The following is a 121,896-nucleotide window of genomic DNA, read 5'->3' as shown; positions in this document are numbered from 1 at the left end:
TGACATGGGCTTATCTTCTTTTTTTTTTTTTTTTTTTTTTGAGATGGAGTCTCTCACTCTGTCACCCAGGCTGGAGTGCAGTGACACAGTCTTCACTCGCTCATTGCTACCTCCCAGATTCAAGCGATTCTCCTGCCTCAGCCTCCCGAGTAGCTGGAATTACAGGTGCCAGCCACCATGTCCGGCTAATTTTTGTATTTTTAGTGGAGACGGAATTTCACCATGTTGGCCAGGCTGATCTCGAACACATGATCTCAAGTGATTCGCCCGCCTTGGCCTCCCAAAGTGCTGGGATTACAAGCGTGAGCCACCATGCCTGGCTCATTGGCTCATCTTGACTTTGCCCCTAAGCCTCAGTTTCCTCATCTGTAAAATGGGCATGACCATTGCCACCTCCCCACACTCTCAGAAGGAATTGGGAGATGTGGTCTCTGGGAAGAAGAGGGCTGGAGTTGGCTCAGGCAGTGGCAGGATGGGGGTCTTCATGTGGGACAGGGACTTGTGGCACCTCCCCAGAGGAGGTGATCAGGTAGGTTCTAGGGACACCAGATTGGGTCCGCATTTTGATAGTATGGCCTGAGCTGTCTCTCCCAATGGGGACACCGAAGCCACCAAGCCTGCCGCAGTTCCCCATCCACCTGTTACCCAGCTGTCCCCCCGGGAGATGGACAGGGTCTTGAAGGCAGAGGCAGCAGCCGCTCTATGAGAGATGCCAGCTCCTTGACTGACGGATATGAGTGTTGCTGCTTTACAGAAGAGGAAGCTGTGATCTGGGGGACTTGCCACCGTGCACAGGTCACATAGCCAGAGAGTGGCAGACTGCTGCCCAGCAGTGGCAGCTACCTGCCCAGTCCAGGGTTGCCACGTCCCCTGCACTGCATGCTTTGAAGTGGGTCGTGTTAGACCTTGGTCTGTCACAGGGCCCAGGCAGTCTGGGCTCCTCATGAACTGGTTTATGGCATGAGTTTTGCTCTTTGGGTACTTTTCACAGGTTAAAAAATTTTGCTTTTATTATTATTGAAATACTTACCAAAATCTCTCGCGTGTGCTAGGTCATGTGGGAGATGTTAAGGACCCAGAAATGACTCGGAAACTAGTCCTCCTCAGGCCAGGCACAGTGCCTCAGGCTGGTAATCCCAGCACTTTGGCAGGCTGAGGGGGGACGATCGCTTGAGCCCAGGGGTTTGAAACCAACCTGGGCAACATGGCAAGACCCTGTCTCTACCAAAAATAATAATAATTAAGAAAATAATTAGCCGGGTGTAGTCCCAGCTACTTGGGAGGCTGAAGCGGGAGGATTTTGTGTGCCCAAGGGTTTAAGGTTAAATTGAGCTATGATCACACCACTGTGCTCCAGCCTGGGTGACAGAGCAAGACCCTGTCTCTAAAAACAAACAAACAAACAAACAAGAAACCTAGGCATTCTCGGTTTACAGGGGAGCTGAATGTATAAAAAGGTATTTTATTTTTGAAAAACAACTTTTATTTTTTTCTTCCATATTAAAGTAATTAATACCCATTTGTAAAACATCTGGAGCTGGGCCGGATGAGGCACAGTGGCTCATGGCTGTAATCCCAGCACTTTGGGAAGTCGAGGCAGGTGGACTGCTTGAGTTCAGGAGTTCGAGACCAGCCTGGGCAACATGGCAAGATCCTCGTCTACTACGGGTGTGCCACCATGCCCAGCTAATTTTGTTTTTTTTGTTGTTGTTGTTGTTTTTTTTTTGGTAGAGACAGGGGTCTCACTATGTTGCCCAGGCTGGTCTCAAACTCCTGGACTCAAGCAATCCTCCTACCTCCGTCTCTCAAAGTGCTGGAATTATAGGTCTGATCCACCACGCCTGGCCTACAGCATCTTTTTAATGGAGGGCCAAGCCCTCTCACCTCAGCTCCCCGAAATACAGTAAATTAGCTGGGTATGGTGGTGCATGCGTGTAGTCCCAGCTACTTGGGAGGTTGAGGTGGGAGGATCACTTGAACCCCCGGATGCAGAGGTTGCAGTGAGTTGAGAGCCGTGGGGGCACAAACCCGCCCACGTCCTTTAGGTGAGAGATTTTATTACTTATCAATTTTTTTTTTTGAGACGGAGTCTCACTCTGTTGCCCAGGCTGGAGTGCAGTGGCACCATCTCGGCTCACTGCAAGCTCCACCTCCCTGGTTCATGCCATTCTCCTGCCTCAGCCTCCAGAGGAGCTGAGCCTACAGGCGCCGCCACCACCATGCCCAGCTAATTGTTTGCATTTTTAGTAGAGACAGGGTTTCACTGCATTAACCAGGATGGTCTCAATCTCCTGACCTCGTGATCTGCCTGCCTCGGCCACCCAAAGTGCTGTGATTAAAGGCGTGAGCCACCGTGCCCGGCCTATTTTAATTTTTTAATTTTTTTTTTTTTTTTGAGATGGAGTTTCACTCTTGTTGCCCAGGCTGGAGTACAAGAGCATGATCTTGGCTCACTGCAACCTCTGCCTCCCAGGTTCAAGAGATTCTCCTGCCTCAGCCTCCTGAGTAGCTGGGATTACAGGCTTCTGCCACCACATCTGGCTAATTTTTTGTATTTTTAGTATAGATGGGGTTTCACCATGTTGGGCAGGCTGGTCTCGAACTCCTGACCTCAGGTGATCCACCCACCTCGGCCTCTCAAAGTGCTGGGATTATAGGTGTGACCCACCATGCCCAGCCTAATTTTTTAATTTGTTTGAGACGGAGTCTAACTCTGTTGCCCAGGCTGGAGTGCAGTGGCTCTATCTTGGCTTGCTGCAACCTCTGCCTTCCAGGTTCAAGCAATTCTGTTGCCTCAGCCTCCCAAATAGCTGGGATTACAGGTGTGCACCACCACACCTAGCCAATTTCTGTATTTTTAGTAGGAATGGAGTTTTGCCATGTTGGGCAGGCTGGTCTCAAATTCCTGACCTCAGGTAATCCGCTCACCTCAGCCTCCCAAAGTACTAGGATTACAGGTATGACCCACTGCACTGGGCCAAGATTTTAGAATATCTGTTTTTTGTTTGTTTGCTTGTTTGTTTTGAGACGGAGTCTTGCTCTGTTGCCCAGGCTGGAGTGCAGTGGTGAGATCTTGGCTCACTGCAAGCTCCGCCTCCCGGGTTCACGCCATTCTCCTGCCTCAGCCTCCCGAATAGCTGGGACTACAGGCACCCGCCACCACGCCTGGCTAATTTTTGTATTTTTAGTAGAGATGGGGTTTCACCGTGTTAGCCAGGATGGTCTCAATCTCCTGACCTCGTGATCCACCCACCTCGGCCTCCCAAAGTGCTGGGATTACAGGCGTGAGCCACCGTGCCCGGCCAAGATTTTAGAATATCTTACTGGCATGAATGGCATGAGTTGTTTAACTCTGTGACCTTCTTGCTCACAGAGTAAGATGTAAAATCAAACCTAAGGCATGCTGTCAGTTGTGAAAAATGTCCACAGAAAACAGCCTGTAGTAGAGTTTTTAGCATGTTTACTTTACACTTTTTATTAATTTTCAAATTTTCTATCATCTTATTATATCCTTTGCAATCAAACACTTCCACTAAAACAAGGTGGTTCAGGAGAACAGAATACCAGGTTTGCAGGGAGAACACGTTCACCCATTCACAAGTTCTTAGGGCTGGGCACAAGGAGAGCAAATGCAGATGGAGGGCACCTGTAATCCAAGCTATTCGGGAGGCTGGAGCAGAGAATTGCTTGAACCTGGGAGGTGGAGGTTGCAGTGAACCAAGATCATGCCACTACACTCTAGCCTAGGTGACAGAGTGAGACTTTGTCTCAAAAAAAAAAAAAAAAAAAAATGCAGGTGGAGTCTCACCCTTGTGGAAGTCTGTGATCTCAGGGGGAAAGGGAGACACTGATCAAATATTCACATGAATCAGAAAGATACTGCAACTGTGACAAACGTTATAAAAACATACACTGGGGGCTTGGGAGATGGTTGGCTGACATGGTTTGGCTGTGTCTCCACCCAAGTCTCATCTTGAATTGTAGTTCCCATAATCCCCACGTGTCATGGGAGGGACCTGGTGGGAGGTAATAGCATCATGGGGGTGGTTACCCTTGTGTTGTTCTCATGATAGTGAGTTCTCATGAGATCTGATGGTTTCATAAGGGGCTTTCCCCCTTTTGTTCATTCTACTTCTCCTTGCTGCTGCCATGTGAAGAAGGACGTGTTTGCTTTCACTTCTGCCGTGATTGTAAGTTTCCTGAGGCCTCCTGAGCCGTGCTGAACTATGAGTCAATTAAACCTCTTTCCTTTATAAATTACCCAGTCGCAGGTATGTCTTTATTAGCAGTGTGACAGCAGACTATAATCTATTGGCCCCATAAGGGAAGCTGAGACCTGAAGGCTGGTTGGCATTAGTCAGGGGGATTGAAGAGGAAAGACACCCTTGGCAGCAAAAACAGGGTGTGCAAAGGCCCTGAGGTGCTGGTGTGTCTTAGTCCATGTGGGCTGCCATAACACAATACTGTACACTGGGGAGCTTATCAACAACCAAAATGTATTTCTCACTATTCTGGAGTCTGGAAGTCCAAGATCAAAGTACCAGCAGATTGGGTGTCCGGTGGGGGCTAACTTCCTGGTTCCTAGATGGTGCCTTCTCACTGTGTCCTCACACGGTGGAGGGGGTGAGGGGCCCGTCTGGAGTCTCTTTTATAAGGACACTAATCCCGTCTATGAGGGCTCCACCCTCATGACCTCATCACCACCCCAAAGCCCCACCTCCTAACACTAGCGCAGTGAGGGTTAGGATTTCAACATATAAATTTGGTGGGAGGTGGAGTGGATTAGACATTCAGGCCATAGCAGCAGGGAGCAACACTGGGGAGGACCCATCTGCTTGGAGCTGAGGGAGGTAGATGGGAGGGGATGAGATCAGATTTGCATTTTGCAAAGATCATCCTGACTGCAGGGCAGAGAGCAGCTGAGCGCCTTGAAAACTCAGGAATTCCAGTTTCCAAATGCCCAGAGCTCCTGTGAGTGTCAGCAGTGGGGGCTCAGCCTGCAGCAGGGTTATCCGCTGTACCAAGCGTGTAACTGTCTAGCTTCTCAATGAGGCATCTTTAGAGGAAGGAGAGTGTCTGTCTGCCTCCCGGAATGTTCTTAAATACCACAGCAAGGGAAAGCATTCAAGGGAAACCTCATGATTCCTTTTTTTTTTTTTTTTTTTTTGAGATGGAATCTTGCTCTTGTCACCCAGGCTGGAGTGCAATGTCGCGATCTTGGTTCACTGCAACCTCCACCTCCCCGGTTCAAGCCATTCTCCTGCCACAGCCTCCCGAGTAGCTGGGATTACAGTTGCCCGCCACCACGCCCAGCTAATTTTGTTGTATTTTTAGTAGAGATGGGGTTTCACCATGTTGGCCAGGCTGGTCTCAAACTCCTGACCTCAGATGATCTGCCAGTCTTAGCTTCCCAAAGTGCTGAGATTACAGACATGAGCCACTGCACCTGGTCTTTCTTTTCTTTTTTCTTTTTTAAGAGTCTTGCTCTGTTGCCCAGGCTGAAGTGCAATGGTACAATCTCAGCTCACTGCAACCTCTGCCTCCTAGGTGCAAGTGATTCACCTGCCTCGCCTCTCGAGTAGCTGGGACTACAGGCGTGCACCACCACACCGAGCTAATTTTTGTATTTTTAGTAGAGATGGGATTTCACCACGTTGGCCAGGCTGGTCTAGTACTCCTGACCTCAAGTGATCCGCCTGCTCCGCTGTCCTAAAGTGCTGGGATTACAGGCGTGAGCCACCACACCCAGCCAATTCTTTTTTTAATGAGATGATCTAGTATTGCTAACTGAGGTTGGGGTTAAATCAGAAATGGATGGCAGGCATTGATTTTCAGCTTTGACAGGCAAGGAGGAAGTCATCCGTAAAGGAGCTAAGCTGCACCCCAACGGATACAGGATGGCGCAGGGAAGTGAGGCTCTGGTGGCAAGAGGAGACCTGTGCAGATCCGTGGAGCCCTCAGCTGCCTCTCTGCAGGAGCTCAGGGGCTGGTGGGAGGCCCAAGCTCTGAAAAGGTGGGAGAGGTGCCTCTACCACACCTGCCCAGCTGGTAAGTTAAGTTCAGCAAGGTGTCCGGCAACGCTGGGAGGGGCGTGGATGCTGAGTTTACACTCCGCCTGAAGTGGATGCCTTTTATTGGGAAGCATTGACGGAGAATCCTCCCAGGTCCATCTGCCTCTGGGAGAGGGGTTGCCCTGTGTGCTCGGCACCCCGCAGCCTGGGGATTGCTGTGGGATCCTGGAGAACTCACCGGGGCTTCCGAGGCAGTGGGTACCAGCAACATCCCTGTCTCCTCCTCCCTCCCCTAGATGGCCACCAGGCTGTGAGGGGTGAGAATGAGATCCAAGCATCTGCTGCAACTTTTCCTTCTGATTCTACCTGGGGTCTCCAGAATTATGCTCCATTGCTGGCCAGAAAACCTATTTCCATCTCTAACATTTTAAAAATCTTTTTTTTTTTTTTTTTTTAAGACAAGGTCTTGCTCTGTCACCCAGACTGGAGTCCAGTGGTGCACTCATAGCTCACTGAAGCCTTGAACTCCTGGGCTGGAGTGATCGTCCCGCCTCAGCCTTCTGAGCCACCATGTCTGCCTAATGTTTTCTTTTTTTTCTTTTTTTTGGTAGAGATGGGAGTCTCACTATGTTGCCCAGGTTGGTCTTGAATTCCTAGCCTCAACAGATCTTCCAGCCTGAGACTCCGAAAGCCATTTTAAAAAATCTTTTAAAACAACTTTTATTATGGAAAATGTATATATTATGGAAAATATATACACAGTAGAGAGAACAGTATAATGAATCCCTGATGCCTACCCCAACAGTGATCAATATTCTGCTTTTCTCACCTCCTCCCCATATTCTTCCTATTGTAAATTTCCCTGGATTCCTTTAGAGTATATCTCAGATATGTCAGTTCACATGAAGATGCTTCAGCTTGTTCTATACATGTCTCTAGAAGTAAGACTTTTGGAAGCATAGTCATAATACTGCCAGCATATCTAATAACACTGACAATTCCTCAATATCTTCCACTAGCCCAGTGTTTCTCTAACAGTGTCTTTTTACAGTTTGTTAAATCTGAGTCCAAAGGCCACATGGCGCACTTGGTTTGTATTGTGGCTGCACAATGGTGAGACCTGGTATTTTTTTTCAGTGTGCAGCAATGATGACTTTGCTAATTCCTCGTGTACAGTTACAAAGGGCCTTCCCTTCCGTGAATGAATAACCAAACTCACTGCCACGCTGAAGCTGGGGGTGGGGTGATCTCCATTTTCTCCAGACGAGGAGACTCAGGTCAGAGGAGGGCAGTGGCCTGCACAGGACCCCAGCTCAGCCATCCCTGCACTAGGCCAAGCCCATGCCGGGTCAGCAGCCCAATGCTCCATTCACATTTGCACACTGAGCTCATCCAACTGTGAGGAGGGAGAAAATACCGTGGTGATCTTCTTTGAAAAGCTGCAGAAGTTCTAGCAGATTCTCTGCGTGCATCAGTAGAATTTTTTTCCCAGACCTGTTCAACAGGAAGTATTTTTTTAATCATGATTTTTAAAAATTTTTATTTATCTAGAGACAGGGTCTCACTCTGTCCCCCAGGCTGGAGGGCAGAATCTCTCACGGCTCACTGCAGCCTTGACTTTCTGGGCTCAGGTGATCCTCCCACCTCAGCCGCCCAAGTAGCTGCGACTACAGGCATGTGCCACCGTGCCCAGCTAATTTTTTTTTTTTTTTGTATTTTTTTGTAGAGATGGGATTTTGCCATGTTGCCCAGGCTGGTCTCCAACGTGTGGGCTCAAGTGATCTTCCTGCCTCAGCCTCCCAAAGTGCTGGGATTACAGGTGTGAGCCACGGCACCCAGACTGCACCAGCAGATTCTAAAATCCCTACCCTCGGAGACCACTGCTTGCTCAGGACACAAATGGTGCCTCTGCTTACAACTTTTTTGTGCCCCCTGCTGCCTCCAGGGCGAAATCCAGATGCCCCTAGGAAGCATTCAAGGTGCCCCTGCCATCCCTCTATTCTCCTTTCTTCCCACATCGCAATACCCATCCCGGCCAAACCCAGCTGTGACACTGAAGTTCGTATTCTGATAAACCACTAGAGACTTCCGGTATGGCTTGAGCAACTGATTTTAGGGGCCACTGAGGAAGAAACTGGCAGCTGTGGAGCACCCATGTGTGCCAGGCCCCTCACTCCTGGGTGCTAAAACTCCAGTGTTACAGAGGAGAAAACTGCGGCTTAGAGAGGGCAAATTACCTGCCAAAGGCCACACAGGGGGAACCAAGATTAATTTCGAGCCAGGCACTCTGGCCCCGCACACTGGCTTCTTCCTGCTCCCTCCTCCCACAGGGCTGGGAGTGGGGCTTGACCCTGGAAATGGGGAGAGGGTGCATTTCTGTCGGCCAGGGCTCCTCCTGTCACGCGGTATTCAGCTTCACAGTCCCCGGGAGGCTGTGGCCCCCAGAGGTTTCCGCTGCTTGCTTTGATCTGCAGCCACTTGCGGGAGAGCTGGACGCTGCCAGGAAAGAAACCACACTGTCAGCGGCCCATCTGCAGAGTCACGGCGTGGACACGGACCCTGCTGTGTCTCCTCCAGATGAAACGCGTAACTTAGTCTGCAGGAAGGGCTGCACCCCCTGAGTGTATAAACCCTGACTGTGCCTCCCTCCTTGCCCACCCTGCCCCACGCTCCTGGTCAGGACAGAGCTGGGACCAGCCCGCTGACTGCATGAGGTTCCTGGGGGGCCACCAGGCTGGGGAATTTGGGGGCAAGATAATGACACATCTGCTCATGCAGGGAGTGGAACTTCAACCCAAATCCTTCAAACTCCTGAGAAGCTGAGAAAGCAGGTGGAGCAGGCAGACCGCGGAGGCCCTCTGGAGTTTATCTAGGAGAGGTTAAAGAGGAACTTGCGATGTCATCATTGGCAGAGAACTAGAGCCGAGGGCGGGTGACTGATTCAGAAAAATAAAATGGACTACCAGCATCAGGGTTAGGGCCTAGTACGTAGTAGGTCCTTGATATATGTTGTTGAATAAAGGAAGGTTTCCAGCCCCTATTTGCAACAGCTTAGGGCCTAACCCTGGAGAGTGGCTATGGTGACTGCCTCATTCTTCTAAATACTTTCAAACTGGGCCATGAAACTCCTTGCTGCCTCGTCAGCAAACTAAAAGCAAAACCTTAGTAACACAGCCTCTGGACGATAAGAGTTTGGGTATTTGTTCCTGCCCAGACCTCTTGTTGAATTGTAGTCCCTAGTCTTGGAGGTGGGGCCTAATGGGAGGTGTTTGGGTCATGGAGGTGGATCCTTCATGGCTTGGTGCCATCTCTGCAATAGTTAGTTCTAGTGACATCTAGTTGTTTAAAAGTGTGTGGCACATCCCCTGCCCCCACTTCCTCCTGCTCCAGCCATGTAAGACATGCCTGCTTTAGGCTGGGCACGGTGGCTCACGTCTGTAATCCTAGCACTTTGGGAGGCCGAGGTGGGCAGATCACCTGAGGTTGGGAGTTCGAGACCAGCCTGACCAACATGGAGAAACTCCGTCTCTACTAAAAATACAAAAATTAGCCAGGCATGGTGGTACATGCCTGCAATCCCAGCTACTCAGGAGGCTGAGGGAGAAGAATCGCTTGAACCTGGGAGACGGAGGTTGCAGTGAGCTGAGATCGTGCCACTGCACTCTAGCCTGGGCAACAAGAGCGAAACTCTGTCTCAAAAAAAAAAAACAACAACAAAACACACGCCTGCTTCCCTTTCCCCTTCCACCATGATTGTAAGTTTCCTGAGGCCTCCCCAAAGGCCGAGCTGATGCCAGCATCACGCTTCCTGTACAGCCTGTGGAACTATGAGGCAATGAAGCCTCTTTTCTTTGTAAATTACCCGGTCTCAGGTATTTTTTTGTAGCAGTGTGAGAATGGTCTAATACAGGGTGGCACTCTCTTGAATCTGGAGGGCATCCCCTCATTGTTTGAATGACGTTTACTCCAGGTGGGAGTAGTCCCATGGCATCCCTGGGTACCAGCATCATTTGTTCTATAAATGCTGGATGCCAACAGTTGCCAGGTCCAGTGCCCCAGCCCAGAAACCACCCCATGAGCTTTCACTTTGTCCCTGCTGAGGGAGGCCTCTCTGAAGTGGCAGGGGCCCACCCACAAATTTTGCAGTTGGGGAGACCAAGACGCAGAGACTTCTTTTTCTTCCTAATTACCAGGTTAATGCCAACATGAAGACAACCTGTATTAGTCCATTTTCATACTGCTATAAAGATATAACTGAGACTGGATAATTTTTGAAAAAAAAAAAAAGAGGTTTAATGGACTCACAGTTCTGCAGGCTGTACAGGAAGCATGGCTGGGAGTCCTCAGGAAACTTACAACCATGGCAGAAGGTGAAGGGGAAGCAGGTTCGTCCTCACATGGCCAGCAGGAGAGGCAGCGAAGCAGGAGGTGCTTTCAACAACCAGATCTCCTGAGAACTCTATCACGAAACAGCAGGAGGGGGATGGTGCTAAACCATTAGAGAGCACCCCCAAGGCCCAATCACCTCCCACCAGGCCCCACATCCAACACTGGGGGTCACAAGTCAACATGAGATTTGGGTGGGGACACAGAGTCAAACCATATCACAAACAACCTCAACCTGTCCCCATTCCCACTGTGTTGACTCTGGAAGGTCAAGGCACAGGTCAGTAGGAAAATGAGGCCTCCTGCTCCAGTGCGTGATGCCACCAACCCTGGGACGAGGCGGGAACCTGTCTGCAGGTGGAGGAATATTGAGTTCCGTAGGAGGAAGTCAGTCACCCGGAGGCCCAGGCTCTCCAGTTCCTCCCCAGCTTGGGAAGAGGCAGCGGCAAGTGGTTGGTGGGGCTGGGGAAGGAGAGGCAGGGACGTGGGCAGCAAAGGCTCCCTTGAGGTGTGTGCAGAACACCTGTGCGTCATGGCAGAGAGGGGCCGGGCTCACCCCGCATCCCTGGTAAGGCCTTATGGGGCAGCAAGGGCTGCAGCAGGACCTCCAGGCCAGGGGTGTGGCACTAAGATCGGTGAGGGCATGGGGGCGGCGACCAGCTGCATGAATGCAGCACAGCGCTCTAGCTAAGAGCCAGGACATGCAAGTTCGTTTTGTCACCCTCGCAGAGTCCACAGTCTGTCTGAGCAATTCCCCTGTCCATCATTCTAGGGTGGTGGTAAGGCCTGAGCAGAGAGCCCGGGGAAAGCCACCAGCGTGTGCCAGGGCAGGCCAGGGTGGGAGCTCCGGCGAGTGCGGCCACTTCTGTTATCAGGGGCTCGCAGCTGGCAGTTTGTGGGGGTCGAAGTGGTTATGTTTGACATTTGTGATCACCAGGAATTGCATCTAGAGTAAAGCTACAAATGGTGCCCTCAGGCCCCACGGGGTCCAGCCCATCGCTGCACAGGAGCTGACAGGCAGGCCCAGGAGAGGGTCAGGGCTCACTCAATCCCCCAGTGAGAACTAGGGTGCCCCGGCCTTGAGTCTGCGGTCGTAGCGCCCAGTCCAGGGTTCTCGCAATGCTGCCTCCTCTTCACTGAAGAGTGCTCCTGGCTTTGCGCACAAAGTGCGGGCAGCCTGCACTGTCGCCCCTGGGTCCCCAGCCTGCAACTTCCTGGAGGACAGGCCTGTGCCCAGCCACATGTACGGGTGAATCCTGAGTGCCCAAGGGGGGTTCCCAGACTTTAGTTCCGCGGTGGCTTCCAGCTCCCATCTTGAGGGAGTGAAGGTGCGGGACTTGGCCCCCTGGGAGTGGCAGAGGTAGCGGGGGCACAATGCTGGTTTGCGGAGGCCACAGTAGTGTGAAAGCAGTTCTGCATCTGGGAATCAGATGAGCCATCGGCAGACCCTGGCTCACCACCTCCACCAGGTGCTCCTGGGCCAGACCTTTGGGCTCTCAGCCTCGGTGACAGACACCCTGGGACTGCTGGGAAGGACCCAGAGATGCTGGACCACCCGCAGATCTGCTCTACCCATAGCAGCTGGTCAGAGCGGGGTAGACCCGAGGGCTCCAGGAACTCCTGGAGCGGGGACTGACCTGTCTCCCTGCCCAGTCCCAGGACTCAGGTCTTCCTCCTCCCTCGAGGGCCCGGGGCAGGAGGGACAGCACTGCTGGTGCGCACCGTGAGGGCTGGGAGGGACCGCGTGGGGACGGCAAGGACCCCTCAGGAGGGAGCCTGAGTTCTATTCAGGGAAACAAGCAGACCTTTTGCCTGCCAGTCCTCTCCTAGCCCTGGGGGGGAGGAGGGTCCCCATCTCACAGTTAAGAGAGCCACTGGCTCAGGGTCACAGCTCACGAGGAGGGGACTCTTCCTATCACCCCTCCTCAGGGGCAACGTCCCCATACAAACTCACACATCAGGGGCTCCTGGCCTCAGCACCACCGGGGACCCACATTTTATGTGCTCCTCAGCCTCCAAATGTAGCCTCACCTGGAAGGGGAGGGTCACTGTCCCCACCTGTGACTGTGATAGGAAGTGGCAGACCGTGTGCCTGTCCCCTCGCTGCACAGCCAGGGCCCTCCCCAACGTCTTCCCCGATGGACGTGGTGGCCAGAGCCCCTCGGCCCCAGTGGGCGCACTTGGCTCTGCTGCTGCCCTGGCCCCTGCCCTCTGGTTCAGCCACCACTGGGAGCCAGGGAGAGCCAAAGGAGTTGGTTCCCGTCTCGAAGGGATAGTGTGACCTCCCTTCAGGGCGAGATGATGGTGACAGCACTGTGGTCAGCACTCAGGGATGAATGGCCTCTGTGGGGCTGCCCTGCTGCCCCCGGCCAACGGCTCCACTCGCCACGCAGGCCTGGAGCTGCAGACCCAGCAAAGGCCCTCAGAGGGCTTTGCTGGCACAGGGGGAGGGCAGGGAGTCAGAGGCCGTCTGCAAAGAGGTGATTTTCTCCTTAGTTACTGGACTCGGTGCCGCAACTTCTGTTTTGCATTTCCGTTTTTGCTTTTTTTGTGTGTCCAGTGTGAAAGGAAAATAAAAACTTGGGACTGTAATTCACCGTGCTAAAAGAAAATAGTTAAGATGAGAATAGAGTCATGCAAGAAGCTGCGTTTCCTTATGTTCTTAAGCAGACAGCTACAGAGAAAGGACCAGACAGGCCGGGCACGGTGGCTCACGCTTGTAATCCCAGCACTTTGAAAAGCCGAGGTGGAAGCACTGCTTGAGCCTAAGAGTTCGAGACCAGCCTGGGCAACATGGTGAAACCTCTGTCTACAAAAAATACCAAAATTAGCTGGGTGTGGTGGCAGACACCTGTGGTTCCAGCTACTCGGGAGGCTGAGGCTGTAGTGAGCCAAGATCAAGATCACACCACTGCACTCCATCCTGGGTAAGTGTGAGATCCTGTCCAAAAAAAAAAAAAAAAGGCCAGCTATCTCCACAGGTAGCTATGTTCACTCTATCTTACGTAAAGTGAGGATTTACTGAGTACAAGTCAAATACCTAATTGACTATTCCCCTACCTGCTCCTTTTCTCTCGCAACCTGTGGATTCAGTCATGTGACCACACCCTCCCTCTTTCCCCTCCGGCCCGCTTTTCCCCTTTAAATACAGAAGCCCTCAAAATCATCTTTGGAGAAAGGCACAGACCTCTCTCTTGGGTGTGTCCTGAGTCTTAGCAAAATACACTTCTAAATTAATTTGAGGTCTGTCTCAGGTACTTTTTAGTTTGCACTCTAGTATTTATGCAGATGGCCTATTACATGTTTATAACCAACCCTTAGGAGAGATACCAGTTATGATCTCCATTTACATCTAAAGATACCAAGGTGTGAGACTGAATAACTCAGCCAAGGACACACAGCCAGGACTGACAGAGCAGGACTCCCTGCAAGTACACAGACAAAAATACATAACTGTTTTTTTTCCGAGACGGAGTCTTGCTCTGTCACCCAGGCTGGAGTGCAGCGGTGCCATCTCAGATCACCACAACCTCTGCCTCCCGGGTTCAAGTGATTCTCCTGCCTCAGCCTCCCCAGTGGCTGGGATTACAGGCACCTGCCATGATGCCTGGCTAATTTTTGTAGTTTTAGTAGAGACGGGGTTTCGCCATGTTGGCCAGGTTGGTCTCGAACTACTGACCTCAGGTGATCCGCCCACCTTGGCCTTCCAAAGTGCTGGGGTAACAGGCACGAGCCACCGCACCCAGAGACAATACATAACTTATAATGAGTGGGCTTTTGTGAGATGGAGGTTTCAGTGTTAAATGGACTCTGCAGGCACTGAGAATCTGCAGGCAAGGTGAGTCCGGGCTCCAGCATCCGCCATGTGTGAGACTGCAAGTGCCTAATGCTCCACCGTGCCTCAGTTTTCTCACCTGTAAAACAGGGCAGCTGGAGCTCCCTCATAGGGTTGCTAGTTAACACTCAGAGTGCTTAGAATGCATGGCAGCCAGTGAGCCCTGTGTCAGCTGTTACTATCATTAGCACGGACAATAGCAACGCCAACCAAACATTAGGTGGCAGCGTCATTACCAGCTTGATAATCGAGGCAACTGTCCCTGAAAATGCTATTAATTAACCACACCAGTGGCATAAGGCCAGCAGCGGGCTCTGAAATGGCAGCTCATTTCCCGATCCGTGTTCACAGCAGTGCCCAGCCTGTGACGCCATCTGACTGGCTACTTTCAAGAAGAACCAGGGACGGGGGCTTCCTTTCTGTTCCTGGACTGCTGGTAGATGCAGGCCTCCTGGGCATGTGTACAGAACCTGCCAGGGTGGCATCTGTAGTGGCGGCAGCAGCGGCAGTCACATGGCAATGGCCAGAGCATTGTAAGTGAACTAGGCAGAGGCCTTTACACCCCACCCCGGGGTTGTTCTGAAAACACTGAACTGTGATGTCAGAATTCCTGGCCTGAGATAGGAGGATCGCTTGAGCTCCAGGAGGTGGAGGCTGCAGTGAGCCGAGATGACACCACTGCACTCCTTCACATTAGTGGGGTAAGGACTTTAAAAATGGTATTGGGGTGGTGGGACAACTGCATCCTTTAGGGCCTGTGCTATTATTGCCAGGTGCAATGGCTCAGGCCTGTAATCCCAGCACTTTGGGAGACTGAGGTGGGGAGGATGGATTGAGGCCAAGTAATTGAGACCAATCTGGGCAACCCTGTTCCCACAAAAAATTTAAAAATGGGCTGGGCATGGTGAGGTGTGCTTAGAGTCCCAGCTATTAGGGAGGCTGAGGGAGGAGGATCACTTGAGCCCAGGAGTTTGAGATTAGTGATCATGCCACTGCACTCCAGCCTCGGTGACACAGTGAGACTGTCTCCAAAAAATAGCTATGCACAGATTTCAAAATTTTTTTGCACAAAAATAAACTTGTACTAACTTCTTATAACATGTCTTCACAAGATCTAGTTTGAGGCACTAAGAAGAGTACGACTGTTTGAGAAGAGCGGCTATCAGAACAACATGAATTCTGCTACAGATGGAAGCAAGAACATCAAACGTACGGTGATGCTTGGGTGGAAGAATGGTGAAATCAATGATTTCTTTTTTTTGAAACAGAGTCTTGCTCTGTTGCTTAGGCTGGAGTGCAGTGGCGCGATCTCGGCTCACTGCAGCCTCCGTCTCCCAGGTTCAAGCAATTCTCTTGCCTCAGCCTCCTGAGTAGCAGGATCACAGGCGCCCGCCACTACGCCCGGCTAAATTTTTTTTGTATTTTTAGTAGAGACAGGGTTTCACCATGTTGGCCAGGATGGTCTCGATCTCCTGACTTCATGATCCGCCCACCTCAGCCTCCCAAAGTGCTGGAAATACAGGCATGAGCCACCTCACCTGGCCTGAAATCTTTTTTTTTTACAAAAAAGCTTATGGGGACAATGCCCCTGCCCCCAGCCAAAATCAGGTGTGCCAGTGGGTAACTTGTTTTAAGAAGGGATGAGACAATGGTAAAGAGAAGACCTCCTCCTCAATTTGTGAGGAAAAAATTAATCTCATTCATGCCTGAACCAAAGAGGACAATGATTAACAGCAGAAACAACAGCCAACACCATTGACACGTCACATGGTTCAGCTTACACAATCTGACTGAAAAGTTCACCTTGAGCAAACTTGCCACTCAATGGCTACCAAACCATTGCACTCAGATCAGCTGGAGACAGGAGCAGAGCTTTCAAGGGAAATTTTCAACAAGAGGAATCAAGATCCTAAAGCATTTCCTCTGAGAACTGTAACAGGAGATGGAACATGGCTTTACCAGCACAATCCTGAAGGCAACATGATTGTGATCACAGCACTGGCTACCAAGAGGTGGGAGGGGTCTCCTTGTAGCAAATGCAGACTGGTCAAAAGCAGAAGCCGGTCAACAGTTTTCTGGGATGCTCAAGGCACTGTGTGTGTGTGTGTGTGTGTGTGTGTGTGTGTGTGTGCTGACTTTCTAGATGCCCAAAGAGTGTTTGGAGATTATGAGTGTTTTGAGAAAGTTCACCAAAGCTGTGGCAGAACAATGCCTAGGGAAGTTGCACCAGAGTCCTTTTCCACCACGACAGTGCTCCTGCTCATTCCTCGCAGCAAATGAGAGCCATTTGCCAAGAGTTTCCACGGGAAATCATAAGGCATCCACTTTACAGTCCTGATTGGGCTTCTTCTGACTTTGTTTCCTAATCTGAAAAGTCTGTAAAGGGCACCCATTTTTCTTCAGTTCACAACATAGAGACTACACTGCCATGGTGAAATTTGCAGGACCCTCAGTTCTTTAGGGGTAGACTAAATGGTTGGTATTATGGTATTATGTCTTATAGTAGTATCTTGAACTTGATGGAACTTATGTTGAGAAATAAAAGTTTATATTTTTTTATTTTTCTTTTAATTCCATTTTCCATGAACTTTTAAAAGTCCCCTCAAACATGTTTACGGATGTCCATAGAAACGTTATTCAGATACTGAATCAACAACCAAAAAAACATTGTTTTATCAATGAGGAACCTGTTAAGTCTACATAATACAGCTATAAAAATAATTATGTAGTTCTATAATTCCTGACATGAAAAGACATCTGAGTAAAAACCTATTTCTGATGTTATAGAAGAACAAGTATAGTATACTCTTTAATGTACATTTCTCTCTGTATGCATTCATACAGACTGTACATTCACCATCCTGGAAAAGGGCTTGCACAGATCTTACCAGTGAATGTCTCAGAGGACAGAAGGACATACGAGTTTTCCTTTTCCCTTAGACTTCTTTAAAAACACACTGATTTTTTTCCACAATGAATATCAATCATATTAACATACGAAGATTTACTTTTTTCCCCAGAAGAAAACAAAAAGATGGAGCTTTGTGTACCATCTACGGACAAAAATGCTCTGTGTTTTGCAGACTCTGGCAGCAGTCCCTGCGTGTGCCGGGCTGGGATGGGGAGGGTCACTCATTTCTCAGCAGGTCACACCACTTTCTCCCCTAGCAAAGCTGCACAATGTGTTCAGCAGCGTCTGCAAGGAGAGCTAAATGACCTCCATCTAGAACAAATGTAACCCGGGCCCTCGCTCTTCCACAGATGCTCATGAGGGAAAGGAAGCTGGAGTTTTTTACAAAGGAAGCTTTGCTATAAGAAATAAAAACAACAAACTGTTTTTTACAATTTTTATTTGGTGTTAACTCCACAAGAAAACAAAAAAAATCAGTTACTCTGGTGAACGTGAAATCAGAACAATACAACCACGGGGAAAGCAATCTCAGCCCAGGAATGGAAACTGGTGCTTCAGTGCTAATGGAAATGCAATGCGCTTCATACCACAGTGCGTTTCAGCGTTTGCCAACTTTTTAAAAATGCTTTTTCTTTGTGATCATCCATTCACAAAACTAAAAAACCACACTTTCATCTCTGTTGCTGAAAGCCTCTGAGCTTCAGCTACTTAACTATGAAAACAAATAAATACATAATTTGTGAATCCCTTTGCTCACTTCGAATCCGTCCCATTCACCTGTGGAAGGTGCGACATCTCGCGCGCGTCTGAGGAAGTGTGCACCTTTGCCACCTGGAGCCCTTTCCTAATAAACAGCAGCTGTCCAAAATCAACTGTGCTCAAGGTTGTGTCTGAAATCAATTTATTTGGTCTTTGCTACATAAGCAACGATTTCTAGAATAATCGTCACTGTAGTGATATGAGGAATTTACAACTTTCAATCCTTTTTTATCTTTGCTGTTAAATTATATTTCAGTGCAGATGCTTATCAATTTTTAGGAAGCTCCAGAAGAATGAAAAATACATAAAAACGTATCTGAAGTTTGTAAATAAATAACAGCAACATAAAACCTTACACATGCGCACACACACACACACACACCCACCTTAAAGTGTCAAAAGATGTGTTGTATAAAAATAAACCCTAACATGTGGGAAGATCAACCCGGCGGGCACACCAGGTCCCTCTCAGTGAGGACACACAGAACCTCAATGACTCCACAGTCTTTGATGGTACTTTCTGTGTTATCAATTAAGAAGAAGGCAACAAAACCCAAATGTTCAAAGCAAATCATAGATTTCACAGCCAGTTCAGCTCCCAGCTAATAAATTATATGTGTGTTTACTGCCTGCCAAAATTAGTGGTGAAGCTGTCTAGACCATATCAGACTTTTCTGCCATTCCTGATGTTCCGGACATGCTACATTGATTTCACAGATTAGGCGTTTTTTTTTTGTTTTTTTGTTTTTTTGTTTTTAAACAATGAGTTGGTTAAAAAAGAAAAACAATGTAAAATGTTTAGGTTTTGCACATACTGTTCCTCCTGGCTTCGCCTGTGGCACAATGCCATGAGAGCTGGAGGAGTGGATCGCCATGCACAGACACGACTCACAAGATGCGCCGGCTCCCCGGGCTCACCAAGGAGAACTGGGAGCCAGTCCCACAGAGCGACAGTCCGCACAGCCACCACACAGGGACGTGGAAAACTCATGACTCTACCCGCCCCAACCCACCACACACAGAACTTGCCCAGAACATTCTCTCAAACACAAAATGAGATCGAAGCTATACTACATCACAGCCAAGGAGCGGCTAGCTGCAGCAGCCAAAGATTTCTCTGGGTGATGAGGTGGCCTTTACTGCATGTTAAATGTTCACAATTTCAAGTTTTGGGGGCTTCAATTCAACATAGGTCACCAGAAAATAACAATCTGCAACTAAGGTCCTTACGACATATGTGACACTCACCACACAGAACCCTGCATGGGGTTTTGGTGTAAATGTAACTGCAGTATGAGAACAGGTAAGGGGTGGGGTACGCACCCTTACCCCACCGTGTCTTGCATATGACCCCGCACCCCAAATCCTTGGCTTCTTCAGTTAGCAAGAAAAGTCACAAACCATAGTATCTTCCATGATACTTTAGGGTAAAAGAAATCCTAAGATAGAAAACACAGTATTTTGTGAGTCTCGAAAAGCACACCCTTGTGGTTCCTACTTCAAATATACATGAGGTTTTGCTGAATGGAGACCACCGCGGAGTCACCCACGCTTCCCTCTCGCCTTCAGAAAGGCATCGAGCCACGCAGGGTGAGAATGGATATCCCAGTTCTTGGAGAACAAAGCCTCAATGCTCCAAAGCTGAAGTCTCTGAAGAGCAGAAGTGGTTGTTGACACTGCAATGCTAATAAGGTCAGAGTGATTAACCGCAGTTAGAAGGAAAATTAACTGCAGTTAAGATGCAAAAAGCAGTGATACTTCTAAGACAAGCACATGCACACCCATTCTTGATTTGACAACACAATCTAGTCTATTTCAAATAGCCAAGAATTTAACAGCTGGGAAAAAAAAAAATCTTTTAACAGGATAGCTGTCCTCAACTCTAAAATAAGCAAGAAGAGAAAGATAATTATTACCGATCTGAATCAGTTAATTGGAGAGGAAATCTAAGTTGGTGTTTTAGATTAACAGGTCTCACTGAAGAGTAATTTTCCATCACATATCATTTTTAAACAATAATTTGTACTATTTTGCAGGTTTAGAGATGAGTTCGAGAAAAGAGCTCCTCTTCGCTAGGGCCCGCCCACTCGCCTCTGCCTTCCGAGCCTGTCTCTTCCGAGGTGGAGCTGGCGCTGGAGCACATCTTTCTGCGGAAGCCATCTGACTTTGCTCCAGAATTTCTCTCTCCTGTACATCTTGCTTCATAAACAGAAGACACCTAAGATTCAAACAATTTTCAACAGATCAAAAAGACTTTTTTTTTTTTTCAAAAGGGTGAGATACTGTATTTATATACAGAGAAGAAATAACAAATCATCGATGTTTTCCTGTGGAGTTAGAAAAATGCAGACTTTCACTGTTTCAGAGCAAAACCGCCTCTCTCCTCTGATCCATAAAGGATCCAAAATCCTAACTGCACACGTTCAGTCACTTGGACAAAATGTTAGCATGCTAGGGGAGGATAAAGAATGCTTTCATTTTCAGAAGTCTTTGAGTACCTGCTCTGCACCAGGAGCTTTACTGGGCACAGGGACTCCAGCAGTGCAAGGGACATGCCAGGCCCGCCGGGGAGATGAACGAGCAAACCAACACGCGCCAGCTGCAGTGACACAGTTCAGATGTCGAGGGGGACACTGCAGACGGGTGTGGCTGGGAAGGGATTCTGCAGTGACACGGTACAGATGGCGAGGGGGGCACTGCGGATGGGTGTGGCTGGGAAGGGAGTTCTTTTGAGAAGAGGCCTGCTCAGCTGAGAAGCCAGCCATGCTGAGGTGCCAACACTCTGTTGTGTGGGACTGTCCCCGCTACACCAGACGGTCAGCATCTCTGGACCCCAGGACACTAGACGCAGTGGTAGCCCCTCCCCAGTCACAGTCATTACCAAAGCTCCCCTCACCGTGCCATAGTAACTAGCAGCACTGCCACCTCATTTCCACATGGCAGTACTGTCCCTGGCTGAGAACCCCTGAGGCAGAAGCACAGAAAAGCCACATAGACTAAGGGGAGAGCAGAGGCAGAGGAGGTCAAAGGCAGATGGGGGCAAAACATACAGGGCTGTAGAGGCGTGGCGGGGAGTTTGGATCTGTCTCAAATGCAACAGCAAAGCGACATCATGGTTAGCAGTATGGGTCCTAGAGGCAGACTGCTGAGGTTCAGAGTTCCGGTCCACATTGAATCTGTGGCTCTCTGACCTTGGATACACGGCGCTTGATGTTTTTGTGCTTCAGTTTCCTATTTTGCAGCACAGGCATGACTACAGTACCTACCTCACAGGGTTGCTGTGAGGACTAAACAAGCTACTGCTCATGAGGTCAATCTGTCTACCGTGTGGAGAGAAGGCTGGAAAGCATGACGGAAGCAGGAAGGACAACGAACATACCATGGCAGCTGTTCAGGAGCAGGGACAGTGGCTTGAACAAAGCGGTAATGATGGAGAGGAGGAGAAGTAGGAGGATGTGAAGTGGCTGAGAGGTGGAACGGTAAAGACTGGCAGGCGGACTGTGTGTGGAAGATGAGAGAGAGGACTGGGGAACACGTCTTGGTTTGGGATTTGAGGCTGGGAGGATGATGTGAACTAGTCACTGAGGAGAGAGCTGGTGGGGGCCTCAAACGTCTGCCTTGATGTGTGGAGCCGGACAGGTCAGTGGGCAGCAGGACGTGGATAATGATGCTACAGGTGCTTGGGCAGTCAGTTCTCACAGGACCTGAATGGACACTGACTGGTGGTTAATACTGAGTGTCCACTGGATCACGTGCCCTGTGATTAAAGTTAATGGGAAACTACAACAGCCCCATCCAGACAGGATACAAACGGCCCAGACTCTTCAGGAATGAAGGTTTAGGTCACTCCACCAGGAAAAAACCACGACCTGCTGAGGTGCTTGCTGAAGGTAAAGGGAATACAGAACGGGTAGTAGAAGAAGGTAGGCATCAATACCAGCTACGACCATGTGACCAGCTGCAGAAACCGGGACTGTAATTGTCTTCAGTATTTCTTTTTTTTTATTTTATTTTTTTTTTGAGGCAGAGTCTCGCTCTGTCGCCCAGGCTGGAGTGCAGTGGCGCGATCTCGGCTCACTGCAAGCTCCGCCTCCCGGGTTCCCGCCATTCTCCTGCCTCAGCCTCCCGAGTAGCTGGGACTACAGGCGCCACCACCACGCCCGGCTAGTTTTTTGTATTTTTTTTTTAGTAGAGACGAGGTTTCACTGTGTTAGCCAGGATGGTCTCGATCTCCTGACCTCGTGATCCGCCCGTCTCGGCCTCCCAAAGTGCTGGGATTACAGGCTTGAGCCACCGCGCCCGGCCTGTCTTCAGTATTTCTTCCTTCTTTTGTTAAAAACATGTTTGTGCACGTATACACTTGTACTAAGAAAATCTCATTTTGTTTTGTCCTTTATAATGTGACACGATTTATCTATGTATGTATGTGTATGTATGTATGTGTGTGCATGTGTGTATGTATGAATGAATGATGGAGTTTTGCTCTGTCACCTAGGCTGGAGTGCAGTGGCGCGATCTCAGCTCACTGCAATCTCCACCTCCCGGGTTCAAGCAATTCTCCTGCTTCAGCCTCCCAAGTAGCTGGGATTACAGGCATGCACCACCATGCCCAGCTAATTTTTGTATTTTTAGTAGAGAGGGGGTTTTGCCATGTTGGCCAGGCTGGTCTTGAACTCCTGACCTCAGGTGATCCGCCCACCTTAACCTCCCAAAGTGTTGGGATTACAAGTGTGAGCCACTGTGCCCGGCTGACATAAGATTTATTGACTTCATATCAGCATTTAAGTATTAACTCTATGTAATAGTATTTTGGTTTGGGATTGGTGCTTTTCCGGTTGTATGAAGGATAGCTGTATTATGTTAGGTATAATTATGACCTTATTATTGTCTTTATTTGAAGATTATGCATAATTTCAGGAGATGGGTTCACACTGACAAGGGGTAGATGTGTGATGGTGAATACTGAGTCTTAACTTGATTGGATTGAAAGATGCAAAGTATTGATCCTGGGTGTGTCTGTGAGGGTGTTGCCAAAGGAGATTCACATTTGAGTCAGTGGACTGGGAAAGCCAGACCCACCCTTAATCTGGGTGGGAACCATCTAATCAGCTGCCAGCACAGCTAGAATATAAAGCAGGCAGAAAAACGTGAAAAGACTAGACTGGCCTAGCCTCCCAGCCTACATCTTTCTCCTGTGCTGGATGCTTCCTGCCCTCGAACGTTGGACTCCAAGTTCTTCAGCTCTGGGACTTGGACTGGCTCTCTTTGCTCCTCAGCTTGCAGATGACCTATTGTGGGACCTTGTGACTGTGCAAGTTAATACTTACTAAACTCCTCTTTATATATATACCTATTCCATTAGTTCTGTCCCTCTGGAGAACCCTAATACACTGACAATTCATACTAAAGAAAAAGAATTTTCCTTAGGTTCATTTGCCTGCCGGCCTGCTTAATTGGGGAAGGTCTAAGACTAGACTAAACCAGGCACAGGCCCTGCACCCGCCTTCACGGTGCCCAGGGCTTGTGGAAGAGGCAGACAAGCAGAAATTGAACGCAGGAAAATGCTCTGGCTGCAGCAAGAAGAGCTGTGCACAGAGTGCAGCAAGGACACGGACGGGGCAGGATGGTTCTGCAGAAGCCAGGACAGCGGCAAGAAGCACACTGGCAAGGCTGCCTCCGGCTGCACTTTTCAAAGACGACAAGGCTAGGTCTCCCACTTACTAGGTAAACAAAAAAAAAAAAAAAAAGAAAAAAGAAAGATGAAAAGAGTGCCCACCCAAGGAGCAAGAGGGCCAGCTCTGCATTTGTAATACAATGCCCTCTGGCAGTAGTGTGGAGCCAAGACTGGGGAGAGAGCTGGGGATTCTTCAGGAAGCACTGGCAGTCAACAGTCAAGGGGGTTGGCGGGGATAATGCAGACTCAAAACCAAGGCCAGAGAAGAGGAAGTCTGCACCCGCAGACCTGGCTGGTTCCTGGGAGGTGGGGTCTACTCACATGACTCCCAGGTTTTTGACTAGAGGGACAAGTGGAGGTGGTGGCTGTTTGTAAGTTAATGAGGAGGAGGCGGACAGTCCACTTACCCTATTAAAATCTAACAGGCGCTCTTCATTACTGGGTGTCTCTTTAGCATCTGGACATTCTTCTAAACCACTCTCTCCCTTGGCATTTGTGTAACATTCTTAATCATTTTGAATGGAGAAGGGAAAAGAGGGAAAGGGGGAAATTCCATTAAGACACAGTTATGAAACATACATTCTTGTTTCATTTTCACTAAAAAGTTAGATCAGTTAGGTCTCCCAACCCTTCGGAGATTTTAAGTCATCACTGAAAGCACAGCCAGGCAGGTGTGTAAGAGAAAAAAATGCTACACTGACAAAAATTCTTGGTTTAGTGAGTTAAAAAAAAAAAATAGGCCAGCATAACCATATACTCCTGTTATTCTACCACGAGACATTCACTGGACAAGCTTCTGTTCACACCTGTAATGTGATCGGCCCTGGGAACATAGGACAGAGAGACCCACAGGGCCCGTGCTCTCCACGACAAATGGAAGGAGGAGACAGACGGTGCATCATAGCACGCTCATAGAACAGAAGAACAAAGGCAGCTCAGACAGGAGGGAACGCAATGGAGAAACAACACAGGGTCACGTCCTTGTGTGTTCTTCCTCAACTCAACAACATACTGAACCATGTATCTCATCTATGACTAGGGAAAAGAAATGGTGCCAGCGATTCCATCAGGCAAACGGCCCACAAAACGGGAAAGAAACTGGGATGAGAAGAAATCAAATAAATCCAATGAGCCCAGTGGTTCTCAACCCTGGCTGCATATTCTCATCATCCGGGGGCTTTACAGAGGCTTAGACTCCTGCCAGAGATTCCAAATGAACTGTCCCGGGCAGGGGCTGGGCACTTTCTGAAAGGCAGAACTGCTCCCAAGCAATTCTAATGCACTGAGAACTGCTGGTCTTCATCCAGAACAGCCTCTTACTCCCCTTACCTCCATGAGAAACACAGCTGGGGCAGAGGCACAGTGCAGAGGAAAAGGAGGAACTTGGCCAGGGTTTTGGACTCTGGCTTTGACATTCATGGTGCAAAAGTCCTTTAACACCCTTGAGCGTCTACATCCTCCAAAGCAGATCACAGCCCCCATCCCCTGCCATAAGAGTTACCACAAGGCAGTTCGATGAGATGGCATGCCTACCCCTTGCACAACACCCCAAAGGACAAGGCTGGAGCAAGTGACTGCTGCACCCTTCTACCTTGGCACAGGGTAGCGAGGCTGTGCCAAGGGTAAGACCACCTGGACCCCGCTGGGCTGCTGCCTGCAGCTGCACTGGCCACATGGAAGACTCTCCACAAGCTTCTGTTCACTCTGATGGCTCCAAGAATTCCAAGTTACTAGTTGAGGTTCATGAGAATACCCCAGGCTCTGGGATTAGACAGACTTCAGTCAATTCCAGGTCACGCTATTTACTTGTGATGTAACTTTGTGCAAATTATTTAACCTCTTTGAGCCCTAGTATCCTCATCTCTAAGATGAGAACATCACCATTTTCCCTCCTACATTTCTGTGCAAATTCAAAGAGGTGAAGCCTCAAGCACAGTGCCTGGCACACACATTGCACCTATGACCACTGCTGATCAAAGCCACAGGCTTGGAGGCATGGTCACCCTAGGGCAGCTGGGGAGGATGCCCTGTGTCCTCTGCTGAGGCTGGCTTCATCTCTCCTAAGGAGGCATCTTTTCCTTGGCTGACCTCTCACTCCATTGCCCACTCCATTTGGCCACCACTTATACTGGCTGAGGGGCATGGAGTGGGGAGGACATGGTTTCCTTGATGAGGATATGCTCAGAGGCAGGCAGGCCCATTTCCACACGCCACTCTTTCATTTTCTCTTCCTGCTTTCGGAATTCTGTACACACAAGAGGGTTTTATTGTGCCACAGGGTACTTGGAAAAGGTGATGCTGACCTGCTGTTGACAGTTTTCATGATGCTCAAGTTGACCGCCACCCTGTTTCAGGCCATGACGACATGCCAGGCACTGTTCTAGGCACTTTACTCTACAACGAAGGCATTCCTCTAGCCTCCTTTTATACATACAGACTACAGAGGCACAGAAAGGTTCGGTCAGCACCCAAAGCCTAACAGCTGGGGAAAGAGACTCTGGATTCCAATACAGTTCTCAATCCTGAGCCCTTCACCGACTGTCTATACTGCTTCCCTGCAGGACTCTCTGTTTTTAATGCTAAAGTCATCCAGACACTTACATTACTTGAGTCTTGAAAGCACTGAAAATCCAGGGGCGTGAGCTGTGGAGACTGCTGTTTGGGACAGCACTGCTGGTGCACACAGTCTATAAGGCCCTCTGTGGTCTGGCTCCCAGCTGCCCTGGCTGGCCTCACCCCCACCACACTCCCATGCCATCCCCTCTTTGCCAGTCATGCTGGGGCATACCCAATGCACTCCTCCCCTGCACAAGCCACTGCTGCCTGGCACCTCTCCCTGCAGGCAGCCCCAGCTGTCACATGGTGTGTGTCCTGTTTCCTTAAGTCCCTGTTGAGAAGGTACCTGAGCAGGAGGAGGACAGGGACACGATCTGTCTGCCGATGCATCCCCAGAGTCTAGAACGGTGCCTAACCCAAGTGCTGAATGGATGCACACACGAATACACAGCAAGGCCAGCAGGTGGCAGACTGCAAAAAGCTTGGGCTTTCTTATATGGGTACCTCCACAAGCTGCCTCTTTTCTGAGCCTCTTGTCCGCCTTACTGTAAAGGGGACAATGCTATTCTTCCTTTCCAGAGATGCTGTGAGCTCCCAGGTCAACCCCTGGCTCAGAGCAGCACCTGCTTGTGACGAACCATATGCAACGTTAGAAGCATCAGGAGTCCCCACCGCTTCTGCTGAGTGGGTGACTACCTGTTTTCTTGGCTATCCTTCTGAGACTACATACCCCAACCCACATAAGCTAAAGAAGGATGCTTCATGATGCTACAGGGCAAATATGCAGGGACTTAACTCACACTGTGAGCTAAAGGTCATTCAAAAGAAATAATTACCAGCATTTATGCACTGAAGAGTCTCTCTATATACCACTTCACCGTAAAAACAAAAGTATTACGTACAAACACCAGTATCTACTAAGAGATGTACAGATAACCAGGAACCTAGAGCTAAGAGTTGGAACTGGATTCTTTACTAACTAATGACAGAAAACTGGACTAAGGGTGCCAAGGTTGCCCTTTATAAAGAAACATGAACTCTGTTTTGAAAATCATCCTATGCCACTGCAAGGAATTGGTTCTTCGCCACCAAGTGGCGTCCTCCTCTCCCTGCTAGCTCTTCCTCAGAGGCCCTCTGTGGCCCAGCTCTGGCCACATCCCACCTGCATTCCATTAACTGTGTCTGTGTCTTACACTTGCCCAGTTTACCAGACTGGACACACATGAAGGGAAGGTCTGTGCTCCTACTGCCCTGGCATCTACCTTGGTACCAAGCGCAGGCAGCTGCCGTACAGGGCAAAACTTCTGGACCACAAGAATCACAACCTAGATTCTAGCCCATGCTTAACAGTTAACTGTGATTTCGGGCAAATTACAGTACTCAACTTGAGACTCAGCTTCCTCATCTGAAAACCAGCGGGGGGCATCTCCTAAGGTTCTTGTGGGAATTATATAAAACTTGCGAGCGCCTTGCACGTCATCAAGGCTGTCCAGATATGAGCCAACGGTAGGGCGGCAGCAGGAATGGGTCTTTAATAAATGCTGTTCAATCAACAAAGACGTTAACAGTGAAGACTCAGCTCTACACTCTCCTTATGCCCCAGCTGAACCTCTGGGAAGGAGGAAGGCAGGGTCTTGGGAAGCTGTCTGTGGCTACAGACCAGAGAATCGCACACGCTCCACTCCTAGAGTCACCCTGGCCGATCCGGCCTTCCACCCCATCAGTACAGCTCATGCTGCCGAGGAGTGCCAGGAAAGCTTTCCGAGGACAGCACAGGCGTGTGCAGGGCGTCCTGGCTAGTGAGAGAAGTCACTTGGCTCCACACTAACTACAAATTACCTGAGGGCATGTGACAAACGTGAACCCGTAAATTTAAATGCAAGAGATTTGCATAACCCCTTCAGGGCTCTGACAGGAGGCTGCTGTTGAATAAATGTGGTAGCCAATAGAAGCCCAGGAGACCACAATCTGGACAAGCTGAACTTCCTGAGCTAATCAATTCTGGTTGCATCCTTAGTTCTTACTTCTCCCAAAATTTCAAGTCAGGGTTTCTTAATAACTTCTGGGAGTCTACCTGGAAGGCCTCACAGACTGCCCATTCAAAAAATACCCTACACTAAAATCTTCCTCACCGTATCAGCGCCCACTCCTGTCTCCCTCTCTACCTACACTCCCATAACTACCCCTCACAGAAAGTCATCCAACAAGCTCCTCCTCTACAAAACCTCTCGGTCCTGTTTCCTTTTCTCTGTCCCTGTGATTATTACCTCAGTCCAGCCCTTTAGCTTATGGCTCCCAAACTACTGCAAGAGCCTAAAACCCTGGCCAATACCCTTCAGTTTTTCAATTCCATTTCCACTGTTACTAGAATTGTTCTCAACAACATCGGACCTTGACAACCTCCAATTTAAATTCTGTGAACGGCGTTCCCTTCCTGCATGTTAGATGCTACCTAACCTAGCCAAGCCCTCAAACCTTCTGACAGCCTCCTGCCCTGTCTCTCCGGACCTGACTTAGCCAAGCCCTCAAACCTTCCCACAGAGTCCTGCCATGTCTGTTTCTCCCGCCTCAGCTAAGCCATGGGGCCCTGTGCTTTCCCCTGGCTGCGACCCTCCTGCCTCTGTGCGGGCAACTCTCTTCACAGGGACTGCCCGCTATTTCCTCCTCTGTGACTCGATGGTGGCTCATGCACATCTCATCCATGGTCAGGAATGCTTGGATGCGTTTCCATGCCTTTCCCTCCAGCAGGTTGAGGCTGTTTCAGAGCAGGACCCAGTTCTCATTCGTCTGTGTCCCAGTGCATGACACAGTGCCACCCACACAGAAACCTCTTGGTAAATGTTTCTTGGACTGATGTCCATAGAAAAAGAAATTATTGCTCTTAATAAATTACAAATTGGAATGAATGAATGAACTAAAGAGGTCTCCTTACCTTCACACTCTGATGCAGGAAAAAGAGGAGAGTACAAGGCTTTTTCCCACCAGGTCTGTTTTTCTTGACTTCTATTCATTCCTTGTATATCAGTGTTCAATACAGGGAACTGTTTAGATTAAACCAAATATAAAAAAAGTGTATCAACTCTCAAGTTAGAGGAAGAATATTCAAGCATTATTTATAGATTATAAACCCAGAACGTTTACATTGGAGAGGTTTTTTGATTTTTCTTTCTTTCTTTTTGAGCTAGGGTCTGGGTCTGTCGCCCAGGCTGGAGTGCAGTAGCACGATCTTAGCTCACTGCAACCTCCACCTCCAGGGTTCAAGTGATCCTCCCGCCTCAGCTTTGCAAGTAGCTGGGACTACAGGTGGGCATCACCATGCCTGGCTCATTTTTTGTGCTTTTTGTAGAAACAGGGTTTCGCCATGTTGGTCAGGCTGGTCTCGAACTCCTGAGCTCAAGCAATCTGCCCAGCGTGGCCTCCCAAAGTGCTGCGATTACAGGCATGAGCCACCATGCCCAGTCAACTGGTGAGTTTTTATACAATTCTGAAAAAGGTGCATTTTAAAAGCCAGCGTGTTCAGAGTGTATAAAGTATTGCTTAAGAAGTACTTAGATGGGAAGCGACTTGAAAATCTTAACCAAAAAAACTCTTACAAGCCAAAAATATAATGTAATAAAAACGCCCCCAGGTAAGGCAAACTTCCAGGTTCCATAGTGCACAGAGCTAACGGGGAAGCCCTGAGCCTTCACTGGCAGGAGGTGCTCTGAAGAGAACAGGGGAACCCTCTTCTCTCTCATATACTCAGGCAGAAGTAAGTCAAAGAAGAAATGGAATAAAAGAAAATTCTTTTTTTTTTTTTTCGAGACAGAGTCTCACTCTGTCACCCAGGCTGGAGTGCAGTGGTGCGATCTCAGCTCACTGCAAATTTTGCCTCCAGTGTTCAAATGAGTCTCGTGCCTTAGCTTCCCGAGTAGCTGGGACTACAGGCATGTACCACCACCCTGGCTAATTTTTGTATTTTTAGTAGAGACAAGGTTTTACCATGTTGGCCAGGCTGGTCTCGAACTTGTGACCTCAGGTGATCTGCCTGCCTCGGCCTCCCAAAGTGCTGGGATTACAGGCGTAAGCCACCACCCCTGGCCCAACGGAAATTCTTATAGGCAGAGTTATTGACCTAAATGTCTTAAAATTATCTTGCTTAGGTGCGAACCAGAAGGAAACTAAGGTTAAAACCAAATTACAAATTCAAATTCCATGATTCAAATTTAAATAGGAGACAGTCAAGCAAATGAGATGAGAATGACTCCTGAGAGCAGGAGAGACTCACATCCTTCACATCTGGAAGTTGTCCAGGCCCAGAAGAGGGACCCAGCCTGAACCCAGGATCCATCCTTACCCAGTGGGATTCTCAAGTCCTGGCTGGGCCCCACCTGCTTGGCCAGTGAGAACTGGATAGTGTGGCCAATGGCAGACAGACAACAGCTATCATTGGTGACCAAGGAGAGTCCTTGTAGTGTGGTCAATAGAAGACTTGTGGCAGCTTCAGTCACCATGTATACCTGGCATGCTAGCAGTCAGGGCAACCCCCTTCTGTGTGCCTTCCTCACTGTGCCTGAGAGGGTGAGCCTGCCACCAGCTCGCTCACCCAGGGTGAGGCTTGGCCACTGTATCTTTCTACCACCCACATCCCCTAATGCTGCGTTCCCAGTAGACACCTGCTCAGTGGAGAGGCCTGTGAACACTGCACCCATCATCACTGCTTTGAAAGACATTTCATTACGTGTTCAAGTTTAAAATCCAAAGTGTTTTAGAAACAAATGGATCATCAATTTCCTAATAGGATTTTGTTACACTTTTAACTTAATTATTTATGGGTCTAAAACTGTTCAATTCAGTAATGAGTGTTTGTCATGTAACTAAAAGGGAAACACTTCCAACTTTTGTTTTCACTTAACTTTTTGGAAACACTCCTAAGTCAGAAACTGAAGGAGAATTGTACTGTCTACCCAGAGAAGTCAAGTTAACCTTTGCTATTTTCTCCTACAGCTTATCCTAACAATAAAAATTGGGATAAACAGATGCTAGGTCCAGGGGAATGGACAGAGCTGGGCTTCCTGCAAACAAGGCGGCACCACGCAAGGCCTGCAGTTCTTTCAAGGTGGCTAACAGCACCTGGCATGCAATTCCCTACACTCTAAGACCTCTTAGAAAGGTCTAGCCTGTCCTGTGAGATTCCTTAGTGCTACTCAGGGGGAGCAAGGAAGGTGCCCCACTCAGAACTCTCTCCGTCAGCTCCCTAAGGTGCTATTGAAGATAAATGGATTTAGAGGTTAACAGGCTCTTATTTGAGAAAGAAAAGGCTCTTTGCAGGAATGATCAGTTTAAATATGCTGCTTATCTTTTCATCCTTTCTTGAGGATTAACATCAAGAAAGGGAGTGAGTTCATGGTGGGGGATGGGACAGGTCAGGGAAAGCAGGCTGGAGGGGCCAGGCACCTGGGGAGCAGGGGCAGCATGAACCAAGAGGAGTTTAGATCCCAGCAGAACCCGACTGTAAGCTTCCTGAGGGGACCACATCTTCTTCATCTTTGCATCTCCAAGTACAGGGCCCCCGCACAAAGTAGATACTCAGTGTCTGCTGACGTAAAGAAAAGTCTCCCCAGGCCAACAGTCTCTGACTATCTCATACATCATTTCTTCTCTCTCTCTTTTTTTTTTTTTTTTTTTTTTTTGAGACGCAGTCTCGCTCTGTCGCCCAGGCTGGAGTGCAGTGGCCGGATCTCAGCTCACTGCAAGCTCCGCCTCCCAGGTTCACGCCATTCTCCGGTCTCAGCCTCCCGAGTAGCTGGGACTACAGGCGCCCGCCACCTCGCCCGGCTAGTTTTTTTGTATTTTTAGTAGAGACGGGGTTTCACCGTGTTAGCCAGGATGGTCTCGATCTCCTGACCTCGTGATCCGCCCGTCTCGGCCTCCCAAAGTGCTGGGATTACAGGCTTGAGCCACCGCGCCCGGCCTCTCTCTCTTTTGCTGAAACCACTGTGAAGAGCACACCAGTTTCTACTATAAATTTGGGGGTCTTTTTTCTGCATCTTCCATTTGAATGTCAGTTCCTATGGCAGGGACTTATTTGTCCCGTTTTATACTTCAGTAAACATATTCAAGGAATATGCATCTTGTCATGACATCTCTCCTCTCAGCCATTTGTAACTTCTAGGCTGGATCATGCTATGTTCATCTAATACACCATCTAATGTATTAATTCAACTTCTGGTGTAGCTGGGAATGAAAAGAATGAAGAGACAATGGAGGAAGCTGAAAGCAGATCAGAACGTCGCTGTCATGGACAGGTAGGCACAGCAGCAGCCTGAGTGCTGCCCTCCCTCTCCTGCCAGGCATCTTCTCGGCTCACTCTCTTACCTCTAAGTATTTCCTTTAATTGCACCTTGGCGAGGAAGCCTGTTCTCATACTGCCCGTAACACAGCAAACTCCTGCAATCACTCCCAACCCCAATGCCCCTCGTCCAGCTCTCCTCCTTTCCAACAGCATTTATGTTGTAATACACTATATAACTTAACATGTTCATTGTCAGCTCCCCAAGGTGGGATGTGACTCCACCAGCACCGAGAGCTTTGTTACTTATTTCCAGCACCAAGAATAGTACCTGGCCGAGCAGGTACATAAGAAATAGCTGATGAATGAATGAAACAGTGAAAAGAAGACATAAACTTAATCCAAAAAGCCTAACCAGAAATGTTTTTAGCAACAGAAGTAAAATTCAGAAATTCTTTAGAAGGTGGAAGCTGGGTGAAGGAAACAAAGGCTCCAAGCTTTACATTCTCACAAAATACTCCTAGTTTGGGTAATGAGAAAGGCGCCTGGTTTTAGTTTGACTCTGGGAATCTTGCCCCTTTGCCACAATCAGCTCTCATTTGGGTCACACCAGGAGAAGCAAGACTTCCATGTACCTTGTTCTCTGGGAAGGAAGAAAAGAAACATCAGTGAAGAGATGCTGAGTGCAACAGAGACAAATGAAACGCAGAACTGCTGGTGTGAGCTTTCCTCAGTTCACAGAGGTGCAAAGCGGCGGAAAATGCTTTGCCTGCCCCTCACGCTGGGATGTGGGGCAGCTGTCTCACCTGTTAGAGCCTATGTGTCTTCAGAAATGGGGAAAATCACCTACCGCATGAGGTCTACATGGGCATCCAGTAGGATAGTGGTGACAGAAGCCTCAACATAGATGGGCTAGGTGGCCCATCACCAGGAAGACCCCTGACCCCCACTCCTTCTTCACTCATCAGAGCCTTTCTGTCCCTCCAGACCTGCTGACCTCCACAGCACAGTGAGCTCCTCTCCTGAGTAGACTGAAATTCCCTGAAGACAGCAAGTAAGTCTTTTGCTTATTTTCTGTGCCTCAAGGTGCTTGGTACTAAGTTGGCAACCAAGGAAACAACAAGAACATTTTCACCACCAATGTATGTACAGATGCCAAGGCACACTGTGCTTCATCTGTGCTACTCTTAACTGTACGGTTTATACTCCAGAGACCATGAGATAACTGTTCACAGCTGCCCTGCACACATCAGCAGATTCAACTCTCTTTACCCTTGCTTCTGCTGTTCCTTCTGCCTGGACTGCCCTGCCTCCTTCCTTCTACTCTGGACACTCAGGTACGCTCAAGAAGCCTTCCTCAACCTTCACAGGGTAGGAGGTTTCTCCTGCAGGTTCCCACAGCATTCTGTGCTCCCCTCCACCATTCTACCTACAGCACCTAAAATTGCATTGGTCAAATGCCCTAAAAGATAAAGAACTGACTAGGCAGATTATGGTATATCCATACAATGGAATAGTATGCAGAAAATAAAAAAAGGAAGGATGATTACAATAAAGTACTATTTCAGTAAAAAGAAAATATAGGAAGAAATACATATGAACATTCATTTGTTTATACGTGCAAAAAATATCCTTGGCGAATACATCAGACCTCACACTAGTGGTTGCTGCCGGGGAGGGAGCCTTTCACTGTGTATGTACATATACACTTGTAACTTCTGAATTTGAACCACATGAATAAATTACCTGCTTCAGTTAAAAGAAGTAACATGGTACAAGTTGGTCATCTTCACTACACTGAATTCTGTATGGGCAAGGACAAAGTCTCATTCACCCAGAACACCTATGTTAGCAACAGGCATGTAAACAGCTATTCACTAAATGTTTGCTGAATTGAACTACACTAAACTTTGGAAAATAATCATATTTTCATGCTCTTAGACACCAGTTCTATTGGAAATCCTACAGTTTCATCATCTAGGTCTGAAATAGATGGGGTTCTACTGATCTTCAAACACGCCTCCCAGATTGCTTTCTGAAAAGACTGGACTGACTCAGGAAGAGGGTCGGAAGCACATCCTCTTAAAAGCACCTTTAAAACTGACCAAACAATGTGACAGAACAGAAAGATACAGGTTCTAGTACCAGGCTGGCCCCAAACTGTCCCTTCAGGTCACTCTCTCAGCCTCTTCCATATCTCAGATGAATCTATGAAGTAAGCTTGAACCCGACTTCTGAACTGTAACAACGCTGCCGAGAGAGCAGTGCTGGCAACATCTAAACTATCAGACCATCCCAAAATGTCCTCTGGGAATGTTTTTGGCGGCTAAGACCTTTCAAGGAAACCCAGAATTCTGATAACACATAAATACATCAACATACTAGAAAGCGAAGGAATATGGTAGTGGTATGTAGAATCTTGCTTCTTTCCTCTTTTTCTTTCTTCCCAATCTGGAACCAGGTGAAATACAAAGTACATGAAGGAGTATTTAAGGATGAAAAATGGGGCAATAAACAAACAGATAAAGGCTAACAACATTACTGGGTTTTTTCTTAGCAGTGCTTCAATAGGATTAAATTCATCCTCTACAGGTCTCTAGGTAGCTGATTAGAGCAATGACTCTCAAGTCACCTGGGGGCTTCCTAGAATCACAGGCAAGCAGCCCCACACCTGGGCACTCTGATGGACAAATGAGTAAGGTATGATCCACAGCCACAAGGAGCTTATAGTCCAGGATATAAATAACTCATGAGAAATGGAAAATGCAATCAAAAAGCGGCATAAAGTGCATGAAAATTAAGAGAGGGGCGAAATTAATTCTGATGCAGAGTGTGGCTGGAGCAGGGGAGAGAGGGAATTAGGAAAAGTGTCAGTGAAGGAGGTGGCATACGAAGGAAGTCTCACGGTATGGGTAGGATTTGGATGTACAATCCAAAATTGTACATTTTGGGTGTACAGGAGAGGGGAGGGTGTGCAGGACAGTTGGGAGGAAGGGCAACACTCATCTGCTCTCCGGCCACAGGTAGCATGACTTCTAAACACCTCCATCTCTTTTTTTCAATAAGCTTGGCCGGACGTGGCGGCTCACGCCTGTAATCCCAACACTTTGGGAGGCCAAGGCAGGTGGATGACTTGAAGTCAGGAGTTCGAGACCAGCCTGGTCAACCTGGTGAAACCCTGTCTCTACTAAAAATACAAATAATTTGCCAGGCGTGGTGGTGCATGCCTTTAATGCCAGCTACTTAGGAGGCTGAGGCAGGAGAATCACTTGAACCTGGGAGGTGGAGGTTGCAGTGAGCTGAGATCGCATCACTGCACTCAAGCCTGGGCGACAGAGTGACACTGTCCCCAGAACAAAACAAAAACAAAAACAAAATTAAATAAGCTGTTTCTGGAGAAAGGCCAGGCACTCACATATCGAAAACAGTGGAAAAGTGGGCAGACTGCTACGCTTTTTTTTGTGAAACAGGTTATTGTCTTAAGTGTTATTTCTTGTACAATCAGTTTAACCTCAAGCCATTTCTTGGGCATACGGTGGAGGGGTTCAATGACTCTCATTCACAAAACTTAGTATTATCCTCATTCCATAGCCGTCACATATAACCCACACAGCTTCTAGAATATGTACTTTGTATAAAGCAAGATACCTCTTTATAGGTTCTTTAGAAGCAATTTTGTTGCATTTGGGTTGTGGGTGAATTTCTACATGTACCACAATGTATTTTTGAGAACTCCATAGAGATATAATTTGTTTTACATGGAAAACACAAGTTTTGATAAAATGATCAACTTCTAAGAGTCAGTTAGACAGGCTTGCTACACTTTAATAGCAGCCACTTCCTGATTCATCAACTTTGAATGTTGGAACACTTATATGTTAGGTTTTTGCTTTAAGCATAATACATGGTTTTTTGTTTTTTTGTTTTTTTTTTTTTTTTGAGACAGAGTCTCACCTTCTCACCCAGGCTGGAGTGCAGAATGCAATCTCAGCTCACTGCAACCTTTGCCTCTTGGGTTCAAGCAATTCTCCTGCCTCAGCCTCCCAAGTAGCTGGCATTACAGGTGTCCACCACCACGCCTGGGTAATTTTTGTATTTTTAGTAGAGATGGGGTCTCACCATGTTGGCCAAGGTGGTCTTGAACTCCTGACCTCAAATGATCCACCCGCTTTGGCCTCCCAAAGTGCTGGAATTACAGGCGTGAGCCACTGCACCCGGCCAATAACATGTATCTTAAGACAACACATAGGAATCTTACATCCTGTGATTTTTAAAAGCTTTTTCTCTCCAGAAAAACTCTACTGTCTAATTCAAATTTATAAATATCAAATCCATTTTAAGTCCTTACATGTAAAATTAGAACAATTTAAGTTTTAAGACATTTATGCTAACTTCCCGATAATTTAACCCTATCTTTCATTGCCTGACATGTCTGTTCTTCGGTTAAACTCTGATCAAATCCTTTTGTCAAACACCAATACGCACACACATACCTCTTCCAGCTGTCCCGAAGAAACTGGATTATCTTCATAAGCAGGAAACTGACAACCTGCTTTGCAACCACAAAAATTATTAATTTCTTCCTCGCATTGTGCCATTATTTTACAATTTGCTTCTGAGCTTTCTAAATCTATTTCCAGGGATTCATTCATGCTACATTCCAAACACTGATTTTGCTTTCCTACTGACAGAATCCCAGTTGATTCCTCCTGGGAATCCAGTGATGTCTGAGCACTCTTTTCCATCCCAGATTTTTTTAACCTGGGAAGGAATTTTCCAGACTCAAGCTCTGATTTTCCATAGTAATGGCCTTCTTTCTCTGCATCTTCTTCCAGAGGTTTGAGATCTGCCTGCGGATCTTCAAATATATCCACTTGAGAAGGAATGGGAATATTTGCTTCATCTTTCTCAGATTCAAATTCTGACTCGCTTCCTCCTCCTGGGGACAGTTCGGATGCAGAAATTGGGCGAAAGTGAGTCCTAGGAGAGATCCGAATAGCCCTGTATTGTGTTCTGTCAACACCACATATCCTGGGGTGCAACACTTCACTGTCTGAATCGGAACAGAGGATTGATTTCGGTTTAAAACTGGGGCTGAAAGATGCAATCCCTTCAGGTTCAAATGAGCATTCTACATGAAGAACTTGTGAAAATGGATTGCTTAAGTCAAAGGAAGAAAACGAGTATTCAAGTCCAGGATCTTCGACTTGAAAGTTGCCACAAGCTCCTAGTAAGTCTTCATGGAAGATAAAAGAAAATCCCTTATTTAACCCATTTTCCCCACTCTTCGGCTGATCATTCTGTTCAAATGACACGAAGGGTTTCCATAACTGCCTGTGCCCAGGAGCAAAACTGTTTCCCGGGGTCATAAAGACATCTGTACCAGCTATCGTCACTACATCAGAAGCTGCACACTGTAACAGGCTTCCTTTTGTGTGGCTGGGTGGTACGACTGCCCATTCCCCATCACTGTTAAAGGTTTTGAGTTCTCCATAAACTCCTCCAAGAATGAATGTGTTCTCTTTATCTTGGGCTACATCCCAGGGTTTAGAGGGTGTTGTATAATCACCACCATCCACGTTGGATAGCTCACTAGAAGCAAATGCTCTTTTCTCCAGGCTCTCTTTCTGTCCCTCCCACAGATGGTACTCTGACCTCCGCACAGCCTTATCAGGCTCCTGAAGGGTCTCCAGTTCAGCTTCAGCATCTAGACAGCAGCAGTAGTTATTTACATCTGCCGAAAACAACTCAGCATCAGTTCTTTCTATTTCTACTGTGGCCACAGAATTTGTGTCTGCCATCTTTGTCCAAATGTCTTTAATAACCCCTGAGCTGTAGCCATCTCCATGTGGACTTTCGTTACACACTTGTGTAGTTTCAAAATTTTTGTTTTCTGTTTTTTGTTCTAGCTGAATACCACAGACGGATTCTAGTTTAGATGTTTTTTTGAAAACTAATGCAGGAATCTCACCTAAAGTTCTACTGTTTTGCTGGCAAGTTTCATCTTGCAAAAAATCTAGAAGTTCTTCATCTACATAATTTGACGAGACTCTAGGAACTACATAATTAATATCTTCGGCATTAAACTGTGTAGATTCTTCAAACTGAATATTTAATGTTTCATTGTCTGAACGTGTTTCTTCTGAATGGGACCATGGACTACAAGTTCTTGTTGAAAGATTAGAACAGTGTTCATTTTCTTCAAAGGCACTATTTTTGGTCCATATTAGCAATCTAGACTGTGTTTTCCCAAGCATATTAGCACTAGAATCTGTATTTTCATTTCCCAAGTTGAGTGTTTCAAAAGAAAATGGTAAAACAGAATTACTGCATTGCACTTCAAACACTGAAAAACAAGAGTTTATACCAGATCCTTCATTAATATCTGAAAAGAGCTCTTGATTGCCAGCAAGCAGGTGTGAATTGAGCACTGTGCTGTCTAAGATGGGAGAGAGTCTAACTGGAGAGTCTCCTCCAAAACTCTCCCCATCCGCATCACCAGAGCTGGATGAACAGCACTCCCAAAACTGAGCCAGATTGCCAAGGTCCTGCAGGAATAAGCCCTCAGCACCCACGGAGCTGGTAGAATCTGTCCATATTGCACGTTCCCCTTGCAACTCCATACCATCTAACACTATGCAACATTCTGCCTCAAAATCTGTGTTCTCTCTGCTTTTTTGTCGAATCATATTCAAAATCCGACTTTCTCCTTGCATTGTTTCTGAGGCACCAGGATCCAACATGGATTGATCAATATCCACTTCATAGAAGTGCGTTAATTCTGATAGATGAATATCATCCAGGTATTTATTGTCCTCTGGTAGAGAACATAATGAGGTCCCAGTGAGGTCAATATCCTCATTTATAACTGCAGGCATTTCTACAAAATGACCATCAATGAAAGTACCTGCTGCGAGGTATGTTTTATGAAGATTATTGTTGCTGATACAAAGACCATGCACTGATTCAGACAATTCTTCCACTGCCTCTGATGTCAGATCACTTGTGTCTTGTCTGTTTCGGTATGTGGTCTCTAGTTTACTTTTTCTGCTCAGAGGAACAAAATATTCAGCAATTGGCTCGGTGTACCACAAGGGCTCCTCTTTATACTCTGTGTCGTTTCTGTTCTCCATGTACAGGTCTTTTCCTTCAGTGCTCCCAGGATCTTTTCTCCCTATTTCTTTTAAAGGTCTCTTACCCCGCTTGCACAGCTGTTTGACAGAACCACTGCTGCTACTGCTACTACTTCCAGTATGAATGTTTCTTTCAGCCTTTTCACCATGCTTCAAAGAAAGCCTGCTTTGCCCATTCCGCCCTTTTTTGTTTCGAATCTCTCGTGCCTTGTGTCTTACTTTAACATACTTCATGGATGCTTTTAATTCTCCCTGATTCCCACTGGAACTTGAGCCTGCTTCACTGGAGCCAGAAGACCATGAGCGAGGGCGAATCTTTCCTTCAGGTTTATGTCGGATTTGCTTTTTGTACAAAGCAGGCTTTTCTTCAATTGTGCCATTACTAAATTTGTTTTCCTTCTCGTTTTTACTTTTGCTCTGGGTTTTCTCATGCACAGTGGTGGGCACTTCACTGCTTCTTTCCTTGGTGACTTCACTTTCACTGTTGCAGTCCTTAGGAGAGGAAGTATCTGTGCTAGCTGGTGGGGCTGTGGATGATGAAGAAGAGCTAGAGTAAGAACAGACTTTAGACTTGTTCCACACCGTCATGATTTCTTGCAGGCAAACTGGTTTCTCAGAAAGCGGTGGAAATGCTTCATAGTACCTAAAAAACAGAGTAAAGAGTTCAAAAAATGAGTATACAGATTTTTTAGTTACAGTAAAACAACACTACCATCCAAAATAATGGAATATTTCATTTTAGCAGTGTCAACATTCACATCATCCAAGAATCATTAACTTTACAATAATTTATAATACAGTAAAATATGCTTCAGATTAGTCCCATGCATCAAGCACCATTTTGCTCCGCACTGTGATACACACTGTTAAGAATACTGAGAAAATATGTAAGATGATAGTTTTTATCTTCAAAGTTTGCGTTTTAATTAAGAGGTCAAAAAGGACAAATAATAGAAGAAAGAATGCAGTCTCTTCAGTAAGCAGTATCTGAATTTGGATCTCAGCTAAGTCACTATTGCTTGCGACTTTAAGCTCATTATTTACTGCTTTGGACTATTTCTTCAACTGCAAAATGGTGATCCTATGACTTACCTCATGAAGTTACTGTGAGCATTGAAAATATATGCAGTTGAAAAGCTCAGTAGCAAATCAGTCAAGAGTATGAGCTCTAAAGCCACATTCTCTGAGGTCAAATCCTGGCTCTGCCTACTTTACTAGCTGTGTGACCTTTGGCATGTTACTTAACCTCTCCATAGCTCAGTTTCCTCACCTAAAAAATAGAGCTAGTAATATTTACCTCTCAGAGTTCTGAGGAGTAAAGGAATTAATATGCAAAATGAGTCGGAAAAGCAGCTTCTTAACCGCTAGCATACTGCCTGGCATTGAAGCAGGCCCTCAGAAACGGTAGGAATGACCACATTCAAGTATTCAGAAAGAGGATATTGGTGAGGTCTAAAACAGTTAAAGTGGGCCACAACTAAGCCTTGGAATTCCAGATTTATTCCGCAAGTTTAGTGAGTACTACCTGTGAGGCCTGAGAACCTGTGTGAGGACACGAAGGCACACGTTATGCTCACAGAATGGAGAACTAATTAGAGCAGTGATCACTAGAAACGCAGGGTACAAAAAGCCAGGGAGGCTGGTTTCAGGGGGCTTGAAAATGAGAAAGTGTTTTTGATTTGCTAGGAAACTGGGAGCCACCGAAGATTTCAGAGCAGAACAGACTGCGAAAAGAAGAATTTAATGTCACATTGGCTACTGAGGGGACTGTTGTTTCAGAGGCAATGCTCAAGGTCACACATGAAGTGGTAAAAGGCCATGTTTTCAAAGGGCCTGAACTTGATTCTCTTTCTCAGTCTACATCAAGAGTTGACCAACAGAAATGTATTTTGAGCTTCACAGGTAATTTTAAGTGTTCTAGCAGGCACATTAAAAACATAAGAAACAGGTGAAATTCACTTCAGTAATATATTTCATTTAACTAAACTCCTGATATTATCATTTCAACATGTAATCAGTATTTTAAAATGTTTACTACTTTACATTCTTTTTTATATACAGTCTTTGAAATCCAATGAGAACTGTCCACTGACAGCACATCACGGTTTGAACCAGCCCCATGTCAAGTGCTCGGTAGTCACACATGGCTTGCAGCTACTGTGCTGGACAATACAGGTCTATACAAACAAAGGAAATGCCATTTTTTTCTTAGGTTTCAGAGGTTCAGAAGATTAAAATAAAATGTATAATAGGGAAGTCTGTTTATAATGCAGATTATTTTAAGACTAATTATTTACAAAGAAAAAAGAAAAGTATCTTTAGGAAGCAGGTTTGGCAGGTCAAGGATTTGCCTATGTTCCCTTCGCAGTAAACAGTGGGAACTCAGTGTTCTTGCTTGTGAACATAGACAATCACTTCTTTTCTTTCTTTCTTTTCTTTTTTTTTTCTTTTATAAGACAGAGTCTTGCTCTATCGCCCAGGCTGGAGTGCAATAGCACAATCTCAGCTCACTGCAACCTCTGCCTCCTGGGTTCCAGCAATTCTCCTGCCTCAGTCTCCCGAGTAGCTGGGATTACAGGTGTGTACCACCATGCCTGACTAATTTTTGAGATAGGGTTTCACCATGTTGACCAGGCTGGTCTCGAACTCCTGACCTCAGGCGATCCACCCACCTTGGCTTCCCAAAGTGTTAGGATTACTGGCGTGAGCCACTGTGCCTGGCTGATAATCGTAATTTCTTACAGCTGTTTCAAAGGGCTGTTGTGAATATTAAAGGTAATATTACATACATAGACTTAGCAAATAATAACCTTCTTTGTTTCACTCATTTGTTCCACAAATATTTATTGAATATGCACACCAAGGATAGAACCATCTTATTTCACCTTTGAATTCTCAGTGTCAAGCACATAAGTGCTTGATAAATGTGTCTTAAATTATATATAATGAAACTAAACAAGATGACAAACAGAAAATGGAAACCATGTAGCAGTTATTAATTTGATTTTAACAAATGCACACTTTATTACTGAATACAATCTTACATACATTTCCACTTGATCCTTTGCTGGAGGGGATAATTCTGCCTCTGGAGAGGGAGACCCCTCTAACTTTTTGTGAATCTTCTCTTCTGTTATGAAACAAAAATTCAGAAAGATTTGTCTTATATCTAGTTAATAAATGCCCATGTATTTCAAAGTTTCTCAACTAATTTTAACAAGAAATAGAGACTTTGGTGTTTAAAAGGCAAACTCGAGACCAATCTGTCTGTTTAATAAAAATCTATTTTTTCAGTGTGCCAGAGGGAATTCTCCGGTTAACCACATTAGCATTAGGCCAAGAGGTGAGAGCTGTTCATCTCGTCACTGATACAGTGCTCTAGAGGCACTTAATTAAGAGATTGAAGTCCCCTGTGTACTTACTAATTAGACCAGAAGGACAGAACATCTGTTTAGATTCCAAAAATATTTTTTTACAAAATTCTACACTCATACACTTTACATTGACTCATCTTGACTAAAACTAATCTGTAAAGAATATTCTTTCTTACAATTTGCTCTATTACTTAACATGTAGGTGAGCAAGGGCTATTTCAACTAAAATAGGAAAAAGGGCTATACCTTTAGTTTATCCTAGGATACTGTCTTAGGTTACAAATAAACTGTGCCCTTAAGAGGCAGGCTCAAGACTTGGTGGGCAGCAAAATGACCATGAAGAGGGTAAGGAAACAAGGATCCTTACCCTTAATATGAAGGTCTCATTCTTAAGAGATTGCAGAAAAGTTAGAAAAAGTATGAGGAGGGTTCATATATCGAAATGACTAAATAAACTTGCCAAGTCTGTGTTTCCAAAAAAGTTGAGTCAAAACAGAAGTCCCTTCCACACCTGAAGTAATTCATGTCTTAACATCTTAATTTAATGTCTTAATTTAGCAGTCTTAACATCAACAGGCAGATATTAACAGAGGGGCAAAGATGGCGAAAGGAAAGAGACAATATTGTTCCTGATCTCTGAGCTTCAACTTGAAGCCAACAACAACAACAAAAAACCCAGAAAACAGAAAACATGAAGTGTTTCCTATCTCTGAGGGCGCCTGTGGACTAAGTCCCTCCCTTGGTTGCAGGACTCTCTCTGAGTGACTGCTGGAACTGACACAGAAGCCACTAACATTGCTGCAGATGGAGCATGAGGCTGGCCTAGTGACACACACTGGACACAAAGACTCTGTTCTGGTTTTCTTTTCTGATCAATTCTAAGCTTTTCCCCAATCCAGATTCCTCAGGAATGTAACCCTGGCAGGTGTGTGCACAGCGCTTTTGACCTCACCTTGCTTACTCTGAAGGTCTTTCAGTCTGGAGCAGAGCTCCTCCACTAAAGTCTCGATACCAGAGCTCTGCATGACAACAAAAAGACACATTAGGTTACAGCCAGGTATGTACAAATCAGGTATTTGTATACTTTTGTTTTAATACATAGGTTTTACAAATCATCCATGTTCCAAAATAAATACATTACCAATATTTACGTGAATACTACAGTTTAAAAATTACAGGTTTGTAGATACAAATTAGTATACATGCTTATTACTAATAAAGCATACTAAATGAAACTTAGCGATAAAACGTGAACATATTCATGTACCTCCCAGAATAGCTTCTGCTTTTCCAAAGGTGTGTCATCTTGTTCATGGGGCAGATTTAAGGGCCTAAATGTCCATCATATGACCAAAAGTCAGTCACCATCAAAAAGAGCATTCAATATTTATGTGAGCAAGGTCTTATACCATACTTAAAATGAAGGAAAATCACAAAACCTCATCTTAGTTCTCTAGGAGCTCACACTCTGAAAAAAACAAGGCGATTTTTTCTTTTTCTGTTTTAAAGAAACATGAACACTCATGATTACAACGACAACAACAACAAAGGTCCAGCAAACGAAGCCAAAATTGCAAGTGTGAAAGCTTTGTCTCCTTTTCAGCATCTGGATCAGATTATCGACTTCTATACAAAGCTTGGGAGTTTAAAATTTAAGGAGAGTACATAGAAGAGTCTGGATTTGGGAGGGTAAAAATAAGAGTCAACCTTTAAAGAAAAATGAATGTTGAAAACACGCACAAGCAAATAACCTTTCACTATGTAGACTTTAACTTTTAAGAGTCTCAATTTCTCACAGGAAGAAAAAAAATTTTTTTACAGTGGACAAAAAAAGTGAACTTATTTCTCAAAAACTTTAGATTTACTCAGTGAGCAAAGTCCTACTTAAACTGGAATCAAGTCTTTATTGGTGGGCATAACCCAAACAGAGGCGCGTGATGGGGAGTTCTGCTAAGCCAGTGCCCTCACTAGGCCTTGACGGGCTAAAAATAGAACTTTACCGCATTCACTTAACTCAAAATGACTCAGCACAAATATTACAGATATCCTACATAAGAAATCCCACAGTTGCACAGTTTGAGTAGCAAGAAACAGATTACAATGAAAACAGTTAATTGTAAACATCTAGAGTTACATTCTGTCCACGTCATACCACAGTTTTTAATAGGAAGATAGAAAAATAGGCCAGACAAGAGTTGCCCTTTCCTTTAGAAACACTCTTAAAAACCATGGCAGATATTAGTCATAAACACTGTTCAACTACAAACAGTTGCACCAGAAAGCATCTGCTTACCATAATGCTCAAGGTGTGACAAGGACGGCAATTATATTCCATTTCCTTCGGATCGTGAAACCAACACCAGTGTCAGCTGACACACTGCATACTGTTCTGTACAGCAAGCCTATGTCACTAGGTTTTCAAACCTAGGGCTAGTCTCCAATGCAGAACACTGAACCTCTAGGGATCGCTTATTAAATGTTTTCCAATACTCTAAAATGGGGTCCCATTTAATCAGAATGGTCATTACAACCTGGTTACTGCATATTTTTTCATGCTTTGTCTTAGAAATTAATTACATATATACACATATTTATTAATATCTGAGTAAATATGTATACTATATGAGTGATATATATATATTTGCTGTCATATATAAACATATATATATATATTTTTTTTTGCTCTCATGTTTAAACAGCAAAATAAACTAAGAGCTTACTCCTTACTCTCTGTGTAAAAGCAAGCTCTATCAACCAGGTTTTTTTGTTCTTTTGACTACCTGTAGCATCTTATGTTTTTTTAAAAAATCGGCTGGGCACAGTGGCTCACACCTGTAATCCCAGGCTCACACCTGTAATCCCAGCACTTTGAGAGGCCAAGGTGGGTGCATCACTTGAGGTCAGGAGTTCAAGACTAGCCTGGTGAACATGGTGAGCATGGTGAAACCCTGTCTCTACTAAAAATACAAAAAATTAGCTGGGCGTGGTGGCAGGCACTTGTAATCCCAGCTTCTTCGGCAGCTGAGGCAGGAGAACTGCTTAAACCCAGGAGGCGGAGGTTGCAGTGAGCCGAGATCACGCCATTGCACTTTAGCCTGGGCGATAGAGCGAGATTCCATCTCAAATAAATAAATAAATAATAAATAAATCAATAAAAAATAAAAAATCATGAGAACCCCAGGTCACCATCACAGCAAGCTAGGAAGCACAGAGGCACAGCAGAAGCTGTCATCGCCCTTTGTCGTCTCCTGGCAGGCGTTCCAAAGTGTTAATTTACAGCTTTAATGAGAAATTTTTATTCACTTTCCCAATTATATAAACCATTAGAAAATATTAATAATCAAATTTCAGTAGTATAGCATATCCATAAGGCCATTCAAGAATATTTTGAGAGCATACAGTATCTTAAAAAACAAAGAAAGATTAAGTTATATATTAATAACAACTCTAAGAGAGCACAAACTGTAGGTGAACAAAATGCTACCACTCCACCACTGAACTCATGAATTGCTTTTCCTAACTGTAAAATGGATAATAATCACCCACCTTCCAGTATCCAACGCATGTAAAACACTGTGCAAACTGTAAGAGCACTCTAGAATCCAAATTATAAGTTTCAGGACACGCTCAGTGAGCAACCTTCCGAATGCATGGCCAGCCGGCCACTAGTTTACCATAAACTGGCTCATTCACATACCCAGTAAACAAACGGTTATGAGGACCCCTGTCCTCCTGCAATTTACATGATAACCACTCTAATTTCTCTGAGAAGAGGACTCAGTGGAATGTATTTGGGTTTGGGGTTTGGAGTCATGCTGGCCTGGGTCTGAATTCTTGCCCTGCTATATTCACCGGGCAGCAAAGGACACGTGTGCCACTTCCTCTCTCTAGACCCAAGAACAACAGCACTTCTCTCCGAAGATTCAGTAGAAAAAGCTAACATGACACACGTGAGGCACCCGGAGTCCCTGTCATCTTAGTCACTTAAATGTTGGTGTCATTTCTAGATTTTGTACGTTTTTAATTTTCTACAATCTTGTTTTTTGATTTATCACTTCAAAAATGCCTCTAATTTTTGCTATGATTTGGTTTGGAGGTTGGAGGAGTAAAAAGATAATTAACCTAATGCATACCACCCAAACCCCTCTGGATTGTCCCTGGACTTCATGGCCTGCTCCTTCTGTCTCTGACCAACACACTGGGTTCTTGCCACTGCTGTGCTCTCTGCTCCTGGCTGGGGGGTGGGGTTGAAGGGTTACATGATGATGGAGACTGAACCTCGGTCAAACACAGCAACTGGTGTCCTATTACTTCATGAGGGTCTTATTTGTTCCCTGACAAACTCCTATCACTTCCCATCCCTACAACATTTCCAGTATTTCTCCATCTTCTAAATACTTCCCATCCTTCTCAACTTGGATCTTAGCTAGTAAGTGTAAAGTAAAAGAAAGGCAATTTGACTTATTCTGCTTCACCTCTCCTCTCCATACTCAAAGGTTTCTGTGCCATATTACTCACCTTACAGGTTTATCTTTTATGGAGGGTTCATTTAGACTGGATATTCCCTAAATGCCAGACAGGTGCTGCCATAGTGTGATTACTAACATACATGATACTCAGTGTTAATTGCCTGTTCCATTTGCACATGGCTCAATGGAGTCAGAGAGATCTGGTTCTAAATTTCACCCCAGGGTCAACCACATGAGCCTACATAAATTATTTACCTATCAAAGCCTCAGTGTCTACATCTGGAAAAGGGTGCTAGTATTATGGACACATTTCCTAATAGCTGGTTACTGAATTTCCTGTACTGGTCCCCTAATTTCTTTTGTCTCCAGTTCACCATTTCTTCATCTTTTTGTTCTACTTTCTGGAAGATTTCCAGAGCTGTCTTCCAAACCGTCTATTGAGTTTTTCATTTCTATTATCATGGTTATAATTTTTAAAAGATCATCTCGTCCCTCAAATGTTTCTTTTTTTTTTTTTTTTTTTTTTTTTTTTTTAGTAGAGACGGGGTTTCACCAGGTTAGCCAGGATGGTCTCGATCTCCTGACCTTGTGATCTGCCCGTCTCGGCCTCCCAAAGTGCTGGGATTACAGGCTTGCGCCACCGCACCCGGCCTCAAATGTTTCTTCTTTACAGTAACCACTTCCTCGTTAAGAAGTCTTCCACACTTCTATCTTTGGAATATAAACCTATTTGTCAGTCAGGTACCAGAAAGGGAAGGGGGAATCACTCAGTCCCCAATTTTCATTATGGTGTCTCATGCTTTCCCTCAGGGGTGCCTGGTATCCCAAAGTCCAAAACCTGTCTACTCAATTTCTCCAGAAAGTAACTGTCAAAGGAAAGGCTGTTACTGTAGTGCCCCCAATGAACTGCACCTCCCAGCACTTGCCTCTAGGTTGGGCCCCTCCCACGGTGACTGGGTTTCACAATAAGATGTTGCCGAGTGTGACAGATGCCCTCCTGGAATGCTACCTTCTGAGTGTTCTCCATCTGCCATGTGGGGAGAGGTCACAGCTCCCAGCCATGCTTGCTGAAGCACCAGTCACATGAGGAGAGCAATCCTGGATGTTTCAGCTCCATGTGCCCTCACAGACCCCAAGCAAGAACAGCGGAAGAACCTCCCAGCTGAGCCGTAGCTAACTCACAGAATTATGAGTAAATAAAATAGTTGTTTCAAGCCACTAAGTTTTGGGGTACTTAGTTATGCAGCAATAACTGAAGCACAGGCTTTCAAACACTCCTGTTTTCAGCCCGACCCTGCACATGGGGCTCTTTTACAGTTTTTCAGATCTTAGTCTTCAGTTTTAAAGCGGAGTTAGAAGATTAGTGGTAGGAAACCCAAGTAGATACTGATAGAATGACTACTGGTGATCACAGTAATCATTTTACTGGAAAGTAAAGGATCAATTCCATACTTTAATGACTAGAAGTTTTAAAAACCCTTTTACAATTTAGAACTAAGTTAATGTTAAGCAAATAAACAAAAGAGCACCAAGTGAGAAGACTGATAATATGTACCAGGGTTCACAAACTCATGCCTTCAATAGCCAGAGAAGTAATACAAAGTCAAAAAAAACCTCCCCCAAATAAAAAGCTGTTTCTGCCAAGGCCCCTGTATGAGAGCTGAGATTCCTATCCTTGAACACCAAATGGTCTACAAAAATTGGCCTGCCTCCAGCTCTCATGCACATTTGCTCTCTAGAAAATGATACAGAGTAGGAGAGAAGTATCCAATGGACAAATATCTTCAAACATGATCTAGGGCACAGATTATGTACTCTTTAGAATGCCCAAAAAAATCTGCAACAAAAAGTAGAGGATAGCAAACTGTTATAATGATTAAATAACGTGATCAATCGAGGCTTAGAAAAAGGTAGCCCTGCTCTTTAGCAGGGTGATGTAACATAAAGGGAACATGATCTAGACTCATGAGACCTGCTGTGCTATGTGAAGCTAGACACGTTATTTAACTTCTCTGAGCCTCCATTTCATCATTTTACAAAAAGAGGAAAATACTTCAGCTTGACTTAAGTCCTTCAAGTTTCCCAGTTCATTATAGCATCTTACTGATTTAGGCAAACCCCTCTCCGTTTTTTGTTTTTGTTTTTTTAATTTTTGAGATAGGATCTTGCTCTGTCACCCAGTCTGGAGTGCAGTGGTGCGATCACAGCTCACCACATCCTTGACCTAAAGGACTCATCTCCCACCTTCTCAGCCTCCCAAGTAGCTGGAACTCAGGCATGTGCCACCACACCTGGCTTCCTTTTTCTTTCTTTCTTTTCTTTTTGCAGAGACGTGATTTCTGCAAAACCCCATCTCAAACTGGTTTCAAACTGCCAGGCTCAAGCGATCCACCTGCCTCAGCCTCCCAAAGTGCTGGGATTACAGGCATGAGCCATCGCGCCCAGGCAAACCCTATTTTTTATTATATGCAAAAAAAGTCCTGTTTTTTACTTTCATATGGAGATGGCAGTTTCTTTTCCCTTTAGATATCTAACAAGTAAACTTCCTGAAGGACATTTGGCTATAGAAGCTCAGAAAGCTATGAGTTGAGTATCTGGATATTATTTGTTTCACCTCATGGTTTAATTAAGAATAGTCAGAATTTAGACCAGTTATTTTTAATCTAGGAAGCATGAGCTCTTAAGGAGGCCACTAGTGGGCATGTAACAAAGTAATTCATACAAGAAAAGTTTAAGTATAACATTCTGGTTAGGTCCATAGCTTTCATCACATACTCCAGTCTATATGTGTAATAGCAAAAACCGGCCAAGGTGGCTCAAGCCTGTAATCCCAGCACTTTGGGAGGCTGAGACGGTGGATCACGAGGTCAGAAGATCGAGACCATCCTGGCGAACACGTGAAACCCTGTCTCTACTAAAAATACAAAAACTAGCCGGGCGAGATGGTGGGCTTCTGTAGTCCCAGTTACTTGGGAGGCTGAGGCAGAGAATACGTAACCCTGGAGGCGGAGCTTGCAGTGAGCTGGAGATCCGCCACTGCACTCCCAGCCCAGGCGACAGAGCTGAGACTCCGCCTCAAAAAAACCACTGACTTCAATCTAGTAATCTAATGCCTAAGTATACACGCAAGAAAAAGTACTGTACACACACACAAGGATAAGCGCATAACAATGTTCCTTTCGGTGGGGCGCAGTGGCTCACACTTGTAATCCCAGCACTTTGGGAGGCTGAGGTGGGCGGATCACGAGGTCAAGAGATCGAGACCATCCTGGCCAACATGATGAAACCCTGTCTCTACTAAGAATACAAAAATTAGCTGGGCCTAGTGTTGTGTGCCTGCAGTCCCAGCTACTCGGGAGGCTGAGGCAGAGAATCGCTTGAACCCGGGAGGCGGAGGCTGCAGTGAGCTGAGATCACACCACTGCACTCCAGCCTGGTACAGAGCGAGACTCCGTCTAAAAAACAAAAAACAAGAATGTTCCTTTCTACATTCTTCATAACAGCCCCAAATGAGAAGCAATTAAAAGGCCCATTACTGGGAGAATAAACAGTGTTACATAGTTCACAATGCACAACTATTTAGGAATGAAGACATTATAAGATCATGTTATCAATATAGATAAAATTTTAAAACTTTTAACTAAAAGAAGTTACAAAAACATATAGAGTATGGTATAATTTATAGAAAATTTAAGTACATGCAAAATCATGCTATGAGTATTTGTGTACATCTTCAAACAACATTTAGCAAACATACGAAAACAAGCATGGGAAAGACAAACACCAAGCTGCGTATAGCGGTAACCTGAGAGGGATGAGGAGGAAAGTCATGAGGAAAGGGCACACGGGTCTCCAGCTGTGCTCCCAACACCTGGCTTCTTCAATTTCAATGGACACACAGGGATTCACTGGGCCGTCATTTGGCCCCTTCTGCTCCTCAAACTCTCAATCTGTTTTCATACCCCAGCCCTTAACCCCACACGTGTCTATTTTATAGTGCCTCCCTCTCAAATTTTTACAGCAGCCCCTTCCACTTCTGTGTCTGTTCTCATATTCTCACTTCTCAACATCTGAAAGATCAGAAAATTTCCTGTAAAAAAATCCCAATTTTCTACCTTTTCTAAAAAGAGATCAGAAGAATTGGGCTAGATAAACAAAAAGAAAATGGTCTATTTCATGCCTGGTCCTCATAAACCACTCTACCCCACCAACCCTAGACATGCATATTCAGTTTATTCCGCTGCCTGTTCAAAAATCTCCACTTAGCTATCTCCTAGGAGGCATCTCATAGGTTAATCCTTATTCATACCACAAAGTTGTTCCTTTCCTAGGTTCTTTTCCTTAGTAAATGAAAATTACTTTTTTTTGGAGACCGAGTCTCGTTCTGTCACCTGGGCTGGAGTGCAGTGGCACGATCTTGGCTCCACCTCCCAGTTCAAGCGATTCTCCCACCTCAGCCTCCTAAGTAGCTGGGACTACAGGCATGCACCAATACACCCAGATAATTTTTTGTTTGTTTGTTTGAGATGGAGTCTTGCTCTGTCGCCCAGGCTGCAGTGCAGTGGTGCGATCTCGGCTCAAGGCAACCTCCGCCTCCTGGGTTCAAGTGATTCTCCTGTCTCAGCCTCCCAGGTAGCTGGGATTATGGGCGGGTGCCACCATGTCCAGCTAATTTTTGTATTTTTAGTAGAGACGGGGTTTTGCCATGTTGGCCAAGCTGATCTCGAACTCCTGACCTCAAGTGATCTGCCTGCCTCCCAAAGTGCTGGGATTACAGGCATGAGCCACTGTGCCCAGCTGGGAATGACATTCTTGCAGTTGCTCAGATCAAAACCCTTGGCTGTCTTTCTTGTCTCCTCCTATCTCTACCCCACATCCAATCCTGTTAGTTCCATCTTCAAAAACAGATGCAGAATCCTCCAGCCATCTGCCTTCTGGAGCCCTGCTATTGCATCTTCACTGAGGGCTTGCAATCTGCCCTCTGTCCCTCCAGCACAGCTCACTTACCCTGTGTAGTTAGTCTCAGTGCAGCAACCAGTATGCTCTCTGATCAGTATCTGATTGGCAAGTAAGTCAGGTTGCACCACTCCTCTCCAAACCCTAACACTTCACAGCTGCACAGGGGAAAAGTCCAAGTCCCTAGTATGGCCCGTGAGTTTCCTCAAATGCTCCAGCTCCACTGCCATCTATATACCCAAAGAGATAGGACTTAGGCTTCCTCAGGCAGGACTGGCTGTGATCACACAACTGTGAGTGTTCACAGCTTTAGTAATCGCTGGCTTCTTCTGAGGGGTGCTGGTCTGTAGAGAGCACAGCATCACTTCTTGCAATGTACATAATGCATTCAGATAGGCACCTCACACATTGTAAGCGCTCAATAAATGTTATCATTGTATGACGCTCTTAGTATTACCCAGAAAAGGTTGGGCTCAACAGTCCATGTGTCAGGACACAGTATATAGTCATCCCTATATTGAGTTGGTTCCAGGACCCCCTGAGGATACCAAAATCTGTAGAAGTTCAAGTTCCTTATATAAAATGGCATAATATTTGCATATAACCTACACACATCCTCCTATATATTTTAAATTATTTCTAAATGACACCTAATACAATGTAAATGCTATGGGTGTAGTTGTTATACTGCATTTTTTAGGGAATGACAGGAAAAAAGTCTATACATGTTCAGCACAGACACAATCATCCATTTTTTCCCAAATATCTTTGATCAACTGTTGGTTACCTCCACAGATGTAGAACTCATGGGTATGAAGGGCCAACTGTATACGGTCAAAATTAACCTTGAAGGTAAACACTGCCATGACATACTTTTCATGGTTTTTTGTACATATAACCCTGTACAGCATATAAATAATGCATATGCAAAATACTAAGATATACTCTGTACTTTTACTGGCAAAAAGAATTTTACTGGTAGACTTAGCTCAATGTGAGAATATAAACAAGTGAATGTTAGGACTTAGGGTGTAAGTCCTCTCTAAGGCTCTTTAAATAACAATGGGGCTGGTCAGCTCCCCAGGGTAAGCTGCAGTGCTGCTACTTTCAAAACTAACAACCCCAGAAGAATGGTATTATGAAAGAGTTATTACATTTTAACTTTATTCACTCCCCAAACAGGACCTCATTAAGTTTCTAATCTTCTAACCACCCTCAAAGTGGGAGATAAAGTACTAGTTCTGATTCAGTGTTAAGTGGCTCAATAAAACAAATATAAGTAGTTATTTTTTTAAAGGGGGAAACGAAGAGAGGTTTGCATACATTTAACAAATATCAGGTATATGCCAGGTCCACTGATAACAGGAATGAAACAGACAGCTTAGGATAATCACCTAAAAAATATACATCTAGGGGAGGGCTGAATTGCCTATGACTGATTCATAATACCATTCCTCTTTACAGACCCCATTACTAACTGCAATCAAAGCATATGCAAAATATTTTAACGAAAATGAACACCCAGAGACATGCATGTTATTTGCATATGTAAATGAAAGGGAATTAGCCAAGGCAGTTTTCAGTGGGACCTAACAACCAATAAAGCCCATCAAAGGTCATGATTCCCTGGAGAAATAAATCTTCAATTGCTCAGCCAACCTTTACACGGGGACAGCCACATTTTAATCAATGTATAAAATTACATTCTGATGCAACTGAATTGCCCTCTGTTTTGGCAATGTCTCTCATAAAATAATGAGCTGAGCAGGGCAAGAGAAGTGCTATAATGTGGGGTACAACTTGTTACAAGGATAAAGTGGAGGCACAGTGTAGTATCACAAGCATGTAAGTGGAGCCAGAGAAGTAAGCCATTCTCCTTAAACCATGACACCAGTGAATAGTCTGATAACTATGGATGCTTTTAAAGAAACAGTTCACACTGTAACTATAACAGTCACATACACATATAATAGTCACATACACATGAGAAAATAATTCACCTCACACGTAATGCATAACATCACCACTACTTCCTACCTACACTTATATCTAATATAATAATATAACCTACATCATTGTCTTTTATTTGCCATTAACATTTTAATCTACTAGATTATAAACTTGAATTGTTAGTGGGTTTTGATTGCGACCAATTGGTAGTGACTGTCTAAAGAGCTGTACTGAAAAGCGCTTTTACGAGGGCATTTGGACTGGATGGGAAAGCAGAGCACACACAATACCATAAACACGGCCATCCTCAGGAAATTAGCATACTTAATATGCAAACACTCATGACAAAAACATAAAATAAAATTTTGCATTATAATTTTCGATGGAGGTCCTCTTTGCTCCTTTCTTTCCATTGAAGCCAATAGACAGATTATAAAAAGAAACCCAGGGGACACACAGATGGCCTACCATTCCTAAACTACCATACATTGATTCTTTCTATTGCAGTAGGCAATAATTAAAGAGGGTTCTTTTCATTGGCTCCCCAAGAGGCGGGTGAGCTGGTTTAAGGCAGTGGTGCCCAATCTTTTTGGCACCAGGGACTGGTTTCGTGGAAGACAATTATTCCACAGACCCAGCAGGTAGGCTTGGGGTTCGGGATGAAACTTCCACCTCAGGCATTAGATTCTCATAAGGAGCATTCACCCTAGATCCCTCACGTGCTCAGTCCACAATAGGGTTCGTGCTTCTATGAGAATCTAAGGCCACCGCTGCGGATCTCACAAGAGGCGGAGCTCAGGCAGTAAAGCTTGCTAAAGCTTGCTCGCTGTTCACCTCCTGCTGTGCAGCCCAGCTCCTAACAGGCTATGGACCTGTACCTGTCCATGGCCCAGGGGCTGGGGACACCTGGTTTAAAGGGTCTATAGATTGATGCACAAACAATAGCACATGGCTCTGAAGCAGGAACTGGGACTTGAAGACTCTCCTCATTCATTCCATAAGTAATTACTGAGCATTTGGTTATGCCTGGCACATTCACTTCCTCAGCTAATTTTAATTTGGTAAGATTTTTAAAAAATCATTGTAAGGAAAAAGGAATCTGACTTTTTTTTTTTTTTAATAAAATGAGAAGGAAAGAGCAAGGAAGTACAAATATGCTTTATTGGGGTTGAAAATAAAAATCCCGCCTATGACAGCCAGGCAAAGGAAAGCATTTTCCCAAAGCAATAACCTAAAGAATCAAAGATCTCTGTAAGCCACAACTATTCCCTTGCACTGTTTCTACCTCATACTAAGTTCTTCACCTCACACAACATACTCGGTTAGTATGAATTACACGCAAATTCAACAAGCTACAGGAGAAGGGTCTTGCATTACTCATACAAGGTTTTTATACTCTTCATCTTTTCACAGCTGATTTCAGCTGCCCTTGTCATTTCCTCAGCTTAACCGTGAGTCAAAGGCTAGGCTCATTTCTCAGCAACTTTGGTCCAAAGAAGAAATAAGATCCTTTCTCAGTTTGAAACTGCACTACCCATATTTTCTTTCCGACTACAACTCAGCAGTTTCTTTGGATTTTACTCAAATAATTTACCTGAATTAACTTCTCACTTGTTTAAAAAAAAAAAAAAAAAAAAAATCTGCGTTCTGAATTCCTTTAAAAGCTCTAAATTACTTTACCAATCTACAAATTATCAATTTACTCCCCTTCAGTGTCATAAAGAAAACGCCATTTTGGCCGGGCATGGTGGCTCAGGCCTGTAATCTCTGCAGTTTGGGAGGCCGAGGCGAGAGGATGTCTTGAGCCCAGGAGTTCAAGATCAGCCTGGGCAACACAGGGAGACCCTGTCCCTATATTTTTTTAAATTAAAAGAAAAAAACAAAAAACCCACTACTTTAACCACAAAGTTTTCTCTGCAGAGTTTTCTCTGCGCACGTCACTCACAGTCCCTGCTGAAGTGATGAACCTCCAGGCAGCCCTGCCCCCTCAACCAGGGCTTATCAAATCAGGCTGGCTCAAGCCTGATCAAGCCTAGGCTAATCACCTGGCTCAAGCTCAGCCAATCAGATTCTCTCTCTAGATGAATGGTGTTGGACAGTAGAGTTCCATGGTCACGCTGGGCTGGAAGCTGGAATGGCCATTCTTCACTGTGTGCTAAAGCAGAGAAAACCAGAGTTTGGACAGAGAGGGAATGACCCCGACTCAGGTACAGAAGGAAATGAGAGACTGCAGGTTGGTTGTTACTGAAAGTGACTTTGTCTATCACATAATTCCCAGTTCAGCTCTCTCTTGAGGCTGCTATACTTCTAGCACTTGGCTTCAGTAAGACATCCCTGTATCCTTTACATATATTTCTATTTTTCCTTAAACCAGGTTAATTATGTTCCTAATTGTTGTAATGAAATGGTGCCTAAGATAGCTGTATGTATAAGTGGTAACTTCCAAACTCCTATTCCATGCTGTATGAAGCAGCAACTTTAAGAAATTAAGAAGTTGGCCAGGCGCGGTGGCTCACGCCTGTAATCCCAGCACTTTGGGAGGCGGAAGCAGGTGGATCACCTGAGGCCAGGAGTTCGAGACCAGCCTGGCCAACATGGTAAAACCCCATCACTACTAAAAATACCAAAATTAGCTGGGCATGGTAGTGCATGCCTGTAATCCCAGCTACTTGGGAGGCTGAGGCAGGAGAATTACTTGAACCCAGGAGGTGGAGGTTGCAGTGAGCCAGGACTGTGCCACTGCATTCCAGTCTGGGTGACAGAGTAAGACTCTGTCGTCTCAAAAAAAAAAAAAAAAAAGAAATTAAGAAGTTAAAGTTAAAAAATCAGAGGTGGGGGAGAAGAAAACAGCGGGGAAGAGAAAAAATAATCGGATGAAAGGGTAGGCTTTTAAAAAATGAATGTTAGATTCACTTAAAAACATCAGTACCTTTCATATGATTAAGCACTCACTGTGCTAGGCGGTAGGAGATAAAAAAAGATGGGGCACTCATGGTCCTTGCGCCCAGTGAGCACAGTCAAATGAGTAATTGCAATTTAGGATGTGAGGGCCATGTTATTTGAGGTCTACACAATGTATCATGAGTATATGGCCAGGGGAGTCAGGCATTCAGAGACAGTTCTTTTTTTTATTTTTTTGAGACACAGTCTCCCTCTGTCGCCCAGGTTGGAGTATGGTGGCGCGATCCTGGCTCATTGTAACCTCTGCCTCCCAGGTTCAAGCGATTCTCCTGCCTCAGCCTGCCAAGTAGCTGGGATTACAGCATGAACCACCATGCCCAGGTAATTTTTGCATTTTTAGTAGAGATGGGGTTTCACTATGTTGGACCAGGCTGGTCTCGAACTTCTGACCTCAGGCGATCCTCCCGCCTTGGCCTTCCCAAGTGCTGGGATTACAGGTGTTGAGCCACTGTTCCTAGCCTCAGAGATAATTTGGAGTTGGATGAGAACAGAAAGGTGGGAAACACTAAACAAATAAGCGTTAAAAACCATTTGCATCAGTGGCAGCCAGACAGAATAAACTTCTGCAGATTGCAAAGATAACAAAGCCAACGATGGCAACACTAGACCATTCAACAATTAGTTCAGGAAGGAAGTTTCTGGAGGTCGGAGTCCGCTCAATTTGGCCTTGCATCATAAAGGTACTTAAACCATACTATCTCAAATAGCATGGTCAAAGCAAAATAATTCTTTCAGTAGTCATGATCTCACAGATTACATCTTAGAGTGAATAATAAAGTAAGAATTCATAATATTAACTGCAAAAGATACTTTGTTATTTCAGGAAACTGAAAGACATGAGAAATATTTTATATGAAATGTTAAAAGAATAAAATAATCTTGTAATATTTTCTAAAAACAAAAAAATACATAAATCATATGCCAATATAGTACTTTTGAAGTGTCTGAACTGCTATTCCCTTCTAGGAATGTATTCAAATGTAATAATACAGACCACAGAAAAACCCCACATAAAATATTTTAGACAGCATAACAAAAAAAATCAAGAGCAGGCCGGGCGTGATGGCTCATGCCTGTAATCTCAGCACTTTGGGAGGCAACGGCAGGCAGATCACCTGAGATCAGGAGTTCAAGACCAGCCTGGCCAACATGGTGAAACCCCGTCTCTACTAAAAAATGCAAAAACATTAGCCAGGCATGGTGGCACATGCCTGTAATTCTGCCTACCCAGGAGGCTGAATTGCTTAAACCTGGGAGGCAGAGGTTGCAGTGGAGCGAGATCACACCACTGCATTCCAGCCTGGGCAACAGAGTGAGACGCTGTCTTAAAACAAAACAAAACAAAAAAATCAAGAGCAAGGTAAACATCCAGTAATAAAGATTATAATATTATACTGTTGTTGAAATATCATTTGATGAAATGCATCTTAGCCACTAAAAAGAATAAAGACAATGTAATAACAGGATGAAATAGTCAAGTCGGAAAAAGGATATAAAATTTTGTGTATACTCTTAATTAGAGTAGCACATATAAAAGAAAAGCTTATAAAACTTCAGAAAATATGGAAAAATACTATAGAAGAAAAGTAGTAATGTTCACGTTACTTTGTAAGATAAATAAGTAGTTTGTTTTCCCAATTTTTGGAGGTCAAGTTGTCCTATCTGTAAACTTAAAACACCCCTTCTTTTATTCTCTTAAGTGTTAGAAATAAAATGTAAACTTACTTCATCAGAAGCAGATCGAAGACACTGGACAGCAGCCTGTTTTTTCATTTCTTCTAGAGTTAGATCTGAACATTTTTTCTTACTCTTTCCCCATTTCTTATAAGCTCCTTTTTCCCAGCCCAGGAAGATGTCATTCTCCTGCAATGAAATTGCACCAGGTTAAATGACCAGGGCTAACGTGGACACTACTATATTCCACCTACCACACATACTCAGTCACAAAAAGGCCTCTTGCACTTCCATACGAATTTTAGGATCAGCTTGTCTATTTCTGCGATGAAGGGAGCTGGGATTTCAAGAGGGATTGTACTGATTCTGTAAAACACCTTGGGGTGTACTGCCATCTTAACAGCATTGTTTTCTGATCACAAACATGGGATGTTTTCTATTTATTTAGGTCTTCTTCGATTTCTTTCAAAGATGCTTTATAGTTTCTGGTGCACAAGTCTTGCACTTTTGTCAAATTTTTTCTTAAACATTATATTCTTTTTTATATTATTGCAAATGGAGTTTTTTTCTTAATTTCATTCCTTAGGATTTTCTCTATATTCTATACAAGATCATGTCATATGTGACTAGAGTCTTACTTCTTCCTTTTCAATCTGGATGTCTTTTCCTTACCTAACTGCCCTGTTAATGCTGATTTATAATAAAAGTTTATGTATTTCATCTTTGAAAATGTCTTCACACAAATAGAAATTGCCAAATGCTGGTATTAATCCACAAGCATGAGTTTAACTGAACATAATTTGGTTAGAAGGCATTTACAGAATTCTTTTAAATTCGTATCTTGATATTTGCCTTCTAGCATGTCAGTATATTGTAGATTAATACTAAGGAATGAAAGTTAATGAAAGCTCCTTGCTAACTTAAGTAGGCAAACAGATTCTGAGATAAAGAAATTTCCTTTGCACTGTGTATCAAGGTATGAAAAGTGCTGCTGGAACAGCAGTTGGAGCCTGGACAACTTATTCATGATAAATTTGTGTGGGGATGGAGATTTCACTTCTTGTTTTAACTTTTGACAGAATAAAAAAAGTATGAAGCAGCCTGACATTTTTATGATTCAAACAATGTTAGAGTGACTTTATCACATTATAAATTTTGTATACAAGTTCTGTTTTGCCTTGTAATTTTAGGTTGAATTAAGAAACATCAAATCTGTAGCAAAAGTTACATAAACAATAGTATATTACACACACTTGTTTGCATTCTGTTATTTATACTTATATTTGAGAGGTCCCTCGTGCTATTTTTTTTCTGGCTTAAGGTACTGTGTTAATGTATCATAACTTAACCAAAATTTAACAGCACTGAATTGTTAATCACAGTTTAAAGACATGACTATAAAAAGAGCCGAGATGTTTCCATTTCACTTATTGTTATCCTTGTAGTCTCCTGTACTATTAAAAGTCTTCTTATGGCTGGGGGCGATGGCTCATGCCTGTAATCCCAGCACTTTGGGAGGCAGAGGTGGGTGGATCACGAGGTCAGGAGTGTCTCAAAAAAAAAAAAGTCTGCTTATACATAAACATAAAATATGAGACATTTCTCAAATAGTTACTCAGAAAGTCCTAATCTTAAAGAAAGAACATAATTATCAAGTACCAAAAGCGGATACAACTAAAGAACTCCCCAGCATGAGAGTCTATTATCAGGTACTTTTCTAGACACTACAGGGAGGTCACGTAAGGCTAGAGTTCTGGTTGACTTTCCCATGCTGTCTGTATCAAAAGGGAGACTGGGAACTGGGGGAGAAAAAGCACATGCCACTTGGAAATCCATCAGCAGTCACCGGAGGCTCGCTGCTGAGCGTACGCCCCTGCCTAGCAGTGCCTAAATGACCAAAACCACAATGTGTCCACATGGGATTAACACTACCCCCATCATCCCTTGGGCCACAAAGATTGGCCCAGAGAGAGGCACGTGGCCAATCAGAAATGCACATTTCATGGTTCTTGCTGGGAATGTAGGGAACATGACCTCTGGACAGTGTGTGAGAATATGATCTCAGAAACATGCTCATTGTCACTGCCCTTTACCCTATAAGGAGCTGGTTGCAAAACCAAGCTGACAAAAAGTGGTAGGCAGAGAGGCAGAGCAGAAGCCTGAATGACACTGGGAAGCTCTGAATCAAACCTAGCAGGGGCTAGCCCAACGTCTGGACTTTTAGTTATTTAAGCCTTTTTTCCCCCTTCAGCCAATTTCGGCAAAACTTTTGGTGACTTGTGAATTAGATACAGTCAGATTCTGAGAGCATTCAGTAATAATCTACTGATATATTACTCAAAAGAACCCCTATTCGCCCCTAAAAGATGAGCCACTCCAATCAAACAAGCATAATTTCAGGTTAACTATATTCCTGTTTTTCCTACTAGATCTTTAGCCCACAGTGATGACCTCCTCACTGACCTCCCTGCCTTCAGTGGCCCAAGCCCGTCTGCCCATTGCTATGCCATTAAGTCCTGCTGGCTAAATAGATCTACAGGTCTTTTGTCTCTAGGACATAACTAGAAATGCCCTCGCACAGCACATCAGTCTCTTCAGGGTCTGTTTCCCGCGGGCCTGCCCCACTCTGACCTTCGACTACCCACTCCTGACCTTACAGCACCAGGCCCCTCCTACTTCTGTGTCTTTGTACACACTATTCCTTTATTCTTCCTTCAAGGTGATTCCTACACTGGTAGTTGTCACTCAGGGACCATCCCTAGTTTTCTCTGTATTGATGCATTCACATTTGCACATAAAAGCAGAAATGTCAGTTTTAAAACAGGAATATTTATATTCAAAACTCTATTCCATGAGAACATTTTACACACACACGAAGTGTTAATGGTGTCTTGGGAAGTATATGAATTTGTGTACCAATCGTTAGCACCAATTCTCACTCTGAAATTATTTTCATATTCCTTATGTGTACAATTTTATATATTTTCTTCTGCCTAACGTAAGTGCTAATGCAAAATCTAAACCTGATGGCGATGGGAAAAAAATTTAACCAATTTTCATATAAGAAATGAAACTAATCTTATTAATCAAGGTCATTCCTAGAAGCTTGAGAGGAAGAATTCTTAGTTTTATTTTTTATTTCTGAGACAGAGTCTTGCTCTGTAACCCAGGATGGAGTGCAGTGGTGTGATCTGGGTTCATTGCAACCTCTGCTTCCCAGGTTCAAGAGATTCTCTTGCCTCAGCCTGAGTAGCTGGGATTGCAGGCGTGCACCATCACACCTGGCTAATTTCTGTATTTTTAGTGGAGATGGGGTTTCGCCACGTTGGCCGGGCTGGTCTTGAACTCCTGGTTTCAAGTGATCCATCTGCCTCGGTCTCCCAAAGTGCTAGGATTACAGGCGTGAGCCACCTCACCTGGCCAGCTTTATTTTAAATGTATCAATTAATTAACTATCAAAAACATGTATTAGCTTCAAGCAACCTTTATAACAATTTTGAAATGGACTTTGTCTCAAAAAAAAAAAAAAAAAGCTGCTTTGAAAGTACAAGTCAGTTCCACCCCAACATCAATCCTCAGGGGTAACTATTGTCAACAGTTGGCATATATCTTAACAGATTTATTTATTTATTTATTTATTTATTTAGAGGCGGAGTCTCTGTCGCCCAGGCTGGAGTGCAGTGGCACCATCTCGGCTCACTGCAAGCTCCGCCTCCAGGGTTCACACCATTCTCCTGCCTCAGCCTCCAGAGTAGCTGGGACTACGGGTGCCCGCCACCACGCCCAGCTAACTTTTTGTATTTTTAGTAGAGACGGGGTTTCACCATGTTAGCCAGGATGGTCTCGATCTCCTTAGCTATGATCCGCTGCCTCAGCCTCCCAAAGTGCTGGGATTACAGGTGTGAGCCACTGCACCCGGCCAATAGATTTATTTTAAATGTGGAATTCATCCCACATAGCAGAGCATATACAATGTAAATGTACAGTTTTAAGAATAATAATATATCTATCAGGTAATAGTCAGACCTAGAATACTCCCAGTAACCTTAGAAGCCTCATGTGTCAAAAGCTATCTTTAGGCTGGAAATGGTGGCTCACGCCTATAATCCTAGCAATTTGGGAGGCAGAGGTGGGCAGATCACTTGAGCCCAGGAGTTTGAGAACAGCCTGGCCAACATGGCGAAACTCTGACTCCACAAAAAATACAAAAATTAGCTGGGCATGGTGGTGCGCACCTGTAGTCCCAGCTACTCGGGAGGCTGAGGTGAGAGGACTGCTTGAGCCTGGGAGGTGGAGGCTGCAGTGAGCAGAGATCAGGCCACTGTGCTCCAGTCTGGGTGATAGAGTAAGACCCTCTCTCAAAAAAAAAAAAGCAAAAAAAAAAAAGCTATCTTTGTTATCCTAATACTTACTAGTTTGGGTAAGATCTTTTAGAATGGAGATAATTTTTCTCAGAATCTGAAAGGTATTGCTCCATATACTCTCAAATGCAACACTGTAAGTTAGAAATCCTAATTCTACAGAATGGGAGAAAATTTCTGCAATCTACCCATCTGACAAAGGGCTAATATCCAGAATCTACAAAGAACTCAGATTTACAAGAAAAAAACAACCCCATCAAAAAGTGGGCAAAGGGTATCAACAGACACTTCTCAAAAGAAGACATTTATGCAGCCAACAGATACATGAAAAAATGCTCATCATCACTGGCCATCAGATAAATGTAAATCAAAACCACAATGAGATACTATCTCACACCAGTTAGAATGGCGATCATTTAAAAGTCAAGAAACAACAGATGCTGGAGAGGATGTGGAGAAACAGGAACACTTTTACACTATTGGTGGGACTGTAAACTAGTTCAACCATTGTGGAAGACAGTGTGGTGATCCCTCAAGGATCTAGAACTAGAAATACCATTTGACCCAGAGATCCCATTACAGGGTATATACCCAAAGGATCATAAGTCATGCTGCTATAAAGACACACACACACGTATGTTTATTGCAGCACTGTTCACAACAGCAAAGACTTGGAACCAATCCAAATGCCCATCAATGACAGACCGGATAAAGAAAATGTGGCACACATACACCACGGAATACTATGCGGCCATAAAAAAGGATGAGTTCATGTCCTTTGCAGGGACATGGATGAAGCTGGAAACCATCATTCCTAGCAAAATACCACAAGGACAGAAAACCAGACACCACATGTTCTCACTCATCAGTGGGAGTTTAACAATGAGAACACATGGACACAGGGAGGGGAACATCACACACTGGGGTCTGTTGAGGGCTGTGGGGCTGGGGGAGGGATAGCATTAGAGATATACCTAATGTAATGACAAGTTGATGGGTGCAGCAAACCAACATGGTACATGTATACCTAAGAAACAAACCTGCATGTTGTGCACATGTACCCTAGAACTTAAAAGTATACTACTAATAAAAACAAATCCTAATTCGTTGGGCAAGGCTTGTTTTCTCTTTGGAAAAATCATAGCTGTTTCTTTGTCCTTGCTGGTCTAAAATTTCAAAACCAAGCACCTTGACAGAGTGGTGGTTCTACCATCAAGAGAGTGATGCTTCTTCCTCTTGAACCTGTGTGGGCTCCAGTCGGCTCAACTAACAGAGTGCAATGGAAGTGATTCTAAGTGACTTTCAAGGCTAGGTAGTAAAAAGGTCTTAAGCTTCTACCTGATTCTCTTGGGCTACTTGCTTTGAGGGACCCAGCCAACCACATAAGCCTAGCTATCTCCTGACCCACATGAAGAGGCTCTGGTCAACAATCCCAGCTGCATCCAGCCCTCCAGCACACCTGCCAAAGTGACAGACATGTCAGTAAAGCTATCTTGGGCCTTCTAGCTCAGCCCATCTGTCAGCTGAGTACCAATGAGTGACTTTGGGTGAATCACCCAACTGAGCCCTGCCCAAATTCCTTACTTACAGATTCTGTCATGTGATAGTAGTGTTGTTGTTGTTTTAATGCTACTAAGTTTTGGGGTAGTTTCTTAGGCAACAACACTCTTATCACAAACAAAAGTATTTCTTTTGTACTAAACAACTCTCTTTTAAACTCAAAAGAATCACCCCAGCCCTCCCATTATACCTTTCACAGTGAACAAATCCAGGTTCATTCTATCTATCTATATGTACCATCAAAAGATTTTTACTTTAGTTTCCTAAAATTTGTTTTTTTAACCTGGTCATCATGTCACAAAAAATAACAGTAATTGCCACTGGAATTTGTCAGTCTTAAAGAATACCCTTTCAAGGGACCCAATTGCGTCAAAGGTAATAATTACATCCAGAAATATTATAGTGACCATGTTTGCTGAACACATAATTAGGATATATGGCAGGGCCAAATATTTCAAATTGAGATTGTTAGGGTAAATGTTGGAAATACCGTATCAGCAGCTTATCTCTGCCTCTAATAAATGCATTAGCCTACCTGCTAGAAGAGGAGTAGTTAATAGGAAAATAACTATTTGAAGGAAAGGTTTGTATGAATAGCAATAATAATAGCAATAGTTGTCAATATTTACTGAGCACTTACTTTATGTCTAGTAGTCCTCTAACTATATTATCGGTACATAAAATGATGCCTGGCACCTATATGGTCAATAAATCAATCTCCTTTAAGCCTCAGTAATGATATCAGATATGCACGTAATTTGTACAATTTATAAATGAAAAGACAGCTGTAGTGCCAGCTACTTGGAAGGCTGAGACAGGAGGACCCTTGAGGCCAAGAGCTCTGAGAGACTGCACTCCAGCCTGGGTGAAAGAGCAAGACCCTATCTCTAAAATAATAATAATAATAATAACAATAAAGAAATGGAGAGTCAGGCACAGAGATGTTAACTTGTCCAAGTCAGTGGTCTAAGTTAGAAAGTAAAGAAGGTGGGGTTAGAACAGGTCTTCAGACTCCATCCAAGGCCTACGTTCTTAACAATGTGATACTGACTTATAGTAAGGGGGGGAATCTCAAAAGGGAGAGAGAGAACAGGAGGCTGGGGGTCTAACAGTCGCTTGGGATAAAAGTCAAGGTGCTATTAAAGGAAATTTTGGTCTGGATCAGTGGTACAAGTTTTTTCACCCTATAACCCTTCTGATACCTCCTGCTTAATTCTTCATGAATTATTCAGTAATGTACACGCTATTTCATACCCACCACCCAGAATGGTTTTGTCACTATGGGAGTCAAAGCAAATACTGGCTTCCATCAGTAGCATGGACACATTCTTTTTCTTTTCTTTTTTTTGAGATGGAGTCTCACTCTGTTGCCTAGGCTGGAGTGCCATGGCACAATCATGGCTCACTGCAGCCTCGACCTCCCCAGGCTCAGGTGATCCTCCCACCTCAGACTCCCAAGTAGCTGAGACTACAGGCACACACCACCATGCCTGGCTAATTTTTGTATTATTTGTAGAGACAGGGCTTCTACATGTTGCCCAGGCTAGTTTCAAACTCCTGGGCTCAAGCAATAGCATGGAATAATTCTCAGGAAGTTTTCAGGGATAGGGAAGGTTCTAGAAAGATACTCCTGGCTTCCTTCCTGGAGCTCTGAAATGCTGATTTGAAATAAGAGAATAAAAATAGGAAGTGTTGTTTAAATGCAAACAACAATGCTTGTGATGTAGAAGGTATTTAATTAAAGTCTGTTGAATAAATGTTTGTTGAAATACAGTGTAAGCAGTGACACACACGAGGAGCGCTTTATGGTCAGACTTTTATAGTTCCTATAGTTAAAGATTCTAATAAACTCTAACAGGAAACACCGCAGATGCTAGCTTTCCAAAAAGCGAAATGCTGAACAGGACACGCTACAGGAGTGTGTTACAAATAGGCTGAAGGAGCAAATGAGCTTCGCTGAGTGAAGAGGGGATGAGTCTCGCCTAGCAATCAGGGCTGGGATTATTATTATACAACTTGTGGGCAAGTACGGATAACGTAATCATCCAGTTACGTTTCTAGAAGGATGGACTCTGAGCTAGAAGATACAATTTGATTAGGGGATTTAAAACCAGCAACAGTAACTTCTCTGCAGGGCAGGCCCCAGTATGTGATTATGGGGTCTACACCCACTCCTAGCATGCTTCCCTCCTACGCATAAGTCACTGCCTGAGAAAGAAGCATATGGCTATCCATTTGTCTAATACGTATCTGAGCCTCTTGTATATTCCAGGAACTGTTTTAAGGGCTGGGAATCCAACAGAAAACAGCAGAAAAGGTCCCCAACTTTGGCTGGGCGTGTGGCCCACTTCTGTAATCCCAGCACTTTGGGAGGCCAAGGCAGGCAGATCACTTGAGGTCAGGAGTTGGAGATCAGCCTAGCCAACATGGTGAAACCCCATCTCTACTAAAAATATAAAAATTAGCCGGGCATGGTGGCGGGCACCTGTAATGGCAGCTAATCATGTGGCTGAGGCAGAAGAATTGCCTGAACCCAGGAGGTAGAGGTTGCAGTGAGCCAAGATCACGCCACCACACTCCAGCCTGGGTGACAGAGCAAGAGTCCCTCTCCAAAAAAAAAAAAAAAAGAATTACATAATTACATACGCCAGTAGGAGAGACATAGTTAAATCACAAGTAATCATATAATTTCAGATAATAAAAAATGTCATGAAGAAAAATAAAGCAAGTAAGAGGGTTAAGAATGGGAGGCTTCTATTTTAAATACAGTGGGTCAGGGAAAGACTGAGGATAAGACAAAATACATATCAAAACCAAACTATGCCATTAAACAAAGAAATACTCCCTGTTAAAAAGTAATTGGTGGCAGCACAACTCTTTTGCCCAGATTAACTAGAAAAGCCAGTAGCGACACAAAGCCAAACCAAACCCACATCACCTGCTCCAGGGCATCAGAGCCCTGCTGAGGTGCCAGGCCTTGAGAAGACAGTGAATGCCAAGGGCAGGGTAGGTGTGGGCACAGGGCACTGACATCTGCAGCTGCTTCCTTCCTAGGGAAATGTGCTGACCTCGGTCCAGGCCAAGAGGCTGAGAAAAAGGTGGCCCTTCAAAGAGACAAAGAAAGCAGCAGAAGAGGGAGAGCGCCGGAGACACAAGACACCAGGAACCAAGGAAGAAGAAGGGGTCGGAAGCAGAGGCCACTCTGCCGGACTCCCCTCTGAACATGCGAGGAATTCTGAAGCTGTGTGGGACACGAGGTGGGCTTCTGGGTTGCCAGTCATCTTCTATTTCTGTGTGTGGTTATAGTTACAGGGATATGATCTTTGCGAAAATTCATCAAGTTGTACATTTTTCTGTATGCATTTTATGCCTCAATAAAAAGTTTAGGGGGAAAAAACCTCTTACTCTCGTACAGAATCCATGGTTGTTCTCTATCTGGAACAGTTAGTAACATTCTGGGAGTCCTAAGATCTAAAAAAGAAAATGTAACAGTCCAACAACACCTAAAGCCATCACTCAGATGGAGGGGCCATCATGAAAGGATAATTTTTGAGGTGATCTGCAAAAAAAACTCCTAGAGAAAGAGAACAAAATCGGACGGGCGCAGTGGCTCACGCCTGTAATCCCAGCACTTTGGGAGGCCAAGGCGGGTGGATCACGAGCTCAGGAGATCAAGACCATCCTGGGTAACACGGTGAAACCCCGTCTCTACTAAAAATACAAAAACTTAGCAGGGCGTGGTGGTGGGCACCTGTAGTCCCAGCTACTCGTGAGGCTGAGGCAGGAGAATGGCGTGAACCTGGGAGGCGGAGCTTGCAGTGAGCCGAGATGGCACCACTGCACTCCAGCCTGGGTGACAGAGTGAGACTCCATCTCAAAAAAAAAAAAAGAAAAAGAAAAAAAGAAAGACAACAAAATCATTAGAAGGGATAATACTAAAAAATAGTTTATTTGAAGACTGTATCTTAGAATGTAGTACAATCAGGGAATACATCCTACAACTTAGAAAAACTAGTAATAGATTAGAAAAAGAAAGTACTACTAACCTGGGCAGCAAAGCAAGACCTCATCTCTACAAAAAATAAATTAGCTGGGCATGGTGGTGCACACCTATAGTCCCAGCTACTTGGGAGGCTGAGGTGGGAGGACTGCTTGAGCCCTGGAATTTGATGAGCAATGATTGTGCCACTGCACTGCAGCCTGGGCAACAGACTGAGACTCTGTCTTTAAAAAAAAAAGAGAGAGCTGGGCATGGTGGCTCACGCCTGTAATCCTATCACTTTGGGAGGCCAAGGCAGGCGGATCATGAGGTCAAGATTTCGAGACCAGCCTGACCAACACAGTGAAACCCCGTCTCTACTAAAAATACAAAAATTAGCTGGGCATAGGGGCGCACGCCTGTAATCCCAGCTACTTGGGGAGGCTGAAGTAGAGAATGCTTGAACCCTGGGAGGCTGGAGGTTGCAGGACAGACACCACTGCATTCCAGCCTGGGCGACAGGGTAAGACTCTGTCTCACAAATGAAAGCAAAGAAGGAGAGGAGGGAGGGAGGAGGGAGAGGGAGGGGAGAGGGAGGGGAGGGGAGGAGAGGGAGGGGGGAGAAGAGGGAGGGAAGAAGGAAGGGAGGGAAGAAGGAAGGAAGGAAGGAAGGAAGGAAGGAAGGGAAGGGAAGGAAGGAAGGAAGGAAGGAAGGAAGGAAGGAAGGAAGGAAGGAAGGAAGGAAGGGAAAGAGAGAAAGAAAACAAAGCACTACTTTGTACAAAGGTAGTTAGACAGGACTTTTTTTGGGGTGGTTCAGCACAGTATTCTGTATTTCCCTTGGAGAATCATCCTCTCCAATTCTTAGTCCTTGTGGTTCCAGGTGCTTGTACCCTAGCCACCCAAGTCTTGTCACTGCAGCGGTCAGGTCAGGAACAGCTCCATAGCAAAGCTGACCTATTAGGATGAGAAGCCTGCTCTTTCTGCTGGACACACATACACAAAAAAGGGTGTGAGTCTGAGCTCATAGCAGGCAGGGTAGAGGTGAAGCTTGAGAATAAAGAAAACAGGCCAGGCATGGCAGCTCACACCCATAATCCCAGCACTTTGGGAGGCCAAGGTGGGCAGATCACTTGAGGCCAGGAGTTCAAGACTAGCCTGACCAACATGGTGAAACCCTGTGTCTACTAAAAATATAAAATTTAGCCAGGCGTGGTAATGCATGCCTGTAATCCAGCTACTCAGGAGCCTGAGGCAGGAGAATCACCTGAACCCAGGAGGTGGAGGCTGCAGTGAGCCGAGGTTGCCTCTGCACTCTAGCCTGGGCAACAGAGTGAGTGCTCCATCTCAAAAAAAAAAAAAAAAAAAAAGACAACAGAGAAGGCAAGCTAAAAGATGGGGTACTGATTTTACTGTAGGTCCTGGATCAAGTTGCCACTGGGGTCAGCGCTGATTCCCAGATATTTCAGTAAATGCTCCAAAATGTACTAGCTGTGTGGCCTTGGGCAAGCTATTTAACCACTGTCAGTATCTCCATCTATGAAATACAAATAATAATAGGATGGTGTAAGGAGGATTAAATCAGTTACTGTGAATGGAAAATGAGTCCCTGCAACAGCGGCTGGCACACAGCACATGATATACATGCGTTTGCTTTTACTATTACTTCTGTTTAAGCCAGACCGAGCTGGGTTTTCTGTTATCATCACAGACTCCTAATAAGAATAATAAACAAAGAATGCATTATGCTGAGAACATCAATGTATAGCAATACAAGAAAAGGTTTAATAAACTCTCAACTGGTAGTTTAATTAGCTATGAAGGAAACGAAAGCATATTTGGGGTTATAAGAACAATAGTGAAAGCCACCCTTATCTGCTAGTGTATCCCTTCCCACCTGTGACAGATCATGGGGAGATCTGCTGCCGACTATCAATCTAGCACAACCTCTAGGCAGGAAAAGTTAACTCCATTTAAAGTTATAATGTTACTGAAGTTCTCCTTTTAGTCATTTTTGAGTAAGACTGAAAAATGTCTTAAACTAATGTAACAGATATGTTGTAAGATGTACAGGATCTAGGCTTAATGCTCCAGGTCACCAGTCAATGCACATTGCCATGCCATTCACTTTCAGGCTGTGGGAGCTTAATACTTACTTTCGAGGTTTGGCTTGCAGACTGAACAAGGCAATCCTTATATATGAAGTGGCTGGTGCTGCATCTTACATGCTGTAATGTTCCTTATGTGACTAGGCTACTGATTTTTAAAAGATGGAAGGCACTGTAGTAGAATGTCAACTACTAAATGTAGAGGGGAAAACTGAGTTAGAAAAATCACCATTTTTCAACCACCCAACTAATAACTGATTCAGGCAAGGACATCAATGGATGGTAAAAGTATCAAAGTCTCCCTGCACAGATCGCTTATTCATTACAAGGAGAAACCTGGTGGACACCATCTGAACCATGAGGAACCAAGTCAGCGTCTCCAAGAATGAAAAAGACTGTTGTCACTGGCCCTCTGATGTGATATGCAGAAAAAAAGGAAATATCATTATGCAATGCTACTACCATAAACGCACAAGCCAACTCTAAACACGAGGAAATACCCAAAAAACCCAAATTAAGGGATGTTTTGCAAAACTGGCCTGGACTCTCCAAAAGTGTCAATGTCATGAGACACAAAGGACAAACAAGGAATTATTCCAGATGAAAGGAGATTAAGGAGATGTGGCCATTAAAGTCGATGCATACTCTCAAACTAGATATTAGATGAGGGAGAAAACTGCAGTGAGAAACAGTATCAGGACAGGTGACAAAAACTGAATACTGACTGCATATCTGACAATAAAGTTTTATCAATCCTAATTTCCCTGAATTTTCTAATTGTAATATGACCAAGGGAAAGTCTTTGATCTTAAAAAGTACATGCTAGTTTACTCAGAGAGGTCAGCATGAAGAGAAGACAGAAATGAAGCAAAAGTGGAAGATGAAGAGAAGTGGGTTAAAGAGTACAAAGGGTACAAACATACAGTTAAACAGGAGTCACTTCCAGTATTCAACAGTATGGTAGGGAGACTATAGCTAACAATATTTATTGTATATTTTAAAATAGCTAGAAAAGAATTGGACTATTTCCAACACAAAGAAAAGATAAATGTTTAAGGAGATAGGTGATAACTCAAATACCCTGACTTGATAATAACTTCTTATATACATGCAGCAAAACATTACAATACTCCGCAAATACATACAACTATTATATATCAATAAAAAAGAAAGCAAACGTGTGAAAATACTAACAATTGGTGACTGAAGAGAACATGAGAGTTCTCTGTACTATCCTAGCTGTACTTCTGAGGTCTGAAATTATTTCATTTTAAAAAGTTACATTTATTTATTTTTTAAGAGACAGGGTCTCGCTCTATTTCCCAGGCTGGAGTGCAGCGTCACAATCACTGCTCACTGCAGCCTCCAACCCCCATGCTCAAGTGATCCTCCCACCTCAGCCTCCCAAGTTGCTGGGACTACAGGTAAACCCCACTGCATCTAGCTAATATATTTTTAAGAGATGGGGGTCTCATTATGTTGCCCAGGCTGGTTAAAATTTTTAAATAGGATTAATATATGATTTCTACCCATAAGGATGTTATAACCTACTGAGAAACAGAATACATTCCTGTAACGATAATGAAAAGCTTTACAGTAAAATATTATCAAGTTTGGTAAAAGACATTGCTTTCATCTGAAATTATCAGAAAAAGTTTCAGAGACAGGTGACCTGGGCTTTGAAAGATGGGGAAGAAAAGCGGTTATATAAAATAAAAGTGGTATGCAGTGATTTTCTGATTATTTGAGAATATACTTCCCAGACAGAGTAATCACGACAAAAAAAAAAAAAAAAAAAAAAGAAGAAGAAACATTTGTGGAAATAAAACTATAAAACTACTGGCACAGTGATGATATCTCCATATTACAAGGCAGTTGTTTTCTGGAACTACATTGTAACCAGTCCACCACCACAACTGTGTTTAAACCCTGCCCAAATTAGAGGTTTATACGTGACTCAGGCTTAAACAAGACTAGGATCTGATCAGCTTTACTTCCTTATCATCCTGCACAGCTGAGACCAAACTGAGGCATCCAATCTGTTTCAGAACTCAAGAGCACTGTGTGTCTGCTTTAGCCTAAACCAGGAAAAGTGATGGGTCTTAAAACTGGCTGCTCAAGGCTAGACTAACTCAAGGACGAAGGAGTGAGAGAAGATGTGAGGAAATGAACACCCAGGAGTAGAGTGGTTTGGCCTCCACTTGAGGGGCTGTGTTATCACAAGCATGAGCCAGAGATCAGGAAAGGTGGCACACACCGTCACCCAGGTCTGTCAGCCTTGCTGTTAGCTGGAGTTCTGAATGACAGAAGCTAAGGGCCCTTCCACTCTCCTTACTCTTGCTAGAAGAGAACCATCCTTGGCTTCTGCATCCTCTCTGCCTGGGGAAACAGTAAGCACATCCTCCCTTTGAGTCAGGCATCTGGCTTTTGCCACCTTTAACGAGGGACTGTAACTTCACGGAAAAGTAATGTAGGGGATAAAGGATTCTCAAGTCATGTCTTACTAAAACAGGTATCATTTAAAATTTGACCTTCTTCATCGGCATGGGACTTGGCACACACTGCTGTTACTCTGGACCAAGTAGAAAAGTATTTTAGGGCCTTTTATTTCCCTATGGATTCTCCTCGTAACTCCAGACATGTTATGCTTTCCCTAACCTTTATCTGTCCTGTGTCCTGAGGAATGAACCAGAACTCTGGAGGGAGGATCAAACACAGCTGCAGATACTGATAGTTCATCTTATCTCTGATCACAACCCCCTAAAGCTAGTAAAGAAACCAGAGGATTCACAAGTCTGATCAGAGATGTCATTGACTATAATCTTATTAACATCTGGCCTGTTTTATCCTGTATGTCCTATAGCACCCAGAATATACTTTGTGCTAGTAAATGTATTGGTGTTGATTAAATATTTTGGACTGATATTGCTGACATACAACTCTAAGAAATGGGAAGTTCAAGTCCTACTAAAAAACTATTCTTTCCAGCCTAGGTGAGAGAGAGACATAGTTTTTTAAAAATTAGTTGGGTGGGGTGCCACACACACATGTGGTCCCAGCTACTCAGGAGACAGAGGCAGGAAGATCGCTTGAGCCCAGGAGGTTAAGACTGCAGTGAGCTATGATCACGCCACTGCACTCCAGCCTGGGCAATTAGAGCAAGACCCTGTCTCAAAAAAAAAAAAAAAATCATTCCCTATGAGTACATGCTTACAATGAAGTACATAATTTTTGAATGATGAGAAACATTTTCCTCATTTCTGGAAATGAAAGTCCTTCCATGTTTGTAGATTTAATGTCTTACTTGCCTGTAAAGGAGTATATTTGACATTTACCAGAAAGATGATGGCAAATAACAGAGCTCTGATAAGGAAATTATACAAAATACTGACCACCAAAATAACACAGTTGCTGATTATTAGGTTATAAGTTAATCGCTTCAAAACCTTACTGGATCTACTGCCAGCCAAGGCAGCAAGCAACCTGGAAGCAAGACACGTCCACCATGTCCAGCTAGACACGATGGGAAACCCTCTCATCAAACATGTCCAGCTAGACACGACGGGAAACCCTCTCATCAAACATGCTCTGTACAACTCAATGTTAAGCTGACTGGAAACAGTAGCTCCCATCTGTAATGCCAGCACTTTGGGAGGCTGAGGTGGGAGGATGGCTGGAGCCCAGGAGTTCAAGGCTTCAGTGAGCTATGATCACACCAATGCACTCCAGCCTGGGTGACAGAGCAAGACCCTGTCTCAAAAAAAAAAAAAGCATCTTGGTGAAATCCTCTGTATTTATAGGACTTTGAGGCTTTTTTGTGTGGTTTGGAGGGGCAAAGCCAATTTCTTCTGACAATGAAACTCTTCCTGCTTTGCTTTCAGTGTGGGTAACAATGGTTTAAAACAGCAACAAAAACTGCCCACAAAATACCTCCTTCTTTTTACTGTCTATAAAAACCAAAAGACTTTACGTGAAATTTGTACACAGAAGTCACCCAGAGCCCATTTATTCACTACTGATGACTCTGGTTCCCTCTGGCAGGCCTCACTTTCAGTAGCTCCTCTTAAGAATGAGACTGAGGTTAAGATTTTTTTCAAGAACCTGTATTTGGTTTCTCTTTTCTTTTTCTTTTTCTCTTCCCGCCCCCCCCTCGTGTATGCATGTGAGAGAGACTGGGTGTTGCTCTGTTGCCAAGGCTGGAGCGCAGTGGCGCAACCATGGCTCACTGCAGCCTTGACTTCCTGGGCTCAAGCGATCCTCCCACCTCAGCCTCCTGAGTAGCTACAGATTACAGGCACATGCCACCATGCCTGGCTAATTTTTTAACACTTTTTTAGAAACTGGGTTCTATGTTACCAAGGCTGGTCTCAAACTCCCAGTTTAAAGGGATCCTCCCACCTCGGCCTCCCAAAGTGTTGGGATTATAAGTGTGAACCACCACACCCAGCCCAATTTCTCACTATAAACTCAGCAGCAAAGTCAAGTAAAATGTGTAATGACCAACTTACAAGGTGACACACACTGACTTACAGCAAAACTGTGTGCTTTACTGAAGTTAAAGTCTACTGATTTGTTATACATACTGACTAATAAGCAGTTAAATATCTTTCTTGCAGATAAAATACAATATTAAATTTGGAATGGTAAGAAGTATAATAGATACAATGTTTAAATATCTATTCATAATGTGTGAGTTTTCTAAATAGTAGAAACCAACATTCTAGAGCACTGCTATTTAAAGGCAGCAGGTCATCAAACTATGCCCAATCCATGACAAGATCTGGAGTCTATGCCAAAACGTAATCAATAGTGAGAAAGTCTAACCATGAATAAAATAACTGCACTTAACAGGGTGCTCAGTGACACAGGCTGATTGACACTCCAAGGCAATCTTACCATCTGGTCACTGACAGGTTAAATGTTTGCAGACACACATGAATAGCCCGGTTTTAAAGTATGAAAGTGCTTGTTTAAGAGGAATGTATACATACAGATACAATCAGTTTTCACAAAACACTTAAAATATGTAAATACCTGTTCCTGCAGGTCGTAGTCATAGCTGTCATGCAGCAGAAGACTGAGGACATACCGAGTGTAAATCATGGCATCAATGCCACATTTCTCGAGCTCTTGTCCCAGCCAGGTCTGCACTGGACCCAAAGCATGAAGCAGAGACATTTCAGAAACAGACACAGGGCCTGGATAAGAACTTGAGGAGCTTTCAGATGGCAAACCATCCACAACAACTGTACAGATAGGGTACATGAATTTAGGTTGCCGACATCCTTAAAATGTGAAGCATTTTCTGCAGTTGATATTCTGTTGGTATCTGGAGGGGATTTTCACTCCAGTAAAAAGGAGAGATGCTTGACATGTAGGATAAGCATTTATTTTTGCTGGTAGTCAGCCACCTAAAACAGACTTTCCCTCTTCAGGCATGACTAATGAATCAACATCCTGATAGCAACATACATGTAGATATGATTTTCTACTTTAATTTCACATTGAGGCCAAATGGAAGTCTCCGGCAGAACCTACAAAAATGAGAGAGGAAAAAAAAATATGCATTATATATAAATAATAAATTATTGACCTTTTGAGAATAAAAATCAAATGAATCAAATGTCCCTCTTTATTAAAATTTTTTTGGTTTCTTAGAATACTGATTTCCCCGCCTACAATCTTTGACATTTTAAACTTCTAAAATGAATCCAGGCACTGTGGTACCTTCCTGTATACCAGCAAGTTGGAAGGCTGCAGCAGGAAGACTGCTCGAACCCAGGAGTTCCAGGCTGTCCTGCACCATGACTGTACCTATGAATAACCCCTGCGATCCAGCGTGGGGAACATATTGAGATCGTGTCTTTATAAATAAATTTTTAAAAAACTTAAAACAACATTGTGAACTTTTAAAAAGCTGAGTATCATTTAAAACAAATAAAAATTCAGAAGTTGATGCTCTCCTTCTGCTCAATTATACCAATTTTTTTTTTTTTTTTTTTGCTATCTCAAGAGATTGGACTAGTAAAATTTTGTCTCTGTAACACTGAAAAACTTAACTAATAAATCAGTAGTTCGTATCTAAGTATAACAGAAATCAGTAGATGAGTAATTTCATTGAAACATGGGTTAAAAAAGTAGTTCTTTATGTTTTATACAGGTAATTAATTACTTTGTAAGGCTTTAAACTTTAGGACTGGTCATCTCTGATTTCATACAAATAAAGGTGGAGCACCAGTCTGTGTTACAGCCAGGCTATACTCTTATACCTATTGCAACTTTTCTTCTTATATACCTAGGTTGCATTTCTTAGCTTTCACAACAGATGACACACTTTTAGTTTAATAGCTTCCCCCCAAATTAACATACTTTCAATATGTGAAAGTAATCTAACAATGGCTTTATTAAATCATAATATTCTTTATATTAGAGTTCTGGCTAATTTACAAACCACTAGAAAATGAAAACTAATGTAATGAAAGGTAAACCTCCTAAACTCAACTTTTGCATGAATTTTAACAGACAATAAGAGGGTTAAATGTTAGTAAAAGCATCAAGTCAGAAACACAAATACTATTACCCAAAGATTTAAGACTGAGTTTCTTAAATTTATCTATCGCTATATAGTAAATTTTACACACATTAAATATAAAGACAGCAGTTTTAAGTTCACCACAGGACTAAGTTACTACATTAATGTGTCACTAATATATGTTTTGCTACTTTTAAAATCCTCTCTACTATACTCTTATCTGAATTATGACAACTAGATAAATTAAAGCAAAGATTTTCTGTAACTTTCACGAGCTGAACTTTTCCAACTGACTTTCAAAACATTCCATAATTCATTTAACATTTGGATCTCAGGATGCCAGAGAGATTGTCAATTAAATAATACACTCAATTCTGGAGATGTGCAAGAAATATGAAGAAAATGACCCCTAGAACACTATAATAAAATTACCCAAACTTGTGATAAACAGAAAATTTTTAAAGCACTCAGAGAAAAAAGAAACATTAAATATAGTAAACAAAAGATAAGTATGACATCAGTTTTCTTGTTGGAAACAATGCAAGTGAGCAGATAATGGAGCAAAAACTTTAAAGTACTATAAGAAAAAAAACTGTCAACCTAGAATTCTATACTCACTGAAAGTGTCTTTCAAAAAGATACTTGCACACGCATATTTATAGCAGCACAATTTGCTATTGCAAAAATATGGAACCAGCCCAAATGCCCATCAATCAATGAGGGGATAAAGAAATTGTAGTGTGTGTGTATATATGTACACACACACATACACAATGGACTACTACTCAGTCACAAAAAGGAATGAAATAATGGCATTTGCAGTGACCGTGATGAAACTAGAGACCATTATTCTAAGTGAAGTAATATAGTAATAGAAAACCAAACACTGTATGTTCTCACTCACAAGTGGGAGCCAAGCTATGAGGATACAAAGGCATGATACCAGTGGACTTTGGGAACTCGGGGGGAAAGGGAGAGACAGGTAAGGGATAAAAGACTACAAACTAGGTAGAGTGTATGCTGCTCAGGTGACAGGTGCACCAAAATCTCAGAAATCACCACTAAAGAACTTATTCATGTAACCAAACACCACCTGTTCCCCAAAAACCTATGGAAATAAAAAATAAAAATAAAAAGCAAAAAATTAAAAACTTTCAAAATGAAAGTGAAACAAAGACTTTTTCTAATATGCAAAAACTGAAGGAATTTATTGCCAGCAAATGCTATGATTTAAATATCACCTCCAAGCCTCATGTCGAAATTTAACTGCTATTGTGATAGTATTAAGAGGTAAGACCTTTAAGAGGTCATGAGGGTTCCAACCTCGTATCACAGGAGTGGGTTCCTGATAAAAGGATAAGTTCAGCCCCATTTCTCTCTGTATAAAGCACTCTCGCCTGCTCTTATCCTCCTCCTCATGCGATGCTTTCTGCCACGGCATGACCCTCACTACATGCCAGTGCCATGCTTTTGGACTTCCTGGCCTCCAGGAACTGTGAGTCAAATAAACTATTCTTTATAAATACCTAATCTATGTCATTCTGTTATAGCAACAGAAAACAGAGTAAGACAGAACAAAATGTGGATCCATTCAAGGGAACAAAGAGCACCAGAAATAACATTTGTCTTATTATTTAAATATCTTTAAAAGATAATTGTTTAAACAAAAATAATACAAAACATTGTAGAGCTTTTATTTAATAACATACATATAAGTAAAATGTAAGCCAACAGTAGCATAAAGGCCAGGAGTGGACAAATATAAGAATACTATTACAAGGTTCTTGTATGAAATGGTGTATCTACTATCACTTGAAGACAAATTCTGATAACTGTTAATAATAATGAATGTGAATAACCTAAACACATCAATTAAAAGGCAGAGATAGACAAAATTTTAAAACAGCAAGACCTAATTATATGCTGCTTATTTTAAAAACCCTCCACTTAATTCTTTCCACAGAATTCAAATTTATTTTCCTAAATGTCAATCTGGTAGACGTAGCCTAAACATGCCAGCTTTTCCCCAGACTTCTCTATCTGCTCTACCCAAGTAAGATACGGCTTCTTTTTTTCCCCTTTTTAACCTTTATTTTAGATTCAGGGGATACATGTGCAAGTTTGTTACCTGGGTATGTTGCACAATGCTGAGGTCTGGGGTATGAATCATTCCACTGCCCAAGTACTGGTACAAAAATAGATGTGTAGACCAATGGAATAGAATAGAGAACCCAGAAATAAAGGTGTACACCTGTAGCCATCGAAAACTACCCAACAGTTTTTTCAACACCTACCGCCTCCCCCCATCATCACTATAGTAGTCTTCAGTGTCTACTGCTGTCACCTTTACATCCACGAGTAACTGATGTTTAACTCCCACTTCTAAGTGAGAACATGCAGTATTCGATTTTCTGTTCCTACGTTAATTCACTTAGGATATTATCCTCCAGCTGCATCCACGTTGCTGCAAAGGACAGATTTCATTCTTTTATTTTAATGGCTGTATAGTATTCCATGGTGTATACGTACCACATTTTATTTATGCAATCCACTGTTGATGGGCACCTAGGTTGATTCCGTACCTTTGTTAGTGTGAATAGTGCCGTGATGAACATATGAGTATATGTGTCTTTTTGGAAGAATAATTTCTTTTCTGAGATGTACCCAGTAATGGGATTGCTGGGTCAAATGGTAGTTCTGTTTCAAGTTCTTTGAGAAATCTCCAAACTGTTTTCCACAGTGGCAGAACTAATTTACATTCCCACCAACAGTACATAAGTGTTCCCTTTTCTCTGCAGCCTCATTAGCATCTGTTTTTTAACTTCTAATAACAGCCATTCTGACTGACGTGAGATGGTAACTCATTGTGGTTTTGATTTGCATCTCCCTGATAATCAGCGATGTGGAACTTTTTTTATACGTTTGTTGGCTGCTTGCTTGTATGTCTTCTTTTGAAAACTGTCTGTTCATGTCTTTTGCCCACTTTTTATGGGGTTGTTTTTTTCTTGTTTAATTGTTTAAGTTTCCAATAGATTCTGGATATTGGACCTGTGTCAGATGCAGTTTGCAAATATTTTCTCCTATTCTGTAGGTGGTCTGTATACGAAATGGTGTATCTATTAATACAGTACACTGTTTACTCTGTTGATAATTTCTTTTGCTGTACATAAGCTCTTTAGCTTAATTAGATCTCATTTGTCAATGTTTGTTTTTGTTGCAATTGCTTTTGAGGACTTAGTTACAAATTCCTTCCTAAGGCCAGAATGGTGTTTCCAAGTTTTTTCCTAGGGTTTTTATAGTTTGAGGTCTTACATTTAAATATCTATAATCCATCTTGGGTCAATTTTTATATATGTTGAAAGGCAGGGGTCCATTTTCATTCCTCTGCATATGGCTAGTAATTTATTCCAGGACCATTTATTCAACAGGGAGTCCTTTTCCTGTTGCTTATTTTTGTCAACTTTGTTGAAGATTCGATGGCTACAGGTGTACACCTTTATTTCTGGGTTCTCTATTCTGTTCCATTGGTCTACCTATCTATTTTTGTACCAGTACCATGCTGTTTTGGTTATTGTAGCCTTATGGTATAGTTTGAAGTCAGGTAACATGAAACCACTGGTTTTGTTCTTTTTGTTTGGACTGCTTTGCTTATTCGGGCTGTGTTTTGGTTCCATATTAATTTTAGAATAGTTTTTTTTTTCCAATTCTGTGAAAAATGACATTAGTAGTTTGATGGGAACAGTGTTTAACACGTAGACTGCTTTGGGCTGTATGGCCATTGTAACAATATCAATTCTTCCAGTCCATGAACATGAAGTATTTTTCCATTAGTGTGTGTTATCTATGATTTTATCATTCTTCTTACAAAGATCTTTCACCTCCTTCGTTAGATGTATTCCTAGGTAGTGTGTGTGTGTGTGTGCACGTGCGCGTGTGTCTATTGTAAATGGAAGTGTTCTCTGTTGAAGGAACCACTGAGCTACTGTCAGTACAGGGAGTGTATTCTTTTTTTTCTTTGAGACGGAGTCTTGCTCTGTCACCCAGGCTGGTGTGCACTGGTGCAATTTTGGCTCACTGCAACCTCTGCCTCCTGGGTTCCAGCAATTCTCTGACTCAGCCTCCCAAGTAGCTGGGATTACAGGCGCCCGCCACCATGCCCAGCTAATTTTTGTATTTTTAGTAGAGACGGGGTTTCACCATCGTGGCCAGGCTGGTCTTAAACTCCTGACCTCGTGATCCACCTGCCTTGGCCTCCTAAAGTGCTGGGATTACAGGCGTGAGCCACTGTGCCCAGCCTGGGAATGTATTCCTGATTTGGTTCTTGGTCTGAATGTTATAGGTGTATAAAATCCACTTTAAATATAAAGACACAAATAGGTTAAAAGTAAAAGGATAGAAAAAATACTACACTAACATTAATGAAAAGAAAGCTAGGGTGTCTACATCACTTTCTGACAAAAGTAAATTTCAGTGCAAAAAATACTAACAGAGATAAAGAAGGTCAACTCATAATGATAAAGGGATGGATATATCAAAAGGACATACCAGTCCTTTGTATTATACATCTAATAGCATATTTGCAAAATACATGAAACAAAAATTGATAGAACTGCAAAGATAAACAAGTCCACAATTACACTAGATTTCAAAACCTCTTTGTCAGTCACTGCAAGAAGAAATACACAAAAAAATCCATAAGGATATAGAGAGAACAACATTATCAACCAACTTGACCTAAGATAAACTATCTTTGGCCACAGAAAAGGTACAATAAGCTTAAAAGAATTCAATCATACATGCATGTTCTCTGACCACATGGAATTATAATTAGTAACATAAAGATGTCTGGAAAAGCTTCACAAATATGTGAGAACTAAAAACATATTTCTAAACAATAGGGGAGGCCAGGCGTGGTGACTCATGCCTGTAATCCCAGCACTTTGGGAGGCCGAGGCGGGTGGATCACGAGGTCAGAAGGTCAAGACCATCCTGGCTAACATGGTGAAACCCTGCCTCCACCAAAAATACAAAAAATTAGCAGGGCGTGGTGGCGGGAGCCTGTAGTCCCAGCTACTCGGGAGACTGAGGCGAGATAATCGCTTGAACCTGGGAGGCGGAGGCTGCAGTGGGCCAAGATCGCACCACTGCACTCCAGCCTGGGCAACAGAGCGAGACTCCATCTCAAAAAAAAAAAAAAAAAAGGCGGTGGGGGGGAAAGAAGAAATTTGAGAAATTAGTAAGTACTGTATTTTGAACTGAATGTAAATAAAAACACAACCTATCAATATTTTTAGGATGCCACAAAAACAGTACTGAGAAAGAAATGTAGAACACTGTCTATATTAGAAAAGGTCTTAAATCAATGATCTCAGTTTTCACCTTAAGAAGCTAGTAAAAGAAGACCAAACGAAGCCTAAACTAAGCAGAAAAAAGAAAAAAGATCAGAGCAGAAACCAATGAAATAGAAAGCAGAAAAACAATAAAACCAAAAACAGGTTCTTTAACCTCTAGCCAGACTGATCAGGAAAGAGAGACGACATAGATTACCGACATCAGGAATGAGAGAGGTGAGATCACTACAGATTCTATAGGTATAAAAATGAGAATAAGAGATACTAGAAAAACTTTATACCAATAAATTTAATAACTTCAATGAAATGGAAAAATTCCTTGAAAGATACAAACTACCAAAGCTTACTCAAGAAGAAACAGAATAGTCCTGTATCTATAAAGGGAACTGAATTTATAGTTTAAAACTCACAAAGAAATCGCTAAGCCCATATAGCTTCAAAGGTGAATTCTACCAAATATTTAAGAAAAGCATTAATTCCAATTCTACACAAACTCTCCCAATACTTCTCAAATCATGTTAGGAAGACAGCATTAAGCTGATACCAAAAGCCAATAAAGATATTACAAGAAACAGGCCGGGCACGGTGGCTCATGCCTGTAATCCCAGCACTTTGGGAGGCCAAGGCGGGCAGATCACAGGTCAGGAGATCAAGACCATCCCGGCTAACACAGTGAAACCCCGTCTCCACTAAAAGTACAAAAAACTTAGCTGGGCGTGACCGGGCGCGGTGGCTCATGCCTGTAATCCCAGCACTTTGGGAGACCGAGGCGGGCAGATCACGAGCTCAGGAGATCGAGATCAGCCTGGCTAACACAGTGAAACCCCATCTCTACTAAAAATACAAAAAATTATCAGGGCGTGGTGGCAGGTGCCTGTAGTCCCAGCTACTCAGGAGGCTGAGGCAGGAGAATGGCGTGAACCCGGGAGGCGGAGTTTGCAGTGAACCGAGATCGCACCACTGCACTCCAGCCTGGGCGACACAGCGAGACTCCATCTCAAAAAAAATAAAAAATAATAATAAAAAAAACAGATCAAAATACTTAAACTATTATATAAGTAAATACTTTTCCAAGAAGCAGACCAAACATAATGCCACACTTCACACAAGTAATTTAATAATGAAGGCTTTTTTGGAGCAGTGAGCACTTGTTTTGAAGAAGTTCACAAATCTTCCCAAAATCTCATCCCTCATGTAATAATATTCCAGGAAACATGGCACCATCTTTTTATACTCTATATGACATATATTACTAAAAATAATTCAAATTACAACTCCCATTGGTATTCGTAATTATTTATAAGCTATAAGTGACATATTATCTATAGTTCAGTTTCTTTAATGTTCAAGTACAGCAGACATATGGCCAAGTTAATTAAATATTAAGATATTTCCCTTTTTCGTAATACACTGTAAATAATTTTAGGTGTGATTACAACATATGAAAATGATTTCAAAAAGCACACTCTCTTTTGAACACGGCTGCATAAATACTATTTGCGGACTGTTCTCTCAATTTACTTTTGTTACAGCACAACTGATCAAAAACAGCACCAGACAGTAAACAGTTACAAACTGGGCTTCTCTGGGCAAAATGTAAAATGTGGATGTTGTGGAGAAAAATCTGGGCAGTTCCAAGCAACCGATATATTCACTTGCTGAAGTGGTCTTTATTAGTACCACAGCACTTCTTTCTTTCTTATGTTTATCATATATGCCTTTTATTAGCAAAGTTTTAAAGTATTTTTAAAATATAAAAATAGAAACACACACTCATATATATATAATTTCAGCACCTAATATTCACTGTTAGTATTTTGGTGTGTTTATTATTAGTGTTTTTTCCTTTGCGCAGAACTTTAAATTTATTATTTCTATATATTAAATAATAACATACATAGACTTTCGTATTCTGCCTTTTTCACCTGGCATTATGTCATCCCCATGGTGTTCTAAGACCCTTACTGCACTGACCAATATAGTAGCCACTAGTCACATGTGGCTATTTTAAACTAAAAGTCAGTTCCTCAGTCACACTAGCTACAGTTCAAGTGCTCAACAGCCACATGTAGCTAGTATGCAAATATAGGACATTTCCATAATCACAGAAGTTCTACTAAACGACACGGGTTTTGACTCTCTCCTCTCTAGCAAATGACTACGTTGAGCTTAACAAACACTCATTAGCTCTTTCAACAGAGCTATCCCCCCCTGCACGTTCCAGTAGATTGTCCAAGACACTACCTGGAAGAAAGGCTACTAATCACAGCTACTCTGAAGTAACACAATGAGCTCAGAAAGAACTGTTTGAGAGAACTGGAAAACATCTACTTTATGTTTGATAGGTATCAAATTTCAAAAGGTCAAATTTCTTATATTTCAATGTAATCATGGAAGGTTCAATGACAAAGTCAGACTGTATGGAATAACAAGAACAACTAAAGCTTATTGACAAAACAAAGAGAGAACTGAGAATAATCAGGATAAGTGGTCAAGAACAAACTGAGGGAAAAGGTTAAAAATAGGGTAGATTATGCAACAAAAACAATTCCCAAATTACAGTAGCCTAACACAAAGGTTTATATCTTAAAAAAAAAAAAAAGAAAGAAAAGTTAGGCCAGGCACAGTGGCTCACACCTATAATCCCAGCAATTTGGGTGGCCGAGGCAGGGAGATTGCTTGAGCTCAGTAGTTCAAGACCAGCCTGGGCAACATGGTGAGACCCCATCTCTACCAAAAAAAAATACAAATATCAGCCAGGCATGGTGGCTCATGCCTGGAGTCCCAGCTACTCGGGAGGCTGAGGTGGGAGGATCACTGGAGCTCAGGAGGCAGAGGGTGTAGCGAGCCGAGATGGTGCCAAAGCACTCCAGCCTAGGTGACAGAGTGAGACCCTGTTTCAGAAAGAAAAAGAAAAACTTATAGGGTACGTGGGCAATTTTGTTACATGCACAGATTGCACAGTAAGTCAGGGTTTACGCAGTATCTGGCTATGTCTGGCTTGTGCCTTATCACTTAAGATAATGACCTCCAGTTCCATCAACGTTGCTGCAAAAGACATGATTTCACTCTTTTTTTATGTCTGAATAGCATTCTGTAGTGTGTACAGACCACATTTTCTTTACCCATTTATTCACCGATGGACACTTAGGTTGATTCTACATCTTTGCTATTGTGAATAGTGCTGCAATAAACATATGAGTACAGGTATCTTTCTGATGTGTTCTTTTCCTTTGAGTATCTACTTTGGGTAGATACCCAACAGTGGGAACGCTGAATCAAATGCTCATTCTATTTTTAGTTCTTTGAGAAATCTCCATACTCTTTTCCATAGAAGCTATACTAATTTACATTCCCACCAAAAAGGCTTAAGAGTTTCCTTTTCTCTGTATCCGTGCAAATATCTGGTTTTTGTTTTTTTTGTTTTGTTTTTTTTTTTTTTTTTGTCTTTTTAATACTAGCCATTCTGACTGGGGTAACATGACAACTCATTCTGGTTTTGGTCTGCATTTCTCTGATGACTGGTGATGCCGAGCTTTTCTTCATATACATGTAAGGCCATGCGTATGTCTTCTTTTTAAAAAAAAAAAAGTCTATTCATGTCTTTGCCCACTTTTTAATGGGATCTTTTTGTTTTTGCTGTTGAAGTGTCTGAATTCCTTGTATATTCTGGATATTAGTTTCCTATCAGATAGTTTGCAAACATTTTCTCTCATTCTACAGGCTGTCTCTTCAATCTGCTAACGATTTCTTTTGCTCTGCTGAAGCTTTTTAGCTTCATTAAGTCCCATTTGCCTATTTCTGCTTTAGTTGCCTGTGTTTTTGAGGTCTTAGTCACAGATTCTTTGCCTATATTAATGTCCAGAAGAGTTTTCCCTAGGTTTTCTTCTAGTATTTTTATAGTTTCAGGTCTTACATTTAGGTCTTTAATCCATCTTGAGTTGATTTTTTGTATATGGTGAGAGACTGGGGTCCAGTTTCGTTCTTATGCATAGGGCAACCCAATTTTTCCAGCACCATTTCTTTAAGAGGGTGTCTTTCTCTGATGTATGTTGTTATTAGCGTTGTCAAAGATCAGTTGGCTATAAATATGTGGCTTAATTTCTGGATTCTCTATTCTGTTCCATTGTCCATACATCTATTTTTACACCAGTACCATGCTGTTTTGGTTACTATACCCTTGTAATATAATTTGAAGTCAGGTAATGTGATACCCCCAGCTTTGTTCATTTGGTCAGGATTGCTTTGGCTATTAGGGCTCTTTTTTGATTTCATATGAATTTTAGGACTTTTTTTTCTAATTCTGTAAAACATGACATTGGTATTTTGATAGGGGTTACATTGAATCTGTAGATTGCTTTGGAGAGTATGGTCACTTTAATGATATTAATTCTTCCAATTCATGAGCATGGGATGTTTTTCCATTTATTTGTCATCTACAATTTCTTTTATCGGTGTTTTGTAGTCTTCCTTGTAGAGATCTTTCACCTCCATGGTTAAATGTATTCCTAGGTACCTTGTTTTTTTATAGCTATTGTAAATGGAACTGCCTTCTTGATTTCTTTCTCAGCTAGATCGTTATTGGTATATAGAAACATTACTGATTTTTGTATGCCGATTTTCTATCCTGCAACTTTACTGAATTGCTTTATTAAATCTAGGAGGTTTTTTGGTGGAGTCTTTAGGTTCTTCTAGATATAAGAGCATATCAATGGCAAATAGGGATATAATTTGACCTCCTCTTTTCCGATTTGGATGCCTTTTATATCTTTCTCTTGCTTAATTTCTCTTGCTAGGACTTCCACAAAGGTTTATATCCTTCTCATACTATGTGTTCATCACATAGTATGAGAAATGCTCAGGGTAATCACTCATTAAAATCATTCTGGGACACAGGGTGACAAAATGGCCATCATCTTGAACCCTGCTAGTCCAGGGTGCCAGAGAAAATAAGATCTGGACCAAAGCTGGCACTGGTACTTCGAAAGCTTCCTCTTGGAAGTGAGCTACTCACATTTTATGAGTCAAAGCAAGTCTCTTAGCCTCACTTCACTTCAATAGGGCAGGTATCACTAGCCCTAATGACCACTTCAAGGGGTAGAATATGGGGCTGTTAATAGGAAACAACTCTGAAATCTAACATTATTGAAACTAACATTCTGGTAAACATAGACAAACTATCAGGGACAAAAGTAACAGGATCAGAAAAGTTTCAGAAAGCACAGACATGGCTGAAACACTAACACCCAACTGGCAATGGAATCATTCCCGCCCTGCCTTTCTGAAGAAGCCCTTTCTAATTATTTAAGGGTATACCACGGTCTTCCTCCCAACACTTACAGAGTGCTGGCTGTCCTCATGGCCTTCTGCCTCGTGATGATGCCCTTTTATACTATTCTCTAACTGCCTCCTGGGAATCAGTTCCTTATCAAATAAGGCTTAAAGTTCTTCAGGTCAAACTGTGACATACTCCACATGTACTATGTAGTAGAATGCTTAGGCCTTGGCAGGTGATCAAAACTGTGCTGAACTAACTACTTCCCAAATGTCAATGGAGAATAAATTCTGAAAAAGAGAAGTTTGATAAATAAAATGATATTCGTAATACTAGGAGGTGGGAGGAAAAAACCCAACTCTGATCATATTCTGAGTCCACAGGCAGGGACTAACTAACATAGGAATTTTAACTCATTCTCTCACAATCCCATGTACTAGAGGTTTCTTGTGTACAAGGCACTGTGCATGGTGTCAGTGGTATCGAGACAATCACAACCCTCTCGGGATTTTCCTTTAGGTATTTACCATCCTATATTAGCAGGCTTTCACCTTAGGTAAAGCAACTTGTACTCTTCCCACTGAAGCCCTCTACCATCCCCTTTGATCTAGTATGGTACTTCTGCAAGTCATGCTTCAACTCTATTTTTAACTGGTCCTTTCTCACTACAAAGTTCGTACTCACATTGTTGATGTGCTCGGTACCGAAGACTCAGCATTACCTGCAACTGTCTTTTCATAATTATTCAATTTGGATGTTTATAGGACTTTCACACAAGGAAAAGCCTTGAGGGAGAAGGCATAAAGGATATATAACATAAAGTAAAAGAAAGACTATAGAAAAGAGAATAAAGAAAAACAGACATTTGAAATATTAAGACTCTGGCTTTTGGACTCTATTACTTTTCACCAAAATCCTAAATAATATCTGCCTGCAGTGCGAACATACAATTAAGTAGTTATACATTTAGAAATAATTCTTGCCTGTTATTTTCTTTTTTCTCTTTTTTGAGACATAGTCTCACTCTGTTGCCCAGGCTAGAGTGCAGTAGCATGATGTCAGCTCACTGAAACCTCCGCCTCCCAGGTTCAAGCGACTCTCCTGCCTCAGCCTCCTGAGTAGCTGCAACTACAGGTGCACGTCACCACACCTAGCTAATTTTTGTATTTTTGGTAGAGATGGGATTTCACCATGTTAGCCAGTCTGGTCTCCTGACCTCAAGTGATCCACTCGCGTTGGCCTCCCAAAGTGCTGGGATTACAGGCATGAGTCACTGTGCCTGGCCTTGTCTGTTATTTTCTGATCTCAGCACATGAATTTGGAACCCAAGATTAATGCTTATTCTCTTTAGTAGGTAGCATGGCTCCAAAGCCAATCTACAGCCAGAAAAGAAAATCCATAAAGAATCTACAACGCAAACTGGAATTCAAGCATTGAAAACAGGAACCAAGGGCTATAAACTAAATTATGTAAACTGGTTTACCCTAGGTTTCTGAAAAGCTATGTAGAAATGGACAATCAGACCTACAGTTTTCTTCCCCATTCTAGAAGTGTGTCAAGTCCCAGGAAATGAATAAGGTTTTTAAAAAAGTAATGTAATCAACAAAACTAGTGTGAGACTTGAGTTCTTTCTATGAAAAGAGGAAAAACTGCATAAAGATTGAGAAATTCCATCCTTACTAGTCATCAGAAATAAACACATAAGTAATATTCTCCAGTGACAATTAAAATGAATTATTAATATTTTCATAAACAGGATTGTTCTTACAGACAAGATTACCACTCGATAGCAAGAGAACTAGGAAATGTTTTCATAAATTGCAAGCCTGTAACACATTTGGTTAATCTTTATGTTTAAAAGGAAGAAAAGCTGAACACTGTGGTGTATGCCTATAATCCTAGCTACTGGAGAGGCTGAGGCAGGAACATCACTTGAGCCCAGGTGTACAGGCCAACCTGGGCAACATAGCAGGACCCTGTCTTAAATAAATAAATAAATAGATACATATATAAAAAGGAAAAACCAATTTTATGATGATAAAGTGTAGGTGAAAGCAATCAGTTCTACAAAGATTCACAGGTACTAAACAGACTTCTATTAAAACAAAACAATTGAGAGTGTAATTTGACTAGTGTGTAATGAGACTAAATAAAAGGGAAAAGCTTTCTATGCAACCTGGATAAACTTTCCTCTACTGACCATGCTACTGTCAAATGCTGACAGACCTGAAAGTTTTGATCAGCCTATACGTTCTTATTGTTCTAATTCTTTCTTTTTTTCTTTTTGAGACGGAGTCCCGCTCTGTCACCCAGCCTGGAGTAGTGTCGCGATTTCGGCTCACTGCAAGCTCCGCCTCCCGGGTTCACGCCATTCTCCTGCCTCAGCCTCCTGAGTAGCTGGGACTACAGGCGCCCGCTACCACACCCAGCTAATTTTTTGTATTTTTAATAGAGACGGGGTTTCACTGTGTTAGCCAGGATGGTCTCAATCCGCTGACCTCGTGATCCACCCGCCTCAGCCTCCCAAAGTGCTGGGATTATAGGTGTGAGCCACCGCGCCCAGCCTCTTATTGCTTTAATTCTTACTGTTTGAACTTATTGTTTAATTGTACTATGGAGATGAACTGCTTATGCAAAGTTACATTGTTTTATGTCTGATTTTTACGTGATTCCAGTTATTTGATGATTCTTATTCATCTGTTAATATTTCTGGTCTGAAAAGCTGGACTGCTATATTAAATTTTTTTTTTTTACAGGTTATCAAATTATAATAACCAATGTAGACATTTAGTTCATTTAGACCAATTAGATGTCAAAATTCTTTACCAGGGCTACAAAATGGCAGTTTTTATGCCTTTAAAAGGTTATGGAGATTTACAAAAATGCCTTTTTTACCCAGCAGGGGTAAACCTCACATCAGACACTTTACAGGACAAAGGATAAAACACTTGGGCCCAAGGGGAAGGGGAAAATGTATATACTTACAAGTGAAGCAAATCCTCCTCCTTTCTTGCAAAAGATAACAAAATAGCTACCAAACAAAATGCAAAAACAAGATAAAACAACATTATTATGAAATTCTAAAAGCTTTTAGATAAATTGGAAAAGGGATGAAACAACTAAATTTTAGAAATTTAAAAATTTCAATTAGGAGAAACTGAAACATCTACACATTAAGAAATGCAAAATTTCAAAAACCCTAAGCTTACTTGGAAAAAAACTAAAATAAATAATTTTTACACTTTTTGAAAATGCAAAAAGCTCCAGCATGATGAAACCCACTTTGTCAACGTTGAAACATTTCATCATATAAAATACTAGATCATAGTGTATCAAAATAATTTTACAACCTGATACTGTTGGTCCTCAAAATGTCTGGGCATATAAATTCTATAGCTTTCAACTACTAAACTCAAAACCACAAATATCTTCTGAGTTTCAATGAGTGGGGGAAAGGTAGCATGAAATTCTGTAACTCACTGGTAAGACAGTGAGTTAACTTTTAAAAATTACTATAAAAGCCATAGCCAAGTAATACAAATTATAGTTCTCCAAAATGGACTTAGGTAAGAAGCAATACTTCAATAATGTGTTTATATCTGTTAATAATCTAATTCTATATGAAAAGTTTATATGGATTATCTGATTCATATCCTAATAGTTAAAAATTTTAAAGAGTCCGAATAAAATTTTGTTTATGCAAAAAGATATCCACTAGAGAACTCAGAATAGGATCAAAGTAGTACATATGTTCATTTCTCATCCATTAATTGTATGCTTCCAACATTAAATCAAGTCTTTAGATATGGTTCTGAAGATAACTATAGTAATTCTTCTGGACCTTAGGAAGATATTTAAATAAACAGTGTCATCATTTAAAGGATAACTTGCTACAGTTTCCCCAAAGTATATTCTGGGTGATACAAAAATATATTCCTGGACGGGTGCAGTGGCTCAAGCCTGTAATCCCAGCACTTTGGGAGGCCGAGGCGGGTGGATCACTAGGTCAGGAGATCGAGACCATCCTGGCTAACACGATGAAACCCCATCTCTACTAAAAATACAAAAAAATTAGCCGGGCGTGGTGGTGGGTGCCTGTAGTCCCAGCTACTCGGGAGGCTGAGGCAGGAAAATGGCGTGAACCCGGGAGGCGGAGCTTGCAGTGAGCGGAGATCGCGCCACTGCATTCCAGCCTGGAGTACAGAGCAAGACTCCGTCTCAAAAAACAAAACAAAACAAAAAAAACCCCATACATATATATATATATATCTATTCCTTTGCTATAAACTTCTTCATTTTGCATAAATTAGGGAAATACCAAAGCTGAAACAAGAGCAGGTTTATTTCAGGACATCTTGAAACCTTTAACAGGCTAATAAGCACTCGGAACCTCCAAGAAGGAAACAAAGTAGTGGAGAACATTCATTCATTCATTCATTCATTCATTGACCCCTTTTGCTTCCTTGGAACACAGTCTGGGAAACAGGAGACATTCTAATCAGAAAGAATTTTCCCCAAGGCCCAAGTTATTAATATAAGCAAAGTATAGATCACCTGACCTGAGGTCTTTAAATCCTGAATTCCCAGGATTAAAAAGTTAAACTGAAGATGTAATTTACGAATAAGATCATTAATTATATCCTCTCCTTTTCTTTCCTTTAAATAACTTGCATAAATCGTACTATTCTATACAGCAAATCAATTAGTATTCCCTTTTAAATGGTATCAGAAACTTCCACATTTTTCCATTTCCCACATACACTTAGGGACTTACTGGTTGTCTTCATTCTCAATGCATTCTCTGGAACGGTTACAAGGGCAGAGTCCACCGCACCCTACCTATATCAGTGCACACTACCTACACAACAGTGAAGCAGGCATTTTAGTATCAAAAACGTATTTACCATCATTAAAATGATCTTAGGTTTCTTTCTACTTTACAAAGCAATCACAGTTTTTAATGGACTAAAAGACAGCTGTCTGACAATAGGGTGTTAATGGCAGAGCTTCCACTAGGTAATGAACCCAACTGGTCAGTGGCTCTAAACTGAGGGTGGCAGAGTATGGCACACTAGGGTTCATGGACCAGAACAAGAGGGAGCACTCCAGGGGCTGGTGGAGGGAGGCCCGCTAGAGCAGGAATACCTGTATTTAACAAACATTTGCTAAGTATTAGGCACAGCTACTAAAAGTGTTAGAAATGCTACCAAATTTAATTGTACTTTAAGGCATCCTTGAATCTGGGAAACACATTGAGAATTCCTGCTAGCTGTGATGTTGATCTTACAGAACTCTCCCTAAATTAATAAAATAGATATATTTCTCAAAACCTCAAATACAAATACTTTAAAGACAGGTTAACATGTAACATTCTCAAAAACACATTTTAAATACTCAGCAAAGTACCATACTTAACAAAGGTGATACATCTTGGATTGGAATTTTATGTTAATTAAAACCTTTCCCCTCAAAAATGACTATCTGTAGAGCCCTACAAGGATACCTCCTTAAAATTTCAGACATGTTCAAGTCACAAATACTATGTTACAAGTAAATGTAAAGGAAGAAAATAGGTAGGAAAAATACACACTGTATGGCTCAGAAAAGCAAAAACAAACATGGAAGAAAAATAGCTAACAATCCAAACATTAAACATAAAAATCCACTTCCAAATGACTCATGTCAAATATAAAATTGGTTATTCCTTTTTTATAAATTCTGGTCAAGTTCCCTAACATGAAATACTTGATTCTGAGGTTAGTAAAAAGCATTCTCTATAAGTGAATATGAAATTAGACAACTCTAGAAAGAAAGAAATTATTATATTTGAAATTTTTTTTTTTTTTTTTTTTTTTTTTTTTTTAAGTGGAGACGGGGTTTCACCGTGTTAGCCAGGATGGTCTCGATCTCCTGACCTCGTGATCCACCCGTCTCGGCCTCCCAAAGTGCTGGGATTACAGGCTTGAGCCACCGCGCCCGGCCTATATTTGAAATTTTAATCAGGGTAATCTTATGCAAATGAATCTTTCAAGTATTTTCTAACTACCAGTAACTACACAACTATTGGAATCTTCCAACTATTACCTAACTACCAGTAACTATATAACTTGAGAGCTGTGTTGCAGGCCCTTGAACATTCATGTTTCAATGTTTGACATTCATGTTTGATAACGTCAAAGATTTGTGTAATGTATAAAAAGTCACCCCCTACAAATCTTTCTCTTACCTTGTCTTCTCAGTCTATATTTCCAAGTACTCATGGAATATTTCCATTTGAACTTAAGGGATCTGGGCTTCAATTTATATGAGAAAGTCCATATATATATGCGCACTCATTTTTATTTTTTTCAAGAGATAAGGTATTCTTCTATTATCCAGGCTGGGCGTGCAGTGGTACAATCATAGCTTACTACAGCCTAGAACTCCTGGGTTTAAGTGATCCTCCCACCTCACCCACCACAGTAGCTGGGACTACAGGCGTGCACCCACCAAACCGGGCTAAATTTTTTTTTTTTTTTTTTTTTTGGTCAAGATGGAGTATGTTGCTCAAGTATGCCCAGTATGTTGCCTAGGCTGGTCTTGAACTCTTGACCTCAAGTGATCCTTCCATCTCAGCCACCTAAAGTGCTGGGATTATAAGCATGAGCCACTGTTCCCAGCTATACGCTCATATTTGACTATTACTCTTCTTTCCACCTTCTGTCATTCTTTCCTTCCTTGAGAGAACTTCATACCAATTAATTTCATTCTTCTGTGCTCCTTACATCACCAACATACCACACCTTGCTCTACACCTGAATCACCACTCTGTATTTTATGTTATAGCAAAATCCCCTGTTTTTATGTCCTTGGGGAAGAGGTAAAGATGAAGCATTCTGGTTGGAGTCAGCTTCCACCAGAAGAAAAGGCTAATTGTGCACTGTAACTCTGTTCATACATAAGACACACATACACATAGTTATTTAGTAAGTAGGGAGGTGGGGTGGGGGAGTCGAGAAGAGTCACAGAGAAAGAGGAAGAGACTTACCCCATATTTCTCCAGAAGGTCAACCAATGAGTCAAATGAAATCAATCAAAAAAATTTCTAAGAAAAATATTGTCCAACTGTGGCACGCTGTGATGTACAACCCAGACCCTCAACTGAAGGACCCAGACTGCTCCGTCAGCCCCTTCAAGTACTGCTGTGGCTACAGAGAACTGCCTCACCCGACATCTTGCCCTCTTCCAGGCAAGTCATCCTGACTGACAGAGTGTATAGGCCTGGCTATCCAGCCCAACCCAGGACAGCTCCAAAGGGCTATTCTAACGGGGTTGGCCAAGGCCATGCTATAATTGGGCATGCAAGGTAGCTCAACTTCTCCATTCCCTGAGTCTGGACCCTACAGACAAGCCCTAATCAACATTCTGCATGCTAAACCGTCTGCATCTGCTTCCCAAAGTTCCCGCCTTCCCAGAGAACCCAACTTGTGACACTCATAAAGGAACTAACAGCCCTCTCAGGATCAAGGGCCCCTTTACTGCATATAAACAGCAGAAACCACCAGCATTTAGCGGGTATTTACTGTGTGCAATACACAGTGAGGGACACAAACTTAATCTGGAAGGTAGTGGTAGCATGTTTACAAATAACTTCCAAAGCTAAAAGAATGTGATTTCAGCACATGCACAAAATGACCATCCTCGAAGGCCCTGTATTTTTCTTTGTACTGCAAATAAACCAGAATCCACATTTCTACTTTATGAAAACCCTATGTTCTACATTTAAAAACATGGATGTGCTAATTAAATTCCTAAGCACTGTAAGCCACTTAATAGCACCTTTCTCTTTTTTTTTCCCTTTTGTCCTGTCACCCAGTCTGGAGTACAATAGAGTGATCATAGCTCACTGCAGCTTGGAACTCCTGGGCTCAAGCAATCCTCCCACCTCAGCCTCCAGAGTAGCTACGACAAAAAGTGTATGGCCATCAGGTCCAGCTTTTTTCTTTGGTAGAGACAGGGTTGCACTACGTTGCTCAGGCTGGTCACGAACTCCTAGGCTCAAGCAATCCTCCTACCTCAGCCTCACAAAGGGCCAGAATTACAAGCATGAGCCACCACGCCTGGCCTAGTAGCATCTTTTCAGTCTCTTACAACCACTATCCACTTATTCTTTGAACAAAGGTGAATTGAACAAAAGTGAACTGAATCTCTAGAACTGCACTGTCCAATGAATATGGTAGCCACTAGTGACTATTTACATTTAAAATAATTAAAATTAAATAAAATTGAAAATTCAGTTCTTTAATGGCACAAGCCACATTTCAAGTGTTAATGGCCCCATGTAGCCAGTGCATACCGAAGAGAAAAGACAGTGAACATTTCCATTATCAAAGTTCTACTGGACACAACAGGTCTAACACATCAAGATTTGGGGAAATGGTGACAATTCCACATCCTGGTTCAATACCCAGCTGCTGAACTTAATTTTCTACAAACTAAGAAAATTACAAATTATCCTATGACCAAATTATCAAGAACTCTGTCTATATTTATATTTGTATTCCCACTACACTCCATGTTAATAAGCTGTTGGAAAAGCACTGCTGAACTGAACAAACCCTTAAGAACCTGCCTGCCCTTCCTAACGAGGCTCTTGGTATCACCCCCCTCACATAACCTTTCACAGTGATAAGCCCAGAAGCCAACCTGGCTCTGCATCTTCTGTGTGACCCAAAACTATATAAAATGTTACCAAATGACATTTCTGCCATTCTGCTTACTTCATTTACAGAATTCAAACAAATATAATGAGCAAGGTCTTTTCCTCCAAATTGTCTTTTTTTTTTTTTTTTTTTGAGACGGAGTCTCCCTCTGTCACCCAGGCTGGAGTGCAGTGGCATGATCTCGGCTCACCACAACCTCCACTTCCTGGGTTCAAGCGATTCTCCTGCCTCAGCCTCCTGAGTAGCTGGGATTACAGGTGTGCGCCACCACGCCCAGCTAATTTTGTATTTTTAGTAGAGATGGGGTTTCTCCATGTTGGTCAGGCTGGTCTTGAACTCCCGACCTCAGGTGATCCGCCCACCTTGGCCTCCCAAAGTGCTGGGATTACAGGCATGAACCACCACACCCGGCCCCAAATTTTCAAATATAATAAAATCAGAACACATCAAGAAAATAGAGCATATGTAAGTCCAGGCACGATGGTTCAGCACTTTAGGAAGCCAAGGCAGGCGGATCACCTGAGGTCAGGAGTTCGAGACCAGCCTGGCAAACATGGTGAAATTCCATCTCTACTAAAAATACAAAAATTAGCAGAATATGGTGGCGGGCGCCTGTAATGCCAGCTACTCAGGCGGCTGAGGCAGGAGAATCACTTGAACTCGGGAGATGGAGGTTGCAGTGAGCCGAGATCATGCCATTGCACTCTAGCCGGGGCAACAGAGTGAGACTCCATCTCAAAAAAAAAAAAAAGAAAGAAAAAGAAAACAGAGCATATGCAAAACAAAAGCCAGCCAGGCGGAGTGGCTCATGCCTGTAATCCAAGTACTTTGGGAGGCCGAGGCGGGGGGATCATGAGGTCAGGAGAAGGAGACTATCCTGGCCAACATGGTGAAACCCCGTCTCTACTAAAAATACAAAAATTAGCCAGGTGTGGTGACAGGCACCTGTGGTCCCAGCTACTCGGGAAGCTGAGGCAGGAGAACGGCATGAATCTGGGAGGCAGAGGTTGCAGTGAGTCGAGATCACATCACTTCACTCCAGCCTGGCAACAGAGCGAGGCTCCATCTCAAAAAACAAACAAACAAAAAAGAAACAACTAATCTCAAAGCAAAAACCCGATGTGTAAAAAACAGAATTCTTAGTCTCTATAAGAGTCTTTCTAATAGTTATATAGTCTAAGGTGATGCCATCCACCATTTTAACTTGAGGCCAAATCGATACTTCCTAGTAAACATGAATTTTTGGTTTGTTTCATCCCAATTCCTCTGACAGACCTGGCTCTAATGAAAAGAGATGAATTTGAGGAAATGAGTCACAATTTTTTTTTTTTTTTTTTGAGACGGAGTCTCGCTCTGTTGCCCAGGCTGGAGTGCAGTGGCGCGATCTCTTGGCTCACTGCAAGCTCCGCCTCCTGGGTTCACGCCATTCTCCTGCCTCAGTCTCCCGAGTAGCTGGGACTACAGGCGCCCGCCACCATGCCCGGCTAATTTTTTTTTTGTATTTTTAGTAGAGACGGAGTTTCACCCTGTTAGCCAGGACGGTCTCGATCGCCTGACCTTGTGATCCACCCACCTCAGCCTCTCAAAGTGCTGGGATTACAGGCGTGAGCTACTGCGCCCGGCCATGAGTCACAATTTTTAAGACATTGTTTACCCCCAACTTTAACACCTGCTGTGGACTGAACTGTTTCCTCCAAAAAGGATATGTTCAAGTCCTTACTCCATCACCTGTGAACATTACCTTATTTGAAAATAGTGTCTGCGAAAATGTAATGAAGTTAAAATGAGGTCATACTGGATTATGAGCCACCTAAATTGGATGAGACTCAAATTCATTGATCTAATGTCCTTATAAGAAGAGGAAAATTCACACAGAGACACACAGGGGAGAATCCCACATGAAGACAAATGCGGGGACTGCAGTAATGTACCAATGCAAACCAAGAAATGCCAAGTATTGCCAATAACCACCAGACGCTAAGAGAGGGGCATAGAGCAAGTTCTCTCTCAGAACCTCCGGAAGGAATCAGCCCTGCCAACACGTGGATTTTGGACTTCTGGCCTCCAGAACTGTGAGAAGATACACTTCTGTTGTTACAAGCCACCCATCAAAGTTTGTGGTACTTCGTTATGGCATCCCTAGGAAACAAACACAGCACCTCTGACTTCCTCCCCTACACCTGAAGAAACTGCATTTATTCTCGTGCAACTTTTATCTTAGTAAATAGGACACAGAAGCTGGGCATCGTGGCTCTCCCAGCATTTTGGGAGGCTGAGGCAGGAGGATGGCTTGAGCCCAGGAGTTTGAGACCAATCTGGACAACACAGGGAGACTCCATCTCTACAAAAAAATAAATAATTAATCTGGCATAATGTCACATGCTTGTAGGCCAAGAGACTCAGAAGGTTGAGGTGCGACGCTCGTTTGAGCCCTGGAGGTCAAGGGTGCAGTGAGCGATGATCATGCCCCCACACTCCAACCTGTGCGACAGCGAGACCCTGTCTCAAAAATAAAGCACATAAATGAGAAGAAAGAGAAGGGTTGGTGTCAGCATCAAAAGCATGACATATTTAAGCTTAGAAAGAGATCATCTAATCTAGTGTTGTTCAAACATGTCTTAAAGTAGTAGATGCCGATGCTACGCTACACAGGTGAAGGCGGGACAGGTGAGGAGCAGGGGTGGCCAATACCCATCTCCCCATCACCTTGATCCCTGGCTCATGCCTGAAGTGCCTAGGCTCTCTATAATTATTTTATTCCTTGTTCATTTAATCAACATCTGAGCACCTACTCAGCATCAAACGCTGCTTTCACATAAAAAAGCATGAACTAAGCCAAACCTTCCATTTCATGGATTAAGAAATTTAGACAAGTATTCAGGGTCCCGTGGAGAGTCAAAACCAGGGCCACCAGGTATGTGCCCTATCTCCAAAGCTGATGCCCTTTCCATCATACTATTCACTCCTCGTCTAACTTGTAGCCTTTCCTTCACACAATTTTCTTTCTTTCTTTTCTTTCTTTCTTTTTTTTTTTGAGAGGCACAGTCTGGCTCTGTCACCCAGGCTAGCTGGAGCACAGTAGTGCAATCATGGCTCACTGTAGCCTAGAATTCCTAGGCTGAAGCAATCCTCCCACCTCAGCCCCCCAGGTAGCTGGGACTATAGGCATACACCACTACACCCAGCTAAGCTTTTGTTTTTTTTTTTTTTTTTAAGAAATGGGATCTGCTATGTTGCCCAGGCCGGTCCCGAACTCCTGGACTCAAGCAATCCTCCCATCTTGGCCTCCCAAAGTGCTGGGATTACGGATGTGAGCCACCACACCCGGCCCTCTTTATACATTTGCTGAGGGTTAAAGCAAAGCCTTTTTCCCTGCATTTAGCCTATAATACCCTTAAAGTTTTTAGTTTGGCCATTACTATTCACTGTCCCAACAGGCCTGGAGGCATTTTAAGAAGATGACAGGCCTGAACCTCAAGACAGAGAGAAAATGGCAACCAGCTCTGACCCCACTTTAGCCAACGGCAAAACGCAGGGTGCTACCTGATCCTTTCCAACGTCATCTTTTGCCCACCCTGGAAAGGCCCATGCAAGTTCCACTCAGAGGAGCTTCAGTTTCCACGACAGTTTCCATCTCATGGCTTGGGAAAAAACTGTTAAAACACTGCTCTTAGATGTGCAAGTGTGTTTTTTGGGAAATGAAATAATAAAATACAGAGGAAAAAAGTATAATGTCTAAAGAAAAAAAACATCTGCCTGACACTATACGGATATAGCAACCAACATATTAAAAAGAAGCCGCCGTGCTGCATGAGGAAGGCTCTCCAACTGACCGCTGTCAGTAAATGTCCCTAAGTCTGTTCCTGTACTCTATGAGATGATCAGGACAGAAGGCAGTGTCAAAGGATGCTGACTAACGTAACCACGTGACCAACATATAAACCAGAAAACCAAGAATGGAAACAAAGCCCTCCTATCATGGTAGCTAAGTCCACTCAAGGAGCCTACTTGAACATTCTCAAAGAAACCCTATGAGCTCAGAAATGGCAAAAGGAAGGTAAGATATTCTCATGGTAGTTATTACTAAGTGAAGATTACAAGATGAAAGAAAACCCTGCGACTAAAGTTTTAAGGGCTGTAAGAGTCACCTTCTTGCACTAACTGTGTCAAATCTTATAAATGTGTGCTTTCTTTTCTACTATCATGATTGATTCCTCAGTTAGGCTACGTTAGAGCTTTCTTTAAACAAGTGGCATGAAAATCACTTAAAAAAGAAAATATGGTCAGGTGCAGTGGTTCACGCCTGCAATCCCAGCACTTTGGGAGGCCAAGGCAGGCAGATTACCTGAGGTCAGGAGTTTGAGGCCAGCCCGACCAACATGGCAAAATGCTGTCTCTATTAAAAATACAAAAATTAGCCACGGGTGGTGGCACACGCCTGTAGTCCCAGTGACTCGGGAGGCTGAGACATAAGAATCGCTTGAACCCAGGAGGCAGAGGCTGCAGTGAGCTGAGGTTGTGCCACTGCACTCCAACCTGGATGACAGAGTAAGACTCTGTCTCTAAAAAACAAACAAACAAACAAAACAAAACAAAACACAATATAGGGAAGGATCCCGACCCTATCCTGATCCTACAGACCATCTCCAGGACTCGTTCACTTCTACGAATAACCAATTCCACATACTACATATTAAGTAGACCTAGTTTCTGATACTTTCCTTCCTTTTACTCAAGTTCTAAAGAACTTTTAGTGCAGCTCACTTACACACAAACCACACCTCTCATCATCCTCTCCTCACCCAGTCCACACCCTCTCTGGCTCCTCTGCTGGCTGCTCCTCCTCCTCCCAGCTTTCCAGGCTCTGTCCTTGGACTTCTCTATTTCCATTCACTTCCTCCACCAGTGCCTCCAACAGCAAAATAATGCCAGTCATGTATGTAATTAAAATTTTCTAGGCCAAGTGCAGTGGTTCATTCCTGTAATCCCAGCACTTGGGGAGGCCAAGGCAGGCAGATTGCATGAGACCAGAGTTCAAGCTCAGCCTGGGCAACATAGTGAGACCCAGTCTCAACAGAAAAGTAAATTAGCTGGATGCAGCGGCGCATGCCTATAGTCCCAGCTACTCAGGAGGCTGAAGTGAGAGGACTACTTGAGCCTGGGAGACCAAGGCTGCAAGAAGCTGTGAATGTACCACCAAACTCCAGCCTAGGTGACAGAGTGATGCCTTAGCTCAAAAATAAATATATTTTCTAGTAGCAATATTAAAAAAGAAACAGGTGAAATTAACTTTAATAATATGTTTGATTCAACCCAATATTTCCAAAATAATATCACTCCAAATATAATGAAGGTAAAAGATTATTAATGATATATTTTACACTGTAATTTCTCACACTGTCTTCGGCATCTGGTGTGTATTTGACACAGCACATCTCAATTCAGATTAGCCACATGCAAAGTTCAAAAGCCACATGTGGCTTGTGTCTGCCTTATTTAACAGCACAATCCTGGCTTACCTCTTCTAGTCCCATGATTATAAATGCCACCTATGCAGACACTGCTCCACCCTTTCCCTCTACCCTGCTTCTTTCTCCTTAATTCCAGAATTCTAATGCTACTAAGCTACTAGACAAGGAGGTATCTAACTGGCATCTCAAACTTATAACTTGTCTAAAGCCAAACAACACAACCCGGATTTCTCACCACCATTACCCTTGCCATGACCTTCCTCATGTCAGTAAAGGGCAACTCCACACTACGATGGCTCCTCCTCTCACATCCCACATCTCAGCCACCAGCAAACCCTCTTAGGTGTACCTTCATCATGGAGGCAGAACCAAGGTCTTTCACTGCTCTCCCTTACCCCTTGAAATGCTCTGCTCCTCAGGTGTCTCCACATCTTTCTTTCTTACTCTTCCGGTCTCTGCTCAAGAGTCAACAGAGGCTTTCCTTGTCCACCACATACAACGCAACACCCACCTTCTGCTCTGTTTTTCCCCTTGGCACTAATTTTTCACTTCATATATGCATCTACTTGCTTATTTGTACTATCAGTCTTTCTACCCAAACACACCAGGACAGGACCGTGTGCAGCTACTGTGAGGGTGCCCTGCTCAGATCGCCCTTCAAGAGAAGCTGCGACGGGAAACCAAGCTGACAGCCTCAAGTTGCTACATGTTCAGAGTCGCAACAGCACTGACACCAAGCCATGCTTCCATCAGGCTGCCCCCAACTAATGGTTTAATCCAAAAGGGATAACAGACTCAGGCCTTTCTGCCTGGAGAAGGATGCACGGCTTCTGCATGAGAATTCCCTATCAGCTTGGTCAAGACTTTCTCAGAACTGTACAGTGATCTGAGGCTGTTCTTACCCACTATTCTCCTCTCTCCTTTCACAGGAATCAGACCGAGTGGAAGTCAAAAGGCTTTTACTACATACTACTCCTGCTTCCTCTCACCTTACCCTTATTCCCCAGGAAACCTCCTGGATGTCTAATCCATCCTGGCATCTGTACCTAGCCCACTGTAGGCAGTCAACCAATATTTTGTGAATGAATAAATCTCTAGGTAGAGTAGGGCAGTGGAAAGAACATGAACTTTAAGTTGGAAGGACGGAAGTCTGGGCTCCTGCTCTGCCATATGTTACCTGTGACCACAGGGAAGTTTTTTGGGATCTCTCTGAGTTGTAGATTCCTCATTTGTAAAATGACAATCATCCCATCTCCCTCAGAGTTGTTAGGAGGCTTAAATGAAATGGTTTATCTAAGGTCCTTAACACCATGCCCTAACAGATAGAACTGTTAGCCAGTGTTAGCTCACTCTCCTCTTATCCATTTTCTGCAGCTACTTCTAAGAATCCTTAGCCCTTTTACTTCACCAAGAATTCTAACCACTTTTTAAGACAGCACCAAATAATCCTGGCGAATCCCTTATTCAATTGAACCTGATTGATGAACAAACTTTATTTTCATTCCTGACTCACCTACGATGAGCTTAAGGTTTTACTTCATTTTAGAAGGTGAAATCTCAGAGATAGCTATCTTAACACTGAAACTTAGGCTGTTTCGCTAAAGCGTCAAGTTAAGCATACTTTTTCAAAAACAAAGCAAAATCTAAAACTACAGTTCAGTACCAACTTCTTCAGGCTAAGTTTTTTAGAGTCTCTATTTTCTGAAAGTCTGTAGTATTCTTGATCCATTATGGAGTGTTTCAGGAAAATACACACTGACTCTGTGTGAATTTCAAATAAATAGTTTTTTCTTTTTTTTAATGGCTCAAGTATAATATGCAATGTTGCTTATACACACATTCTAAAAAGTCCCCAAGTGGATTAACTAACGGTAATTAGTTAATTAGTTAACATTAGGTAATGTTAATGGTAGTCACTCACAGGGAATAGGGGTAGGAGGTGAGAGGATGAGGGGTTCTTACTACGAGTTTTTATGAAGTCTTTATAGGACTGGCTACAAAATTTGTGGGACCCAATGCAGAACAATAATGTGGGTTCTGAGTTCAACAATAACTAAGAACAGCCGGGCGTGGTGGCTCACGCCTGTAATCCCAGCACTTTGGGATGCTGAGGCAGGTGGATCACAAGGTCAGGAGATGGAAACCATTCTGGCTAACACAGTGAAACCCCGTCTCTACTAAAAATGCAAAAACATTAGCCTGGTGTGGTGGCGGGCACCTGTGGTCCCAGCTACTCGGGAGGCTGAGGCGGGAGAATGGCGTGAACCCAGGAGGTGGAGCTTGCTGTGAGCCGACATTGTGCCACTGCAGTACAGCCTGGGTGACAGAGCGAGACTCCGTCTCAAAAAAAAAAAAAAACAAAAAAACAAAGAATATCAAACTACAACTACAACAGCAGATCACTGAACCAAGCAAGGGCCCTGTATGATACAATTACAGGCTCATAAAGCCAACCCTGTGCCTTTATAAACTTTATGAACCTAATATTCTATGTGCAACATAAAAAATCTGGGCTTCCTTATTTGTATGAAATTATATCACAGGACTACTTCAGAGAACAAAAGATCCAGCCTTAATGAAAGCAGTAAAACTAATATAGCTACCAAGAAAATTTTTAACATGACAAACGATTATTCAGAGCAGTTAGAAACTTGTTGGTCAATTTTCTTTAAGGCTGCTGAGGGTAAGGTGGTTACTCATGAAAGTTCACTATGACATATGTACAAAAATGTTTACTGTAGCACTGTGTTACAAATAACAAAAACCTGGAAACTTTTCATATCAACTAATTAAATAAATTCAGGCACCTTCACACAAGGTAATACTAGGCACATTAAAAAAAGAACATGGTAAAGCAAATCTGTACCTGAAGTAGATCTGGGTATTAGTCTGTTTTCATACCGCTGATAAAGACATACCCAAGACTGGGTAATTTAGAAAGGAAAGAGGATTAATTGACTTACAGTTCCACATGGCTAGGGAGGCCTCACAATCATGGCGGAAGGCAAAGAGGAGCAAAGTCACATCTTACATGGATGGTGACAGTCAAAAGAGGAGAGTTTATGCAGGGAAACTCCCCTTTTTAAAACCATCAAATCTCGTGAGACTTATTCATTATCATGAGAACAGCATGGGAAAGACCTGCCCCCATGATTCAATCACTTCCCACCGGGTCCCTCCCACAACATGTGGGAATTCAAGATGAGATTTGGGTGGGGACACAGCCAACCCATATCAATCTGTATGTCTGATATGAAAGCATTCCAAGATACAAAGGTCAGTGTTTGTTTAAATAATGACATAAAAACACTCTTTACCATGATTCCATTTTTTACAATTTATCTGTGGTCTTCAAGGGAAGATGAGTACAGGATGGGAAGGGAGATGAAGAAAGAGACTTAATGTTCATTTTAAAAAATTGACTTGAGTCCAGGCATAGTGGTTTACGCCTGTAATCTCAGCATTTTGGGAGGTGGAGGCAGGAGCATTGCTTGAGTTCAGGACTTCCAGAACAGCCTGGGTAATGTGTTAAAACCTCATCTCTACAAAAAATTTAAAAATTAGCTGGGTGTGGTGGCGCACAACTGTAGTCTCAGTTACTCGGGAAGCTGAGGTGGGAGGATCAATTGAGCCTGGGAGGCCAAGGCTACAGTGAGCCATAAATGTGCCACTGCACTCTGGTCTGGGTGACAGAATGAGACCCTGTCTTGGAAAAAAAAAAAAAAGGGCTTTATAACAGCTCTTTATATTCCAATGTTTTGGCAAATCATATAAAATATACTTTAACAAATTTAATTTAAACTAATTTAAACTTTAAAGTATATAAAAACAGGCCAGGCACGGTGGCTTACACCTGTAATCCAACACTTTGGGAGGCCAAGGCGGGCAGACTGCCTGAGCTCAGGAGTTTGAGACCAGCCTGGGCAACATGGCAAAAACCCATCTCTACTAAAAATACAAAAGATTATCCGGGCATGGTGGCACACGCCTGTAGTCCCAGGTACTCAGGAGGCTGAGGCAGGAGAATCGCTTGAACCCGGGAGGTGGAGGTTAGAGTGAGCCAAGATTGTGCCTCCAGCCTGGGCGACAGAGCAAGACTGCCTCAAAAAAAAAAAAAAGTATATAAAAAAAGAAACTCCTTCAGATGGTACTGGCAAAAGATTAAGAAAAATACAATCAGGACTCAATTATCTATGATGGTAACCAAAGAAAGCAGTGGCAAGGAAAACAACCAAAGAAAGAATTAAAAACGTGTCTACTCTATTTCAACTTTCTCTCCATTAAAATATTCAGGGAAAATGCTAGCAAGCAGCAACATATTAATCAGACATCTAAGAAAATTAAGGGCTTGCCTGGACATGGTGGCTCATACCCATGGTCCCAGCACTTTGAGAGGCCAAGGCAGGAGGATTGCTTGAGGCCACGAGTTTGAGATCAGCCTGGGCAACATGGCAATACCCTGTCTCTACAAAAGAAGAAGAAAAATTAGCCAGGAGTGGTGGCATGAGCATGCAGTCCCAGCTGAGGCCGGAGGACCACTTGAGCCCAGGAGGTCCTGGCTGCAGTGAGCTGTGATTGCGCCACTGCACTCCAGCCTGGGTGACAGAGTCAGACTCTGTCTCAAAAAAAACAAAACAAAACAAAACAAAAACTTTTTTAATTAAAAAAAAAATTAAATAAAAAAAGGAAGGGCTTCAAAAAATCTCCAAACTGGGCAAACAATTTTGAAATAATTATAACTGGTTTTCCTTATCTTCTCCCTATTCAACCAGGGGCAACGGTGAGGAAGAGACAGATATGTAGAAAGCCTAGCAACATGGAAGCACTTGGGGAAGATGTCAGAAGCAGAATTTCAACAGTCACTCCAAACACCAAACAGGGGGTTCCTACTGCTTAATGTATAGAACCAGATGTAAGATTAAAGTGAAAACATTAACTTTCCTGAAAATAACATACTGTATACTGTAAAATTTGACAATTTCTATTTTCCACTTTTTTTTTTTAAGACAGGGTCTCGCTCAGTCACCCAGGCTGGAGTCCAGTGGTGCAATCATGGCTCACTGAAGCCCTGATCTCCTGGGCTCAAGTGATCCTCCTGCCTCAGCCTCCTAAGTAGCTGGGACTACAGACATGTGCCACCACACCTGGCTAATTTTTAAAATTTTTTTGTAGAAACAGGGTTTTACCATGTTGCCCAGTCACATCTCAAACTCCTAGGCTCAAGCAATCCTCCCACCTTGCTTTCCCAAAGTGCTGCAATTACAGGCGAGCCAGCATGCCTGGCCAATTCTCCAGACGTTCTTAAGCCATATGCAAAAAACCTGCTCATCTACAGACAGGTTTGCCTGTCTTCAGAATAATTTAGGACCACCATCATGAATCCGTTTATGCAAAAGCCCTCTCCAACTTACTCACAAAATTAATGAAAGAACATAGGTACAAGTTGAAAATGAGATGACTGGCCAGGCGTGGTGGCTCAACACCTGTAATCCCAGCACTTTGGGAGGCCAAGATGGGCAGATCATGAGGTCAGGAGTTCAAGACCAGCCTGGCTAACATGGTGAAACCCGTCTCTACTAAAAAATACAAAAATTAGCTGGGTATGGTGGCACGCGCTTGTAATCCCAGCTACTGGGCAGTCTGAGGCAGGAGAATCACTTGAACCTACGAGGCAGAAGTTGCAGTGAGCCAAGATCACGCCACTGCATTCCAGCCTAGGCGACAGAGCAAGACTTGGTCTCAAAAGGAAAAAAAAAAAAAATACAAAGGACGGGTGCGGTGACTAAGGCCTGTAATCTCAGCTCTTTGGGAGGCCAAGGTGGGTGGATCAAGAGGTCAGGAGATCGAAACCATCCAGGGTAACATGGTGAAACCCTGTCTCTACTAAAAATACAAAAAATTAGCTGGGTGTGGTGGCAAGTGCCTGTACTCCCAGCTACTCGGGAGGCTGAGGCAGGAGAATGGCATGAACCCGGGAGGCGGAGCTTGCAGTGAGCCAAGATTGCGCCACTGCACTCCAGCCTGGGCGACAGAACGAGATTCTGTCTCAAATAAAAATTAAAAAAAGAAAGAAAGAAAATGAGACTTTTTTTTTATTTACACACACACCAGAAATAAGTATGTGGACACTGTCATAATAAACTAGCATATACAATCAACCAATGTATCCAACCACTAGTGTTCTCTCCACCTGTTCAAATTAATAGCTAAAAGCTGCCACTTACTGAGCACTTACTATATGCTGGGCCCTGTTCTGAGTATGTCACGTGGATTCACGAAGTTCTCATACAAAGTTATTCCAACTCTATCCTCCTCCTCCTGAAATCAGAGACTGTAAATTCTGAGTTAATTCAGTCAAACATTTAACAAATGAGTACTATGTAAAAGACTATGTTGCACACTAGAGGAAATCAGCAATGATTAAGATTTTCCTCTATATCTCTCAAGGAGCTTATAAACCAAGAAAAACCTTCATGTATATAAACAAGAGTGTCATAAGGAAAAAATAGATAAGTAGAGGTATCAGGCTAGCACTGTGTGAGAGAAAAATAATGAGTTAATTCTGAAAATCAGATTACAGAAGTAGAGTTAGCAGCATTTAAGCCAAGACTCCAAGATTCAGAAAGAGAGAGAAAGGTGGAAAGGATATTTCAGAGTAGTCTGCCAATAATGGAAGTGGCCAGAGGTCTTGTGTTGAAATATAAGGTGACAAGAAGAGATGCAGGCTGGGCGTGGTGGTTCACGCCTATAATCCCAGTACGTTGGGAGGCCAAGGCGGGCAGATTGCTTGAGGCCAGGAGTTCGAGGCCAGTCTGGGCAACAGAGCAAAACCCCATCTCTACAAAAAATACAAACATTAGCCAGGCATGGTGTTACATGCCTGTAGTCCCAGCTACTAAGGAGGCCAAGGCAGGAGGAGGAAGGGAGGTAGAAGTTGCAGTGAGCCAAGAGGGCACCACTGCACTCCAGCATGAGTGACAGAGCAAGACCCTGTCTCAAAAAACAAAAACGAAAAAGAAGAGATCCAATAAAAAATTAAGCTCAAAGTAAGAATTAGGCCAGACAGCAAAGATCTTAGAGTATTTCCTAACTCTTTAACATTAATTCTCAACCAGGGGAGGAGGGTGGTAGCACTTCCAAGGTAAAAATCTTCGGAGGAGAAAGCCCATACATAACCTTACCAACAAAACTGCCATATCCCTCAGGTGTGATGGAACAGGGGAAAATGTTGAGAACCTCTGGTGTATACTTGGGAGAGGAGCCATGATATGATTTGATTTGCATATTAAATAATTCTGGCAACAGAACAGAGGAGGAGAGACCAGAAAAAAGAGAGGCCAGTTGGAGGACTACAGTAGCTATCTTCAAAAGGAGTAAGAGCTTCAGGGAGGGTAGGGGCAGAGGAAACAGGAAAGGAAAGAGTCAAGAGAAAGACTGATGGAAAAGACTCGTGGAAGCAAACCTGGCAAAAATCTGGTCAAGAAAGGAAACCTCTAAAGATTTCCAGGCTGGGTAACAAGCAGGACAAAAATAGTATGAAGCAAAATACCTTGTTACCTTATATCTGTGTAAGGATGTGCAGTACACAAAGCATAGCCACTTTAAATGTACTACAGAGCAAAAGGAGTAACTGTTCTCAGTTCACAAATGAAGACTGACTTCCAAGAGAGATTTAACAAACTTGTCCACGGCCAAGAACAAACCTGAGTCTTTCAAATCCAGTTCTAATATTCTTTTAAGAAGCCCTCTCAAACACAATTGCTTTTGATGCATACAATAAATCTCCAAAAAAAAATTTTTTTAAGAAAAAACATGCAATCTCTTGGGAATTAAATTATACTTCAAATATAAGGAACTTTTTTTTTTTTTTTTTTTTGAGAGAGTCTTGCTCTGTCGCCAGGCTGGAGTCCAGTAGCACCATCTTGGCTCACTGCAACCTCTACTTCCCGGGTTCAAGAGATTCTCCTGCCTCAGCCTCCCAAGTAGCTGGGACTATAAGCGTGCTCCACCACACCCAGATAATTTTTGTATTTTTAGTAGAGATGGGGTTTCACCATATTGGCAAGGATGGTCTCAATCTCTTGACCTCATGATCTGCCCACCTCAGCCTCCCAAAGTGCTGGAATTATAGGCGTGAGCCACTGTGCCCGGCCAATATAAGGAATATTTTGAACCTTGTGCTCTGGTTCCCTCTACCCAAAAAATGGGCCGATGACAATGCAGGCACTGAATCTATGTCATTAGACCCTACAAGTTTAGATACAGATGGGAAAGATGACAGTTTTTACTTTGTATAAAATACCACTTATTATGTGATTATGTGAAAGGCCAAAAATACTGTAAAGAAATATTCTAAATAGTAACTACATTCAACATAGTAAAACTACATTTTCTAATGTTGTTGTTGGCACTGATGTTTATTAAAAATACTTCATCTGGGTCTTGTGCGGTGGCTCATGCTTGTAATCCCAGCACTTTGAGAGGTTGAGATGGGAGGATTGTTTGAGCCCAGGAGTTCGAGATCAGCCTGGGCAACACAGGGAGACCCCCATTTCTATAAATAAAAATTGTTTTAATTAGCTGAGCATGGTGGTACATGCCTGTGGTCCCAGCTGCTCAGGAGGCTGAGGTGTGAGGATCACTTGAGCCTGGGAGGTTGAGGCTACAGTGAGCCGTGATCACACCACTGCACTCCAAGCCTGGGTGACAGAGCAAGATCCTGCCTCAAAAATAAACAAACAAAAAACTGCATGTGGAGACTTAAGCCAGGGTCAGAAAAAATAAAAATAAATATACTCTATTAACATACTCTTTAAGATTGAGTGGGAGTGAGACAGGACATTCCAATAAGGGAAAAGAATATAAGCAAAGAAGGTCTGAAATAGCTTGGCATGTTCAGAGAACCAAGAGCAGTCTTGGTTTCACACTGGACAGTGTGGAAAGGGGACAAAGAGGACAAGATAAAGTACAGAGATGACTGGGGGCCAGACTGCGAGCAGCCTGCATTGTGATGCTGGTATCTCTGAATTCTAAGGTCCAAACCACAGGCAGTCTTAGAAGTTTGCTGAGCCAGAGGCTGACAAGATCTGAGCTCAGGAAAGATGACTCTGGCAGTCAGGCAAAGCATGGATAGGAAGGGGTGGGGAGGAGCCTGAAAACAAAGTTAAAAGCTTCAAGCCAAGCAAGCAATCTGAGGTTTTAACAATTACACTAGTCGAGTATTTTAAAAGGGTTGGAGTGTTGACAAAATTTCACGTCTTCCCTCCCGTGATCATCCCAACTATTCTGTGAAACAGGTGTCATCAATCTTCCCATTTTACAGATGAGGAAACTAGCTCACAAGCCATTAACTGCCAAGTCAAATGCTACAAAAACAAGGACAAAGCCCAGGCTCAGTACTTTTCCACACAATGAAAAATAAAGAACAAGAACAATCTAATTTCTTTTGAAGAGTGCTACCATACAATAAAGCACAGAGTAGGCTAGCTATATTACCCTATATTATCACTGAAGTGTTAAAAATTCATCTAATCGGCTGGGCGCGGTGGCTCACGCCTGTAATCCCAGCACTTTGGGAGGCTGAGGCAGGCGGATCACGAGGTCAGGAGATCGAGACTATCCTGGTTAACATGGTGAAACTCTGTCTCTACTAAGAATACAAAAAATGAGCCGGGTGTGGTGGCACACACCTGTAGTTCCAGCGACTCGGGAGGCTGAGGCAGGAGACTCGCTTGTACCCGGGAGCAGAGGTTGCAGTGAACCGAGATCGTGCCACTGCACTCCAGCCTGGGCGACAGAACGAGACTCTGTCTAAAAAGAAAAAATCATCTAATCTTCTTAAATGTTTGCAACTTGTAAAACGAGCTAATTATCCTTAAAACAGTTAGATTTGACTTACGTTAATGTCGTTAAAGAACTATACTTTTTCTTTAAAGCAAACAAAAAAGCACCTGCACTTTGAATTCTATTTCCCATGGACCTAAGTAATATTCTCCCCTCCCCTCAATGTTTCAAAACTGGCATATCACTGATGTAACGGGCTTACATAAAAACCATTATACCCAAAATGGAAGCCGTAAACTACTTTTTGATTAAAAATGCATTATTTGGCAAGTACAGCAATTGAATCTGAGTTATAAGATGTATTAATTGAAAGGAGCTTCTATAGGTATGCAAAGGCACAATTTAGGAAACAGGCTCCGTCATAAGGAAGCGACATGGAGATTCTGAGACCTATTTAAGAATGGTTCAATCCGAAATAACTGATGGAAGAATACCTGACCTTGAGGATGCAGTGACAGATTTCCCCCCTCCCCTCCCCCCGCCTTTAAATTCTAAGTCCATGAAATGGTCAAAGTGTTCTGGAACGGGTCTTATTTTGCACACGAAGAATCTAGCTTGGGCATTTTGCTGTACAGTTTTATCCACAGCATCGCCTGTTATCAAAACTACTTGTCCCTACTCCCTCACAAGCTTTCTAACAGTTTTTAAAACAAGACCCGGAAATGTAAAATCCCTTCTTAGGAACTTGGGCAGTAAGTCAAAGTATCCAACCCAGGTAATTATTAGCAAGAATCACATTTATGTATTTTTTTCCAAAGAATCTCGCATGCCTCCTCTCTGCTGAATCTCCCTCCCGTTTTTAACTGCGTTAAGTCTTCATGGCTTGCCTATAGAAGACAAAAACAGAAAGGTGGCAAAAAAGAAATCAAGACAGTTCTGCCATGATTTAGGGGTCTGTACCAAGAGTTCGGCAGGTCCTGTCATCTGCGCACCACAAGATGCAAGCTGAATTCTAGGGCAACACGAAGCATTCCAACACGACACACACTGGTTTCTCCAGCGGGAAGAAGCAGAGCTCTAGAAATGCCGGCTGGAGACGCGTATTGTTGGAAAGGAGGCAGATCAGGCCCCGCAGCAACTCGGGGCGCTCCTTGTGCCGGGGTCTGCCGGGCGGCGCACGGGTGACTGTGGGCCTGTCACTCCTAGCTTCAGCTGTAACCTTCGCCAAACCTTGCGCCGCACCGGCCCCGCCCGCCAGGCCCGCCCCCCGCGCCGCGCCCCGCGCCATAGGCCGACGCGCCAGTCGCTCAGCCGGCCTCCCGGCCCCGCCCGCCTGCTGCCCTCCTCCCCCGCCCCGCGGTTTTCCCTTCCCCGGGCCCCAAAAGGACAATGCTGGAGGGGAGGGGAACGGAGGGGACGCGAGCGAGCGGCCCAGCCTGCCGGCCTGACCCCGCTGCCGGGGACGCCGGGCGCCTCCCGCCGGCCGAAGCCTTCCTCCCGCGCCCGCTTTCGGGGCTCCGCGTCCTATCCTCAAGTCTAAGCACCCCCGCCTCGTCTCCCTCAAAAGAGCCGCCCCGGCGCGGCGACACCTGCCCCAGGCAGGAGGCAGCCGACGGCAACCCATTGTGCGGACTCATCGTCCGCTGCCCACCCGGGCGCACGAGCCGCAAGCCGGGGTCCCGGCGTCCTGGGGTCGAGGCGGGGGTCCCAGGGCCCACAGCTCACCCGCACGCCTGGGAACCACCAGGGTCGGAGCCGGTCAGGCCTCCCTCGGCTGACCCCGGAGCCATCAGCAGCGGCCCGGTCTCCCTTAGGCTGGCCCCGGAGCCATCAGCGGCGGCCCGACCTCCCTTAGGCTGCCCCCGGAGCCCCCGGCGGCGGCTCGGTCTCCCTCAGGCTGGTCCCGAAGCCATCGGCTGCGGCCCGGCCTCCCTTAGGCTGGTCCCGGAGCCCCCGGTGGCGGCCCGGTCTCCCTCGGGCTGGCCCCGAAGCCTTCGGCGGCGGCCCGGCCTCCCTCGGGCTCGCCCCGGAGCCCCACGGCGGCGAGCGTCCGGCCTGCCTGGGCCCGCGCCCACCCGGCCGAGGGGCTGCCCCGCGCCCTCCCTCCCCGCCTCCTGCCCGCGGTACCTGCCGAGGCTGCCGGGCGGCGCGGCGGCCGGCGGGGGCGCCTCTCCTCTGGATCCGAGGGGCTGCGGGCGGCTGCCGAGCGCAGGGCGGCCCTGGCCTGCGCCTTACGTAAAGCGGCGGCGGCGGCGGCCCCAGCGCCACTCGGCGGAGGGCGGGAGGAGGCGCGCCGGGAGCCGCTCGGCTCCGTTACCCGGCAACTGGCCTCAGCGCCCCGCCAACCAGGGGCGCGCTCCATATCCTTCCGCCCGGGTGCCGGGATTACATCAGCGCCGGCCGGGCCCCTCCCCTGCCCCTCCCTCTGGCTGGGCCGCGGGCGCGCGCGGGCGGTGGATCGCGGGCTGAAGACTCCGGGGGACACGCCGGGGCTGGTGCCTGGTGGGTGGGGGTCTAGGGCCCGGGACGCGCCGTACAGCCTGGCGGGGGCGGCGGAAGCCGCTGGGAGGTGAGAGGGCAGGCAGTAGAGAGGGCAGGCAGGAAGCGGGAGCCCACCCGTGTGCGGGGCGTCGGAGAGGAGACGCCTCCCGCAGAGGGGCACGTGGGACTGCCCTCGGCAGAAGCCCCCGAACTCCGCCGCCGCGCCGCGCCCCGCCCCCGGGCCGCGCTGGGGAAGTGGGGCTCGGAGTGCACGGCCCCGCCCGCGGCCCGGTGCAGCCTCCGCCTTCCCGGGCACGCGCGCCACCTGTCCGCGCCCCCTCCTCGCCGTGTCCTGGGATGGCTGGAGTAGGCGGTTTAAAATAAAGACTTTAGTTTTTTGTTGTTGTTGTTAAGGAACCCAGAACACAAGCTAAAGAAATGTGACATGGCTCTTTTTTTATTAAGTAAGCAAAAATAAATTCTGGAAGATTCGAAAGTGGAAACCAAAAATGTGCATTAACCTTTTAATCAAAGTGTCTTCACACCCACCTACCTTCCCTAAATGTGACTCCTAGGCCTGTTCTAAAAAAGCAGGTAAGTATCATGGACCTGGAAACGGAAGGGAGATTACTTAGAGGAAACAGGTCCAGTGGGAGGAGTGACTTACCTGGGCTCATTTGTTCATGTATGGAGCACCCACTAGGTGCCAGGCACTATGCTTTTCTGTTCAGAACCTGTAGGAGAATTTCCTGCACCAGCTCACGGGCTTGTGGGAGAAGCAGATGCTGAAACACTGGAACGAGGTCATCTGCTGGGTTGGCTGGATGCTCCATGCATCCGTGGAAGGACAAACCAAGGAACTGTCGCTTACATACTATCTACAGAGTGTTTTTCTGCAAATACATCTTTTTGTTCTTTACAAAAATCGTGGGACAAAGCTTTGTCATCCCCATTTAACTGGTGAGGAAGCTGAGGCTCAAAGAAAGTGATTTCACCCAAGCCTGACTGCTGCTGAGTGGACAGGGCCTTCTGACCCTGCTAAACCACCCCTTGCAGGAGACAGAATGTGATCCCAGGCTCCTGGCTCTGACATATGGGGTTTCGTTTCCTTTACCCTATGGTCTCCCTTCACCAGTTTGCTCCTAATTGGATTCTCTGAGCATTCTCTCAGGTGAATGTATATCATCATAAATCATGCGTTCAGTGAATGTCTTCTGAGTGCTTGCTGTGGACCTGGCTTACTGCCAGGAACGCACAGTCCCAGTGCCCCCCTGGAACTCAAACTCTAAAAACGGAAGAGAATGGAAAGGGTATGGGAAATCCAGGGCCACTTGGGAGTAAAGGAGGGAAGAGTAGCAGAGCTTCAGAGCCTAGTTCACAGATGCCCCCAGGCTCCAGGATTTCACAGACCAAAGTATGGGGGAGTTGCAAAGGATGGTCAACTTTTGATTTTTGCTACATTGGTGATGTGTCATCTACATCGTATTTTACAAAAGAGTATTAACAGCAAAATTTTTTGAAAAGTAATAACAGTATATCTCAGTCTCTGAAGAAAGGAAACACAGTTGGCACCTGTATAGTGACACACACACACATACATTTTATTGACCTTTGTTTTATTTTGCCACAGACCAGTTTTTATACTAGTTCTACCATGAACTAGTAGAACCTAAAGCCTTCTTGGAAGAAGAGGGGTTTAGGAATTATCTTGTATTAATAGGATTTGGAGCTGGTGGGGAAAGATGACAGATTAGGGAAAGAAAGTGTCTGGTTTACTTTGTTTTCTTAACAAAATAGCCCGCTGTCCTCCAAATTATTTTGATAAAAATCCTAGGAGTCTCAGCTGACTCCAGCCTTAGGGCCTCTGCATCTGCTGATTTCTTTGAGGAACTCCCTCCCCAGAGCGCGTAGCTGGTTCCTTCATGTTAAGGGCCCAGATACGATGTCACCTGCCCAGAGACATCTAGATGCCCAATTTGGAGTAGCCAACCTTCCTCGTCATGATGTCGCTGTTCTGTTTTGTTTCTTTATTCACAGCTCTTATCAGTGTCTGAGATTATCTCGTTTGTATGTGTCCTCATTCATCTCAGCCTCCTCACTCAAGACCTGTATCTTACAAGAGCAGGCATCTTGCCTGTGGTGCTTATTTTCATATGCCCAGAGCCCAGCACAGGGCCTGCCAGTTTGTAGGTGTAGGACTGAACTATCATCTGTGATAGAGTGGACATCAGGGAGAAAACAATCCCACCTTCCCTTGAGCAATCAGGAACAGGCCTCTTCTGCATGAGCCCCTGACCCCCCTAGTGTGCCACACTGCCCATGACCTTCCTTAAAGCTCCCGGGTAGAGATCAGCCAACTTAAACACAGGAGAGCACTAGCTTTCTCCCTCTTGTGGGCTAAGATCTCTTGGGTATGCAAATGAGGCCAGAGGACTCCTTCGTTAAGGCACGGTTGGTGTGGAGGCGGTAGACTCCCCCTTCAGCATTTTCTAAGAAGAAACCATTGTCTCCTGTGTATGTCTGAGATCATTCATTTCATTTCTCCAGTCTCAGGAGCACCTGCCACAGCTTTTTAGCCCCTACAGCCAGGTGAGGCAATGCTGGAGAAAGCTGACGACTGTGAGTGCCCTCTGACTTGGATGTTCGATGCCAGCGAGGATTTTGGCAACTGCCATCTGGGGCAGTGATTGTGTAATGTGCATGCTTAGTGAACAGCAGGGATGAGGCTGGGTTCAGGACGCTTTGTGATGTGTGGCACACGGACTGACGGCAGGCACGGGCCACGCCTCTTTGACTCTGTGATCTTGGGTACATAATCTCCGTCTCTGGGCCTCAGTTTCCCCATCTACACAACAAGGGACTTGGGCAGGAAGATTTCACATATCTCCTTTGTTCTGTGCCTGTGTGTGTGAGAGAGATTTAGAAACAAAATTTCAATGAAGCTACACTTTGATAAAAGATGTACAAACCCTCACCTGTCACCTGACACGAACAATGCCAGCTCCTGTTTACTGACCCCCAGGTGCATGCCAAGTGCTTTGCTCACATTGTCCTGAACTCCCACAATACCAGGCAGGGAAGAGATAATCCCCATTTTGCAGCCACAGAAGCCAAGGCTTCTCTGGAGATTTTAGATGGCTTGCCCAGGCCACACTGCTACTAAAAGGCAGCACCAGGATTTCATTTTAGCCCTGTGCTTGCTGCTGGGCCACACAGTATCATTAAACTCCATCATGAGACGACTTTTAAATGAATGAGGCCAAGATAAAACCACGACCAGATAATCTCTCCACAGCCTCCCCATGGGACCGAGACCCTCACTTGGGATACTAACTGGGCATCTCAGCTTAGATGCTGTCAGTCAAGATGGCCCACGTCATGGCCTTCTCTCTTGACCACCCCAGGCCTGCACCTGCATCCTGGCAGCCTCTCCTCTCAGTGGCTTTCCATTCCTCTTAGGGGTAGTAACATCATTCCAGGCCTAAAGAGTTGAGTTCAAGCCTCTGGCATAGCCTCATGGTGTGACGTTGAGCAAGCCCCTGACCTTCTGAGGGCTTTGGCTTCCTAGTGCAGGAAATGACAGAGGAATAACGCCCGTTCCTCTTGCCTGTCCCTGCAGGGCCAAACCAGATCAGAGGTGTGGTTGTCTCCTGCTTCCAAATTTGTTCCTCACTTCTATCCTTCCACCCACTCCATGGAAAATCAACAGTGTCATCAGCAACCTTCTATCCCAGAAGTAGGGGAGCCCGGTGATGAAGCACACTGGCTGATCAGCTCACTGACATGGGCAAATTACTTAGCCTCTCAGTTTCCTCATCTGTGAAGTGGGCATCATAATAACAGTATCTGCCTCAGAGGGTTGTGGTGAAGCGGTAACTGAATCCACACAGAGGGTACCCGGCGCACAGCAAACACTCAGTAAATACCAGCATCCGTGACCATCCCTCCTTGAAGCCCCCACTACTTAGCTCTGACTGCCCATCTCCAGGTCCTTCTCTTCCTCTGTCCCTCCCATTCCCTCCTTTCTGATGGCTCTGCATGCCACTAGGGCAGTCTCCTCCACTCCAGTAGCCGTTAAGTAACATGAAGATGGAAGGGACACCTAATATCTCTCCCCTACCCCGGCCTTTCTCCAAGGCCCAGAACTGCCTCTTGGGCTTGTCCGCCTGGCTGGTGGGACCCTCCCCAGGCCCCAGTATGTTCATGGCTGACTCACTGCCTTCCCACCCAGGTGCCCCTTCCCTCATCACTGTATTTACAGCCTCAGCCTCTGCCTGGCTGCCTGAGCTAGAGCCCTAGTGCACTGACCTGGTGAATTTGTCTCAGAAATGACCTTACAGTCATACTGAGCTCAAACAGACCTGGGTTTGAGTCCTGCACGGCCATGTGGCACAGTGAAACCTTGAACAAGTCACTTCCTCTCTCCGAGCTGGCTCGCATCTCTCTAAAATGCACACAGTGGGAGCACCCTCCTGTAGTGAACACTCATCTTTTGATCCATCAGCAAGTATACGAAGCCCCTTCCTATGTTTGGTGAATCCCTGTCCCTTTTGGGATTTACCCAAGCAAAGAAGACTTCTCTCCACGGAGACTGAAGGCCAGACCCCGACCCGACCTCCCTCCTGGCTTCCGACTTACTGTCATCATTATAACCACACAAACCGTTCACGAGGCTTCCTCTGCTTTGCCCAGAAGTACCCTGCGTCTGGACAATTAGCATGCGAAGGAATTGGAAATGATTATTTATTTATAGGTGTGAGCCACTGCACCCAGCCAGGAATGATTTTTTTTAATCAATATATGGACATATGTTTTGGCGGCCAACATTCAACCCACTATACTTAAAAATCTTTTGTGGTAATAAAATAGTATAACACCTACCCCTCTGTGTCACCTGACTCATTCCTTCCCTCCCTCCCTCCCTTCCTTCCTTCCTTCCTTCCTTCCTTTCTTCTTGCTTTTTTTCTTATGCTCTCTCTCTCTCTTTTTCTTTGACAGGGTCTCACTCTGCACCACATTGGAGTGCAGTGGTACAATCATAGCTCACTGAAGCCTTGTAGTCCTGGGTTCGAGTAATCTTCCTGCCTCAGCCTCCAGAGTAGCTGGGACTATAAGTGTGCCACCACACCCAGCTAATTTTTAAAAATTCTTTTAGAGAAGAGGGTAGGGGGTCAGAGGCACCAGGAGTGTGGTCTCCCTCTGTTGCCCAGGCTGGTCTTGAACTCCTGGCCTCAAGCAGTGTTCTCACTTTGGCCTCCCAAGGTGCTGGAATTGCTGGCATGCACCACTATGCCCACCTGATTTTTTTCTTCTTAGCACTAATCAACACATGCTGTGTCATATATGTATTTACCTATGGCTTTGCACACCCTCTAACTGTAAGTTCCAGGAAGACAGGTAGGGCTGCGTCTACTTTGTTCGCTGCTGCCTCCTCAGCTCCTAGAACAGGACCTCACACACAGCAGGCGCTCAAAATTCATATACATTGAATGAATAAATAAAGATCAGACAGTGCTGAAGATTTACAGCCCTATTTGGGTCGTTCCTAAAACACAGGATTGCTAGTAACAGCTGATGATGCCACAGGGTTTATAGGGGAAACAGATATAAATGATAGCTATTAAAATGGGTATTATATTTATGTTGACATGCCATAATGATTTCATAGTCTGATGGCCATGGCAGGAAGCTGGCATCTTCCAGGAAGAAATGACTGGGAGAAGACCCCTCAGGGAAAGCTCCTGGCGTGGAGCCTGCTTAGAGCAAGCACCAGGTCCAAGGCAGGCGAATTGCTTCTCAGAGTCTCCATTTCCCGCATGGAAAAGTTGGACTGGGTGGCAGATCCCTGAGGCCCCTTCAGTTCAGACTGGGAGGCCTTGGTGGCCAGAATGTCCACCTGCCCCACCTCTCCTGATGAGAGGCAGCTTCGCCACCACCAGGATTTGGGGTCTCTGAACACAGCAGCCCCCTCAAGGTCCCTAGCCTTGGGTAGGAATTTCACTCATCCTTGGACACCAAATTCAGAAACGGAAGGTCCCCCAAAATATGACATTCAGGATGGGGGGGCTTTAGATGGATTGGATTGAGACGGTTAGAGTTTGGGGACTGGTGGGCTCCCTGTGGAGTACTGAGGTCCCAGAGGGGGATTCTCTATAAGAGCGGTGGGTAGCCAATGTACAGCGAGGGGGCAGACCCAGAGTACAATGGGGGCAGTTCACTTCGCTCCCCATCTCTGTCCTCTTGATGCCATGTGATCCAGCAGTGCAGGACTGGGGAGCAACAAGAGGCCCTACACCACTCAATACTCAAAAGTACTCGCAAAAAGTAACACCCCTCACCAGGTGGCATTATTACTCTCCTTCACTGAGAAAATTAGTAAACCTGCCTTCAGAGAAGCGAATTGCTTTATTCAGAGCCACCTGCATACAAACCTGTCAGCCGACCCCAAAACCCTCAGTCGCACCAAACCTCTGCTGCACACCCTCAGGCCTTCACACCGGCTGTTCCCCAAGCCTGGGGCACACTTTCCAGCTCTGAGAAATGTATTCATCCTCTCAAGTCCCACTCACATGTCCTTTTCAACAGGAAAATCTCCCATGAGATGCTGCGCTGTCCCCATCTCTCCTGCCCCATAGCTTAGGCAGACTCCGTGGTGGCGAGTCCTGGGCTGTGCTGTGATGTGTTTGCTGCCATGTCTGTCTTCCCCACAACGATGGGCCCATGAATTCTCTGTCTCTAGCACCTGTGCTCAGTGAAGTCTTGGGGAACCAGGCTCAAAGCCTGGTCCAGATGCCACCTCTTCCAGGGTGCCTTCCAGGGGCCACCAACCAGAGTGCAGCCTTCTCCTCCCCCAGAATTCTTGCAGCCCCACCCCGAGCACCTGCACCCCTTTACTCACCTTTGTTTCTCCGTGTGATCTATTCCTGTTTGCTTACTTCTCTATTGCCTTTCCTCCCCAGCAGGATGTCAGCCTCAGAGCAGAAGCCTAGCCTAGGACAGAGCTTGGTACATGGTAGGTGCTCAGCCAACACTTGCCAATTGGTGTTTGTCTGTAACTTGTCCCTCCCCTCCAACTGTGGGCTCTCCAAGGATCCTGGGATGGGGTGAGTACTCATGCCTAGTGGAGCTCTCACAACATGCCTGGGCATCCCATCTCACCCCACCCTAGACCTTAGAGCTGAAAGGCCCTGGATGCCCTCCCAACCTAACCTTTATATAAGGGTGGAGACCCAAAGCCCAGAGAGGGTGAGTGGTGTGCCAAAGTCACACAGCGGAAGCAGCCTGGACACACCATTCTCCTGGCTTCATGCCCACTGATCTCTCATCTCTATCTGTCTCTTGTCTTCCCTTGGTAAAGTATTTTCTTTCCTGAA

General features: G+C 44.0%; 1 protein-coding gene across 7 annotated transcripts; it reads right to left on the bottom strand.

Moving 5' to 3' along the window:
- Positions 1-17,565: 17,565 nt before the first annotated feature.
- On the bottom strand, positions 17,566-114,279 carry KIAA0232 (KIAA0232 ortholog). 7 transcript variants are annotated; one of them, XM_021938247.2, is made up of 11 exons: positions 91,072-92,048; positions 88,152-88,376; positions 75,963-76,462; positions 58,972-59,109; positions 43,863-43,929; positions 42,585-42,666; positions 36,897-40,179; positions 34,786-34,854; positions 29,065-29,173; positions 23,984-24,081; positions 17,566-20,120 (listed from the first exon to the last, which is right to left on the bottom strand). In XM_021938247.2, exons 3-11 carry the CDS (start codon positions 76,191-76,193, stop codon positions 19,941-19,943), a joined length of 4,257 nt encoding a protein of 1,418 aa, XP_021793939.1. In that variant the 5' UTR covers positions 76,194-76,462; positions 88,152-88,376; positions 91,072-92,048; the 3' UTR covers positions 17,566-19,940. The 7 variants fall into 7 exon arrangements, with proteins under 7 accessions (XP_021793939.1, XP_021793938.1, XP_021793941.1 ...); XM_021938246.2 differs by lacking the exons at positions 88,152-88,376; positions 91,072-92,048 and adding an exon at positions 114,170-114,278; XM_021938249.2 differs by lacking the exons at positions 34,786-34,854; positions 88,152-88,376; positions 91,072-92,048 and adding an exon at positions 114,170-114,279.
- Between the last annotated feature and the right edge of the window lie 7,617 nt (positions 114,280-121,896).

Source organism: Papio anubis, chromosome 3 (genome assembly GCF_008728515.1).
Source record: "Papio anubis isolate 15944 chromosome 3, Panubis1.0, whole genome shotgun sequence".
NCBI lineage: Eukaryota > Metazoa > Chordata > Mammalia > Primates > Cercopithecidae > Papio > Papio anubis.
Note: the sequence above shows the minus strand (reverse complement) of the source record. Positions and strands in the feature narration are given on the sequence as shown.

What these genes read in the sequence shown, in the direction of transcription:
- KIAA0232 (XM_021938246.2), bottom strand. Translation starts at nt 76,193, where the DNA reads ATGTACCCTATCTGTACAGTTGTTGTGGATGGTTTGCCATCTGAAAGC. An exon ending in ACTACGACCTGCAGGAACAG is followed by an intron (nt 59,110 to 75,962) that starts GTATTTACATAT and finishes ATTTCATTGCAG; the next exon opens with GAGAATGACATCTTCCTGGG. An exon ending in TTCGATCTGCTTCTGATGAA is followed by an intron (nt 43,930 to 58,971) that starts GTAAGTTTACAT and finishes GTTGTCATGCAG; the next exon opens with AGCTCTGGTATCGAGACTTT.